The sequence below is a fragment of the Heterodontus francisci genome, chromosome 25 (assembly GCF_036365525.1).
Source record: "Heterodontus francisci isolate sHetFra1 chromosome 25, sHetFra1.hap1, whole genome shotgun sequence".
NCBI lineage: Eukaryota > Metazoa > Chordata > Chondrichthyes > Heterodontiformes > Heterodontidae > Heterodontus > Heterodontus francisci.
Window position 1 is genome coordinate 63423278 of NC_090395.1, and position 144179 is coordinate 63567456.

A 144179-nucleotide genomic window follows, 5' to 3' on the forward strand; every position below is an offset into this window, starting at 1 on the left:
AGAAGGGAAATTCCATATTTCAACCTGTGTGTAAATAAGCTTTGTATCTTTATTAAGTCTTGTTTTATAATAAATTAATAATTTTGTTATTTATTAAAGAAACCTGGTTGGTGGATTTTATTCTGAAACTAAAACAGATAAAGTAAGGCTGTATTGGTAACTGTGTAAAACATTTAAATATATGTTGTGACCCGTGGAGAAGTGGAACTAGAGAAAGACAGTGAACTCCTCCAGCCTTGGTTGTAATATTTATGAAATGTGAACATTATTTTGAAGTTTATGAAAGGTGGACGATGGAGAGCATTGGAAGAATCAAGTGTTGAGATGATGAAAGCATGGATTAAGGTTTGAGCAGCAAAGTTCAGTAGTGTTGTACAGGTGATGGGTAGGATGTGGGGCCAGCTCAGGATTGTAAAGGACATCTAATTATTTGCCTGAAGAGAGTGGTCAGGGAAGGGCATGGAGTCGGTGGCAACGGGTAGGGTTTATGGTCGGTGCTAAAAACAGTGGCTTTGGTCTTCCTGATACTCATTTGGAGGAAGTTGTGACTCATCCAAGACTTGTTGTCAGCAATGCATGCTGACCGTACCAAAGTGGCTGTATGGTCAAGAGAAGTGATGGAGAGTTAAAAGATGGATGACAATAGCATACATGTGGAAACTAACCCTGTGCCTATGGATGATGGCACTGAGGGGCAATATTTAGAAGAGGAAGAGGGATAAAGATCATTGGGGGATTTTAGAGGTGACATGCGAAGGTGGGAAGAGAAGCCAGCATTGGAGTTGAGCTACTTTGGATAAGTAAGAACAAAACCATGTAAGCACAATCCCAAGGAGTGGGTTAGTAGAAGAGAGGCAATGAAGGGTGATGACATAAAGAATTGTTTAAAGTCTTCCAACAACAACAACAACTTGCATTTATATAGCACCCTTAATATAGTAAAATGTCCCAAGTCTTTCACAGGACCGTTATCAAAATAAACTTAACACCGAGCCATATAAAGCGATTTTCGGACAGATGACCAAAAGCTTGGCCAAAGAGGTAGGTTTTAAAGGGAGCTGGTAGAGAGACTGAGAGGTTTAGGGAGGGAATTTCAGAGTTTAGAGTCTAGGCAACTGAAAGCATGGCCGTCAATCGTGGAACAATTAAAATAGGAAATGCACAAGAAAGCCAGAATTGGGGGAATGCAGATATCTCAGAGGGTTGTTGTTGAAGAGAACAGGGAGAGATAAAGCACCAGTCACAGTCATGCAGAACATCATTTGTGACTTTGTCCAGGACTGTCTTGGTTATGTGAGGAGAGTGGAAGGTCAATTGGAGAAATTTGAGGCGGCAACATATTGCATTATCTGAGAGAGGAAAGGGAGATTGGTGATGTGGTGGAGTGGATGGTATGGTCCTTTGGGGAGGTGGGAAATCACAGCAGTTTGAAAGAAACAGGGATGTAGAAGAATACAGGTTGTGATGATTCTGAGGTAACCTTGTATAGAAATCCAACCAGAGAGGGACTGGTTGCACATCTAAAGCCCACTTCTAGGTGCCCCTAAAAATGAGCACACTTCAAGCATTGGGGAAGGATTTTAGAAAGAAGGACTTTGTATCTGGTTACCCCACATATCTTATGCTTGCACTTTATGCAGCAAAGTAGTCCATTCCCCCTTGGAGGTGAGCAAGAACTCCTGGTTCAACATGTAAGGGGGACAGAGGCATGTCATCAAGGGCTCCTCATTTCCTTTAGAACATTCCCCAGGTGCTTTGAACAGAAAGACGGGCCTAATAAATAAAGCATGGTGAGAATGTGCTCCAAATGATTTAATAGGGCCCATTTCTCTCATATGTTTTAATCAGCATTTAAATGAAAACTTAGGCAAAAAAATCCTGTAACCAGCAAATGCTTATGATGCTGCTGTGAGTACGGAATCTCTTGAAGGACAAATCTTTCTGAGGAGTCAACGTGTCTGAGGAGGGTGTTTAGAGCAGGCTATTTCTGGTTATTCAAGGAGCTGATGGAGCCTGAAAGCTCAGTGAAGCAACAATGCCCTGTTTATCCTTTGAGAACTGAAGGACCTTTCTGACTTTCAAAACAATCTCACATATTTTGATAACTTTTTGAGAACTGGCTGTTTTGATCCAGATTGCATGTTTGAAATAATTCCAAATGATATTACCATTATCAAAATTATGATGTCGGACATTCCTGTGCCGACCCTGTGTGTTTAGTCTCTTCATCGCTTTGAAAGAAGAAAGGAAAAATTATGTTTTTGAACTAAGTGCAAACTACTAATTCATCAAAAACAATTTTTAGATGGCGAATAGTTATTACTTTGGTACCTTTGACTTTCATGGTACACCCTGTCCAAAAACAATAAATGTATTTATGAGTCTGCTGCTCAAAAATCCACATTCATGCTTTCGTTGCCTCGAGACTTGATTACTTAATTCTCTCCTGGCTGACATCCCATCTTCCACCCTCCATAAACATGAACCAATCCAAAACTTTGCTGCTCCTATCTTAACTCGCACTCAATCATGTCCACCCATCACCCCTGTCCTCCATGTGCTTGCTGATCGACATTGGCTCCTGGTCTACCAATGCCTCAATGTTAAAATTTTCATCCTCATGTTCAAATCCCTCCATGGCCTCGCCTCTTCCCATCTGTAACCTCCTCCAGGCAAAAAACTTTCGAGAAATATGGTTGACTCTTAACAGCCCTCTGAAATGGCCCAGCAAGCCACTGAGTTATCAAGGGCAATTAGGATAGGCAACAAATGCTGGCCTTTCCAGTGACGCCCACATCCCATGAAATAATTTTTTTTTAAAATTTGCGTTCCTCCAATTCTGGCCTCTTGCACACTCCTCACTTCTTTTTCCCCACCATCGGCGGCCGTGCCTTCAGCATCTAAGTCCTAAGCTCTGGAATTCCCTTCTCAAACCCCTCCACCTCCCTCTCTCTCTCTCTAATTCTTTAAAACTCAAATACTCAAACATCTAATACTCAAAACCTACCTCTTTGACCAAACTTTTGTCATAATGCTGCTTTTTTGGCCACGGTTAATTTTTGTCTGATTGCACTTCTGTGAAGCACTTTAGGACATTTAACTAAATTGAAGGTGCTTTATAAATGCAAGTCATTGATGTTATTGTGCATGTTTGTTAAACTAAGAGTATCTGGTTTGTGAATACCTCTAGGTTTACAGCATTGAAGCAAGATTGCTCCCTGAACTTTCCTCTCTTGGTGTTCCTAAGCTGTTTTACAACTCTTCTTCCTCCATGTGTTGAAATAAAGACTCATTGCATCCTCTCCTTCTCCTCTTCTTCGTCCCTGGGATCGCAAAACTGTGGAACCACTTGCCTTCCTCTGTCTTCCATCCTATTACAATCTTAAAAAACAGACTTGGCATCAGCTAACTGCTACTCCTTGATTTACTTTATCTTCTCTCGTCCTCTTTTCAACCTTGGAGGTATTCTGCATGAAGGTCCTTGGCCCTTTCTTGGGGTTTTCAAGGAAAGAAAAAATAATGTAGAAAAACTATGGGGAGTCTGCTTGTGATTTCCTGATATAAGATAATTAAGGAGAGTGTTTCAGTGCTGGAAAGAGATGTCCTAAAGGGATTAAGGACAAAGTTTGTTTGCTCAGAGCTAAGAAAAAACAGAAGTACCATTACACAACTGGATGCATTCTATAGGCCACCAACTAGTGGGAAAGCTATAAAGGAATAAATTTGCAAGGAAATTACAAAGAGGTATAAAAGTTATAGAGTAGTTATAATGGGGGACTTTAAGTATCCTAACATAAACTGGGATAGTAATAGGGTAAAGGGCAGTGAGAGTGTGTTCAGGAGAACTTTCCAGATCAGTATGTTTCTAGCCCAGTGAGGATGGAGGCATTGCTGGATCTGCTCCATTGGAATGAGGTGGGTCAAGTTGATCAAGTGTCAGTAGGGGAACATTCAGCGGACAGTGATCATGAGGTTTAGGTATCTCTGGAAAAGGAAAAAGAGCAATCCAGAGTAAAAATAATTAATTGGGAGAGGGCCAGTTTCACTGGAATGGGAACAGATCTGTCGCAGGTAAATGGAAGCATAGATTGGCAGGCAAAACTGTAACGGAAAAATGGGCTCCCTTTAAAGAGGACATGATTCGGGTACAGTTGATGTACATTCCCACGAGGTGAAAAGGTAGGACAAACAAAGCCAGAGTTCCCTGGATGATGAAAGAAATAGAGAGTAAGATGAAGTAGAAAAAGGGTGCATATGACAGATGTCAGGTTGATAACACAAGTGAGAACTAGGCTGAATATAGAAAGTTCAAAGAACATAAGAACACAAGAAGTAGGAGCAGGAGTGGACCATAAGGTCCCTTGAACATGCTCCGACATTCAATCTGATCATGGCTGATCTTCTGCCTCAACTCCACTTTCCTGCCCGCTGGAGGGAAAGTGTGAAAATAAATAAGAGAAGCAATGAGAGAGTATGAGAAGAGACTGGCAGCTAACATAAAAGGGAATCCAAATGTCTTCTCTAAGCATATAAATAGTAAAAGGTGGGGTCGATTAGGGACCAAAAATGGGGATTTATGCCTGGAGGCCAAGGGCATGGCTGAGGTACTAAATGAGTACTTTGCATCTGTTTTTACCAAGGAAGAAGATGCTGCCAAAGCCATAGTGAAAGAGGAGGTAATTGAGACACTGGATGGGCTAAATCGATAAAGAGGAGATATTGACATCAAAGCAGCATTTGACCAAGTATGGCAACAAGGAGCCCTAGCAAAACTGGAGTCAATGGGAATCAGGGGGAAAACTCTCTGCTGGTTGGAGTCATACCTAGCACAAAGGAAGATGGTTGTGGTTGTTGGAGGTCAATTATCTCAGCTCCAGGACACCACTGCAGGAGTTCCTCAGGGTTGTGTCCTAGGCCCAACCATCTTCAGTTGCTTCATCAATGACCTTACTTCAATCATAAGGTCAGAAGTGGGGATTTTCGCTGATGATTGCACAATGTTCAGCACCATTTGCGACTCCTCATATACTGAAGCAGTCCGTGTAGAAATGCAGCAAGATCTGGACAATATCCAGGCTTGGGCTGATAAGTGGCAAGTAACATTCGCGCCACACAAGTGCCAGGTAATGACCATTTCCAACAAGAGAGAATCTAAACATCTCCCCTTGACATTCAATGGCATTACCATTGCTGAGTCCCCCACTATCAACATCCTGGGGGCTACCATTGACCAGAAATTGAACTGGAGTAACCACATAAATACCATGCCTACAAGAGCAGGTCAGAGGCTAGGAATCCTGAGGCGAGTAACTTACCTCCTGACTCCCCAAAGCCTGTCCACCATCTACAAGGCACAAGTCAGGAGTGTGATGGAATACTCTCCACTTGCCTAGATGGATGCAGCTCCAACAACACTCAAGAAGCTTGACACCATCCAAGACAAAGCAGCCCGCTTGATTGGCAACCCATTCACAAACATTCACTCCCTCCAGCACCGACGCACAGTGGCAACAGTGTGCACCATCTACAAGATGCACTGCAGCAATGTACCAAGGGTCCTTAGACAGCACCTTCCAAACCTGCGACTCTCCCAACTAGAAGGACAAGGGCAGCAAATACATGGGAACACCACCACCTGCAAGTTCCCCTCCAAGCCACACACCATCCTGACTTGGAACTATATCATCGTTCCTTCACTGTCACTGGGTCAAAATCCTGGAATTCCCTTCCTAACAGCACTGTGGGTGTACCTACCTCACATGGACTGCAGCGGTTCAAGAAGGCAGCTCACCACCACCTTCTCAAGGGTAATTAGGGATGGGCCATAAATATTGTCCTAGCCAGCGACACCCACATCCCATGAATGAATAAAAAAAAGAGGCTTTCTGTACTTAAAGTTGACAAGTCACCAGGACCGGATGAGATACATCCATGGATATTGAGGGAAGTAAGGGTGGAAATTATGGAGGCACTGGTCATAATCTTCTAAGCTTCCTTTGATACATGGGTAGTGCCAGAGGTCTGAGGAAGTGCAAATGTTACACCCTTGTTCAAAAAGAGTGTAAGGATACGCTCAGCATCTACAGGCCGGTCAGTTTAACCTCGGCGGTGGGACAACTTTTAGAAATGATAATCTTGGACAAAATTAACAGTCACTTGGACAAATATGGATTAATTAAGAAAAGCCCGCATTGATTTGTTAAGTCAAATCCTGTTTAACTAACTTGATTGAGTTTTTTGATGAGGTAATAGAGAGGGTTGATGAGGGTAATGTGGTTAATAAAGTGCCACGCAGCTCCCATGCAGCTTACTGGAAACATTGCTCACGATTTTGACCTCCAGGCGCCTCCCCCGAGCATTCCCTGGCCCCGGCCACCTAGACCCCTCTACAGTACTGCAGGCCTCCCATCAATACTTCCGACCCCTGGAATCGTCTTCCCCAACCCACTCCAAGGCCCAGCCCTTCCTCCTCCAAACCCCTGCCGTCTTATTCAATCATTGACCTGAAAATTGGCACAAAAACATGTGTGGGCTCCCCCTGTGCCTGCCATCTACATGATAATGAGGACTGAGGCCCAGTATCATGGGCATCTTGGACCTCCCCATGTTAGCACTCTGCGGATCAGGCATCCAAAAATGGACACTATTGAATTTCTAGGCCATTGACTGGTGTTTCTCTTTCAGAACAGAATACTTAAAGGGATAGACAGGGTGGATGCAGCTAAGATGTTTCCCCTAGTTGGGGAGTCTATAACCAGGGGACACAATTTCAAAATAAGGGGGAAGTCACTTAGGACCAAGATGAGGAGAAATTTCTTTACTCAGAGGTTTGTGAATCTTTGGAATTCTCTATCCCAGAGGGCTGTGGAAGCTCAGTCATTGAGTATGTTTAAAGCAGAGATTGACAGATTTCTAAATACAAATGACATAAGGGGAAATGAGGATAGTGCGGGAAAAAGGAATTGAAGTGGATGATCAGCCATGATCATACTGAATGGTGGGGCAGGCTCGATGGGCTGAATGGCCTACTCCTGCTCCTATGTTAATAGATTATATGTTTAAAGCAAAATGAGCAAGTCCTACCAGATCTTTCAATGTTGGTAACATATTTGGAGTTGAATTCCATTGCCAAAACAGGTCAATTTGGAAAAGCATTGAACCACAAACAAGATCGTTAAAATTTACCCATTAAGAGGAAGATTCACTCTTTTTACATTCCAAAATGTAACTTGTTATGTTCACCCTGCAAAATAGCTCCATATTTTAAAAGCAAATTTGCAATCTTAGTTTCTTATCTTAATTCTCACAACGCTTTCTTATATTGATCACTTCAAAAGAGTAGGACTTTCAAAAGGGACTGTCCTCCCTCCTCTGAAGAGTCTTGCTCCTCAGAGGAAGGGCAACCCATCAGTATCAGTATCCCACGCAGTTTGAATGCCAATTTTTCACATGGGAGTCGAGAGAGGGAGACCCTAAGTGTTTTTTTTGCTGCATGCAAAGGAGAAATAAAAAAAACACTTCATGAAAAGTTGGAAGACCTGCACTCCCTAGTGGCAGAGTTAGACTGCTGCAGGCTGAGTAAAGGGTTGCCCCCATCTTGCAGCACATTGTGGCTCTTTGGTGCGGGGGTGCCCTTTGACCTCCGGGAGATGTCAGTTGAGGCCTGTGTGGGAGCGGGCGGAGGCTGCAGCCTGAGGCGGCCGCCGGCTGTCAGACTGGGGGGTGGGTTGGGGCGGGGGGGGGGAAACTATGAGAGTCAACCCGGCGAGTATTAGAGTGGCGGGAGAGAGGAGAGAGGCCCCGGTGGCTTCGGCGTAAGTAGAGGCAGCGGCCGATTATTTTGTGTAAATAGCGAGAGCGGCGCTTGCCCGGCCGCGGGATTTGTGTCGGAGGCGGAAAAATCCTGCCTGACACACAGGGAACAATGGCTGGGCTGGGCTCTCAGCGAGTGAGCCCTGCAACCACACAGAATAACAAGCCCTGAGTACGCGCTACTCTCTAATGGGGGGAGTTCACATCTCTGTGCCAGCCTGAGCTTCCCTTCCATCTCCAGGAACAGACCCATTCCAGTAAATGTTTAACATTTGGTTACATTTTAAAGCTAAAATTAATATTAAGTAGCAAGCTTGATAGGTCTGACTGCATCTGTATTTGTAACTTAAAACAACCATATGGTGTTTCCACAGTTTTCACTGTGACTACGTGTGTGTGTATATAATATATTTTATATGTGTATGTAAAAATATATATAGTGTTTTACATTTTTTCTACTAGTCTTTTTTCTGACAGTACAATATATAGTGTTTCAATGACTAGTGTTTTCACTGTGATTATCATCCATTTAGTGTTTTAATGTCTTTTCATTGACTGGTGGTTTGCACTTTGTTTCTGATCAGAGTGTGAATAAGTAACTGGTGTTGACAGAATGAATTTTTCCATAAAGAAGAGTGGCTTGCATCTATATATTGCCTTTCACAACCTGGGATGCTCAGCCAATGAAGTACTTCTTTTCAAGTGCAGTCATTGTTGTAATGTAGAAAAGGCAGCAGCCGGTTTGCACACAGCAAGCTCCCACAGGCAGCAATGTGTCATTGACTGGATAGTCTTGTGATGTTGATTGACAGACAGATATTGGTCAGGACAAATTTTAAAAATATAAGTGTGTATATAAAGGGGGCCTGAGGAATAAAGGCCCCCTCGACATAAAATATATAAAAGGGGCCTGGGGTATAAAGGCCACCTTGGAAAAAAAGAGAAAAAAAAATAGTGTTTAGTGTGACTGGATTTGGTGGTTAGCAGGTTTGCTTATGTGTGTGAGACTATGTTTTACACATGTTTACTGTGTGCTAATGATGTGTAGTACGACAGGTGAGAAATGCTGACGATGTGATTTCTTGGTTACTCGACCTTGGATTTGGCAACCACCACAGGTTGTCATGGAGGATAGGCACATCACTATTCACATGTTACCAATATATTTTACTGTTGAAAACTCATGATATTGAATTGTTGTTTTTCTTATCCTGTAATGTCATGAGAATAAATGTGAGTTGGTAGCCAATAGGACATTAAAAGTAAGGTACTTAACTACTGACTTGTCCTGTAGTTCCTATATTTTGTAGAGGAATGTGTCTGATAATGGTGTCTTTGCTACTGTGTTTTATTCTTTAGAACCTAGCAGTGAAATAGGTACTTTGTGAGGGAAATTTGCTCTGAAGGCAATCAACATTCAAGAGCAGTAGATTATTAGGCAGTAAGCTTTTTCACATCTGTAGTATGATTGGTGTTATAATGGATTGAGTGCACTGTCTGTTCGTCTTGCCCTGCCTCAAATCTCAGCACTAGGCAAGCATGCTGAACTGCTGCAAAGGTCAAAAGGCTTGATTGATTTCCGTCATATGCTGAGTTAGTTGATCTCAGCTGGGGTACCAATTGGGACACTACAGTTGACCTCAGTACCACTGGGTAATGACAAAATCTGACAGTTACTGCTACTGAGTGCTAACTAGTGATGTCAGAAATGGCATGGGTGTGTTCACTGGGTGAGGACCAAATCAGATTCAGCTGATATACCCTCAAAGTTGACTGTCTAGGTTTTCATAGGGAATTACATCTTTGCCCAAGAATCCCCACATTACAAAAATTGTAGCAAAACAAAATATAGCACTGCATTGCGAGACATTTTTTGCCCTTGCTAAGAATTGGAAAATGTATTTTGCCCTTGATTGTAATTAGCAAATTTCATTAATGAGTTTCAATCCTGAGTGCAGGCCTGCACCTTTGACGTACAGTTACAAGTTTTGTGCTCTGCTGGCATACCCACACCAGTATCTACTGTGATTACTATGCAGACGTTGAGAAAATGTTCAAAAACAAGCGATGCTATAAATACTGTAGGATTTGAAAAGTGCATGTGTGTGAATGGATATTACAAAATGAATTTGCTGCATGAGCCCTGAAACAATGAGGAACGGTGTAAAGATTGTAATGCATCCATGATTAAACCCTACATTTAAAATGTTATATTTTCGACAAAATACTATGTTGCAAGCATAAGAATTCATAAGATAAGTGTGAAAAGTGATAGAAATATGCTGGTGAAGGCTCAGAAATGCAGTGGTGAACATATAAAATGAAAACATAGTTCTGGTGCATGTTCTGACGCTTAAATGCAATACTGAGGGAATGCTACATTGTTGAAGGTGCAGTCTTTTGGATGAGACAGTAAACCTGTTCAGGTGGATATAAAAGCAAGAGCAAAATATTCTGATGTCTTGGCCAACATTTATCTTTTAACTGACACTAAAACAATGGATTAACTGGCCAATTATCTCACTGCTAATTGTGGGACCTGACTGTGCACAATCTGGCAGCCATTTTTGTCCACAAAGCAACACATAACTGCAGTTTCAAGTAATATATTGCTATGAAAGTCAATGTAGTTGGAAACTTTTGAGGCGGTCATGAGCGTTGTGGATGGTGGAGTGCCTGTACATGTTGTCTATATGGACTTTGAGAAGGCAATTATTAAGCTTCTGCATGAGATTATTAGCAAAAAATGAAAGTTGAAGTGATATGGGTTAGTAATAGGTTGGAGGTAGGAGACATTAGGGATAAAGGAGACATTCTGTGATTGGCGGGATGTGACGAATGTGACGTTCCCCAGAGGTCTGATATGGGACCTCAGCTTTTGACCATAGATTTGGATGAAGGAATAGAGAGTATTGTTTACCAGTTTGCAGATGACACTAAGCTAGGAGGCCCAGTAAGTCATGCAAGAAGTTACAAAGGGACATAAGATGATCAAATGAGTGGGCAAAACTATAGCAGATGTAATTCAGTGTGGGAAAGTGTGAGATCACCCAGTTTGGATCTGAGAAAGACCAATTGGAATATTTGTTTAATGGTGAGAGACTAGGCGTTATGGAAGTGTAAAAGGAAATGGGGGTTCACGCACATACATCACTGAAAGCTCGTGCACAGCCATATAAAGTAATCAGGCTAATGGAATGTTTGCCTGTATCACAAGGGGATTGGAATATAAAAGTGAGAAATTGATGTTTCAGTTGTGCAGAGCCTTGGTCAGGCCCCATCTAGAATACTGCGTTGAGTTTTGGACACTGAACCTCAGGAAAAATATCAAAGCAAAATACTGGAAATATGAAATTTAAAAAAATTCAGGTCTGGCAGCATCTGTGGAGAGAGAAGCAGAGTTAATGTTTCAGGTCAGTGACCTTTCATCACCTGAAATGTTAACTCTGATTCTCTCTCCTCAGGAAAGATATATTGGTCTTGTGGGGGTACACTGCAGTTTCACCAGAATGTTGACAGTGCTTAAAGGGCTAAATAATGAAGACTGGTTGCACAAACTGGGTTTGGATTAATTTTAGAAAGTTGAAGGGTGATGTAATCAACTTTTAAAGTGATAAAGGGATTCACTAGAGTAGATGCAGAGAAACTATTTCTTGTGACTTACAAGGGGGCATAATCTTAAAATTAAAGGTATGCCATTTAGGAATGAATTTGGGTGTATTTTTTCCATGCAAAAGTAGGTGAAATGTAGAAGTCTGTCCCAAAAGGCTGTGGATGTTAGGTCAGTTGAAATGTTCAAGACAGATGTAGTTAGGTGACGGTATTAAAAGGTATGGAACAAAAGTGGGTAATTGGTTCCTGAACTCCAATCAGTTGATCTAGTGAAATGGCAGAACAGGCTCAAGGGGCTGAATGGCCACCTCCTGTTCCTATGTTCCTCAAGGTCATGGAAAGTGCTATGTAAATGTTGGCTTTGTTTCTAATGAGTTTGCCAACCTGCACATACTATAAATTGAATGTCTTAATCATTTAACCTGAATGTGGTACTGTATTAATCTGTATTCCTCTTTGTTAAATATCCTTTTGTGACTGTGGCAGGTTCTGGCAGAAAATATAATTACAAAAATGCAAAAAAAAATCAGTACTGACCCATCGCTGACTAACCCCTGTTCGATTTGAAGATGGGTCACTACGGTCCCATGCAGAGTTTTGGCTGAGTTATGTACTGTTTACAAGTCCTTGTCATTCTATATTGTATGGCTATAGACGAGCCTGTAACACACTTTTAATAAATATACAAGCACTAGAATCAGATATTGTCTTGTATATAATAATTTGTATCTTGTGATATTTCAACTGAAAACCCTTGCTGCATTTTGATCTGTTTAACGAAATGCGGAGTTGTGACTGCACACTTTTGGGGTTTATTGAGTTTTAAGTTCCTGTGGGGCGAGTATATTTCAGTATACTTGCGCATGTAAATGACTTGGAATTAAGGACCAGAAATCTCCATTTTGGCAGCAGGGAGAACCTCAAATAAAAGGGAAGTAGCAGCCCAAATTCAGAGATCTGGATGGGTTACTGGTAAGTGGTAAATGGCATTATTTTGGACAAATGAAAGTTAGGAGATCAGGGAACGAAAATAAACTGAAAATATGAAATAAATGACAAAGCTACAGGGTGCAGCATGAGAGGAATCTTTGGCTAATTATAAGTGGATAGCTCACAAAAAAACAAAAGTGCCTGTAAAGAAATCTAATCTGACCTTGGATGCAGAGCCAAAGAGATAGAACACAACTCCCAGGATATTTACAGTGTCTGTACAAGGCAGTTGTGAGGCTACACCTGGGGTATGGTGTACAATTCTGGTTAATTATTGTGGCATATCCGAATATTGGCAGTGACAGTGAGATCAAGCTTAAAGCACCTGAGCTGAGTGGAATGATATTCAAGTTAATTAAGGGATAGAGTCTTGGTAATGTTTTCAAGATTGCTTCAAACTCTAGAACCAGGGGACACAACCTCAAACTTAGATGACAGACGATGATAAATATGTGGAGTAGATTATGCAGGGAGGCAGATAGTACAGAACAATTTAAGGGAGAATTATATCAAGGTTATCAGGCTTCAAGGGTTTGGTAATATATTCACACTATCAGTACTTTAAATACAGGATTTCTAGCTATTCTTTTGCCAAAGACTTCAACCGAATCAAGCTTTTTACTTTGGATAAAGCTACATAAAGCTGCGTATGTGTAAAAACATGCCTAGGAATATAAATACAAATTTTTGTCAAGAATTTGGCCTTGTGACTTGTTTATAGTCATAGAATATGAAAGTTTAATTGGGAACTGTTTTCTTGAGTGAAATCGACTTGTTATAATTTCAGTATCTATCATAGAAAACAGCTTCTTAACTACCAATCTTGTTCCATGCCAAAGTCCTTGTTTATGATTCAAGTTTCGTAGCAATACTATAACTGCTTCTTCCTTGAGTGTATGTTAGTGCATTGGTATGCCCATTGGAGTTGGACTGTGTAGAGACTCTGGAGGGTATAGACTGTTATCATCTTCGTCTGTAGAATCAATGCTGATGTATTTTAATTCACCTGACAACTTTTCTAAAACTTTTTCATTCAAATCTAGTGAATCTCCATTTTTGGCAGGAAGAATAGCTTTTGAATATTTTGTATCAAACAATTGTCCCCTTAACCAATTCCATCATTTCATCCATTCCTCCCATGTCACCCTGCTCTTGCCATCCCCATCACTCCCTTCAATCTCATCCCATCCTTCACAGAAACAATCTCTCCAGCCAGGATAACTGTTGTTGGGCTCCCCTTACCTTCCGCTGTTTTGGTTCTCCACCAACCTCCCCTCTCCACCCTGTCGCCACCAACCTTTGGCAGCTGCATGTGCTGCGTGTGCCAAGCACCAAATAAACCCACCTACAGACAGCCCCCTTATATTTACCAATCAAAACAGCCTGGACAGACAAAAACTGAATATTATTATAGATGACTTTTGATCGTCCTACATTGCAGTAGAGGCCACAGTCGTTGTAAAGTGCTTTGGGATGTCCTGAGGTTGTGAAATTGACAGTATAAGTTTTTCTTTTCTCTTATTGAACATCTCTAGCCACCACGCAGCATCCCCTCTCTTCTCACCGCCCCCCGCCCCATAGTACTGAGTAAATATATTTGTGTTTTGTTTATGCACAGAATTTGAGAATTACAGGATTCGAGTTGGTTCATTTACACTCGACCATCAGTGCTGCTTTAAAGTGGAGCCAAGTCCAACCTGATTCCAGAGGGATGCAGTGTGAGATTCTGGTTGAGGTTGTCTCTCTCCACTTGGGTTTGGCACTGCATAGAGTGTAACTTTAGTGTGGTGTGAAACACAGTTTTAAAAGTGCTCAGGATCCTTTGGATCTCATGGACACTTAAAACCATTCCGAGTTACTTTAAATGTTTATAAAGTGTGGATGTCCTGCCCCTATTATCTAAATGTTTACATTTTAACTGCCAGGAAAAGCATGTACAGAGCTCTGTCTTGGGCTGGAGAATTGGAGCTCCAGCTTGGCAGGAACCAAGGAATGCAAATTGGGAACTGCCTTTGGAAATCTTGTTTCAACAACTAGATGTTGGTCCAGTGACTGCAATATAAAGGCAACTTTTTTTTGTCAATACTGTATTATTCTTCAAGAAACTCCTTCTGTCAACTAGTCTAACCTTTGTATTTTTGCCTTTCCCCTTTCTTGAGGTATAGTTTCATGGGTATTGGTAGAGTTCCAGTACCTCAACCAACTGGCTACTCTTCAGAGATAGATCGTGTATATTAAGTTATTCAACTGTTGGGGCGGATGGAGGGTTCAGCAGGCATCATTGCTCAGCTGAATCCTTTCCTTGCAAGACTGCACAAAAACACCTCAACTAGGGGTTGCTGGATAGTGATCAGGATCATGAAGACCATGAAATATTGGTGTAAATTACAATGCTCCAACTGTCAAATTGGATAAAACAGTACACACTAGTCATCAAAATCTGCAAGCTTCCTGGAGTTAGTGCTCAACCACTTGTTACAAATAAAAAAAGACCTGTATCTTTCATGACCTTAGAACATCCCATAGTGCTTTACAGCCAATGAAGTCACTGTTGCAATCTGTGCTCAACCAGCAGAAGAAAACCCAGTTAACTGGTTCAGACATCTTTGGGAGGGGGAAAATAATAAATATACACTTATATAGCACCTTAACACATCTGTAGAATACCTCAAATGTTTTTCACACTCCATAACTTTCTTTTGGAAGTGCAGTTGTTCCTAGCAAGACCTCATTTATAATAAATGAGGGAAATGACCAGTAATCTGTATTCTTTTGGCAGGGCTGGGAGAGAGGAATTCTGGCCAGAGCAACTCTCTGCTCTTTCTTGGATAGTCCCCATGAAATAAGGCCACTTTTTCTTTTTTAAAAAAAAGAATTGACCGAAAGACAACATCTTTAGCAATTCTGTACTGTACTGAAGTGTCTGACTTAATTACATGGTTAGATTCTGGAATGGGTTTGAACTGGAAACCTTCTGACCCCGAGGCAAGAGTGTTACCAACTGAGTCAAGCTGACACACAAAACAACAACTTTCTGACATGAGACAAAATCATAGGAGAAAACTAGGATTAGGATGACGATTAATGGTAGGAAAGAAACTTCAGCTACATAAGTGGAAAGGGTAATCTTAGTAATTGCAGAGGAGGAAAAATTGGAAAGATTGTATAAATTCTAAGGATGGATAATGTGAAAGCATTTAGCACCTTGATGTGCTCTCTTGGTTTGTAAATCACTTGAGCTCTGCCAATGCATTTTGAAAAATACATCTGAGCTCCATCAGCATGCAGTCTTTTCACATACTCCCAGTGATTTCTTGCCCTTAATGCAGTGCATCCTTGATTGTCCTATTATTTTGTGTGCTATATTTTATTTTGGAATATCATTCTGCTCCAGAATGTTTTCAGTATAATGTGTTTTGTCGATTGCAGTGAGAGATTACATTTTTTTCCACTAGTTTAAACAATAACAATCCTATAAATGCAAACTTCATAAAAGTTAGATTGCCTTAATTGGTCGATGTTATGATTGTTCCAGCAATTTGCCAATTTCATGTGGGGTGCTTATAGCTAGAGTAAGCCTGCAGCTAATGCATTGGTGTCCCTGGTTTCTCATCCCATTTCACGAGGCAAAATATGGGACCTGTGACAGACATGGTCGACTCAGTGTTGTCTGTCACTCCAGTGGATCTTGGGAGGTTGGACCTGCAAAGGGGTGGTGGTGGGAAGGGAGGGAGATAGGGAGATTTAATTCCTTTAGATGCATGTTTTGTCTTAAAGGATGTATTTTTTTGGATCACTTCAAATACCGTGCTTATTTTTAAAGAATTTCATATACTACATAATTTATATAATTTAATCACTATATGTATGTGACAAAAGTGCTACATGGCAAACATTCCAAATATTTTATTAGCCTTATTTTTGCTGCTGGAAACTTTTAAAGAAAAATACTTTGGGTAGGAAAATCAACAGAGCAATGAGCTATAATTTGTGGCCAAATTAAAATTTTTAGGTAACATTTTCAATTTTTCAAAGTCAGCCTTCCATCAAACCCAGTACTGCACTGCACAATCTTTCTAACAGTACAAGGAATATTGGAAACGTTGGTCGAATATTTGTATGCATGTTTGTGTTGGAGATAAACTTTCTATAAAATGCAGCTTCCTACCTTTTACAAATCTACATAGAAAATGGCGGCACAGTGGCGCGGTGGTTAGCACCGCAGCCTCACAGTTCCAGCGACCCGGGTTCAATTCTGGGTACTGCCTGTGTAGAGTTTGCAAGTTCTCCCTGTGTCTGCGGGGGTTTTCTCCGGGTGCTCCGGTTTCCCCTCTCAAGCCAAAAGACTTGCAGGTTGGTAGGTAAATTGACCATTATAAATTGACCCTAGTATAGGTAGGTGGTAGGGAAATATAGGGACAGGTGGGGATGTGGTAGGAATATGGGATTAGTGTAGGATTAGTATAAATGGGTGGTTGATGGTCGACCAGCTAGACCTCATTGTCACAAGGCGAGCCGCCTGAAACAGTGTTCAAATCACACGCAGCTTCCACAGTACGGACTGCGACACCGACCACTCCCTGGTGTGCAGCAAGGTTAGACTCAGACCAAAGAAGTTGCATCATTCCAAGCAGAAGGGCCACCCGCGCATCAACACAAGCAGAATTTCTCACCCACAGCTTTTACAAAAATTTCTAAATTCACTTGCAACAGCCCTTCAAAACACTCCCACAGGGGATGCTGAGACCAAGTGGGCCCACATCAGAGACGCCATCTATGAGTCAGCTTTGACCACCTACGGCAAAAGTGCGAAGAGAAATGCAGACTGGTTTCAATCTCATAATGAAGAGCTGGAACCTGTCATAGCCGCTAAGCGCATTGCACTGTTGAACTACAGGAAAGCCCCCAGCGATTTAACATCCGCAGCACTTAAAGCAGCCAGAAGTACTGCACAAAGAACAGCTAGGCGTTGCGCAAACGACTACTGGCAACACCTATGCAGTCATATTCGGCTGGCCTCAGACACCGGAAACATCAGAGGAATGTATGATGGCATGAAGAGAGCTCTTGGGCCAACCATCAAGAAGATCACCCCCCTCAAATCTAAATCGGGGGACATAATCACTGACCAACGCAAACAGATGGACCGCTGGGTTGAGCACTACCTAGAACTGTACTCCAGGGAGAATGCTGTCACTGAGACTGCCCTCAATGCAGCCCAGCCTCTACCAGTCATGGATGAGCTGGACATACAGCCAACAAAATCGGAACTCAGTGATGCCATTGATTCTCTAGCCAGCGGAAAAGCCCCTGGGAAGGACAGCATTACCCCTGAAATAATCAAGAGTGCCAAGCCTGCTATACTCTCAGCACTACATGAACTGCTATGCCTGTGCTGGGACGAGGGAGCAGTACACCAGGACATGCGCGATGCCAACATCATCACCCTCTATAAAAACAAAGGTGACCGCGGTGACTGCAACAACTACCGTGGAATCTCCCTGCTCAGCATAGTGGGGAAAGTCTTTGCTCGAGTCGCTCTGAACAGGCTCCAGAAGCTGGCCGAGCGCGTCTACCCTGAGGCACAGTGTGGCTTTCGTGCAGAGAGATCAACCATTGACATGCTGTTCTCCCTTCGTCAGATACAGGAGAAATGCCGTGAACAACAGATGCCCCTCTACATTGCTTTCATTGATCTCACCAAAGCCTTTGACCTCGTCAGCAGACGTGGTCTCTTCAGACTACTAGAAAAGATCGGATGTCCACCAAAGCTACTAAGTATAATCACCTCATTCCATGACAATATGAAAGGCACAATTCAACATGGTGGCTCTTCATCAGAGCCCTTTCCTATCCTGAGTGGTGTGAAACAGGGCTGTGTTCTCGCACCCACACTTTTTGGGATTTTCTTCTCCCTGCTGCTTTCACATGCGTTCAAATCCTCTGAAGAAGGAATTTTCCTCCACACAAGATCAGGGGGCAGGTTGTTCAACCTTGCCCGTATAAGAGCGAAGTCCAAAGTACGGAAAGTCCTCATCAGAGAACTCCTCTTTGCTGACGATGCTGCTTTAACATCTCACACTGAAGAGTGCCTGCAGAGTCTCATCGACAGGTTTGCGTCTGCCTGCAATGAATTTGGCCTAACCATCAGCCTCAAGAAAACGAACATCATGGGGCAGGACGTCAGAAATGCTCCATCCATCAATATTGGCGACACGCTCTGGAAGTGGTTCAAGAGTTCACCTACCTAGGCTCAACTATCACCAGTAACCTGTCTCTCTAGATGCAGAAATCAACAAGCGCATGGGTAAGGCTTCCACTGCTATGTCCAGACTGGCCAAGAGAGTGTAGGGAAAATGGCGCACTGACACGGAACACAAAAGTCTGAGTGTATCAGGCCTGTGTCCTCAGTACCTTGCTCTACGGCAGCGAGGCCTGGACAACGTATGCCAGCCAAGAGCGACGTCTCAATTCATTCCATCTTCGCTGCCTTCGGAGAATACTTGGCATCAGGTGGCAGGACTATATCTCCAACACAGAAGTCCTTGAAGCGGCCAACACCCCCAGCTTATACACACTACTGAGTCAGCGGCGCTTGAGATGGCTTGGCCATGTGAGCCGCATGGAAGATGGCAGGATCCCCAAAGACACATTGTACAGCGAGCTCGCCACTGGTATCAGACCCACCGGCCGTCCATGTCTCCGTTATAAAGACGTCTGCAAACGCGACATGAAATCGTGTAACATTGATCACAAGTTGTGGGAGTCAGTTGCCAGCATTCGCCAGAGCTGGCGGGGCAGCCATAAAGACAGGGCTAAATTGTGGCGAGTCGAAGAGACTTAGTAGTTGGCAGGAAAAAAGACAGAGGCGCAAGGGGAGAGCCAACTGTGCAACAGCCCCGACAAACAAATTTCTCTGCAGCACCTGTGGAAGAGCCTGTCACTCCAGAATTGGCCTTGAGAGCCACTCCAGGCGCTGCTTCACAAACCACTTACCACCTCCAGGCGCGTAGCCATTGTCTCTCGAGATAAGGAGGCCCAAAAGAAAAGAAAGAAAAGAAGATGGTCGGCACAGACTCGGTGGGCCGAAGGGCCTGTTTCAGTGCTGTATCTCTAAAACTAAAACTAAAATCTGCAGGAAAGGAAAGACTGGCAGGGATTCAATGGAGGAGATTGAAAACAGATTATATTTAGGTTAAAGTGTTATGACAGCAAATTATCTTACTGACTGTTCTGTGGCCCTTTGCACTGACGTTTTCAGCATGAGAGAATAGACTAGGGCCTGTCTCTGGCTTGTACAGATCCTGTTTTCATCTATGCCAATTGTCATGTTAGGCCCCCACCTGCCAAGAATGAGGCACATTAATTTTGTCATGAACATTGATTTTAAACTGTTACTGGAGTGAAGAAAGGACTTGTTAAACAGATCAGCCGTGGCTGGAAAAGACATTTACATATTAACAGACGATGCTTGGAAGGACAAAGGACCATTCCCTGACACGTTCAACCCACGATGGACCTTGATCACCAGGTATTGTGTGTAAGAGGAGCATTCCAGAGACTGCTAAGGTGATGCAATCCAAGACGTGATCTGACCAGTTAGTCACATGACTAACCTGCTTGGCAACCTGTGTTTTTCTGAATTGTACAAACAGTTTGAACTCTGACTGTTTTGCTCCTGGACTGAGAAGATCTCTCCTGTCTGCTCCCATCTTTTTCTCACAAGCTTTTGAATCCACTGAAGACACATGAACCCCAAGAAAGAAAAGACTCCTACAGCATACAAGGTTTAAGAAGAATACTGGGCACCAACGAAAAGCAAGATCTACCTACAATCAAGGAATCTACTGTGAGCTCGAAGAACCATAACACAAACTCTTCAGATATTGCCTCAAACTTTTCCACTTTTTTTCTTTTTTTTGGTCTCTATTTGCATGTGTGTAACGTGTATGCATGCTAGCGTGGGCACGTTGTGTATCCGCAAGTGTTAACTGAATTAGAGTTTGTTTGTTTAATAAATTTCTACTTTTCTTCTTCAAACCTAAGCAAACCTGTTTGTGCTGGTTTCTTTGCCTTATATTTGGAAAGTGGTGAACAAGGATTCACCAAGGGGAAGCTAAAAACACGGTGTGTTTAAAATTAAACCCTGTTACGGTAAGACCAGGTGAAGGCTGAGAGGGACCCTTAGACACCTTCCTCACCGGGTCGTAACACCATATTGCCTGTGCTGTATACATTGAACTTTATTATGCTGTGACATCACCATAGTGATTGCTAGTTTCTTGACCTAATACATGCATGTGAAGTGGGACATCAAGGATTAAACTTCTGCGACTTGTGTTATATCGGTGTTTAAGCATTCATGATTTTATTTTTTGGAAAAAGATAAATGCTATGAATTAAAAATTCAGTTCTTTTCATCAATTTAGTTTTTAAAATTGGTATATTATAAGCGAGACCAATAATAAAATGGTCATGTTGCTTGAAAGTACAGCTCGCACAATCGCCCTCTGGTAGCTTGCCCAATTGGCCGTCTCCATAGATGAACCTTAGCATCACCTCCCCCACCTCATTTTGATTATTAATGCTTTCAGTGAAGGGAAAGGATTCCACCCCCCCACAGAAATTCTTGAGAATTGTTACACATTTTGACGGTGAGGATAATTATTTATAGAAATGCCCAAAATTATTAAAACATGAATTGTGCCTCAAAATTATTAGTGAATCAATATTTTAGTTTTTTTTGGAATAGTCTGCTGCAAAGATCATCTAATGTTTAATTCTGTTTTGTTAAGCAAAAGCACAGTAGAGTAAGCCATATGATGTAGTTATCAGTACCAACCTCACGTTAGAATACGCTGTCTTTCTTAGCGTGGATTAGAGTTCTGTTACAGTTGAGAGAGAAGCTCAATCCTTGATGAAATAAATCCTATCCTGTCCTAAATCCCCACCCTATTACCTTTTGTCCTCGCCAATCTCGACTCATCCCTGTCCCCGATTTATTGAATTCAAATCCTTGTCTTTATTTACAAATGCCTCCATAGTCTACTCCTGCCAGCTCACTGCCTTCCTTCCCCCAAATCTTCAAACTTTGGGCCTCTTTTACACTCTGTTTGCCTTGTCTTTGGTGGCAGATCTTCAGATGCCTTAGCCTTACATTCTGGAATTTCAGCTGCACCCCTCCATCTTCCTTCATCTCTGTCCAGATTCAAATGCCTACCCAAAACCAAACCTGCAAACCAAGCTTTTTTCACTTTACTATGTTAAGAGTGCTATATAAATGCACATTGTTGTAAATCCCTATAAGGGACTAATATGCAATTTTCTACAAATTTGTAATAATGAGGCTTCTGTACTCTTTGAAAATTTTTCAGTTCAGGAATAGCCTTTTTGAGTTTTAGCTGGGTACATTTGATTTAATTTTTTCCTTTTTAAAATTTTAAAAGGAAAGACCTTTTTTGTACTATCTTCTATGTTACTTCAGTTTGAAGGGAAGCGAGATATTCACAGCCTTCAATAAGGCTGCAGTTATTTGCAGAAGATACAGTATGTATCTAATTCTTCTAATTGTCACATGAATAGAGAATGAAATGAGACACTAGAGATAAGATAGAGCTGAAGTTGTCCTTATGATGTAGATGTAGTGATTTTAAGCTTTTCAACCCCTGATAATGGGGATCAGTGCAGACAGTTTTTTTTAAAAGCATTTGAACAGAAAAATATTCTGATCAACTGCTTTCATTCACATTGACATTTGCCCAATCCCAGTCAGTTGTCATCTCGTACTGACCTGCTGCTTCCCAACTCTAGCCAACCATCGCAGGCTAATCAATTTAACTTGGGTTCTTTGAGCCTCAAAGGATGACCCCGTAAGATTTACAATCTTGGTTGTGCTATAACATTGTGTTTGTGTTCCTGTGATCCTTCCCCTTTCACTCACTATTGCTTTTCACCTTTTCTTGCTGGAAACTGAGTGATTTTGGTCTAAGATGAATAGCTTCATATAGAACGATCAACAGATGTTTGAAGGTCAACTTCAGAGGAGCCCTTTGACCTTCAGAAATTTGGAGCTTTAGCTTTTTCTGCCAGCTTTTGTTTGAGATACTCCCAACAAGTGGAGGAGATTCACGTCCTGCTCGATTCTACTATTCCAGCTAAATGTGCTAAAATGTTCATTATTACCTTATTTGTGTGTTGAAGTGTTACAACATGAGAGCTGGGAAAGGAATTTAGATTCCATTAACATTAGCATATCACTGAGGTATGAAGGTGGATAATTCCCACTGGTCTTTCTAAATTACTCATCCCAATGAAACAACTCTTGACTCGTCACAGTCAGCCACATTGTTTAGATAAGTGTAGAGGACAAATATCAATCGGTGACATGAGACATTGTGATGTGTGTGTGTGTCTGTATTCTTGGGCAAATACAAGGTGCAGTATGATATTCATTGCAGTGCGATTCTGGAAGCCTGCTTTCATCAGTCATCATAAAACCCATGGGAAGCGAGATAAATGTTTATATTGTTCGAGAGATTGTATTCCACAACATTAACAATTGTTTGTAAGTCAGTGGTCTTGATTGGTCTTCAAGGAGTGTACATTGTGGCAAAGGCTAAACAAAGATGGTAGAAAATATTGGCAAGAGGGTTCTTTGAGGTTGCTCTCACAAGAAATGTTTTTTAAAATTTTTTTTAGAGATACAGCACTGAAACAGGCCCTTAGGCCCACTGAGTCTGTGCCGACCATCAACCACCCATTTATACTAATCCCATATTCCTACCAACTCCCCTCAATTCCCCTACCACCTACCTACACTAGGGGCAATTTACAATGGCCAATTTACCTATCAACCTGCACGTCTTTGGCTGCGGGAGGAAACCGGAGCACCCGGCGGAAACTCACGCGGTCACGGAGAACTTGCAAACTCCGCACAGGCAGTACCCAGAATCGAACCCGGGTCACTGGAGCTGTGAGGCTGCGGTGCTAACCACTGCGCCATTGTGTGGTTACATTAAGTGTGTGATTTGCTTTTCCGCCAAAGGCCTTTTCAGAAATAGTGCGCTGCAGATGAACTATCAATATCTAGTAATGTGAAATGATGTATTTGGAGAGCAAAGCAGTCAAAATTAGACATCAGACTGAAAGTCATTGGTCTACAGTGAAAGTCACTGGTCCACCAATACAATAATGACATTTTTTCTATATATACACATACAGAGGCATATTTTGGGGCAGTTTGTTTATAAAGCTGGCATAAAGGATTCCTGTAATGTGTCAGAATGCATGTTCCGACCAGTAACTGTCATTGCCACTGGCCCATCGCTGTGTGTACTGGTCTCGGTCTGGCAGCTGAGTGCTATTTTGTTTGGGAGAGCTGGCTAAGGTAGATTGGGTAAATAGACTAAAAGGTATGGCAGTAAATAAACAGTGGGAAACATTTAAAGAAACAGTTCAAAATGTTCAAAAATACTTTCTATTAAAAAAACAAAAACTCAGCAAGAAAGATCCATCTGTGGCTTACTAGGGAAGTTAAGGATAGTATTAGAATAAAAGAAGAGGCTTATAATTTTGCAAAGAAGAGTAGTAAGCCTGAGGATTGGGAGTGTTTTAGAAAACAAAGGGTGACCAAAAGGTTGATTGAAAAGGGATAAAATAAAATGAGAGTAAACTAGCTAAGAATATAAAAACCGATTGTATGAGCTTTTGCAAGTACATAAAAAGAAGAGAGGCTAAAATAAATGTTGGTCCCTTACTGGCAGCGACAGGAGAAATTATGATGGGGAATGAGGAAATGGCAGAGATGTTGAACAAATATTTGTCTCTCTTCACAGTAGAAGACACAATTTACATACCAGAAATAGAGTGTAACCAAGGGGCTAATGAGATTGAGGAACTCAAGGTAATTAATATCAACAGAGAGAAAGTTAAGGGACTAAAAGCCAACAAATTCCTGATGGTCTAAATCCTCAGTTTCTAAAGGAGGTAGCTGCAGAGATAACGCAGCAAGGTGGCAGATGGAGTATAATGTGGGGAAGTGTGATTTTCACTTTGATAGTAAGAATAGAAAAGCAGAATATTTTTTGAAAGGCGTGAAACTTCTAAACGTTGATATTCAGAGAGACTTGGGTATACTCGTAGAAGGAACATAGAAAGTTAGCATGCAGGAACAGCAAGCAATTAGGAAGACAAATGGCATATTAGCCTTGTTTGCAATGGGATTGGTGTACAAGCATAAGGAAATCTTGCTCCAATTGTACAGTGCTTTAATGAGACCTGGAATAACGTGCAGCTTTGGTCTCTGTATCTAAGGAAGAATATACTTGCATTTGAGGCAGTACAGTGAAAATTCATTAGATTGGTTCCTGGGATGAGTGTTGTCCTATGGTGAGAGGCTGAGGACATTGGAGTTTAGAAGAATGAGAGCTGATCTCATTGAAGCATACAAGATTGTGAAGGGGCTTGACAGGGTAGACACAGAGTGATTGTTTCCCTAGCCAGGGGAAACAAGGATACGGAGCTACAGTCTCAGGATAAGGGGTCAGTCATTTACGACTGAGATGAGAAATTTTTTCACTCAAAAGGTTGTCAATCTTTGGAATTCTTTACCCAGAGGGTTGTGAATGTGCCATCATTGAATATATTTAAGGCTGAGATAGACAAAGTTTTGGTGTCTCAGGGAGTCAAGGGATATGGGGAGCGGGCGGGAAAGAGGAGTTGAGGCAGATGATCAGGCATGATCGTATTGAATGGCAGAACAGGCTTGAGGGTGTGTATGGTCTACTTCTCCTATTTCTTATGTTCTCATGATTGAAGTTTGACCATTGTTCATACGACCATACTTGGTTCAGAGTTAAATCTACATGGGATTCACTCTAGAATTAAACTCGAAGTAAGATAGTTATTTTACTGGATTAGCAATTCAATGGCCTGGACTAATTATCCAGAGATTGCGAGTTCAAATCCCACCATGGCACTTTGGAAACTTTTTTCATTCTTTTCACGGGATGTGGGCATCACTGGCTAGGCCAGCATTTATTGCCTATCCATAATTGCCCTGGAGAACGTGGTGTGAGCTGCCTTCTTGAACCACTGCAGTTCATGTGGTGTAGGTACACCCACAGTGCTGTTAGGAAAGGAGTTCCAGGATTTTGACCCAGTGACATTGAAGGAACGGTGATATAGTTCCAAATCAGGATGGTGTGTGGCTTGCAGGTGGTGGTGTTCCTATGCATCTGCTGTCCTTGTCTTCCTTGGTGGTAGAGGTCGCGGTTCTGGAAAGTGCTGTTGAAGGAGCCTTGGTGAGTTGCTGCAGTGCACCTTGTAGATGGTACACACTGCTGCCACTACATCAGTGGTGAAGGGAGTGAATGTTTAAAGTGGTGGATAGGGTGCCAATCAAGCAGACGGCATTGTCCTGGATGGTGTTGAGCTGCACTTTTCCAGGCAGGTGGAGAGTATTCCATCACACTCCTGACAGGTGCCTTGGACAGGCTATGAGGAGTCAGGAGGTGAGTTACTTGCTGCAGAATTCCCAGCTCTGATTTGCTCTTGTAGCCATAGTACTTAAATGACTGATACAGTTCAGTTTCTGGTCAATGGTAACCCCCACGATGTTGATAGTGAGGGATTCAGTGATGGTAATGCCATTGAATGTCAAAGGGTGATGGTTGGATCCTCTCTTATTGGAGATGGTCATTGCCCGGCACTTGTGTGGTGCGAATGTAACTTGCCACTTAACAGGCTAGGCCTGTATGTTGTCCAGGTCTTGCTGCATATGGACATGGAGTTGAAAAAAAAATCTGGAAATAAAAAGCTGGTAGTGTTAAAAGTGACTATAAAGATTTTGGATTGTCATAAAACCACACCTGGTTCACTAATGTCTTTTAATGAAGGAAACCTGCCATTTTTGCCTGGCCTGGACTTTGGTCCTACTCCAATTTAGTTGACACTTAACTGCTCTCTGAAGTGGCCTAGCATGCCATTCTGTTGTATCAAATTGCTACAAAGCTTACCACGCAAACTGTAGCAAGTCAAGGAGGTCCACCACCACCACCTCATGGCAAGTGGGAATGGACAATAAATGCATTCCTTGCCAGCAATGCCTGCATCCTGAGAATAGATTTAAAAGAAGTGTTGGGACTATCTAACCGAACTAGGTTAATGCAGAAGCAGACCAGATATCAGGACTTTAAATAATATTTGAAAATAAGAAACTGCTGTTGAAGATACTTTGTTCTATTCTAACTATACAAGTAAACCAGAGCTTATGGAAATCTTGGACAAATTTGCCACGGTGTAATATTTACACAATTCCACTTTAAGGCCTGCTCAGGTCAAGAAAAAAAACACGACCCGGCCCGAGTCCCTCCATTTTTTCCCGCGCCCGACCCAATCACCGGAATGTTCATTTTACCTACCTTCCCATTCCGAAGCTGCAGCATGAGCGCGATGACGTCATAGAGATGCTCATTGCGCAGACTCAGAGTTTCCCTCCTCGATGTCCCGGACTCCTAGCTCAGGTAGGCTTTTCAACTTTTGACACTTGACAGCAGAGCAAAATGCAATACTTACTGTGTGTCTCCGACCTGGACCCGGCCCGAGTCCGAAGACCTGGAAGAGTGACCCAACCCGAACCTGACATGTCGTCGGGTCCCTTCGGGGTCGGGTAGCAGGCCTTTACTTCCATTATTCTTGAATTCTTGTTGAGGTGTGTAGCTAATACTTTATCCTAAAACTAAGTGAGCTTTTCCAATAACTTACTGTGCATCAGGTACTGGCTTGGCATGAATGCTTTTGTTGTAGCAAGCTAATCATTAGATGGGCTAACTCCGTTTTAATCCCTTTTATTTGATGTGATTATTCTGAGTGACTGTCATTTCTCCATTATCATTACTACGAATAAGATGTGCCTCCTGGCAACTCCCAAGAAGTGCTTTCAACCAATTGCCTGTCAGAAATCACCTAACCGAGATGGTTGCACATTGGGAAGGCTAGGCATTGGCTGTAGTGCAAAAGCAACTGGCAAAAAGCCTGCCAAAAAAAAGTTGTTTAAAGTTAACACCAGGTTCTGGTAGCCTGCTGTTAACTTTAAATAACTTTCACATTTTAATGATTAAAAAGAACTGTGTTATCAGTTATTTTGTATGATTTTAATATTGTACTTATGTTAGGAGGGTGGAGAGCAGCATCTCTTTTGTGTGTGTCTGACTGCCTGCATTAAGTCCTGCCTTTCCCAGCTTCATAACTATCTGAATAGGGGGTGAAAGCATGATTCACACTTGCATCGCTGTGAAATAGAATGAAGATTGAATCGTTCAGCGTAATATAAAAGTGATGATGTATCTCACCTTTTCCTTCTCATCTTTTCTCTTACTCTCACTTTCTTCTTTCTCACATTGCTTCTCTTTCTCTTCTCTTTTTTTCCGTAATTTTCTCATTCTGTTTGACTTTTATATTTCTCCCCCCCCTTCCCCAACCCTCACCTTTTCTCATTATTTGTAATTCCAGCCATCTTGCTGTGGGTGCAAAAGCTACTTTCACTGAGCCTGAAAGAAAATAAACACCATGGCGATCCAGAATCCATAATGCTAATTGCCCCCTATTAACGGGGAACTATACTTGTGTCTTGGCTTTTGGGGAAATTCCCATATTCATGGATGTCTTTCTCTTTAGAAAGAGGAAACAAAAGAAATGATAAAACTTGGCTTTGCTCATAGAAAATACTAATCTTCTAAAACAGGGAAAAGCTGATAGCACTTGGGTCAGGGACTCTGGTCATTTAAGGGTTAATATGCCAGGTGGCAACTCCAACACTTTGAACCCGAGATTGTGAAATTCTAGGCAGGAATCTTTAGTGGCTCAGAGAAAAGTGACCTGAGTTGAATGATGGTTTAAGACCAAATATTCAACTCTTGACGCACAGTGGAATGAAGGAAGTTTTTAAGAAGTTCTGGAACAATACGGAGGAGGATGTGATAGTAAAACGAGTTCTACTTGGGGTCCTGCCTGATCAATTTGTAAAAGACTAATTGGGATAGTGCCTCTTAGCTTTTGTATTGGCCCACTCTTGGAACAAAGTTGCAATTTGTCCATTCTTCCCCAGCCCCCAAATCACTGCCTATCCTGTTCTATTCAAAATTCTCTACCACTCTGGATTGAGCTTTAGCTCCGAGGCAGCTCAAAGATTTTGTAGCATGTCACTTGTGTCCATTGTTTTATATTTTATTAACCCCATGAATTCTTCTGGCTTTTATGAGACTCCAAGCCTGTTTTGAATTCTGTTTCTGGATATTCAGTAAGCTTGTGCACAATCGCTTGGGAATACACGTACAGAACAGTACTTCAACTGTTTCCTTATGATTAGCATTCATTAAACTGAAAAATCTGGGTCTTGCCACAGTTTATGAAAGGGGTCTGTTGCAGTAGTTAAAAGGTTATTGGGCAGTAGTAAATGAGAGCTAATGGATTTGAAACCTGCATTTTGACCAGTTTAGTTGCATATCATATGACATGTTACTGTGCTGCAGTGTGGAGTGGGAGGATGTAAGTTTGAGTTTGTGTTCCTTATTGTAGCTGAATGCTGTGGGAAAAGGGAGCATGGAAAATCAGAGAAGTACACAGATTGCACTCATTTCCTAGTGGTCCAGTAAAGAGCAACACTGGGGGAGACCTGGGACGAGTTGTTTGTTTAACGATCAGCTGTTGTTTAGAAGAACCTAAGTGAAAGGGAGAATTCTACTGGCCTATTTATTAAAGGTGGGATGCTGGGAAGAATTTTTAGGCAGGTTTTAAATTACCGCTGTTGGCCTGGTCTTGTATTTATGAATGGTTGTAATAGTTCCAGTGCTTTATGCTGAGCAAGGTGAATTCGAGTTGAGTAAAGCACTTGCTTCTATATCAAGTTTAACTATGCTTTTATTCCCGACTCCAGTGTAAAACTGAGAGTTTCAAATCTTGCGCATCTTTTGATGTATAGTAAGTGTAGTAGATTAATCAAATATATTCACTAGATGTTCTAACTCTATACACTTGAAAAGCATTTTTTGATTATGGAGGAGATATGCACTTCAGTTTATACTGTAAAGGGATCATAGACAGTAAGGCTTTGGTCTCAGTATATACTGCAACAACTTGCATTTATATAGCAAAAAGTCTTAGGGGGGCTTAATAAGTGCATTATCAATTAAAACATTTTTGACATTGAGTAGAAGGAGATTTCAGGACAGATGACCAGAAGCTTGCTCAAAAAGGCAGGTTTTAAGGTGCATCTTAAAGGAGGAGAGTGAAGTAGAGAGGCTGAGAGTTTTAAGGAGGGAATTCCAGAGGTTAGGGCCTTGGCAGCTGAAAGCTCGGTCGTCAATGATGGAGCAATGAAAATCGGGGATGTGCAAGAGGCCAAAGTTGGAGGAGCGCAGAGATCATGAAGGCTTGTAGGGCTAGAGGAAGTCATAGAGATGGGGAGGGGCGAGGCCACAGAGGTACTTGAAGTCCGGGATGAGGATTTTAAAATTGAGATATTGTCAAACCAACACTATTGTATACTAACTTTCTCATAAACTGGAAACTGGCTATAAGTGTAATGCCTGTAAGGCCTTGTTGAGCAGCAAATGCCAAAAGATGCCTGTTTGGCATTGAAAATGTCCCTCTGCTTATACTCTTAGAGAAGCAGTATTGCCCTCTTCCATTGTCCATCCACAGTATTAGGTCCTTAGCACTTGCTTTACTCCACATATCTCTCATGCTGATGTTGGGACACATCTCTGATCAAATGGGCTGCTGACCAACAAACTTTGCAAATGTACTGGTCAAAGCAATGTGACAAAGCCTTATCCACATCCATGGGCTGTTGCCTGCCTTTTTTTGATTGTCATTTCTTGCAGCATTTGTGCTTCATTCTTGAGCAGTCAAGATGGGAGGCAGTGACGATGCCTAATATTTCTGCAGGGTAACTTTTTTCCCTTTAGCATGGTCTGAGGAATCTCTGTCTACTCCATCGGTAAAAGCCCTATGTCTTTCCTTCTATCTATCTCCGATGCAGACACCAGTTTGTATCACCAGATCACGAGATAATATACCTATGGTACTTGGTGGGGATGGGGCGGGGGGAATTAAGTGCTGCAGTCAGTATACATGAATGATCTCACCCTAAATAGTTTTTTTTTCCAGCAGGTTTTTACAAAATACAGATTATGTTCATAATGTTTTACTAAAGAAACATGTACACCATGTGATGCTAAGCAATGAGAAACACTTCTGTGTTTCTTCAAATACAGACATGGCTGGACTGGCTGTGTGGGAAATTGAGGTTTCCCAAGTGCTCTTGTGAAGGTCTCCATTGCGCTGCATTATCGATGCGTTTCTTCCCCCCACCACTTTTTTGAGAGAATCCTGATGGATCCTGCACCCTTTTGGGGAGCCAGTCTGTGTCTCAATACAGTGTAAAACCTGCAGCGATCTTGCTGCGTATTGTAGTAGTGGGTTATCTGAATCAAGATTTCAACTAATATGGTGGGGGATAAACTTGTTAATGAAATTATGGTAGAAGTGCTCATGCTGAACAGACTGATCAGCAAGCTGTTCTTCATAGGTGTTAAGAACACTGAACCATGTGATACAGAATTTTAACAGCAGCATCATGCAATGTTAACTTGGATTCAGAATTACAGTTTGAATGCAAAGTGCTTGGGCGAGTATTCATACTGTGAAGAGAAATGACGTAAACTTGATTAAGCTGTGCAATTATTTCTCAATATGATATATTTTCCAAGTTGTGTATATGCATTGCAAGATCTGAGTATTTTGCGTGCAGTTGAAGTATAACTCGGTGCAGAAAATTACCTAGTTGCTACCTAATATATGGATGCCTGGTGAGGACAGCATTGGACACAATTGGACAGCCTGCCATCACACACAATCAAGATCCACACGTGAGGTGTGAGGTACTTGAAGTTGATCACTGCCTGTGGAGCTTTACCCTGAGTGAGAGAAATTGAGGAGGGATGGAAGAAAATTGGAGCAAGTATAAAGAATTCTTTCCATTGTATGTGTCTCTTACTCTAGCCTCTAGCACAAATGCACAGCATTTGAATCCATATTGTTTACTCTGCAAATATTCAATATTATTAAAAGTTAAGGGTAGATCATGCCTGACAAACCTAATTGAATTTGTTGAAGAAGTACTGAAAATAATGGACAGGGAAATGTCTGTGAATGTTATTTATATAGATTTGTAGAAGGCATTTGATCAAGTCCCTCTTAACAGACTGTTAGCTAAAGTTGATCCCACAGAATTGAAGTCTGATTACTGACCTGGTTAGGAAATTGGCTGAATGGCAAAAGAGAGAGAGTGTAGTGATAGTGGGCAGGTACTCTAATTGGCAGGAGGTGATTAGTGGTGTCCCACAAGGAGCCTCAACTATTCATAGTGTTTACGATTTACTTAGGTGATGGAATAGAAAGCCATATATTCAAATTTGCTGATGACAAAGATAGGCAACATTGTGAGCAGTATAGATTTTTTTTGTTCGTTCGAGAGATGTGGGCGTCGCTGGCTAGGCCAACACTTATTGCCCATCCCTAATTGCCCTTGAGAAGGTGGTGGTGAGCTGCCTTCTTGAACCGCTGCAGTCCTTGGGGTGTAGGTACACCAACAGTGCTGTTAGGAAGGGATATTGATAGATTAAGTGAATGGGCAAAACTGTAGCAAATGGATTTCAATGCAGACAAATGTGAGGTCATCGGCTTTGGACTTCAAAAGGATAGAATAGGGTGTCATTAAATAGTGAAAAGCTACAAACAGTGGACATCCAAAGAGACGTAGGGGTCCAGGTACATAGATCAATAAGATGTCATGCACAAGTACAGAAAATATCAAAATTGTTCATGGAATGCAGGCCTTTATATCCAGTGGACGCCAATACAAAGGAAGTTGAAGTTGTGCTTCAGCTATACAAAGCCCTGGTTAGACCACACCTGGAGTACTGTGAGCAATTCCAGGCATGACACCTTAGGAAGAATATATTGGCCTTGGAAGGAGTGCAGTGTAGATTTACCAGAATGATACCTGGTTAAATTACTAGGAGAGATTGCACAAACTGGGGTTGTATTCCCTTGAAATGAAGGTTCAAGGGTGATTTGGTTGAAGTTTTCAAGATATTGCGGAGAACAGATAGGGTAGACAGAGACAAACTAATTCCACTAGTTGGGGAGTCTAGGACTCTGGGGCAGAGTCTAAAAATCAGTGGCATACCTTTCAGGAGTGAAAGTAGGCAACAGTTCTTCATGCAAAGGGTGCTAGTAGTTCAGAACTCTCCCACAAACGACAGGTGATGCGAGATCACCTGTTAATCAAAGCTATTAAGGGTTATGGGGGAAAAGATGGGTATATGGAGTTAGGTCACAATTCAGCCATGATCTTATTGAATGGTGGAGCAGTTTCGAGGGGCTAACAGGCTTGTCAGCAAAGTTACAGTCCTTGGAATAAACTGGACAGTAGAAGCATGGATACGAAATTAGCTGAGTGACAGGAAACAGAGACTGGTTGAGAGTGGTTGTTTTTCGTACTTGAGGAAAGTATGCTATGTGGTTCCCCAGGGATTTGTTTTGGGACTCCTGCTTTTCTTGATTTATATTATTAACCTGAACATGGGTGTACAGGGCACAATTTCAAGATTTGTGGATGACACAAAACTTGAAGTATTGTGAACTGTGAGGAGGATAGTGATGAACTTCAAGAGGACGTAGACAGGCTGGTGGAATGAGTGAACAATTGGCAAATGAAATTTAATGAAAAGTGTGCAGTGATTCATTTTGGTAGGAAGAACAAGGAGAGGCAATATAAATTAAAGGGTACAATTCTAACGGAGATGCAGGGGTAGAGGGATCTGGAGGTATATCTGCACAAATCATTGAAGGTTGCAGGGCAAGTTGAGAAAGCAGTTAATAAAGCATATGGGCTCCTGGGCTTTATAAATAGGAGCATAGAGTACAAAAACAAGGAAGTTATGATAAACCTGTATAAAACATTAGTTCGGCCTCAACAGAATAGTCGGATGAAAAATCAAAATGATCATTCCTTTTAAAGCGTGATAATGAGATGATTGTTCACTGAGATTTACCCCATCTATTCTCTTTCTTTGGTTGCGATGTCAGTTTGAATGTAATTTTATAGGTCACCTGATCACTTCTCGGAGAGTAGAATTGGAAACTTAATCTAAGAATTGTGTGGTTAATCTATTTACTGCACATTTAGTAAAAGAATAGTCGCTGGGAAGGTAGGCTGCTTTTTTTTTTACTTGATATCTCTTTGTGAACTGCTGTCGTAGCAGGAGTAAACAAAAATCTGTTTTGGATGAACAAAAAGTGAGGGTGAAGGTGTAACACAAGTGTTAACTCAAACCTGCAGAAGTGTAATCAAGATGCTGCTGTAGAGAACAGTTTGTTTCTGACTTGAGAGAAACAAATTCAGCCTACTGTGAAATTGTTCTGTGATTCACTTCATTTAGGGTTATTTAATATGTACGTATGGCATGTTGTGTAATGCTATGAATTGGGATATGTTCTTTTTAACTTTATTGGTGCAATTGCTAACTTCACTGCCCAAAGAATTATAATTATTTAACACGTTTTGAAAATCAGAGATGATGATGCACACATTTTGCAAATAGCATCTAATGTCTGGCAGCAGCTCGTGCTGTTCCAGAATTAAATTAAAGACTCCAGGAGGAGTCATGCATACTTACAGTAAGTAGGATATCTCTGCAGTGCTGGTGAGTTTCAGGTATACTGAAAAAATGTCTCTCCAGGAAGAGATCCTTGCCTTTTATATTTTTGTACCAGCAGGATGGGCTAGAAAGTCCTTCATGTGGTACCTGCATATCACTGGAACTGGGGAATCAGGTCACGGAGAGCTCCTCGGTGTAGTACTTGTTGCTGAGTTTGAAATGAGATGGGATGCTCTTTGATGTAGTATCTGCTATCATTGGAAGAGAGATGGCAGGGGGAGCTACAAAATGTTGTAGGTGTGTATATTAAAAAAAATTCTAACAAACTAATAAAGATCCAAATAAAGAGGGTAACTTATTCTAAAATCTAGTAAGCAACCATTTTGGGGGAAATAGCAATAAATTATTGTAAAAACCTACTTAAATATTTTTAAGAAAGGACTTCTATGTTCAGTATAATTATTTGTCAGTACAGCTAAAGACTGATATCATTGTTCTGCATTAATTCATTTGTTACTGTTTCCAGGGAATGGTTGTGATATTCTTATAATGTGGTATGTATTCTCCGTATACTTGGGGTCCAGAATTATTGAGTGCTTCTGTGTAAATATGTCATTATTGATTAGCAGATAACCTAGTTTGCTTTGTTTAACATCAATGGGAATTCAAAGATGTCGTACAAATCAGCATCTGCCTATAAAGTGGGCATTGTGTATTGAAATATTTTTGCTGCATAGGATATAATTTGTGTAGACATTTTTATTTATATTCTGATCTCACTGAGACCATATTTGCTTTTCCTGTCTGACATTCTGTTGTGTTTTTAAGTCACTTTTCTAGTTCTTGTTGGGTATTTACTGTTTATGTCAATCTCTCCCATTTTCACACACTAATTCTGTGTGTGTGTGTCTATAGGTGGCGAATGGTGTAAAAATTCAAACCCTCCTTTCGGGTCAGAATTTCATCTTGTACAGTGGAAAGTTTATTATCAGTCTGCATTGTGCAATCATGACCTTTTTAGTATTCAGTAAAGAGCACAAAATGTTCATTGCAAAGTATGTGCCAGGGTTCTTCCTCAGTGGTGAATATTACGACTAAACTATTATTTGGAAATGGGGCATCGGAAGAATGGTTTATTTAATTCAACCATCCCAACAGAAGTTTAAAAAGGGCCAAGGTACATACTTGAATTGACTTCAATAAACAGAACAGCCTTGAAAATCCGTAACCTAATTAATATGACACTTCAAAATTTGGATTAATGAGGTGTGACTCTATTGGGCAAACCGTTTGAAAATGTCAGTGTACCACCTGCCTTGCACTGATGCAGTGCAGTGACAGTGCTAGCTGCTGACTGGTACAGACTGCAGTGCCACACAGAACTAATGGACTAATGAGTCTATTTTGCCCAAACCTTTGACTTAAAGAGTTAAAGATTACAACTCTGCTCTTACAAATAAAGAAGCATTTTTCTATGAGTATAATTAGTGTATTTTAGGCTATAAACTTGCTTTAGTAGGAGGGCAGACTCTGTTTGTAAGCTAATAAATCTGTGTGGGAATCGCATTTAACTCTTGACCCCAGTAAGAGTATCACACAGAGTTCATGGTCACCAGTGCAGGCTGCATCAAAGAGAAGCCATGCGTAATGGGAGTGCTGGGTTACCAAGGTAATCCTGGCACTGTCAATGAAGCTTTAACCGAGACTGCAGTTTGTTGTGTGTGATAGTGGGTGTCTGGAACTTGATGTGGTCGTACGTCATTCTGAAACTTGTGCTGAGAATGGCAAAGAGTGGGTGTATTTGTCATCTTTCTGGATTGAGTTACTGTGTTTACTGGAATAGAACTGTATTTCTCCATACAGCCCATTAACCTAGATTGCCAAATGTTAGTTTAACAGAAACGTTGATAAATTCTTAGTAAGGAGTCACTGCTGCAGTGACTGTGTCCATATCTGTATGAACAATGTGCATGTTTTGTAATGAAGGCTATTGATAAGTTGTCTTTGTTATGAAATGTGCAGCTGATCTTGTGTTGGGCTCATGAACCTGTACCCTTCAAAAAGAAAGGGTTTATTGCACTGTTGGATCTATATAGGGGGAACTCTGGGCCTGGCTATTACGGTAGCTAATCGAACTCTGAAGAGTTGGAGTAACAGTGATGGGGTTGCTGAACAAACCCAACAGGTATGAGGAGCTGTTCTTCTCTGGTTTTAGTAAACAAGACCTTTGCATTTCTATAGTGCCTATAATACAAATGTTCCAAATTATTTGACTGATGGAGGTAAGTAAGGAAAACACGGTGAGGAATGAAGGGAGAGATTGGGAAATGTGATCAAAAGTTTGATTGAAAAGATGGGTTTTGAAGTTGTGCTGGTTAAAGGTGGAGAAAGAGAGAGAATTGGAGAGCGGAAGGGATTAAGGAAGATGTGCTCGATAGAGGGACTGGCGTTTCTGATGACTCTGCCATCAGTAAGTGGGGTGAGGTGAAGGGAGGAGAAGATGAACACAAGCAGTATGCAGAAGGTGATATAGGGCTGGACGGAGCAGCTGGTCTATTAAGACGTAGGATGGCATGAGACTGTATCGACAAGGATGGAAATTTTAAATTTAATGAGTTGGGAGACAGGAGTTAATGTAAGTCAGTCAGGATGGCGATGATAGACATGATACAGGCAACAGAGATTTGAAGAAGTTGGAGATTGTAGAGTGCAGAAGTTAGCCAGGCAAGCATTGGAGTAGTTGTGTGGAAAAGACAAAGGTTTTAATAGGGGTTTTGACAGCAGATGCAATGAGGAAGGGGTGAAGGTAGATAATCTTGTGGAGGTGGAAATATATGGCCTTGGTGATGGTAGGATGTGGGATGCAAAGCTCAGCTCGGGGGTCATGCAATATGCCAAGGTTGTACATGGTCTGATTTAGTCTAAGTGAGTGGCTGAAAAGAAAGATGCAATAACTCAAGAGAGCATGGTAATTTCTGTTCATCCAGGAAATGCAGAGGCTGCTCTAGTTTTCAAAGATCTGCTTTAAATGTATATTTTTAATCTCTAACTCTAATGAACATATATGTTAATTTTCCACGATCTATGTTTTCCTTGAGAGGTGGAAACAATGAGCCACTAATAGCAATTTTAAAGTATAAATTAAGCAATGTAGATAACATGTAAATTTTTTAAAATTTGCAATGTGTAAACTATTGTGGCAGGAATGAGTATTAATGGATGCTAATTGGAAGAGTTTTTATTGGCAACAGTATTTTATTTTTTACAATGAAACTGCTGTAAGGTAACTGCAGTGTATGCTGTTTTAGTAAATCTGAATACTGTTTGAGAAATCATCTTGTGGTCTAATGGTGCATTCCTCTCACATGCCCATTGCACTTTTTTGGTTTCCTATAAATTGGTAGATTTCAGAATTTTTACAGAAACTGGGAGAGTTGTGCGGCCCTCAAGAAAATCTTTCAAGTTTCAGGAATTGTAAGCTGATTATATGTATTTTTTATGTATATATACTATTTGTGCAATATTTGTTTATTTTATAAATTATACTGCTTTTTAGAAACTTGCTAATTGTACAGGCAAGTAGCACAAAGTCCAGCTTGACAGAGTACTTAACTTGGAGAATTTGGTGAGTGAGGGAAGAGGTGATGTTCTGATCTTTTACAAAACAAGGAGTAGTCCGAGTGAGGGCATGGGAGACAGCGAGACCTGAGAGCTGAAGTCTAGAGGCATTAATTTGGTGAGCATGGAGGTGTTTATCTTTATCACAGACACTCACTGGCAGCAGCAGTAGACTGTGGTGGAGACTAAGAGCAGCGACCAAGGAGTTAAAGCAGGGGAGAGGCTCCAGCGAAATCTCTGACAACAAAAGCAACGTCTGTAAAACTGATATAGTGACGCCCCAACCAGGGAAGGAGCTGATTGGTGAGGTGATGGTAAGTGTTTCCAGATAATAGAAAGTGAAGGCATGGCAGGGAACCTCAGCCCCATGGAATGAACTTCCTGTGTCATGTGGGAAATCCTGGATGATCATATCTACAGGAAGTGTTGCCAGCTAGAGCACCTCAAGCTCTGGGTTTTGGAGCTTGAGTGGCGGCTGGAGTCAATATGGGGCATTCATGAGGTTAAGTGCTTCGCGGAAAGTATGTTTCTGGAGGTGGTCACCACGCAGCTTAAAAATGTGCAGGCAGAGAGAATGGGTGACCACCAGAAGGCCTAGGAGGACCAGAGTGGCAGGACAGGAATCCCATGAGTGCTTCTCATTGTCCAGCTGGTATTCAGCTCTGAAACCAGTTAGAGTGATGGTTCCTCTGGGGATTGTAGGCTGAGCCCAGTCCACAACACTGGTGTTTCAGCTGCACAGGGGAAAGGAAGAGTGGAAGAGCAATAGTGATAGGGAATTTGATAGTGAGGGAAACAGATGCTTCTGCATCTCAATGTAACTCCAGGATGATGTGCCTCCCTGGAGCCAGGGCCCAGGATATCACTGAGGGGGGAGGGTGAACAGCCAGAGGTTGTGGTCCATATCTGCACCAGTGACATATACAGAAAGAGGGGTGAGGCCCTAAACGTAGAGTTAGGAGAGAGCTAGGAGAGAGATTGAAAGCAGGACCTCAGAGGTAGTAATCTCCAGATTACTCCCGGTGCTATATGCTTGTGAGTACAAAAATAGAAAGATACAGCTGATGAATATGTGGTTGGAGAGATGGTGCAGGGAGGAGGGCTTTAGATTCCTGAGGCATTGGGACCGCTTCTGGGGGAGGAGGGGCCACTTGGACGAGCTGCACCTCAACAGGGCTGGGACAAGTATCCTCGGGGTTTTGCTCGTGCTGTTGGAAAGGGTTTAAACTATCTTGGCAGGGTAATGGGAACTTGAGAGTGGATTCAGAAGGGAGAGAAGAAAAGTTGGAAATGGAAGGCAGAAAATTAGTAAGTGTGTTTGGAAGGCAGAGGAAACAAAGGCTAGAAAATATTCAACAAGGGAGTTTGGCAATGCTAAATGGTATATACTTCAAAGCAAGATGTCTAGGGAATAAGGCAGATGAATGGAGAGTGCAGATTGACATGTGGGATATGATATGATATAGCTCTTACTGAGACATGACTGATAAAAGGGTAGGAATGGCAGCTCAACATTCCCGGTTACAGGGTTTTCAGACGAGATAACAATAGGGATAAAAAAGGAGGGGGTTTGCAATATTGATTAAAGAAGCAATTATAGCTGTGAAGAGGGATCATGTGGGAAAAGGATCATCAAATGAGGCCATATGGGTTGAACTGAAGTACAAAAAAAAGGCAGTCACACTACTGGAGTGTACTATAGACCCCCAAACAGTCAGGGGGAGATTTAAAAAATGCAAACACGTAGGCAAATCTCTGAAAAGTGCAAAAACAATAGGGCAGTAATAGTGAGGGATTTCAACTAGCCAAATATTACCTGAGAGAGAATTATTGTGAAAGGCACAGAGGGAGCAGAATTCTTAATGCAGTTAGGAGAATTATTTTAGCCAGTATGTAGCAAGCCCAACAAGAGAGGGGGCAGTTCTGGACTTAGTTTTAGGGAATGAAGCTGAGCAGGTGGAGGGGGTATCAGTTGGGGCGCACTTTGGTGGAAGTAATGATAATTCAGTTAGATTTAGGGTAGTTGTAGAAAAGGACAAAGATAGACCAGGAATAAAAGTTCTCAATTGGGGGAAAAGCTAATTTTACTAAGCTGAGATGTGATTTAGCTAAAGTGTAGTAGAAATAGCTACTGGAAGGTAAATCAGTGCCAGATCAGTGAGAGGTATGCAAGAAAGAGAAAGTGTGGGTTCAGAGCAAGTATGTTCCCTTAAAGTAAAAGAGTGGTACTGACAAACCCAGAGCCTCCGGATTTCAAGAGGCTTAAAGGAGAAGATAAAGAAAAATGGGAAGCTCGTGACCGATGCCGAGGGCTCAATACTGCAGAAAACCTAGAGGAGTATAAAAAATGTAGGGGCAAAATTAAAAAGGAAAGCAAATAGAGGGCATGAAGAAAAATTAGCAAGTAAAATCAAGGAAAACCCAAAGATTTTTTGTAAATACATGTAAATAAGAGCAAGAGGATAACTAAAGAAAGAATAGGGCCTATTAGGAACTGTGGGGGTAACCTGTGTGTGTAGGCGGAGGTCGTTGGTATGGTTCTTAATGAATACTTTGTGTCTGTTTTCATAAAAGAAAGGGATAATACAGACATTGCAGTCAGGGAGTACGCATGTGAAATATTGGATGAAATTAACATAGCAAGAGAGGAAGTATTAAGAGGTTTAACATCTTTGAAAGTGGGTAAATCCCCAGGCCCGGATAAAGTGTATCGCAGGCTGCTAAGGGAAACAAGAGAAGAAATGGCGGAGGCTCCAACTATCATTTTCTAATCCTCTCTGGCTGCAGGCATGGTGCCAGAGAACTGGAGGACAGCTAATGTCGTGCCATTGTTTAAAAAGGGAGAAAAGGATAGACCGAATAATTACAGGCCAGTCAACCTAACCTCGGTGGTGGGAAAAATTTTGGAAAAAATTCTGAGGGACAGGATAAATCTTCATTTAGAAAGAGGCAGATTAATCAAAGACAATCAGCATGAATTTGTTAAGGGAAGGTTGTATCTGACAAGATTAAATTTTTTGAGTAATGAGGGTCAATGAAGGTAGTGCAACTGATGTAGTCTGTATGGATTTTAGCAAGGCTTTTGATAAGGTTCCACTTTTTTAATATTCTTTCATAGGATGTGAGCATCACTGGCAAGGCCAGCATTGTTGCTCAAACCTAATTGCCCTTGAGAAGGTGGTGGTAAGCCTCCTTCTTGAACTGCTGCAGTCCATCTGGTCAGACTGGTCACGGAAGTAAAAGTCCATGGGATCCAAGGTAAAGTGGCAAGTTGAATTTAAAACTGGCTCCGAGGCAGGAAGCAAAGGGGTAATGGTTGTTGGGTGTTTTTGTGATTAGAAGGCTGTTTCCAGTGGGTTCCCGCAGAGCTCAGTACTAGGTCCTTGCTTTTTGTGGTATCGATCAATGATTTGGACTTGAATGTTTGTTTTTTAAAATTCTTTTCATGGGATGTGGGCGTCGCTGGCAAGGCCAGCATTTGTTGTCCATCCTTAATTGCCCTTGAGAAGGTGGTGTTGAGCTGCCTTCTTGAACCACTGCAGTCCATCTGGTGCGGGTACACCCACAGTGCTGTTAGGGAGGGAGTTCCCAGACGGTGAAGGAACAACGATGTATTTCCAAGTCAGGGTGGTGTGTGACTTGGAGAGGAACTTGCAGGTGATGTTCCCAGGCGTCCGCTGTCCTTGTCCTTCTAGGTGGGAGAGGTCACAGGTTTGGAAGGTGCTGCCGAAGGAGGAATGGTGAGTTGCTGCAGTGCATCTTGTATATAGTACTTACTGCTGCCACTGTGCGTCGGTGGTGGAGGCAGTGAAGGTTTCAGGTGGTGGATGAGGTGCTGATCAAGCTGGCTGCTTTGTCCTGGATGGTGTTGAGTTTCCTGAGTGGTGTTGGTGCCGCACTCATCCAGGCAAGTGGAGAGTATTCCATCATGCTGCTGACTTGTGCCTTGTACATAGTGGACAGGCATTGAGGAGTCAGGAGGTGAGTTACTCGCTGCATAATTCTCAGTCTCTGACCCACTCTTGTAGCCACAGCATTTATATGACTGGTCCAATTCAGTTTCTGGTCAGTGATAATCCCCAGGATGTTGATAGCGGGGCATTCAGCGATGGTAATTCCATTGAATATCAAAGGGAAACGGTTAGATTCTTTCTTATTGGAGATCATCAGTGCTCGCCACTTTTGTGGCGCGAATGTTATTTGCCACTTATCAGCCCAAGCCTGAATGTTGTTTAGGTCTTGCGGCATATGGAAGCGGACTGCTTCGTTATCTGAGGGGTTGCGAATGGTACTGAACATTGTACAATCATTAGCGAGCTCTTCTGACCTTGTAGTGGAGGGAAGGTCATTGATGAAGCAGCTGAAGATGGTTGGTCCAAGGATACTACCTTGAGGAACTCTTGCAGCAATGTCCTGGGATTGAGATGATTGGCCTCCAACAACCACAACCATCTTCCTTTGTGCTAGGTATGACTCCAGCCAGTGGAAAGTAGTCCCCTTGATGCCACACTTGGTCAAATGCTGCTTTGATATCCAGGGCGATCACTTTTGCCTCACCTCTTGAGGTCAGCTCTTTTGTCCATGTTTGGACCTGGCTGTAATGAGGTCGGGAGCCGAGTGGCCCTGGCAGAACCTAAGTTGAGCAGCAGTGAGCAGATTATTGCTTTTTAAGTTGCTGGTGGAATTTTCAATTAATAGAAATCTGGAATTGAAAGTTAGTCTCAGTAATGATGCCATGAAGCTGTCACCAATTGTCGTGAAAACCCATCTGGTTCACTAATGACCATTAGGGAAGGAAATCTGCCATTTTTAACTGGTCTGACTTACATGTGACTCCAGACCCACAGCAATGTGTTTGACTCTTAACTGAAATGGCCTAGCAAGCCACTCAGTTCAAAGGCAATTAGAGATGGGCAACAAATGCTGGCCTTGCCAGTGATGCCCTCATCCCATGAAAGAATACAAAAAAAATTGTGCAGCTTAGATAAATTAATCTCAGCAATAAATATCAGATCAGGCATGATCGATTGAATGGCAGAGCAGGCTCGAGAGGCCGAATGGCCTACCTCTGCTCCTAATTCGTATGGTCATATGATAACTGTATATACCACTTGTTACACCACAGCTGGAGTACTGAGTGCAGTTCTGGTCACTGCACTATAGGAAAGATGTGATTGCACTAGAGAGGGTGCAGAGGAAATTTATGAAGCTGTTGCCTGGATTGGAGAATTTTAGTTATGAGGAAAAATTGGAGAGGCTCTGGTTGTTTTCTTTGGAACAGAGGAGGCTGAGGGGAGATCTAATGGAAATGTATCAAATTATCAGGGGTCTCAATAGGGCCTTCCTATCCTACTCTATTCCCTTTGTTTGAGGGGCCCATAACTAGGGGGCATAGATTTAGGGTAAAAGGTAGGAGGTTTAGAGGGAATTCAAAAGGAATTTTTTTCGCCGAAGATGGTGGGTATGTGGAAATCACTGACTGCAAAAGTGGCAGAAACTGTCAAAATTTAAAAGCTATTCAAGCACTGAAGGCTTGATGGCCGGTGTGGAGACAATGGGTCGAATGGCCTCCTTCCATGCTGTAAATTTGTATTATTCTCTGCATCTTGCATTAACCCTTTATTTAGTCACTTTTGTGTGGGTGGAGGCGAAGCATCCAGTCTGTACTCCACCCATGTGGGGGGAAACCACTAAAGCACAATAAATGCTGACTGTTCTGGCACGGTTACAACTTATTCTCCATGCTGTGTAAGATGACTTTGAACAATGTTGCCACAACAACAAAAATCTTGCACTTACCTGCATTTCTGATGCCGATGTTATTACTCAGCTGGCCACTAATTAAAAAGAAACACACCACAAATTCAGGAAATTAATTCGATTCAGCTTTCAGACATAGATGTTGCCTTGCATGCTTTGTCAGTCTAGCACCTCTATATGGGAATTGAAATATTAAAATGGTGTGTCAGTGACATCTAATGGTAGGCAAAGGCTGGGAATTATAGCTATTTAATAGTGAGAGCTCTACAATCAGTAGTTTATTGTTTCTTGGGAAGTTAACTAGGTATTAAGCTTTTCAGAACACAACCGTACCTTTGTTTCTAGTATTCAAATTATGGTTGCCATTGAAATTTGATTTAAAAATCAAAAATATGGCTGATCATTTTGATCATAATTAAAATAAACTTGTGGCGCAAACACTAAATATTAAAGTAAATTTTTACCGCAGTGCAATAAGAATACTTACTTTAATTGACAATAAAAATGAAAACACTTGAATTCGGCATGCCCTGCCTTCCTTTGTTCTCCACATTGAGCAACCCAGCATGCCAAAGGAGAGGCAATCAGTTTAGTGCTGGATTTAGCCCAGAAAGTTGTGGGTTTGATTTCTGACATGGTTAAATCTTTTTAATCAAGAGATTGTGTGCAGCATTTGGCATTGTTACAATATTTTTATATGGGCATTCCTGGCAGTTTGGTAATAGGAATAAGGTGCAACACTGCACCAAATAGACATTTATATCTAAAGGCGAGGTACATGTATGGGTATTCATGTTCTTTCTCTCAATTTTTTAAATTTTTGTTGAAAATTTCCTTCTACCTAGTCTCTACATTTTTTTTTGTTTAAAAACTAATACTAACTTTGCTTGTTCATTCTGGCTTGCACATTTCATTTTGAAGGCTGGAACAAATTAAAAATGTATATTGGATAGGTTCCCCCAGCTTTAAAGCCTTATGTTTAAACCAATCAGAAGTCTGAATACTAAAAATTGAAGTAGTGTTGTCATAGATGCCGAAACAGTAAGGCTTGCCAATGAATGGGTAGTTACTGGTGAGGAAGTGTGTGGCTTGACGTGTAAACTTCTCTTTTGGCGTGCCAAGAGTTAAAAAGGGTCTGGAACCCAAGACAGTTGTTTAGTGCATTGAAGGTTGATTAATTGTGTTTCACTTTATTCCCATATTCAATTTTGTGGAAATCCTCCAGGAATGTCTTGAGTTGTTTTCAGCAGTTTATTAGGTTTCCATACTAAAACCACAATTTTACTGTGATCATGTTGTACAGTGAAACAAATTTTGTGACAGACATTCAAACAAGCATGCCTTTCAAGTTTTAAGCTTTGAATTTTGAAGGAGGATGGAAAAATCCCAGTGCAGCATTATATGATGCATAGGCAAAGTAAAGGAATCCAGCTGCTGTTTGTGATATATATTATGATAGATTTTGATACACATTCCTCGGACTTGGGCATGCAGGGGATAGTTTTAAAATTTGCAGTTGACATGAAACTTGGAAGATAATATATGTCAAGAGGACATAGGCTGGTGGAATGGGGTGAAAACATGGCAGATGAAGTTCAGTGCAGAAAAATATCAGGTGATACGTTTTGGTAGGAAGAATGAGGAGCAACAATACATGCTACATGGTACAATTTTAAAGGGGCTGCAAGCAGAGAGAGACGTTGGGGGTGTTTGTGTGCATAAATCTTTGAAGGTGGCAGGACAAGTTAACAAAGCAGCAAATAAAGCATGGGGAATCCTGGGCTTTATAAAGAGAGGCAAAAGTATAAAAGCCGAGATATCATGCTAAACCGATTTAAAACACTGGTTTGGTCCCAGATGGAGTATTGTGTCTAATTCTGGGCATCACACTTCAGGAAGGACTTGAAAGCTTTGGAGAAGGCACAGAAGAGATTTTGTAGAATGGTTTCAGGGATGAGGCATTACTGTTACTTGGACAGACCGGAGAAGCTGGGGTTGGTTTCTTTGGAACAGAGGAGGCTAGGAGATTTGATGGAGGTGTTTAATATCATGAAGGGTTTAGATAGTTTCTCTTTATTTTCTCTGTTTCCAGTGGCTGAATGGTCAATAACCAAATGACACAAATTTAAGGTGATTGGCAAATGATCCAGAGGTGACATGAGGAAAATGTTTTACACAATAAGTGGTTAGGATTTGGAATGTCCTGTCTCATTAGGTGGTGCATACAGATTCAGTAGTAGTCTTCAAAAGGGAATTGCAGGGATATAGGGAAAGAGTGGGGAGTGGGACTAACAGAATTGCTCTTTGATAAAGCTGGTGTAGACTCTATGGGCCTAATCGCCGCCTCCTGTGCATATGATTCTATGAAATATGCAACTTTTTTTCATTTAACTGTGAATAAATGTGTTTTAATGTGTAGAGTCTTGCAAATATTTTTCTTTGTACATTTTATAAATTACCATAGTTTTGCCTCATTTTCCTGGTTTGAACTATTGCCCAACAATTGGTTGAAAACGATACTTAAAAAACCACTTCTTTGGGTTAAGTGTAAATAGTTTTGCCAAGCATCAGAATTTTGTCAGTTCTATTATATAAAAGATATTGCCATTCTTGGGCCCTGCTTTACCATTTTCTGGTAATGTCTGATGTATTGATATTTACAGGAATTGGTTACATTGGATGATCTCCAACTAAGACCTGGTCAGCATTTGGCAATGCTTTATCTTGAATTCTATAAAATGTTCTGGTCTTATATATGTCTGTTTTACTATGTTTCCATTTGAATTCCCAATGAAACTGGCTGTAGGCTGGCTTGCAACTTTTAACTTTCCTTGGCTTATTTTGACCTAACATTGGGATATGAGACTGCAGAGGCATCATAATGAAGTCTGATTATGTCCATCCACACACACTTCAACCAGGGTTTACTTCAGAACAATCACGACATGGTTGGCTTTTCTCTCCTTTGCACAGGGGAGCTGAGGCTAATTGTACCATTCCCATTGCTGTCCTAGTTGAAATCCGTCAAGGAATTGTACCTGAGACCTTATGATCTGAATGGTTCAATTATGGTTCAACTAAGGTTCTGTAAATTGGCAAGTCATGCTGCAGCTGTACAGAACCTTAGTTAGGCCACACTCAGAATATTGCGTGCAATTCTGGTTGCCACACTACCAGAAGACGCGGAGGCTTTGGAGAGGGTACAGAAGAGGTTTACCAGGATGTTGCCTGGTCTGGAGGGCAACAGCTATGAGGAGAGGTTAGATAAACTCGGATTGTTTTCACTGGAACGACGGAGGTGGAGGGGCAACATGATCGAGGCTTACAAAGTTATAAGTGGCATGGACAGAGTGGATAGTCAGAAGCTTTTTCCCAGGGTGGGAGAGTCAGTTACTAGGGGACATAGGTTTAAGGTGCGAGGGCAAATTATAGAGGGGATGCGCGAGGCAAGTTCTTTACACAGAGGGTGGTGAGTGCCTGGACCCACAGTGGCAGCACTTGCTGCCGGGGGGCTGGTGGAAGCAGATACGATAGCAACGTTTAAGAGGCATCTTGACAAATACATAAATAGGATGAGAATAGAGGGATACGGTCCCCGGAAGTGCAGAAGGTTTTAGTTTAGACAGGCATCCAGATCGGTGCAGGTTTGAGGGCCGAATGGCCTGTTCCTGTGCTGTACTGTTCTTTGTTCTATCACTAAGCTATTGGGAGCAGGTGGGGTGGGGTTACAGATTTTCTTTTGCTCTTTCATGGTGAGTTATTTTACTCAGCAAGGTGACAAAATATCAGCAGTGGGAAAAGAAACATTCTCCATCCCATTTCTGGCACCCATTGTCAGTGTCATTCACTCATGTCAGAAGTAGTGTCGGTGCTTGAACAATGAGCCTTTACCTCAGGAATAACACAGTTGCACCAGTGTGATTTTTTTTTTTTGCCATCCCTAGTGACCTTTGAATGAAGTTGCCAGCTTAAAGCCGATTAGTATCCAATTGTATGCTGTGAGGCTGCACCAATGTGGAATTTTTTTTTTAATTCATTCATGGGATGTGGGCGTCGCTGGCTATGCCAGCATTTATTGCCCATCCCTAATTGCCCTTGAGAAGGTGGTGGTGAGCTGTATTCTTGAACCGCTGCAGTCTATGCGAGGTAGGTACACCCACAGTGCTGTTGGGAAGGGAGTTCCAGGTTTTTGACCCAGAGACAGTGAAGGAACGGTGATATAGGTTCAAGTCAGCATGCTGTGTGACTTGGATGGGAACTTGCAGGTGATATTCCCATGCATCTGCTGCTCTTGTCCTTCGAGGTGGTAGAGGTCGCAGGTTTGGAAGGTGCTGTCTAAGGAGCCTTGGTGCGTTGCTGCAGTGCATCTTGTAGATGGTGCACACTGCTGCCACTGTGTGTCGGTGGTGGATGGAGTGAACGTTTGTAGATGGGGTGCCAATCAAGCGGGCTGCTTTGTTCTGGATGGTATCGAGCTTCTTGAGTGTTGTTGGAGCTGCACCCATCCAGGCAAGTGGAGAGTATTCCATCACACTCCTGTCTTGTGCCTTGTAGATGGTGGACAGGCTTTGGGGAGTCGGGAGGTGAGTTACTCGCCTCAGGATTCCGAGCCTCTGACCTGCTCTTGTAGCCACGGTATTTATATGGCTATCCAGTTCAATTTCTGGTCAATGGTAGCCCCTAAGATGTTGATAGTGGGGGATTCAGTGATAATAATGCCATTGAATGTCAAGTGGAGATATTTAGATTCTCTCTTGCTGGAGATGGTCATTGCCTAGCACTTCTGTGGCGCAAATGTTACTTGCAATTTATCAGCCCAAGCCTGGATATTGTCCAGATCTTGCTGCATTTCGACACTGACTGCCTCAGTATTTGAGGAGTCGCGCATGGTGCTGAACATCCCCACTTCTGACCTTATGATAGAAGGAAGGTCATTGATGAAGCAGCTGAAGATGGTTGGGCCTAGGACACTACCCTGAGGAACTCCTGCAGTGATGTCCTGGAGCTCAGATGTTTGACCTCCAACAACCACAGCCATCTTCTTTTGCACTAGGTATGACTTCAACCAGCAGAGAGTTTTCCCCCTGATTCCCATTGACTCCAGTTTTGTTAGGGCTCCTTGATGCCATACTCTGTCAAATGCTGCCTTGATATCAAGGGCGGTCACACTCACCTCACCTCTTGAGTTCAGCTCTTTTGTCCACGTTCGAACCAAGGCTGTAATGAGGTCAGGAGCTGAGTGGCCTTGGTGGAACCCAAACTGAGCATCACTGAGCAAGTTATTGCTAAGCAAGTGCTGCTTGATGGCACTGTTGATGACACCTTCCATCACGTTACTGATGATTGAGAGTAGGCTGATGGGGCGGTAATTGGCCGGGTTGGACTTGTCCTGTGTACAGGACATACCTGGGCAATTTTCCACATTGCCGGGTAGATGCCAGTGTTGTAGCTATAAGGGTGCGGCAGGTTCTGGAGCACAGGTCTTCAGTACTATTGCCGGAATATTGTCAGGACCCATAGCCTTTGCAGTCTCCAGTGCCTTCAGTCGTTTCTTGATATCACGCGGAGTGAATCGAATTGGCTGAAGTCTGGCATCTGTAATGCTGGGGACTTCAGGAGGGGGCCCAGATGGATTATCAACTCAGCACTTCTGGCTGAAGATTGTTGCAAATGCTTCAGCCTTATCTTTTGCACTGATGTGCTGGGCTCCCCCATCATTGAGGATGGGGATATTTGTGGAGCCACCTCCTCCAGTTAGTTGTTTAATTGTCCACCATTCACAACTGGATGTGGCAGGACTGCAGAGCTTAGATCTGATCCATTGGTTATGGGATCGCTTAGCTCTGTCTATTGCATGCTGCTAATGCAGTTTGGCATGCAAGTAGTCCTGGGTTGTAGCTTCACCAGGTTGACACCTCATTTTGAGGTATGTCTGGTGCTGCTCCTGGCATGCATTCCTGCACTCTTTGAACCAGGGTTGGTCTCCTGGCTTGATGGTGATGGTAATTGCAGAGTGGGGGATATGCTGGGCCATAAGGTTACAGATTGTGGCTGAGTACAATTCTGCTGCTGCTGATGGCCCACAGCGCCTCATGGATGCCCAGTTTTGCATTGCTAGATCTGTTCGAAATCTATCCCATTTAGCATGGTGGTAGTGCCACACAACGCGATGGAGGGTATCCTCAGTGTGAAGGCGGGACTTTGTCTCCACAAGGATTGTGCGGTGGTCACTCCTACCAATACAGTCATGGACAGAAGCATCTGCAGCAGGCAGATTGGTGAGGGCAAGGTCAAGTATGTTTTTCCATCGTGTTGGTTCCCCCACCATCTGCCGCAGACCCAGTCTAGCAGCTATGTCCTTTAGTACTCGGCCAGCTCGGTCAGTAGTGGTGCTACCGAGCCACTCTTGATGGACATTGAAGTCCCCCACCCAGAGTGGGGGACTTCAAGCCCTTGCCACCCTCAGTGCTTCCTCCAAGTGGTGTTCAACATGGAGGAGTACTAATTCATCAACTGAGAGAGAGTGGTAGGTGGTAATCAGTAGGAGGTTACCTTGCCCATGTTTGACCTGATGCCATGAGATTTCATGGGGTCCGGAGTTGATGTTGAGGACTCCCAGGGAAACTCCCTCTCTACTGTAGACCACTGTCCCGCCACCTCTGGTGGGTCTGTCCTGCCGGTGGGACAGGACATACCCAGGGATGGTGATGGCAGTGTCTGGGACACTTTCGTTAAGGTATGATTCCGTGAGTATGACTATGTCAGGCTGTTGCTTGACTAGTCTGTGGGACAGCTGTCCCAACTTTGGTACAAGCCCCCAGATGTTCGTAAGGAGGCCTTTGCAGGGTCGACAGGGCTGGGTTTGCCGTTGTCGTTTCCGGTGCCTAGGTTGACGTCGGGTGTTCCGTCTGGTTTCATTCCTTTTTATTGACTTCGTAGCGGTTAGGTACAACTGAGTGGCTTGCTAGGCCATTTCAGAGGGCATGTAAGAGTTAACCACATTGCTGTGGGCCTGGAGTCACGTGTAGGCCAGACCAGGTAAGGACAACAGATTTCCTTCCCTAAAGGACATTAGTGAAACAGATGGGTTTTAACAACAATCGACAATGATTTCATGGCCATCATTCGACTAGCTTTTTTTTCTAAATTCCAGATTTATTAATTAAATTCAAATTCCACCTTCTGCTGTGGTGGGATTCGAACCCATGTCTCCAGATCAATACCCTGGGTTTCTGGGTTACTAGTCCAGTGATAATACCACTACACCACTGCCTCGCCATCACGCAAAGATCTTCATCACAGAGACCAGAGAGACTCATCAAAATGGCATCAATCTGGCTTGGTTTAGATCTGGATCCCAGAAGTGGAAAGACAGTGTGTTAATGTTCAACTTCATTTGTTTTATTTCAGTCAAAAATATCAATGATCTGTGGCTGTATTGTACTTGTATTGCAGATGTTATTTCCTTGTCTCTGAAAAGTCTACCTTGGATTTCTGATCTTTCATTTTCATTGTATCAACCACATATTTGGGGGATAGTCTTTGATAACTTTCAGTTCTTAGTTACCTTAAGTTTTAAATGATCTGATCACTGCCCATATTATCCCATCTCTAAATACAATGATATTGAGAACAGTAACTGTCGGTGAGAGCTAGCATGCAGTCTCTCTGTGGTGATTCCTGTAACTTGGGTGGCCCATGTTCTTTGATATACACATGCATACACACTCTTGTATAGAAACAAGCATAACTTAGTGTTCAAGAGTTTAGCATACAGAACTCGAGAAACCTTTCTCCACTGCAGTGTAGTTTCTTTGGAATGCAGTCTAGATTTGCAGCTGATTTGCATTTGAATTCTTGGTATAAATGATGTAATAGCCAAACCACAGTTGATATTGAGCAAAGTGTCCTTTCACATGTTTGATTTATGTTGCCTCAGCAGTACCTTGACAATGCTGGGAGATATCTATAGTAAAGTGCTAAGACTGAGTCTAATTTGCAGGAAAGATCTAAACACTTGCACGTCTGTGCTGCATATTGTTTGAGTGTAATTTCTTCCCTCTAAAGGAATGCAAATGTATAATTAATTTTCAGAGCATAATTTATAGCTTCTTGGATAAGACTTGTGTAGATTTGCTACCTCGTAAAGTTATAGTGGTGAGAGCAGATTTCCGCAATATGATCTAAATACTTTAACGACGGGGGACAGGGTATGATGGACTGTATTACTTTCAATGTGAGTACAAAGACTAGCTCATCAATTATTAGATTAAATACTGTATGCATACAGTAATCCTCAGTAAAACTTATAATCTGCTTTGTATGTTTGATCTGTTGGATGAATCTACATTATGTCTAGTCTGTTCAAAGTTTGCATGGGAAAATGATGGAGAATGCAATAGAATTAAGCAGTCTAGATCCCATAGTACAGTTTTCTCTTGGGGCTTTAGATAAGTTTATATTGAACAATAATTTGCCTCATGATCGAACATACTTTTTACATTATTCTATTATAAATCCCAAGAATGTAGCAATTTCTAGGGTTCTGTGCTGATTTTTTGTTTTTGTTTTACAATGGCAAACTTAAGTGTATTTCTGAGATTTACATTTCATTTTCTTTTGGATTTATAACATTTGTTGCTTTCATCCATTTTATTTTTTAAGAACAATTAGTTGGCTTTCTGTGGTGGTAATTGTTGTCAGAGGATTCCTGCATGCTGTTGTTTTTCTCTGGTCAGAGGAAAATATCATTCGAAGACCTGAAGTTTTGAAAACTCAACCCAACAATGAAACTTGATTCCCACAATATTACTTATTCTGCAGACTTAATGCTGAAATAACACACCCACTGCACTTGACACCATAATATCAAAGCACACAATATTTTAAGATGGCTGTCACATTTTCTATTTGAACTTTCAGTATGTGTATGGACAGTTATTACTTTTTTAAAATCCTGTCTCTTCCCCATTTTCTTCTGTTCTAAAGGTGCTTTGTTATATTGGAGTATTGTTATAAAGGTGCTGGCAGCCCTTCAGTATCTCACTCAAGTGGTCATTTTTCAAGTGTGAGTCTAGACATAGTGTCAGAAGACAGTTATGTTACGTGGGAATGGAGAGATCAAAGCTGAACTTGACCCTGTGTTGATGCAGTATTTGCACTCGAGTACTTTCCATCAGGGCTCACTGCCTAGCATTGCAGTGCAAACTCTGGCTGATTTGCCCTATCCATTCCCCAACATGTGAATAGAAGCCAATTGTACTGTCCCAAGTAGATCAGCTAACTCTGTACAGCCCGATCTGACCAGAATGGTTCAGTACTGCACTTGTAGTGCCATTACCCACTGAGCCATTTGCTGGAGGTGAGAAGCGATTTGCTAAGTACTGACTGAAATTTACCACTGTACTGTGAAGTATTTGGCTGGAATATGTGATGACCAAATTAGAATAGTAGCACATGAGGGTTTCAGAATAACTTGACATTTTTAAGAGGAGGGTTGAACTGCAACAGAAATGTGATGGGGTATAAATTTTCTTTCTGTAACAGTTACTGACCGGTGGAAATAGTTTTTCCTTAGCTGTAAAGCACTGATGAATTTGAACATCTCATCAGATTAATTGTCTCTATTCTACTGAAAAGAGCTTTTGCATTTCTCATCTTTGTGCACAGCTAAAGCTTCACATGTTTGGTGTAATTTTAGTGAATCCGTCCTGTACCCTTTCCGTAGCTAAAGCATACTCTCCCAGTTCTGGAACAAAGTTATTTATTTGCCTCTTTCTTCCAAAAATGCAATTGCCTACGCATGAAAATTAAATTTATTTTGTTCTCAAAAATGCACAGTGAACCTAAGAAATAGGAGCAGAAGTAGGCCATTTGGCTGATCGAGCCCGTTCTGCTGTTCAACAAGACTACGGTTGAAATACTTCAACTCCGTCTTCCCGCACTATTCCCATATCCTTTAATTCCTTTAGTACTCAAAAAAGCTATCAGCCTTTGTCTTGAATGTACTCAAAGGCTGAGCATCCACAGCTCTCTGGTGTAGAGAATTTCAAAAATTCACAACCAATTAAGTGAAGAAATTTCTCCTCATCTTAGTCCTAAATGGTTGACCTCTTATTCTGAGACTTTGACCCCATGTTCATGATTTCCCAGCCAAGGGGAAGCATTTTCTCAGCATCTACCCCTTAAGAATTTTTTGATTCAATTAGGTCACCTCTCATCCTTAAACTCAAGGGAATATAGACCTTGTCTACTCAATCTATCCTCATAGACCAATCCTGTCATCCCAAGCACCAGTCTAGTGAACTTCCTTTGCACGCCCTCTAGGGCAAGTATGACCTCCCTAAGATGAGGAGACCAAGACTATACATAGTACTCCAGGTGTGGCTCACCAATACCCTGTAAAATTATAGTAAGAGCTCTTACTCTTGTATTCCAATTCCTTTGTAAACACATGACAACAGACCACTTGCCTTCCTAATAACTTGCTGTGCCTACATATTAACTTACTGTGATTCATGTATAGAGATTCTCAGGTCCCTCTGAATACAAACATTTCCCAGTCTCTCACCATTCAAAAAAAAATTGAGCTTTTAAAATTTTTTTCTACCAAAGTGGATAACTTCATACTTTACATTGTATTCCATCTGCCATGTTCTCGTCCACTCACCCAACTTGTCTATTATCACTCTGCAGCTCCTTTGCATCCTCCTCACCGCTTACTTTCCTATCTAACTTTCATATTGTCAGCAAACTTGGATGCGTTGCACTCAGTCTCCTCATCTAAGTCATTGATATAGATTGTAAATAGCTGAGGCCCAAGTACTGATCCTTATGGTACCTTGCTAGTTACAGCCTGCCAACCTGAAAATGTCCTGTAGGTTCCTACTCTCGGTTTTCTGTCCATTTAACAAGTCCTCAATCTATGCTAATATATTACCCCTCACCACCCCCCCCCCCCAGTCCCTTGAGTTCCAATTTTGTGTAATGACTTCTTGTGTGGCACCTTATCGAATGCTTTTTGAAAAGCCAAATGTACTGCATACAATGGTTCTCCCTTATTCATCCTACTAGTTACATCCTCAACAGATTTGTCAAACATGACTTCCCTTTCATAATTCAGTGCCAACTCTAAATCATATTATGATTTTCTAAGTGCCCTGATATCATGTCCCTAATCATAGATTCTCGCATTTTGCTCACTACTGTTAGGCTGACTGGCCTATAGTCCCCCGTTTTCTCTCTCCCTCTTTTCTTAAATAGCAGGGTTATGTTTGCTACCTTCCAATCGTTGGGAACTATTCTAGAATCGAAGGAATTCTGGAAGATCAACACCAATACATCCACTATCTCTGCAGTTACCTCTTTTAAAACCCTGGGATGCAAGTCATCAGGTCCAGGGATTTGTCGCCATTTAGTCCTATTAATTTCTCTAATACTATTTCTTATGCCGATCTCTTTAAATTTCTCATTCTCACTAGACCCTTGGTTCCCCATTATTTCTAGAATGTTTTTCATGTCTTCTACTGCGAAGACCGATATAAAGTATTTGTTTAATGTCTGACGTTTCCTTATTTCCCATTATTTTTTCACCTGTCTCTTCCTTTAATGGTCCCACATTTCCTTTCATTACTATCTTCCTATTTATGTACCTATAGAAATGTTTGTTTTTATGACTCTTGCTAGTCTACCCTCATATATTTTCTCTTCTTTTGTTATCAATTTCTTTTTTATATCTTTTGCAAATTATGTACTAAATGCTAGCCATTGCTTATCTCCCATCATATCTTTTAGTAGAAACAGAAAATGCTGGAAATACTCAGCAGATTTGGCAATATCTGTGGAGAGAGGAACAGAGTCAACCTTTCAGGTTGATAACCTTTCCATCAGAGTTCTGCACTCTTGCTGCAAATTTGGTTTGCCCAGTCATGTGAAGACTGAAGACCCCCATGATTATTGTATTACCCTTATTACATGCACCTCTAATTTCCTGATTTATACTCTGCCCTACACTACAACTACTGTTAGGGGGCCTATAAACCACTCCCATCAATATTTCTGCCCCTTGCTGTTTCTTCACAACACTGAAACTGATTCTATTTCTTGATTTTCTGCACTAAGATCCTTTTCACTCTACTTTCTTGGTCCCATCCTTTATTACCAGGGCTACCCTTCTCCATTTTGCCTATCTCTTCTAAAAGTTAAGTATCCTAGAATATTTAGTCCACAACTTTGGTCACTTTACAACCACGTCTCCATAATGGCTATTAGATAAAACCTATTAATTTCTAGCTGTGCTATTTATTCATTTAATTTGTTGCGAATGCTTAGTGCATTCAGATATTACGCCTTTAGCTTTGACTTTTTTCTAATTCACCTGACTGCGTGAGTCACTAATACCTTGACCCACTCTGATTATTACCCAAAGCACTGCTCTGCTCTAAAGCCTTGATATTTACTTCCTGCTTTTGAATTAATGCGTTCCTAAATCCTCCTCCGCCCTCCTTTATTGATTAGGAGTAAAGCTCAATAAATGTTTACAAAATAGATAGAGAGCTTTTAAAGTAGTTCTTTTTGCTAATTTCCACCCTAATTAAGCACCTATGACTTTTTGCAATATTTTGGCACTATATAAATGCAAGTTGTTAAATTCCTGTATTTCCCAATGGATTGCTTAAAAACCAGTTTCTACCAATCCTGATCTATAGAAAGGAATTTTTCCTGTTCAGGATCCCACAATGCATGTGTGTCCTGCTACTGACAGCATCAGGCATTGTTCATGATGATGTTTGTACACAATATGCATCATAACGCAATTCATACAAATCCTGGGATCCAACTTTCAGTGCCAAATTCTGGAATTAACTTGAGGTAAGGTCACAGTTTCGTTGCTCATAAGTTGTTTTATAAGTTTCTCTTAAATAATACCTCTGCTGGGGTAAATAAGTGGACACCAGAAATAAAGTGTGCCAATATTAACTTGAGGCCATCATCAGTTTAAATGTAAGTCATTAAATAAAAAAGTTGACCTGTGCCCTTTTCATATTTAGCATACACAAAGAAGTTATCAATATTTTTGGTGAGGACAAATTGATCCGTAAAACAGATTGATTGACATTGTCACATTAGTGCTCTGGTGTTCCAACCTTCACTGTAGATTAATGGGTCATGAGTTCTTTGATATCTCTTACATGATGAGTTTCTTAACAGGTAGTGGATGTAAAATCGTTCTTCAAAGGAAAGCAGGAAATATCAGGCAATGAATAAAACTGTACTGAACCCACCTATAGATTCAGCATAATTAGCATATTATGGGTAAGCTCCAGGCATAAATAATGCCTGTCATTTGGGAGCACAACCAACAACGCCGATAACTGAATGCAACTGCTGCGAACATACGCTTGCTGGATCTTTTGAAATTACTGTTGAGACTCAAAAGTGGTATCCATGAACTGTGCAAATAATTCCAGGTTGTCGTTTAGTTTAACTGTCTGATTAATCTCTTGCGTGTTTTCTTGAAGTTTAATGATGCTCAAACTGAAAGCTGATTTTTTTTTTCGTACTGCTTTCCTGTGAATGTACTGAGTTTATTTGGACTAATTTTTGTCCTGATTTTCTCTTGGTGTTTAATGCTGAAAATAAAACCTGAAAAGTCTGCCTGCGAACCCAGTTCTTGCATCAGCAATTTAAAAATAGACTTTGAAGGTCCTTAACAGTTGGTGTGGATGAAGAAGGGCATTTGTGCCAACCTGGCCTACCTATTTGAAACACACAAACCTACCTTTACTGAATTACACCATCCAACTGTTCTGTAAGTAATTCCATCACTATACCTAACCTGGAAGACCAATCTATTTCTGGTCAATTCTTTTTGTAAGGAAGCACTTTTAGATTCTAAATTTGCCATTCACTATTTTGAATGTTCACAGTTTAATGCTCCCAAATTATTTTTTACTGCACAATTTAATATCTTGTATGTTTCTACAGTATAAAGTCACCTCCCAGGTTGAAAATACCAATTTTATCCAGTCTTTCTTCCTAAATTCTTTTGCCGTAGGAATTAGTTTTGTCTCTTTTCTGCACAGTCTCCAGGGATTGAATGCCTCTCTGTGTCTTGGTGAGCAGTACTCTGTGGTCTGACTAGTGCACTGTACAATTTGAGCATGACTTTAACTTAGAGACTGTTTTACAGTTTGAGCATGACTTCTTTACTTCTACAGAATTACATGCTGTCACAAATATGGTTTTAAGTTTTCAGCAGATGTTGCAGTCTTTTGGGTATCAATGAGCAGATACATGCACTCCTGAACGAGGAGAAGGGGGTCTGAATACTGGTGCTGGACCATTAAGTGCTTCTAATACCTATGCTATTACAGGATGAGTCACAGTCAGGGATTGTCTATATTTCCACTCTCATCTCCACTCACTGGATGAGTGTAATTCTTATCATATGTCATGGCTAGCTGTGACCTATTCAGTTGATAGTATTTGCAGTACAGTATTGTCACCAGCTCTGTGTTAATGTATATGGTACTGATGGATTGCAGAAAAAAAATATGCATCAGTATTATTTAATGGTCTGTGATGCCTGACATATGGCTTCTTTGCAGTGAAGCAAAAGTGACAGCATAATGAAGAGTTACGCCCTAATGGTCTCAGCGATGTTCTGTTCCATCAGTTGGGCATCAGGCAGCATGAAGTAAAGCTTGTGGTACCAAACCAGATTTAAAAAGTCCTGAGTGGGTCTGTTGGATAATGTGGGTCCTCCTGCACACTCTCACAAAACATTTACTATTTGCTGTTTGGGAGGAGAACTCAACGCACATGTACCTGCATGCAGAGGGCTCTCTTTGGTAGGGATAGTGCAGATTTGCAGCCAGGAGTTATAAATTAGGTGTTGCCAGCTCCAAACCACTGAATGCAGCTATTGACCACGAGCCAACAGTGCAGTGTAAGCACAGCTTGAATTCATCGCCTCAAATTACTGGCATCGGTGACAGTCCTGTAACCACCCTGGTTTTATATAATTGAAAATCATCTATCAAGGCACATCCCATTTGGAAGAATAACAATCTGTAATTGTCCTTTTGGGTATTTTCACAGTCAAGGGTACAGAGTACCAGAATTATACACACCCATCATTACACTTAACTGCAATCCTAGTCACAGCATGCTGTAAAATCTTTTTCTGGCCCCAGAAAATCAATTGAAGATCTTTTATAATGTTTGGTCACAGAAGAATTATGAAAAAGGATAAAGAACTTCAATCATGGTATTCAAAAGGGGCATGCTTGGGAACTCTGTGTCTGGCTTATGTAGATATATTTACTAAAGTAATGAAAAATATTCCGTCAGATTTTAACCCGAATTGACCATCATCGAGAAAAGCAAATGCTGGAAATCTGAAATTTAAAAAGAAAATGGTAGAAACACTCTAGATAGGCAGCATCTGTGGACAGAATAGACTGCTTTATCTTTCAGGTGTGGGCCCAAGTGAGCACTGTTTTGATCAGTGACCAACATAACCCTCTAATTTTTTTGTAGCGTGCGGCCAAACGGTTTGTGTGTGGGCCTTTTAAATTATTTTGTGTGGCCGTGCACATGCGATAACTTAAAGGGGCCAACTTATGCATGGCCTGCACGGGAAGTTTTGGGGTTGCTGCGCAGGCAGCACTGCTTAGCGGGAACGTTTTCATAACCTTAGCTTTTACGAATTTCGGATTCCATTGTTGAAATTAAGTTTCTGTAAATCAGTGTTGTGACTGGCTATGCATCTGAACCATTTTTTTATTTCTTCATGGGCTGTGGGCATTGCTGGCTAGGCCAGTATTTATTGCTCATCCTAATTGCCATTGAGAAGGTGGTGATGAGCCACCTTCTTGAACTGCTGCAGTCCAGCTGGTGCAGGTACACCCATAGTGCTGTTAAGGAGTGAGTTCCAAGGAAGTTCCAGGATTTTGACCCAGCGACACCTTTTTGGAGCCACTTCTGGTTTGGATTTTCTCTCAGAACGAACAAACCAACCAAGCAACCTCTTCTCTGATCCTCTTTTCCTTTCCAAATGGAAGCCATTTATCTAACCATGAATATGTATATGGACTCATTAGCACTGGCCTAAATCTCTTGATTATGTTTTAACAGACTTCCTCTCATTAAGGACTAGCAGTAAGAAAAAGGATAATAGAAATTGTCCTGTTCATGTGTGAGCGCAAATTCCCAAGAGTTCAGCACTGAGTTTAAAAACATTGGACTGGGTAACAAGCCCACATTACTTCAGTGACTTAGTATTTCTGTTGAAAATATTGTAGAAATTGATAAAAATGTACCTTGTTATAACCAGAGCTAGGGTACAGCCTGCCTTTTTTGTGTTGGTGGTTCCATTCCATCTAACACTAGAAATATTTTGTATCTTTTTATATATTTAATAGAGAACTGAGTTCAACCCAGCAACATGCTGAGAAATACTAACATCTTTGGGAGGGCAAAGTGCTGTTTTTCCCCCCTCTGTAGATTCAGTTTAAAGTTTTCATTCTTGCTTCTGATGTGATCAGATTTATGCTTTTGACATGTCATCCTGCTTATTTTCAACGGGTTTTGGTGAGACTTTTGTGAGACTGTTTGTTGCACAGTAACGTTTATGGTGGGAGCATTGATTTTGCTGAACTTGAGTTAAATACTTGGCCATTCATCATCTCCATCTGCTGATACTTATTGTTCTCCCAGAATTTTTCTCTCCATTTGCTTTGTTTCCTGGGCCACATACTGACTGTGGTTGAAAGGGTGGGTAGCTGATCTGCTGGGGCCCTGCCAGAGCCACTGTGGACCAGTCTCAAGGACATTCTGGAGAGTGGTTTGATGATATCATGGTCTCTGATTTTTCTTCCGGTCTCTTCCTCCAAAGCGATGTAAGCCCTACATCCCACGACTTGCACCACAATGCTGATTGCTCTTATTATTTTCTGCTGTATTTTTTTAAATGTATTTTATTTGTATTAGCACTGGGCCACACCCATGCTTGACCTAGAAGCCAAGCAGCATGCTGGTTCTTGGGTCCACAGTGTAATTCTTTAACTGTTCTGTTATGAGTTTGAACATTGATATTTGACTCTGCTGATTTCTCTCTGTAAAAGTGCATTTCTGTTTGGTACTGCTGCACATCACTCTGGCGAAGATCAATTCCAAACCAGTGAGCACCATGGTTCGGACGGGGGTCTTGTCACGATGTGGTATTAATCTGCTTTAAAAATTACTGTATGTAACTGATTTACGAGCTTAACATTTACTTGTTTAGTATTAATGCTAAACGAATCTTCTCACTGGGAATCCTGTAATATGTTAAAAACCCAGGGCAAGTTGAAAGAAACTGGAATGACTTCAATCTGCTCTGTAAAATCTCCATAGGGGATACAGGAGAACATTGATACAACTTTTGAACGCCAGCTCTTCAATTTTTTTTTGTGATTTGCCTTTTTAAAAAAAAAATTGCATCCAAATCCAGACCCCTCTGTCTCCATTAAAAACTGTAATATCTCCTGCTTGTAGCAACCAATGGCTTAATGGAAAATCATGAGTGCATTTCTACCAACGTGTATTAACTCTACAGCTAAAGATGTTTATGTCATTGGTACTTTTAACACTACACATTGTTAACTGACCAATACTTGATGGTGGATTTCCAATCTGCATTTGATATCGTGCACTAAGGAAGAAATGCTTGATTGTTTTGTAATCTTCAGAGCACTGTGATTATGTTGCAGCTTTTAACTCCCTCCAGGATACTGTATATGTTGCATTGTTGAGTTCTCTTTTTAAAAAAAGTGCCATCACAGTAATACTTGGAAGTGTTCAGCAGTGTCTGTAATCTGCAGAGGGCTGTGACAGCCCTTTGTGAGCATTCACAATAGTGTAAATTCTTCACAGAATTGGACAATGTATTTTTTAAGTGGACTCCAGTGATCTTCATTTATGTCTTCCAGAGTCTGTAGGGGTTTTCATTCATTATTATTCCATTTATTTTTCTTCTTGGCAAAAATTCCAGTTTTGTGCACCTTTTTGTTAAAATAGGTATCTGAAGGAGTTGCTTTTACAACTTAGAAAATTCCTAAATCGTATGTATTGTTGCGAATGTAGGGTCTGGACAGATGTGAAGAATTTACAAAATAAAATGTACTATAGATTGAGCACCCGCCCCCACCCCCCCCCCCCACCACCCCTGGCCATGGCTTACAGTGTAAATAAATCCCCAGCGTGATAATGAGTTACAGATCAGGAAAATTTCATACAGGGTGGCTGAAAGGACACAGCAGTTGGCCTCGGAGCCCCAGGAAAGGGAAATATCAAATAGGGCTGCTGTTTTTTTTATTACTGTTGGGTGATTCTGGCTGGAAGGTATACACGTGTGGACATCGGGTGAGGATAGTATTGGGCTTGGGTGTGATGTCCTTCGTGGTTCAATAGTCTGCTGACATTCACTGTCTGGTATTTACTGTAAATGCTGACATGAATGGGCAGTTGGAATATATACTTAAAATACACACAAAATATATGAAGGTCCGTACCTACTATACTTACAGATTTTGGAAATAGGGAAGAAAATTGTTTATTTTGAGATTAAATACAGTAAATACTCTTGGTTCGGATGATATCTAGCCATGTAATTTTATCACTATTACTTTACTTTAGGTTAAAGACACATGTTCTCGATGATGGCTTTAGTTTATTTACCATGACTCCAAGCAGAGGCATCTGAAACTGAGCCTAGGCAGCTTTCCCACTAATGGCCTGGACTAGGTAAGAACGAACAGTACAATCCACATATCCACACTATTTATCGTTTATTACCAGCTGCTACTGAGGTATATGGAAATAAGTGGGTGAGTAACAACCTGGTCTCTCTTGCTGTCACATTTTTTTTTTGAAAAGCAACTGGAATTTATAAAGTGCCTTTTATTAAAGTGAAAGTACTTTGCAGAAATTACATTTTTAAATGTTACTGTTTAAGGAAATGCAGCAGTCGATATGTGCACAGAAAGATCCCACACACCATAGTAGAGTAAAAGACCAATCAATCTGTTTTCTTTTTGGTGATGTGGCTTCAATGCATGTAGGCAGGATACTGAGGGAATTCCATAATTTTCTTAAAATAGTGCCTTAGGATCTTTAATATTCATCTGAACAGAGAGACAGGGTCTTGGTTTAACATCTCAGATGAAGGATGGCACCTGTGACAATAGAGACCTCCCTCAGTTGCATGAACTGTGATTCTAGACGTTATGCTCAGGTTGTGGAGTGGGACTCTGTGCCTTTTGATTTTAGCTCCCAAGAAAGAATTTTTTTGCCATTTGAAATGGGTTGTACATCTTGAAAATGGAATAATATGTGATCATTGGCAAATTACAGAATTACAGTGTGTGGACTTCAAATTTGCACTCTAATGTAGTGATGTAGATTCCAAATAACAAGGAGTTCAATGCAACTATTCATCCCAGAGCAATCAGTGTTTTGCATATTTTTATTTTGTTCATGTTTGTTTTGCTTGTGTAACAAATCTGGTACATTTATTACAATTGTGGGAATCAACTATTAAATATGCAAACTGGATTAGAAAATTAAATATCCCTTTTAAAGCACTCAAACCCACAAGACCCGTTTTTGAAATGTGTCAGGTATGTTCATGATGCGAATTAGTTCTTCCTTTAAAAGAAAGATGTTTATAAAAAGGTCAAGGAGCAAAGGACTTGCATTTACAGAGCAACTTTCAGGTTGTGCCAAATCATAGTTGATATCCATGTTGCTATAATTTCTTTAGCACTGCTGTTTAAACGGTCACTGAGAGATGAAGTCATGAAAAATTGGCAGTTAGTTGATGACCAGCCTGGGTTTTACAAGGATGTAGATTGTCAGAGGAAGGAAGAGCTGAGTTTTCCACAATTTTGGGGTCCTGTGAATGGATGAGTTAGAACAGGGTGGTCCAACCTTTTTGGGCAGAGGGCTGCATTACGATTTTTGCCTGGCCCAGGGGGCCAGTGAGCAAATTTTGAAAGATTAAGTCATCAAAAATTTATCGTACAAATAAAAACAACAACAAATGTGCATTTTTGTGAAGAGGCTTTAAATGCAAAGTCTAATTTATTGACTTACTTTCTCGTCTATATTGAAAACTGATTTAGTGACATACCTGGCATTGTTTTTTCTTGCATAAGTACTCAATCACTGCCCGCACATTTGATGTAGCATTGCAGAGTATTCTGGATAGATATCCTTCTGTCAGGAGTGATCTTGATCTCTCTCTCTCTGTCTCTATCTATCTCTCTCTTTCTCTCTCTCTCTCTCTCTCTCTCTCCCCCTGTTTTTTCTGCCCCTGCATGTTGTTTTCCCCCATCTCTGTTTTTCCACCCCCGCGTGGTGTTTCCCCCCTCTCCGTTTACTCCCCCGGCCCCCCCTCTCTGCCTTCCCCCTGCTCTCTGCCTCCCCTCTCCCCCTGCCTCAACCCCCCCCCTTGCTCCCTGTCAGTTGCACTGAGCGGGAACGTTCAACAAAGTAGTTTCATGGTTGGTCAGTTTGTTTAAAAACATCACACTGAGTTTCACAGCTGGCAGCACGTTCAATCAAGAATTGCAGTAAAATATTTTCAGTGAATTTTACTACCTTCAAAAAATAACAATTTTTTGATACTCCTATGTATCCTTGCATAAATAATAGTGGCACGTTGTTCCAGGAAAACTGGTCCTGTAGTTTTAATACTCATTGACAGGAACGCGCTTCCCAACATCGGACAGATTCAGGGTTTTCCAGCGGGCTTTTAAAAAAAAAAGTCAGGAAACCCTGAATCTGTCAAAGTTGGGAAGCGCATTCCTGCTTCAGCAGCTGAGCTGTGAAACTGACATGTAAAAAGGCCGCTCTGCAAGAAGGAGACAAAGGGAAATTTCTCATCTCCAGTCACGGAACCCTGTTGAGGATGAGGAACGGCCCCGGGTACATTTTACACCCGTGGGCCAGATGGACATCTTTGGCGGGCTGGGTCCTGGCTCACGGATTGTATGTTGGACAGCCTTGAATAAGAGTGTAAACCGGAGAAGATAGCAACAAAGGCCAAAGGAAATGTGACATCAGAGGTAAAAGACTAAATGAATGGAAGTTGGAAAATAGTCTCTAAATTTTAATTATCTGTGTTACGATGTACAAGTGTGTAAACCATGAAACTTTGAATGTTAAAGGAGCTTGTGTATGTCTAATTTAAAAAAGAATTGAAGCTGTAATGCAAAACATTATGGAGTATTAAAACATCTGTTCTCTGCTTTAACCAATCTCAGTTGGGGGAAGTGTTTAGCAGAGGAGAGGGAGTGAGTGGAAGAGAGGTTAATTCTACAGTGACTCAGAGGGATGAACCTTGCGGGAGACTTTTGAGGCATACTGAAGGAAAACTGTTTGGTTTGGGGAGTTTGAGATCCACTATACCTCATGGTAGCTCATTATAGAAAAGCATTGGAAGGAAACAGGGTGTGGATCATTTGTTCTCAGCCAGAGAAACGGAAAAAATCTTTGTATAAAAGAATGCTTATTAGGTATTGAACTTTAAAACTAGCATCACGCAATTGTAAAAATTAATTGCATTATAATGTAAAAGAACTTATCTTAATGACTTCTAATCTTTTACCATGTTTAACAAAGTGGAGCTCGTGCGGAAAATCCATTGCTTAGTACTTCAGCAATTAACTTTTCTTGTATTGGGACATGATTTTTACAATGGATTGGAGCTCCAGAGCTGAATTGTGTCTGCATTAATCTGTTTTATTTAGAGATCAGCTGGTCTGCTGAAGCCATGGGGAGCTGCTGGAGCTGTCTGGATAAAGACACAATCTCAGACAACCACCCAACCAAATTCAAGGTAAGATCTCACTTTACACAACCCAAAGCAATTGGAGCGCTTGGCCGTAATTAGTTGAAACCTTCCTCAATTGAAGGAAATATTTGTAAAAGCTAGAGAAGGTCTTAATGTAGTCCCTACTTGCAGTAAGCAATAGCAACTTAAATTTATATAATGCAGGAAAGCCCAAGCTTCATGGTCCACTTAGGTGCAAATTGTGAAATCTTGTTCTTCTTTTGCATAGAGTTCAAACTGTGCACACTAACCTACCTTGGTGTTCTGATTTGGTATTTACTCAATAATTGAGGACTTTGCAAGCCTTCAGGCACATGAAATTCAAACAGGGGCAAATTAGCAAGTAGAAGTAGAATTGAGTTGCCTTGGCATTGTGAGTAATATTGCCTTGGTTCACGGGCTGCATTCTGACTAGATGCTGTGATTTGGATGCTTGACGTAATGGCTGGATTTTGCAGTTGTAATGGTGAAACTGTCAGCATTCGCTGTCATTACTCTGTGAAACTGACAGCAACTTTTGGGGTCTAGATATGCATGGTTAAACGTGGAAATACAGAAGTTGCTGTCAGTGATTCCCTGTTCCTCCATAGAGTGCGCTGTTCAAGTCCTCGCAGATGGAAATCATCTAGAAATCATACGTGTACTTCCACTTTTTTTATGCTGTTAATCTTGCTGTAAAAACCCTTGACAAAGTTATGCCTTGTTGAATGAGATTTGACTGGGTTCTTAATGGTGTACTGAGTCATAATTATTGTTGAATGACCTCTCTGGCCCTGAAAAACTAGTTTTATATTTATGGAATGTCAAATTTCTCCATTATGGTGAATTTCGTAGATGTTTAAAATTATTTTTTTTAAAGATTGTTTATGGTATTTCAATTTCTATCTTAATCCCCTGCTTGTATCCTAATCTTCAATTCTCTCTAAAATGATTAAAAAGTAAAGGAAAATTGGTGCTTTTTACTTCCTGGTTTGCTGCGTGACATCCTGCTTGATGACATCACTATTGCTGGGCGCAAAAGCTTTCCTGTAGATGCCAGAGGTGTCCTATAGATGGCAACGAAATGAAATTAACATTGGGAGAGATGAAATGCATGCCACAGAAATTGCTAAATCTTTGTGGGCTGCATTCTTTGGGGATCGTGTTCTGCTCTTTTCGCCACTGACTGCAAAATGTTTATAATGTAGAAAAATAATCCCAAACTGCCATGCAGTTTGGAATCAATCCTGAAAAGGAATAGTAGGGAAATTAGGAGTTGCCTCTGAAAGTGTGATGAAAAGAAATGCTTTAATGAGGTTTTTCAAGGCAGTTTAGATACATAAATCCAGAGGGTGACAATAAGGTGAATGAAGGCTCTGTCACTCATGGTATAGCTGCTGAAGGTAGGCCAGAACTGGATGATTAGAGTGTGCAAGATTGTGATGTTTATGTAGGGAGGAGCAAGGTCATGGAATGATATGTAAACACAAATAATATTTTTGAAATCATTGTATCATAGAATGGGAAACCACTGGAGCTCGGCAAGGCCGACAATGTAGGGAGACAAACTTTGTGCAGGATAGGATGTAACAATGGATTTTATGGAGAGTGGAGCTTGGGAATTTTGCAAGGATGTTGAAAAAGTTTAGTCTGGGGCAACAAAAGGCTTGCATTTGTATACCACTTTTCATATCCTGAGGACATCCCTATAACTGTCATGACCAATGACATTGAAGAACATCTCTGCCCTTCAAAAAAAAACCATGGGATTTTTACATCTGTCTGAACAAGCAGTTGGTGTTTTGGTTTAACATTTCCAAAAGATGTCATTTGATATAAGCAATGTCTCAATAGTGCACCCAGCTGTCAATTTAGATTATATTCTCAAGTTTATAGTGAAACCTCCAACTCTGGTCAAGAGCACCGAGTCTAGTTGGCACTAAGAAAAGGAATGAATGAGACTTCCATGGTTGGTTGAGGAGCTGCAATTATGGCGGCAGTATTATGGAAGTTGATGTTGACTGGATGTGGAGTTTGAAGCTCATTCTTACTTGAGCAGGTTGTCCAGGTTGCACATTGTTGGATTGAACTTGAATGGGAATCTTGGAAGGGGTTGGGATCATGGGCAATGGTGCAGAGTTTCTGACTGGGAGCTTGTAGAAAGGCTTTGGTTTTGCTTGTGTTTAGCTACAGAAATGTTTGGCTCATACACGCCTTGATGTTGGTGGTGGTAGTGCAGTAGAGCTGGTTATTATGGCATATATATGAATGCTTTCTAACTATATGTATAGAAAGGGTAGATACAGCACACCATAATTTACAGCATATCTTCAAAATGATGCTCTCTCCCATAGGTGACAAACGTAGATGATGATGGTAATGAGCTGGGCTCTGGGATCATGGAACTGACCAACTCTGAGCTGATTTTGCACACTAGAAAACGAGATGCTGTGAGATGGCCATACCTCTGTCTACGGCGCTATGGTTACGACTCCAACCTCTTCTCATTTGAAAGTGGAAGAAGGTGTCAGACTGGGCAAGGTTAGTTTTTGAATTGTCAATGGAACTGTTCATTAACTTGTATATAAATAGTACTAAACTAATCCTGTGTAATTCAGACCAGAGGCTTTTGTTCAAAAGAAACCTTTGGAAGAGCAGAACACTATCCCCAGACCACCAGTTAAAATCCTAGAGTCCAGTGTAATAAAAACAGAATTTGACTTCATTCAGTCTGACGAAACAGTAGCATCCTCATACTTTATAGGCAGGGCTACTGGTTTTCCTTTTAAGTGAAAAAATGAATTGAATTATGGAGTGTAATCCCCAAAATGTATTTATTATGGAGTTCATCGTAAAACTGGTCTTTAGCTTCAGGTGGGGAGCAGAGTGTTGGCATGTATGGGCGGGCAGTATGCGTTCCGAGCCATTTGAAGGTGGCTCTATCATGCTGAGCAAAGAGTTTCTGATGGCGAAGTCCACGCCATGCTGCCCTCGATGTAGCCCAGTCTCTGCCAGTCATGGATGAGCTGAATGTACAGCCAACGAAATTGGAACTCAGTGATGCCATTGATTCTCTAGCCAGCAGAAAAACCCCATGGAAGGATGGTATTACCCCTGAAATAATCAAGAATACCAAGCCTGCTATACTTCCAGCACTCTACGAACTGCTTTGCCTGTGCTGGGACGAGGGAGCAGTACCACAGGCCATGCGCGATGCCAATATCATCACCCTCTATAAGAACAAGGGTGACTGCGGTGGCTGCAACAACTACCGTGGAATCTCCCTGCTCAGCATAGTGGGGAAAGTCTTCGCTTGAGTTGCTTTAAACAGGCTCCAGAAGCTGGCCGAGCGTGTCTACCCTGAGGCACAGTGTGGCTTTCGAGCAGAGAGATCCACCATTGACATGCTGTTCTCCCTTCGCCAGCTACAGGAGAAATGCCGCGAACAACAGATGCCCCTCTACGTTGCTTTCATTGATCTCACCAAAGCCTTTGACCTCGTCAGCAGACGTGGTCTCTTCAGACTACTAGAAAAGATCGGATGTCCACCAAAGCTACTAAGTATCATCACCTCATTCCATGACAATATGAAAGGCACAGTTCAGCATAGATTTATAATCATCTTGAAAAGAATAAGTTCATTTGCGATAGTCAGCACGGTTTTGTGAAAGGTAGGTCGTGCCTCACAAACCTTATTGAGTTTTTCGAGAAGGTGACCAAACAGGTGGATGAGGGTAAAGCCGTGGATGTGGTGTATATGGATTTCAGTAAGGCGTTTGATAAGGTTCCCCACGGTAGGCTATTGCAGAAAATACGGAAGTATGGGGTTGAAGGTGATTTAGAGCTTTGGATCAGAAATTGGCTAGCTGAAAGAAGACAGATGGTGGTGGTTGATGGCAAATGTTCATCCTGGAGTTTAGTTACTAGTGGTGTACCGCAAGGTTCTGTTTTGGGGCCACTGCTGTTTGTCATTTTTATAAATGACCTGGATGAGGGTGTAGAAGGGTGGGTTAGTAAATTTGCGGATGACACGAAGGTCGGTGGAGTTGTGGATAGTGTCGAAGGGTATTGTAAGGTACAGAGGGACATAGATAGGCTGCAGAGCTGGGCTGAGAGATGGCAAATGGAGTTTAATGCGGAGAAGTGTGAGGTGATTCACTTTGGAAGGAGTAACAGCAATGCAGAGTACTGGGCTAATGGGAAGATTCTTGGTAGTGTAGATGAGCAGAGAGATCTTGGTGTCCAGGTACATAAATCCCTGAAAGTTGCCACCCAGGTTAATAGGGCTGTTAAGAAGGCATATGGTGTGTTAGCTTTTATTAGTAGGGGGATCGAGTTTCGGAGCCACGAGGTCATGATGCAGCTGTACAAAACTCTGGTGAGGCCGCACCTTGAGTATTGCGTGCAGTTCTGGTCACCGCATTATAGGAAGGATGTGGAAGCTTTGCAGAGGAGATTTACTAGGATGTTGCCTGGTATGGAGGGAAGGTCTTACGAGGAAAGGCTGAGGGACTTGGGGTTGTTTTCGTTAGAGAGAAGGAGGAGGAGAGGTGACTTAATAGAGACATACAAGATAATCAGAGGGTTAGATAGGGTGGATAGTGAGAGTCTTTTTCCTCGGATGATGATGGCAAACACGAGGGGACATAGCTTTAAGATGAGGGGTGAAAGATATAGGACAGATGTCAGAGGTAGTTTCTTTACGCAGAGAGTAGTAGGGGCGTGGAACGCCCTGCCTGCAACAGTAGTAGACTCGCCAACTTTAAGGGCATTTAAGTGGTCATTGGATAGACATATGGATGAAAATGGAATAGTGTAGGTCAGATGGTTTCACAGGTCGGCGCAACATCGAGGGCCGAAGGGCCTGTACTGCGCTGTAATGTTCTAATTCTAATTCTAATAGTGGTGCCTCATCAGACCCTTTGCCTATCCTGAGTGGCATGAAACAGGGCTGTGTTCTCGCACCTACACTGTTTAGGATAATCTTCTCCCTGCTGCTCTCACAAGTCTTTCAAGTCTTGAGAAGAAGGAATTTTCCTCCACACAAGATCAGGTGGCAGGTTGTTCAACCTTGCCCGTCTAAGAGCGAAGACCAAAGTACGGAAAGTCCTCATCAGGGAACTCCTCTTTGCTGACGATGCTGCATTAACATCTCACACTGAAGAGTGTCTGCAGAGATTCATCGACAGGATTGCGGCTGCCTGCAACGAATTTGGCCTAACCATCAGCCTCAAGAAAACTAACATCGTGGGACAAAACGTCAGAAATACTCCATCCATCAATATCGGCGACCACGCTCTGGAAGTGGTTCAAGAGTTCACTTGCCTCGGCTCAACTATCACCAGTAACCAGTCTCTCAATGCAGAAATCAACAAGCACATGGGAAAGGCTTCCACTGCTATGTCCAGACTGGCCAAGAGAGTGTGGGAAAATGGCGCACTGACACGGAACACAAAAGTCCGCATGTATCAAGCCTGTGTTCTCAGTACCTTGCTCTACGGCAGCAAGGCCTGGACAACATATGTCAGCCAAGAGCGACGTCTCAATTCATTCCATCTTCGCTGCCTCCGGAGAATCCTTGGCATCAGGTGACAGGACCGTATCTCCAACACAGAAGTCCTTGAGGCAGCCAACATCCCCAGCATACGCACCCTACTGAGCCAGTGGCCCTTGAGATGGCTTGGCCATGTGAGCCGCATGGAAGATGCAGGATCCCCAAGGACATATTGTACAGCGAGCTCGTCACTGGTATCAGACCCACCGGCCGTCCATGTCTCCGCTTTGAAGACATCTGCAAACGCGACATGAAGTCCTGTGACATTGATCACAAGTCGTGGGAGTCAGTTGCCAGTGATTGGCAGAGTTGGCGGGCAGCCATAAAGGCGGGGCTAAAGTGTGGCGAGTCGAAGAGACTTAGCAGTTGGCAGGAAAAAAGACAGAAGTGCAAGGGGAGAGTCAACTGTGTAACAGCCCCGACAACCAATTTTATCTGCAGCACCTGTGGAAGAGTCTGTCACTCTAGGATTGGCCTTTATAGCCACTCCAGGCGCTGCTTCACAAACCACTGACAACTTCCAGGCGTTTACCCATTGTCTTTCGAGACAAGGAGGCCAAAGAAGGAAGAAGAAGAATCCCCAAAATGTAGGTAAAAGTCCTGGAACCCCATAAGGCATTTCAGTTCAGAAGGCTAACTACTGATTACCTCCTAATTACATTTAGCTGTGACTTAACTACCTGTTTCACCTGGCTTGGCATAAAGTGAGGCGGTCGTGTACCAAGTTACTCTTCAGTATAAACGTAAAATGTGGGAGTCAGAGGTTCCACTTTTTGAAGAAAATTACAGAGGAATGAATGTCTGGGCCATGAATGGACAATCTACAATCTACCCTGTCTTAAACACTATTTTGCCTAGTACATAAGGCAGATTTCTTCATGGGTTTTCTTTGACTTCCAAAGAGAGTTGAGCACACCTCATCCGTTCTGACAAACAAATGTACAAAAAAAGGATGAGAAAAGATGATCAGTCCCACCTAACCCACTCCACCAAGACAATGGCAGAACCTCGCACCCTCTTCCACTCCACAGCGAGCCAAGCTGTCTCGGGGGCAAAGCAAAACAAAAAGAAAAGAGGCTAATCCAGGAAAAACTGAAGTTTCTCTGATTGTTGAAGCATCGTCCAGGAGACTGTGGTTGTTCATGTCTCTGCATAATCTCAATTAAGTATTATAGGGGATAAGTTTTAGGGAAAACTAGATGAGAATAGGAGGAAGAAAGGAATAGAACAATACTCTGATAAAATTAGATGGAATAGGTGGGAGGAGGTGGAAGTAGAGCATAAATACCGGGATAGACATGTTGGGTCGAATGGCCTTTTTGTATTGTAAATTCCATGTAGTAATTAAAAGCTGAATTTGATCTTTGCAGTCACCCTATCCATAGATTAGAGATACAGCACTGAAACAGGCCCTTCGGCCCTCCGAGTCTGTGCCGAACATCAACCACCCATTTATACTAATCCCATATTCCTACCAAACATCCCCACCTGTCCCTATATTTCCCTACCACCTACCTATACTAGTGACAATTTATAATGGCCAATTTACCTATCAACCTGCAAGTCTTTTGGCTTGTGGGAGGAAACCGGAACACCCGGAGAAAACCCACGCAGACACAGGGAGAACTTGCAAACTCCACACAGGCAGTACCCAGAATCGAACCCGGGTCCCTGGAGCTGTGAGGCTGCGGTGCTAACCACTGCGCCACTGTGCCGCCTTTTGGACGTCAAATTTGCCATCCCATAATTACGCTGTCAGAGCCCATTTTAATTTTTGTTTGGAATAATTTGGTTAATTGGGTAAGGAAAAAGTAAACTAGGAACATTACTTTTAAATTAACTTGTAAGTAGGTCCAGGGACATAGGCTCAAACTAGTAAAAGGTAAATTTAGGTCCAATATTAGAAGGCTGTTCACATAGTGCAATCAATACATTGAATGGAGTATCAGAGTAGTGGAGATGAAAATTTTGGAAACACTTTAAAAAAAAAATCAAGTGGAAAGCACAATGAGAGAACTATAGGGTCTTTCTGGATGAAGAAACTCATTTAGGCCAAATTACCTTTTATCATCCATTATCATCTGGTGATCCCCAAAGTGTGGAGTACTTTCATCCAAATAAATAATTGTCGGCTCAAGATCTCTGGTTGTCTGTTGGTCGGATTTGCTTGGCATTTATTAAATTTAGTTTTTACTCTTGTTAAACTAAATCACTAGATAAGAGTGCCACTATACTTTGGGGATCACCAGATGATTAAGACCCTATAGTTCTCTGATTGTGTTATCACGTTGCTTTTTCTTTCCAAGTAATTCCAGAATTTTCACCTCCACTACTTTACCAGAGAATGCATTCAGTGTGTTGACCACTCTGTGAAGAACCTCCTGATATTGGACCTAAATTTACCTTTTGCTAGTTTGAGCCTGTGTCCTTGGGCCTACACTCTCATTTTAAAGTAATTTTGCTAGTTTACCCTTTCCTTACTGTTTGCTATCTTGTATACTGCAGTAAGATAACCTCTCTGCCACCTTTCAGAGTTGAAAAACCCAAACTTCTCTAGTCTTTCTACATAGACCCCTAACTAAGGTTTAGCTTGTGTGCTCCATTTCAAAGCTAGGAATGGGAGAGAAGTTGGGGAAGGTTGTTATGTGTCTGATTTCCCCATTCTGTAAGCCCAAGTCATAGGATACTGTTGACTTGGGGCTATAGTGCAGCACACATGCATAAAATATGATGTCTTCCTGGCTAAAAGGAGATTTCAAGGTTCAACAAGATAAGCCGAAGAAACAGACATCACTGTGGCATCGTCCGTGGCCTATCTTCAGCTTCCTTTTAAGACTTTGTCGTGGGTCAGGAGTGCAGCTGCTCACTGACAATTCCAAAGTGTCAGAGAAATTTTTAATAAAACAAATACTCTACAGAATTTTTTTCTGAGGGTTGTGCGACTTTGGAACTCTCTGCCTCAGATGGTGGGGGTGGTCATTGAATATTTTTAAGGTGGAGGCAGATAGATTCTTGCTAGGCAAAGGAATCAAAGTTTATCGGGGGTAGATGGGAGCGTGGAATTCGAGATACAAACGGGTCAGCCATGATCTTGAATGGCGGAGCAGGCTAGAGGGGCCGAATGGCCTACTTCTCCTAATTCGTATGTTCGTCAGCTCCATTCACAACTCTTCTAATATTGAAGCAGCCCACGCCAGCTGCAAAGTTCTGTTTGAGAGAATAATATATTCACTGCTGGTCTGGATGGGTGCAGTTGCAACAGTCAAGAAGCTGAAAAGCCAGCATTGAGCATTCTGATTGATCAGCAGCTCTGCCACTGACTTGATGTCTACCCTCTTCACTATTACTGCACTGTGGGTACTGTATGTACGACCTACAGAATGCATGCAGAAACTCACCAAACTTAATTTAATAGAACCTGAAGGGCTGGGGGTGTTACCACTGGGAAGGATGAGAGTAACAGCATCAGGGGAACACCATTACTTCCACATTCTGCACTAAGCCATCCATCATCCTGACTTGGTCATAGATGGCCATTCCTTTGGAGTCCAGTAGGTCAAAATCCAGAAAGTCCTTACCTAATATCATTGTGAAAGCACCATCAGCACAAAGATTGTAGCACTTAATGAAGAATTCTCACCCCTGATTTCTCAAACAAGCAAGAATGAGCAAAGATACTCCCTTGACAGTGGTGCTGACATCCTGAAGGTGTATTTGTTCAGTGTTAAAACCATTTCCATTCAATACATTTATTGAAGTATGTATATAATTATACTGTAAAGTTAAGATCACAGTTTTGACCAGAACTTTAGTACAGTTATTTAAATTTCATTCTCTGCCCTCCTTATTGTACAACAGTTTGTTGGTGACTATTAAGTCTAACACTCCCTCCCTCCTCCTCCTCCTGTACACGCAGGAGATATGATTTGTAAAACACCTTTTCATTTAAATACCGTGTGGTATTTAACGCTGTTAGGTTGTGGGAAGATCCCCATTTACCTGAGCTGTTTCTTTCTGTAGTCAATAGTTTAAAATAAATTGCTGTCTGACAAACAGAAATTGATTTTGGGAGCTCCATTGTATTTTTAAATCTAATAGTTTCTGAGCACCACCTACTGCCTGCTAAAAGAACTGCTGGAAAACTTGAAGCATTGATTTTATGTTGCAGGAAAATGTTTAGTTTAGTTTAGTTTAGAGATACAGCACTGAAACAGGCCTTTCGGCCCACCGAGTCTGTGCCGACCATCAACCACCCATTTATACTAATCCTACACTAATTCCATATTCCTAACACATCCCCACCTGTCCCTATATTTCCCTACCACCTACCTATACTAGGGGAAATTTATAATGGCCAATTTACCTATCAACCTGCAAGTCTTTGGCATGTGGGAGGAAACCGGAGCACCCGGAGGAAACCCACGCAGACACAGGGAGAACTTGCAAACTCCACACAGGCAGTACCCAGAATTGAACCCGGGTCGCTGGAGCTGTGAGGCTGCGGTGCTAACCACTGTGCCGTGGGTGATCACTCGGAATATACATAGAATTGATGGTTTATTTTGTTATAGTAGATCTTAAAGGCTGTGTTGCACACAGTGATTCTTGATCCTGTATGTTGAGTATGAGTGGCTGAGTTTTATGGTGTATGAAATTAGAATAATTTGACAAAAGTACTGATTGTCAGATCTCAAATGGTGAGCCCATCAAAACAATCCTGGATTTCATTGAATAAAATCTCAAGGTTATGCATTCCTTGACGCCTTTTTCAGGACTCTTGCTTTTCACTACTTGCACAATAACTGATTGTTACTTTGCAGGCATTTTTGCCTTCAAGTGTTCACGTGCTGAGGAGATTTTCAACCTTCTCCAGGAGATCATGCAGTGTAACAGTATCAACGTAGTTGAGGAGCCCATGATGATATCAAGAAACACTCATCCAACAGAACTTGATTTACCAAGGACGCCTCAGACACCAACCAGTGAGTGATTGTGGAAGACATTTTTTGGGTGGCTGGGCTTGAAAGAAAACAGGTTGTGGAATTGGATTAATTGTGTTGGATAGATATTTTTTACATTCCCTACGAACATCCTTTAGCCACATTGTCTAGTTGTACAACTGTGACCACCTACAACAACAACAACTAGCATTTATATAGCACTTTTAATGTATAACAAATGTCCCCAGGTGCTTTACAGAGATGTAATGACGAAGTGAAAGAAGGAGGTACCCAGAGGCGTGACCAAAAGCTTGGCTGTAGAGGTTGATTTTCAGGAGGGGTTTAAAGGAGGAGAGAGATGTTGAGATGGAGGATTAAGGGAACAAATTTCAGAACATGAGGCCTAGATAGCTGAAGGCATGGCTACCAGGTGAAAGGAGGGAGAAATGCACAAAAGGCCAGAGTCAAGAAAGGAGAGGTTGGATTGGCAAGGGTGGGGGCAGTGGTGGTGGTTTGTGTGGCTTGAAGAGGTTACAGAGCTAGGGAGGGGCAAGGTTATGAAGAGACTTAAATCAAGGATAAATACTTTAAATTAGATGTGTCAGCAAGGGCAAAGTACACCAGATACACTGAAGTCTGCGCTTGGACTTAATGGAGCAAAGATGGGGGCCATGCCAGGGGATTGACTGGTGAGAGTAAATGTTTTGCTTTGGATAGGGGCATCAAAAGTGGAGGTGAAGGAGTGGTTGAGCAAATGAACGGCTGCAGAAATATTGTGGTGAAGGGAATGCGAAAAACTTGACAGTGGGGAGTTTGAAAGTGCAGCTGTAAATAACTTGAATTGTTTTCCAGGGTTGGCACAGAAGGAAGTAGTGGTGGAAGGGAGTAAAAGTACAGGTGAAATGCCCTCTTATCGTGTTTATGTGACACGAGATTTAATTCTACAGCCTGTATTTCATTGTTAAGCTGTAATGAAGTCTGAAGTGATATTCCATTTGCTGAGTTTTAAAGTTCCTGCTGTTGTGTGTGTCACCTTTTCTGACACCCTCATACTCCCTATGCATGCTATGGAGCCTCAAACCCAAAATTGTTCTATCTTGGGTTTTGTTTCTCGAGAGTACATGATTCCTTCCACTGGGGAAAAACTGATTTGTGTTTGCCATACATATTTCATGTATGTGTCGAATTCATGCTGGTGTAACTCTTGGTATAATCTAATAATTATATTGCTGTTGAATTTCTTGGAAGGGCCCAATGATCTTTCCACAAATGTGAAAAGCTTAGTGGTAGAGGAATAAATATGGAGCAGAATACCTGGAGGGAGTTTGGAATAGTTTGTGTCACCGTACAGTTCAATTTGCTGAAGTAAAGCTGAGTGCGAATGACTTTGTTTTCAGCCCCTGGTTTCGCTGTGCCAGTATTTCCAAATGGATTCCCTTGTTACCCACCAATAGGCGATGGTTCCTCTCACCCGTCAACTCGACATCCCTCCATAGGAAGCACGCGCCTTTCCTCAGTGGGCGAAGAGTCCACTCATCCTTTGATTGTAGGTGATGATCAGGTACGTGCACGTCTATTTATGACAGATTAATTTACAGGTTGAAAGTTCCACCATGTATGAATGAGCAAAGCCTCGGTATTGCTGTAATGCAATGAAAATGATGTTTTTTGGGCTGATGCAAGTTGGCTTTTTTATATCTTTGTTTTAAATATGCGGAGACCCACAAAAGATTTGCGATGAAATTAGTTTCTTAATTTCAACAGTACTTCTCTAAATCCCCATCACTATCTCCCATTCCATACCTCCCGTGCTGTTTCCGCCCCCCCCGCAATGTCAACCTGTCTCCCCTGCACTCCTCCCATGTGTTTTTCTCCCTCCCATGCCATCCACCCCCTCTCCAATCCCTCCAGCCAGGGTAACTTTGTTGTTGGGCTCCCCTTACCTTCTGTTTGTCTTTGGTCTGCCACTGCCTCTGGAGGGCACCACCAGTTCCACAATTAATGTGGAAAATATTACTTGGGTTTTGTGTTTGCAAATGTATTTTTTGAGGGTGGGGACAGCTTCACTTCCCAAACCCTGCATGTTATGAGGATGAGGGGAGACTTTGTGGAGCAGTTGTGGGAGGGAAAATGGGACACTTTGCCTGACCATACCGTGGAGTGGTTGGCGGGGTGGAGGCGTGTGGAAAGAGAGGGAGTCGGCACCTTGCTGGTTTTACCCCGGGGAGCGAGAGCGAGAACGAGAAAACCTCGCCTGACTGTGCCCCAAGGAGAGAGGAGTCGGCACCTCATCTGACCGTAACTGGGGAATTTACCTTCTGTTTTTTTTTTGTTTTCGCAGTTAGTAAACACTTCTCTGAAGCACAATTTTTACAAAGTTGCCGTGCCTGTCATCCCCCACACAAAAAAATTATTTCCTCTACTCGCCTCCATCCCAGTTGAAAATTGCACTATAACTAAACTCAGGCACCATCCACCAAACAAACGCACCAACAGACGCACTCCTTATAGTAACATTAAGATACCAAGTGTATTAATGTAACAATTTTTGATCCATTAGTTAGAAGCCACTTGGAATAAAGAAGTCCTAAACCAACATATGCACCCCTTAAACTGACTAATCAAAACAGTGCAGACAGACAAAAGCTGCGTGTTATTATTATTATAGATATTTGGAATTCGGGGAGGCGTTGGCGTAGTGGTATTGTCACTGGACTAGTAACCCAGAAACCCAGGGTATTGCTCTGGGGACATGGGTTCGGATCCCACCACTGCAGAAGGTGGAATTTGAATTCAATTAATAAATCTGGAATTTAAAAAAAAAAAAGGACCATGAAACCATTGTCAATTGTTGTAAAAACCCATCTGGTTCACTAATGTTCTTTAGGGAAGGAAATCTGCTGTCCTTACCTGGTCTGGCCGACATGTGACTCCAGACCCACAGCAATGTGGTTGACTCTTACATGCCCTCTGAAATGGCCTAGCAAGCCGCTCAGTTGTATCTAATCGCTACGAAGTCAATAAAAAGGAATCTAGCATCGACCTAGGCAACGGAAACGACAATGGCAAACCCAGCCCTGTCGACCTTGCAAAGTCCTCCTTACTAACATCTGGGGGCTTGTGCCAAAGTTGGGAGAGCTGTCCCACAGACTAGTCAAGCAACAGCCTGACATAGTCATACTCACGGAATCATACCTGACAGACAATGTCCCAGACACTGCCATCATCATCCCTGGGTATGTCCTGTCCCACCGGCGGGACAGATTCACCAGAGGTGGCGGCACAGTGGTATACAGTAGGGAGGAAGTTGCCCTGGGAGTCCTCAACATCGACTGTGGACCCCATGAAGTCTCATGGCATCAGATCAAACATGGACAAGGAAACCTCCTGCTGATTACCACCTACCGTCTTCCCTCAGCTGATGAGTCAGTAGTCCTCCATGTTGAACAGCACTGGGAGAAAGCACTGAGGGTAGCGAGGGCACAGAATGTATTCTGGGTGGGGGACTTCAATGTCCATCACCAAGAGTGGCTTTGTAGCACCACTAGTGACCAAGCTGGCTGAATCCTAAAGCACATAGCTGCTAGACTGGGTATGCGGCAGGTGGTGAGGGAACCAACAAGAGGGGAAAACATACTTGACCTCATCCTCACCAATCTGCCTGCTGCAGATGCATCTGTCCATGACAGCATTGGTAGGAGTGACCACCGCACAGTCCTTGCGGAGACGAAGTCCCGCTTTCACATTGAGGATACCCTCCATCGTGTTGTGTGGCACAATCACCGTGCTAAATGGAATCGATTTCGAACAGATCTAGCAATGCAAAACTGGGCATCCATGAGGCGCTGTGGACCATCAGCAGCAGCAGAATTGTACTCAGCCACAATCTGTAACCTCATGGCCCGGCATATCCCCCACTCTACCATTACCATTAAGCCAGGTGACCAACCCTGGTTTAATGAAGAGTGCAGGAGGGCATGCCAGGAACAACACCAGGCATACCTCAAAATGAGGTGTCAACCTGGTGAAGCTACAACGCAGGACTATCTGTGTGCCAAACTGCATTAGCAGCATGCGATAGACAGAGCTTAAGCGATCCCATAACCAATGGATCAAATCTAAGCTCTGCAGTCCTGCCACATCCAGCCGTGAATGGTGGTGGACAATTAAACAACTAACTGGAGGAGGTGGCTCCACAAATATCCCCATCCTCAATGATGGGGGAGCCCAGCACATCAGTGCAAAAGATAAGGCTGAAGCATTTGCAAAAATCTTCAGCCAGAAGTACCGAGTTGATCCATCTCGGCCTCCTCCTGAAGTCCCCAGTATCACAGATGCCAGACTTCAGCCAATTCAATTCACTCCGCGTGATATCAAGAAACGACTGAAGGCACTGGATACTGCAAAGGCTATGGGCCCTGACAGTATTCCGGCAATAGTACTGAAGACCTGTGCTCCAGAACTTGCCGCACCCCTAGTCAAGCTGTTCCAGTACAGCTACAACACTGACATCTATCCGGCAATGTGGAAAATTGCCCAGGTATGTCCTGTACACAAAAAGCAGGACAAGTCCAACCAAGCCAATTACCGCCCCATCAGCCTACTCTCAATCATCAGTAAAGTGATGGAAGGTGTCATCAACAGTGCCATCAGGCGGCATTTGCTTAGCAATAACCTGCTCAGTGACGCTCAGTTTGGGTTCCGCCAGAGCCACTCAGCTCCTGACCTTATTACAGCCTTGGTTCAAACATGGACAAAAGAGCTGAACTCGAGGTGAGGTGAGAGTGACTGCCTTTGACATCAAGGCAGCATTTGACCGAGTATGGCATCAAGGAGCCCTCGCAAAACTGAGGTCAATGGGAATCAGGGGGAAAACCCTCCGCTGGCTGGAGTCATACCTAGCGCAAAGGAAGATGGTTGTGGTTGTTGGAGGTCAATCATCTCAGCTCCAGGACATCACTGCAGGAGTTCCTCAGGATAGTGTCCTAGGCCCAACCATCTTCAGCTGCTTCATCAATGATCTTCCTTCAGTCATAAGGTCAGAAGTGGGGATGTTCGCTGATGATTGCACAATGTTCAGCACCATTCGTGACTCCTCAGATACTGAAGCAGTCCGTGTAGAAATGCAGCAAAACTTGGACAATATCCAGGCTTGGGCTGATAAGTGGCAAGTAACACTCGCGCCACACAAGTGCCAGGCAATGACCATCTCCAACAGGAGAGAATCTAACCATCTCCCCTTGACATTCAATGGCGTTACCATCGCTGAATCCCCCACTATCAACATCCTAGGGGCTACCATTGACCAGAAACTGAACTGGAGTGGCCATATAAATAACATGGCTACAAGAGCAGCTCAGAGGCTAGGAATCCTGCGGCGAGTAACTCATCTCCTGACTCCCCAAAGCGTGTCCACCATCTACAAAGCAGAAGTCAGGAGTGTGATGCAATACTCTCCACTTGCCTGAATGGGTGCAGCTCCAACAACACTCAAGAAGCTCGACACCGTCCAGGACAAAGCAGCCCACTTGATTGGCACCCCATCTACAAACGTTCACTCCCTCCACCACCGACGCACAGTGGCAGCAGTGTTTACCATCTACAAGATGCACTGCAGCAATGCACCAAGGCTCCTTAGACAGCACCTTCCAAACCCGCGACCTCTACCAACTAGAAGGACAAGGGCAGCAAATGCTTGGGAACCCCACCACCTGCAAGTTCCCCTCCAAGACACACACCATCCTGACTTGGAACTATATCGCCGTTCCTTCACTGTTGCTGGGTCAAAATCCTGGCACTCCCTTCCTAACAGCACTGTGGGTGTACCTACCCCAAATGGACTGCAGTGGTTCAAGAAGGCAGCTCACCACCACCTTCTCAAGGGCAATTAGGGATGGGCAATAAATGCTGGCCTGGCCAGCGACGCCCACATCCCACGAATGAATACAAAAAATTTAAAAAATGAGAATAAACAACAAATATCAGCATCTGAAAAGGCAGATGGTGCTTTTGGTCTGTACTGTGTCTTAGAACAAAGGGTAGTGAAAATCTGCTAGGTGAATTGAACATTTCAAAACTAATATTGCTATATTCTTATCCTATCCCCACCTCACTTGCTTATTAACCTGTGACATTTTTAATATTTGTCACTTCCGAAGAAGGGTCACTGATCCGAAACGTTTACTCTGCTTCTCTTTGCACAGATGCTGTCAGACCTGCTGAGTATTTCCAGCACTTGTTTTTATTTCAGATTTCTAGCATCCGCAGTATTTTGCTTTTATATTGCTATATTCTTGTCAGGCAAGGGTAATCAAGGCTACAGAACCAAGGCAAGTAGATGGAGTTGATGCACAGATCAGCCATGATCTAATTAAATGGCAGAATGGGCTTGAGGGGCTGAATGGCCTACTCCTGTCCTCTCAGCTGGGAGATGAGCAAGCCACTTTAGATGGTGAAACCTTGTTTGGAAAGAGGCTATATTATTTTCAGCCACCAGATGGGGCAAATGCATTGCACAATTACAGTCGAGAAGCGATCAGAATTTAGTCCCGAATTCTATTGCAGCAATAACTTCTGGAGAAATGTAGTGCTAAATCTGTTAAAGCACTCGTACTGGCATTTCTTAACTGCTTTGCTTGATCAGAAAGTACATTTTGTAGTGGTAGATTCTTGAAATTATTTTAACCCGTATATGTGCTGGAAATGTCAGGCTGGACATGTGGATGAGATGTACAGTGTGCAGCGCATCCTCCATTGCACATAATTCATCGAAATATCTAACAAAGTGGTTAGTGTTCCAGGGTAAGCTTTTATTTGAATTGTTGTATCTGTCATCGAAATAGATTTAGATATGCACAGTGGCACAGTGGTTAGCACCGCAGCCTCACAGCTCCAGCGACCCGGGTTCAATTCTGGGTACTGCCTGTGTGGAGTTTGCAAGTTCTCCCTGTGTCTGCATGGGTTTTCTCCGGGTGCTCCGGTTTCCTCCCACATGCCAAAAGACTTGCAGGTTGGTAGGTAAATTGGCCATTATAAATTGCCCCTAGTATAGGTAGGTGGTAGGAAAATATAGGGACAGGTGGGGATGTGGTAGGAATATGGGATTAGTGTAGGATTAGTATAAATGGGTGGTTGATGGTCGGCACAGACTCGGTGGGCCGAAGGGCCTGTTTCAGTGCTGTATCTCTAAACTAAACTAAATTAACCAAATTACCTAGTATTAAAATTCTGTCCGATTATTGAAAGAGGAATATTATTTGGTTATTGTTAAATAGAATACTTGGTGAATAGGCATAATTTATTTTTTAGAATTCATATATAATGGATAGTTTTTCATTGGAAAACTTAAAGACTAAATTCAAATTGTCCATTATGATGGCAACCTAACCAAATTACACAGCAAGGGGAGAAATCAATTGGATTCCACGGTTTCCGATTATTTATACTATCCATGTTGGTCTCACAACATAGCACACATTTTAGGGCACTGGGCAGATGATTGATTCAGATAAATTATTGATTTATTTTATTGGTTAAAATGAAGAAAATCAGGTTATGTTCTCTTTTTAGTAGACAATGGGATAGGTCTGTGGACTGAGAACCTCTCCAGTTGAATTAAAACAGATTGTATTACTATAATATGGGCAAGTCAAATCATTTTATTTCCTCCACTCATTGTATATCTGGCGGATCCATGCACAGTCCTGATTAAATTTGATAATGTTTAGAAATTCTAAGCATACAGTTAGTGACTATAATTCTTTATCAACATTTTGTGGCCCGTTTTCCTACAGATCCACACCTATGTGAACACTTCCAACGTTGATGAGGAGCGGAAGAGAAGACCCTGTGTTCATGGTCTGACGGAGACACGGCCGTCCGTCTCTGAAATGATGCGAAGCCATGCAAATCACTGTTCTGTAACGGAGGACAGAATTCCTCAAGTCCTCCTGCAGCCAGGAGAGGTCAAGTTTGTCCTAGGGCCAACACCAGTTCAGAAACGAATAATGGAGCGCGAAAGGATAGAGAGACAGAAAGATCACACAGAGCACAGAGGTGTTGGATTGAGTTTTGTGGACCGAGATAGTATCCATGATGGCAATGAGTACAACATGGCGTGTGCGTCTAACAACAAGATGAGTTATGAGAATGTTAACGGTTTACTTGTGTCCGCTGGCGCAGGGTTACGACGAGGTCGGCTCAAGATGGGTGGGGATGGCCAGAACCTTAATAACTGTGCTCATAGGAAGACAGCCATGCTGAACTATGAAAATCTGCCCTCTTTACCTCCTGTGTGGGAAAGCCAGACACAAAGGCGGGAAGAAGAGGATTGGAGTGACCCTGGAACCCCTCCACAAAATGGATACCACAATAACTTTGACCCACTGCGGAACTATGTTAATACTGAGAATGTAACTATTCAACCTGGTTTACATAAAGTAGACTTCACCCGGCGGCGGGATTGCACTCCGAATGTCTTCAGCTTTGACTTTAAGCGTCCATGCCCCGAACAAAGGCAACTAAACTACATCCAAGTGGAGCTGGAGGGTGGGAGTGACTCTGATAACCCCCAGACCCCCAAAATGCCCAGCACTCCAATCCCGCCAACTCCGACACGTAGGACTGAGTTTTACGCTGTGATAGACATTAAAAAGACAGCTGCTATGTCCAGTTTGCAAAAAGCACTACCAAGGGATGATGGGACATCAAGGAAGACGAGGCACAACAGTACAGATCTGCCATTGTAAGCACCAGCAATTTTCATTCTTTAGATATTAGTGTTTACACCTTCCTGTTCAAATTGGGGCGCAGTTCCATTATTAGAAGTAAAATTCTTCTGTTGCTGCACCCAAGTAGCTGCGCTTCCTACATGAACCTGGGTAGCTATTTGATCATGAAGTGCATTACAGCTGAACTTTTGCATCTACATGTGCCCATTTTCAGGTAGGACTAGCAATAACAGGTGGGAGCCCTGGTTGATTTCTAACTTGGTAACATCTCCACAACCTCTGCTGCACAGGTCAGCTGATCCACAAAGGTCACGGATTAAATTAGGAACTTGCTGCTTTCTATCTTTTTTTTCAAAAAAGGAAAAGCTGGAAATCTGAAACAAAGGTACAAACTGCTGGAAATGCACATTGGGATACCCAGCAACTGTGAAGAGAAAAGTGCAGTTGTGATATTTCTGCAGCGTCAGACTAAGTATGTATTGGGGCCCTGGACCCTCTGCACTCATCCTGCATAGACCCCCCCCCACCCCCCCATTGATCTAGGAAAACACGAGTATGTAATAAAAGGCATGAAATTCAAGTCCGTAGAATGCTTACATACTGTCAATAAAGCAACTCATATTACAATATACTATATTTAAATGAAACTGCATCATTTTACCAAACCCCCAATGTTTGTATAGTGCCCTGTTTGGGGTTGGTGTTTGGCAGGGACCCCAGGGCACAGCGCTGTATGTGAATTAATATGCCCATGTGTTTCAGGTATAGACAGTTCAATAGCCTGATTAGTTTTTACAGTTGCTGGTTGCCCTGTGTATCGCTAGCATTTTCTGTGTTGTTGTATGGCTTAGCGATGCACAGTGGGATGAATTTACCTATTGAATCATGAGAGGAACCCAAAGTAATTCATTTAATTTGAATTATAAGGTGGCAGGTCTGCAGAATAAGTTTGGTTTTGAAACTATATGGTTCTTCCTCGTTGAGTCTTTTTGGGAATTTAAACAAAACGTTAAAATTTTTTGTATTTACATTCTCCAGCTGTCAAACTATGGCATGACAACTGGGGAGAAAAATAGTCATCACTAATTTTGGATACATTTAGTGTAAAAGTGGCAGTACTATGTTGATTCTCTTTATTTTCTACCCCTCTCTTGAAGCTGGTTATTTGTCCTTGTATACTGGTTGTATGGAAACCCACTCAACTGGCCATTCTTATGTAGCCCGTGACGTGAAGTGTTTACAGCTAATATCTGTTAAGTGCTTTCCAGCAAGATTCATCACACGGCAGTCAGGAGTCAGAGCCTGGCTGTGTTGCTTTTTTCAAGACTTCATCTGAAGAATGGACTTGAATCATTCATTTATACTTTAAAACCCATTCGTGTGTATTTTATATTTTGGTTAATTTTTTTGGGGCATTTAAAGTGTCAGGAAAGCACTTTCATTTTGTGATTTTTTTTTTTTTTGCTTCCCCCCCCTCCCCCCCCTTGTTTGGCCATTGACGTGTTCTTGCACACTGGAGTGTTTTACAAGGAGGTATGTTGCAGAGAAAGTAAAGTTGGAAGACGGTTTTACTCTTAGTTGGGTATTGTATGCTATTTTACTGGAATAGGTCAGACATCCATATTCATGCATGTTTTTAATCCTCCTTCTATGTTTTATTACAGCTCTTCATTTGTTGGGACCCACTGCTAGCCATAATTGCAATTAAAAATGAATTCATAGAAAATGTTCTACTTCTGAAGTGTCAAATATGGTACATTATCGTCTACATTTTCTTCTTTTGCCTTTTATTAAAGGGACAGTCTCTGTCTAAAAGGTCCTACATACACAAACATTTCAGAATGACTTTAAATTATTACTACATTCCTGCAGTGATCCTTTGTTAAAGATAACAAGCTTGGTACAGAAATAGTCATTTTGATGAGCTGCTACTTTCAAAACAGAATAGGAACACAGGCTTTCAGTGAATTTCCATATTTTATGATTTTTTTTTGGACATGTCTTTTTTAATGCTTTTTGAAATAGACTGTGTGCAGGCCCTTGAAAATAGATATTGTCTCTTTGATCTAAGTGTCAAGAGGCTGTTTCAGGTGTTTGGTGACAGTCATTACTATGCACCAGTCAACATGGTTTTACTGTGTATCATGTACCGGAAGATGTAATAACTACATGGATTAGCTCAGAGTAACAACTGTCAAAGGGTTAAGGATGTTTGCTACAAATTTCAAAGATGGTCTGCTCATTGGAAATACTTTTGCTTTTGTTAAAATAGAAATCAAACTGAAGTTTGACTAGATGGGAATGCTGATACAATATGTCCGTATTGATAAAATCAACATAGCACAAATGTAATGATTTGTGCTTTCTTGATACCCCTAAGTTTATCTAGTGAGTAGCTGACCTGTGCCGAATAGGAAAGTCAACAATTCAATCTAGTGGTTGAATTAGCTGATCTTGGAAGTGATGGTGTTTGGACCAGTACAGTTGTCCTCAAAACTACTTGTTTCAGGAGGGGAAGAAAGCCAGGACTGCCCCTCCCTTATCAGGACTCCTGCAGGAAGGGTGTGTACATGGATTCAGCCTGCTGAAACTGAGTTCTCGCACATGAACAGTGGTCATTTTGGCACTGTACTGGGGGACGGGGCGGGGTGGTGCTAGTATCTACAGACTTGCTCACTCCAAAAACAACTCAGCACCTTGTGGGGATGGAAATGAAGTTGGGAAAAGAAAAACTGGCAGAAAATAATTGGCAAGAGAAATTGGACTTAAAGGACAGTTGTATAAAAATGTTGCAGGCTAGTATTTAAAATAATTGCTTAAACCTGCTTCAGATGAGCATCATGACCTAAACTATAAGTTGAAATTTGAGTGGACAAATGATTGTTGCAGTAGTTACGATAGTAGAAGTAGTACTGGCTCGTGCAGCGAGGTTTCAGTTCTTCAAGTTTCCGGTATATCTACTCTGAATCAGAAAGGAAAAGACTCCAAACTTTTAGTCCTTTTCAGCAAGTTACATAAGGGATTGTGTGTGAGCACCATATATTTTGAAAATACATACGATTCCCTTATATAGACTGTAGGAATTAATTTTCCATCAAAAGACAGAACATTCATCAAACTGACTTTCTGCAGTTTATATTGAACATCCTTAACTTTTTTTTTAATTTTTCATTCTATAATTGACTCGACATGTTCAGGGTTTTAAACCATAAAATGTGCCAAAAAAGTGCCAACCCTCCATGCATGAAATAAGATGATATAGTGTTTAACAAAATCCAGTCTGTCTGGTGCCTTTGTTTATACTGAGACTTGCTCGCTCCTTCCGATTATTGGAACTTTAAAGTTAATTACTTATTTGTATGTTGTACTTTGGCTGTAGTTAAACAAAAATACCCTGATTCCCTTTTCAGCTTATACTTCACCATTTATTGCAACAATGTGAGTACAACAGTGTTTGCCCAAAAGCATTTCTGCTGAGGCCTGTGGGGATGCAAATGCTCTAATAACTTTCTGAAAATGATCACATTGCTTGACATATGTGTTTGTCTGACTTTCCCAATAAGACTTTCAAAGCTGCAGTATATTATCCATGTTCTGAGTTTGTTGGGAGTGAGTTGATGGGTGTGGCGTATCTATGAAAAAGAAAGAAAATTGTCCGGATATGAAGGTCATCACCGTGTCCTAAAGATGATTTTCTTTTAAAGGAACAGGTAATTCAGACACTTAAAATCACTAAAGATTTCAATTTGATGCTTGAATGTCTCCATCGACTATCAGTTTTAAATCACAAGTCTTTTTAAATATATTTAAATTTTGAACATCTTAACTTTGTTTTAAAAGTCCCAGCAAAGCTGACGATTGTGATACTGCAAAATGTCTTTCAGTCATCTGACATTACTGGAGCTAATTACTTTCATTTTTCAGATACAAAAGGCTTTGCTTAATTTCTTTAGCAGAATTTCCCTCCCTTTACAGTTACCATGGTGATGAGACACATGTTTTAGTTTATTCTTTATTGTTTAATTAATATGCTATAGTAAAATGGCTCCACTTATCAGGAGGAATTTGCAATGAAATATTGCTGAACTGTTTTTCCTTGTGCAATTGTCATTTTTTACTTGTAAATGGTGCCTTTATATAGCACAGGAAGTAGTGTGGCATGTTGTAGAAACAGAAGAAAATCACTGAGATTTGGGCTGAAAATGGAGTTTCCGCGCAGCACGCTTTCATCCCTTAACCTGATTGGCTGTGTGACTAAATGTAGTGAGGTATCAAGGGGTTTTCCTAAGCAGAGTGAGGAAAGTCAAGGAGTGGGAATCAGTTCTGTGCTTTGCTCACATGTTGCCAGTTTATTGGTTTAACAGTTAAATTGTGCGAGATCTTTCATAAGTGAGAAAATACATGGAAAAATATAATTTCAAAATGGCGGTGGAGAAAACAAAAGGAGTTCTCGCTGGGCTCCTCCAGTAGCTCAATGAGGTAATGCAGTGAGTAGCTGGCATGTACAGACCAGAGATTTCCTTTACATCAGGTTCACATCAGGTCTGTGAGCTGATTTCAGTTGGGGACAGCAGTAGTGTTGGGACAGTTGGTCTCCGTGCCACTGGGTTGGGAGGCGGGTAAAAGTGGCCACTGTTGCTACACTTTGTTGCGATCCAGTGACCCCTGCTCAAGATGTGCATGTGAGGATGTCTGAGGGCAGGTTGGGACTCAGCTGTAATAATCCTCTGTCTCCCAAGTTGAATTACTGTGTTGACTGAGTGTTAAATCTCACACCTGAATAATGACCATTTGAATCAACTGCTGGAGGGGAAGTGCTGCACATAGACTTGAACTTCAGAAAAAAGGCAATACTTTTTGAGGGGAGAATTGGCAGGAGCAAAACAAGTTGCAAAGAGCTAGTAAACGAAATCAGAAATTAGTGACTACTCCAGCATCCCACTAGATGGAACTAAAGAATCGTTTTGGGAATTTACAATTGATTCTCTTCTTTGCAATTTGAGATTATAACATTTTATATAATAATTGGGGCTTAGTATTAACATTTTAATTGCATAGCCATATAGTATGCGTATTTAACTATTTTCATATGCTTGAAAAGATATTGGTGAGAATATATTGCAGCTTTGAAAATGTTTTCAGTATGCATTTTGAAAACTAGGAGTTGCCAAATTGCATTTGCTTTTTCTGATGGTGGGTGCAGTTGGCAATTTGAGTTTCTCAACAGGATTAAAGTGACTTCCACTCAACAAGTATATGTGGCCTTTGTTACTGGTATGTTCATTTCCAGGATCATCTATATTGTTCACCACAGCTGTGAGGGATTTTGTCCTTTGAACTGAATTTGAACCACACCAGTTCTGTGCATAACTTCATAACTTTTAAACTTCAGTCAGCCAAATAAGTGGCTTTGCAGTATTATCGTCTATATGTATGTGTATTCATCAGGGTGAGGTTCAACAGAGCTAAAGAATGCAACTTCCTTTCCACTTTGTGCCCTCTTTTTCGCTCTTGGATCAGGCATGGCTCAGAACAAATCTGAAAACAAACATAGCTTTCAAGTCCTAGAAGCACCTGAACTGCATCAAATCGGTCTCTGTAACAATCTTTGTTTGTCTTGGGTGAAACTTTCTAATCAGTGCCAAATTAGGGTTGCTTTTGAGCTACAGATTCCAACTGGAAACTGGATTAAGACTGGTCAGAATTTCTTTAATTTGTTTTCTTTTAACTTGTGACAAACTGCTGGCAAATATAGGAGATCTTGTTCTCTCCAAGTGGGATTTGAATCCAGATGCCTTGGGGTGAGAGTGCGAGCAATGCTTTGGACTGCACTGCAGCCACAACTTGCTCTAACCAGCTGATGGGTATGAAGCTCAAATGATAATTGAGCTTTGGACTTGCACTCTGTCCTTTGTTACACCACCAGAGCTACAGATCCTTTACAACACTCAAGCCAAGAGCAGATGTTGATATTAAAGAGATTATTGTGCTGTCTGGATTTCTATTCAGGGTTTCCCTCCAGCTCTCTTGTAATCCAAAGCCACATAGGTCAACATGAACCGATGGATATTAAAATCCAAGGATAAAAGCCAAGCACCCTTGCACCTCTTCTTCTTGACCTGGCTTGGCCTGATCTATAATAATTTTAGCTTCTTATTGTGCAACTTTAGCCTTAAAATACTGGCCATGATGTTTCCTGTGCAAACCAAGAGAGTTCTCTGGGTGAGGTACTACATGCCAAGCATTTTTAAATTTAAAGTTCTCTCTTTACTAGATCCTTTAGAAGGCCACTTCATTCTCTCCACCCCCCCCCCCCACCCCCTTTTTTAAAAAAGAAATTTGACCTTTGATCAGTCATTAAGACTTCTGATTAAAGTTATGTTTACAGATTAGCACTGAAGATTCTTTTACAGCTCAAGTGCCTAAGTTGCCATATGGATTGGCTGGTAGCAGATGTCTGTTTTCCAAATAGTGTAATGAGTGTTTTCTTTTTGTGTGTGGCGGGGGTGGGTATATTAGAAGGTGGGATGCTACTAATGCCAAGATTCAATTATTACAAATATGTTTGGAATGTAAGGCTTTGCCTGACTTAATCTGTAAAATGTAGGGGTGAGAAGCAAGTGCCTTATCACTATGCTAGTAAGATGTTTAGATGGAACCAGGAATTTTAAATGCTGTCATGTCTGACTACACTTCTTCCCTTTCCTTCTAACTACATATCTGCTGTAGGGGCCAAAACTTTCATGAAACTAGGTACTTGGCCTTGAATTGTTAGTATTGTCACAAATGCAAAAGTGGAAAATGGTTGTCATTTTTCAGCACTGATGACCAAAACCCACTGAACATGTATGTTTTATGAAAATACTGGGACTTTAATGGAAGTATTTAAGTCAGGTAATTTCAGTGTACTTTGTAGGAACTACGTATGATTTGATTTGAAGAGCCACTGTCGACTTGATGGTGACATCTAGATTCCTGTAGTCACAAATGCATTTGCGCAGATTTTGCTGTACAGTTACTTTTAAATTTCAGCGGGTGCTTTCCCATAAAGTATTGTGTAAAGTTTTATGAAATTCTCCGAGCAGGTTTCAGGTCATAATCATCACCATCATACGGTACTTCATTTCTGTGCATGTGCTGATCTGCTGGCAGTTTTGTAGAAGTATTTTATGTACTGCACGTAGGTACGTAGATGTCCTTGGATGCTGCTGTATATGTCTGCTTCTGTGAGCTTTTCCAAGGTACAGAAGAAAGTAATCACAGAATTTTCTGAATGTACACAGGACTCATTGCACCCAAGAAATGTAGAAACCAACTGTTAACTGAGCTGAACTGTAGCCATTTGAAAAACTTTATATGCAAAAAAGAAATAGACTCTGGAACTAAATTTTTCCTATTCAGGGAGCACAGTTGTTGCATTGTTTAAGTGTGATTTTTTTTTGGTGCAACGGGAGTGAATTTTCTGGGCTTGTACCTTAGCAATCAGACAAAATTTACATTTTTACTGAAAAGCAGATAGTGCTGGTCGAACCTCATATACATTCCTGATTGGAGGAAAATTATATTAAACTGTATAAAGAGATTTATTTTTCTAGTCTACAACTAGTAAGAACATGATTTAATTGTATTAGCATCCTGATGATTTTGAACTTTTTTTTGCATGTGACCAGGTTTTGTTAAAATTGTTGCACTAATTTTGACAAACAATAGGATGTTTGTGACATTTACATTCCCAGGTCTCTGCACATAATGGCACGTTTTCATGCAAAGGTATGATGTAAATTAATATCCCTTTGCCCCTCTTAGCTCTTGGCTCCATTTGCTTATATCTGTGACCAATCCTGCCACCAGTTTAACCAGACAACAGTAAATCAGCAGTCCAAATTTTACATCTGTCTACAAGTTGTTTTTTTTTACGTGTTGAGAACTGTGGTGGCATCTGTAAATTCTGTGATTGTCATTTTCTTAGCCGTGATGTCCATGAGTTTATAAACTCTGCTGTTTTTAACCCTTTCCAATCCATGACTGGTTCAAACCTATTTCATGAATTCATAAAGGATTGTGGTACTGATTGTCCAAAGCTGCTTGATTGATAAAGTAGGGCCCACAGGTAAAATTAACCAGTGAATAATCTTGTTGGATTGTAACCGTTTATAATTCAGTCAAGTTGTAATTTTTTTTCTCTCTGTTGATTTTTGCACATCTTTTAGCCAAAATACTGGTAACCTCTGCACTATAGCAACATTGTGAAAACTACTTATGCTAAAGTGATTGCTTTATATTAAAGGTATTATTCTGTTTAATAAGGTTAAAGCCCAGTTGTCATTTACCTGTTTAAATTCAGCCTCATCTTATTAATCAGCAACATCTTCACTCATATCAAAGTGCTGTTTGTGCCCTTGTGGATAAGGAAAGGTTAAATGCAATTCATGGCCTAGTTTTCCTTAGGTAAACTGTAGGTATGCTTAAGCAGAATAATTGTATTGTAATTTCAGTCAAAGTAATTGTAGTCTGATTCTAAATATTTATGACTTTATTAAAGTGACTACACTAATAAAAGATCCCCATGAGGGATGAACAATTAAGTTGAATGTTTCTGTTTTATGGAAATCAGATTATGTTTATAAATGCATTGTATTATACAGTACTGCAAATGTTATGTTCAAACTAGCACCATTTCATACTTTGTTTATATGCTGTATGGAAATGTATAAAATATAACGATTAAATGTTGTAAGAGCAATGCTGTATCATACTTTATTGGCCTTTGAAAATGGCATATAGAATAAAGAAATGGACTAAAATACACTGTTTTAATATTTTTTTTTTATAACTGTGTTCAAAGAAAATATTTAAGAAATGTGATTAAAGAGTGAGCACTTAACTCAGTGATACTTGCAGGGAATCTCCCTCGCCCTCTCTTGGCAGGCCCACTCAGCTGTTTCTGATGCCAAGATTTAGCTGTGTTCCTTCTGTTTTATCAGTGATGGAAAGAAGAACTCACATTAAATCGTGCATTTCGCAACCTCCGGAGAGCCTCTGTGGTACTTCACAACCCATAAAGTACTTTCATAGTGTTGTAATGTGGAAGGCAGGAGATACCAGTGGGAGGTGAAGCTAAGCCATTATCAGTAGCATAAGTTAAATTTTCACTCTCCCTCCAGTCCTGACTCCTTGCAGGGGTATAATTCATTGAACGTCAGATGCATTTCAGTATCTTGCCCAAGTGGTCACAGTTCTTGTCCAAGCTTTGATGTTTAATTTCGGCAGGATAATCAACAGTCTGTTTTTGAGGGACAACGTATGTTAGCCAAGAGCGACGTCTTAATTCATTCCATCTTCGCTGCCTCCAGAGAATACTTGGCATCGGGTGGCAGGACCGTATCTCCAACACAGAAGTCCTCGAGGCGGCCAACATCCCCAGCTTATACACACTACTGAGTCAGCGGCGCTTGAGATGGCTTGGCCATGTGAGCCGCATGGAAGATGGCAGGATCCCCAAAGACACATTGTACAGCGAGCTCGCCACTGGTATCAGACCCACCGGCCGTCCATGTCTCCGCTTTAAAGACGTCTGCAAACGCGACATGAAGTCCTGTAACATTGATCACAAGTTGTGGGAGTCAGTTGCCAGCGTTCGCCAGAGCTGGCGGGCAGCCATAAAGGCGGGGCTAAAGTGTGGGAGTCTGAAGAGACTTAGCAGTTGGCAGGAAAAAAGACAGAGGCGCAAGGGGAGAGCCAACTGTGTAACAGCCCCGACAAACAAATTTTTCTGCAGCACCTGTGGAAGAGCCTGTCACTCTAGAATTGGCCTTTATAGCCACTCCAGGCGCTGCTCCATACACCACTGACCACCTCCAGGCGCTTACCCATTGTCTCTCGAGATAAGGAGGCCAAAGAAGATTTTTGAGGGGTAGTGAGAGGGAAAGGGAAGAACAGAATCTCAGTTGAATCCAATTATTCCTCAACTGGCATCCATGCAGCAGCCATTGCTGTGTAGTAATGAAGATTGGGAACCTGAGGGATCGTAGCACCACCACGAGAGCCCCGAGTCAGAGCAGCTAACCTCACAACTGGGCAGAGGCTGAACCTGAGGTTTTTTGGGTTTGTGTGGATCAACTACTTGTTGCATTAACTTGCTGAGTCCTCTGCGAATTGAAAAGAACCTATTAAACTTAAAGGACCAGTCGCATCCAGCAGGAAGACGACTCCATGGGGTGGGGGGAGGCTATAAGACCAAAAGGCAGAGAAATGCATTCCATTTAAAATCTTGCATAGCTTTAACTGTAATTATTGAACACCTGGGAAATGCAAATATTCACTTGTGCTAAGATACTGATCCCAGGCTTATGATTAGTAATTGTGAATGTATTGTTACCAGATGAATCGGACCTAGACCTTGGTAACATATTCATCTATGGTCTAAAAGTCAATGTCAAGCTGTTACTGCTTCTTGCTTATAGCTTTAAAAAAAAAAAGTGATTGTGATCCTGACCCGTTAACCCCCACCCCAATCACAATAAAGCTGTTCCTGCTTCAAAATAAACCACATGGACAAAACATCATCCTGTAGCCAATGTTAAGTAGGTTAACTACTTTTTAATTTCCCTCCCTATCCCAACCTGCAATTGAATGATTTGATCTCCATGGGATGTTGTATCTAGTAACATAAAGGTCAGGGGGTATGGTAGCATAGTGGTTATGTTACTGGGCTAGTAAGCCAGAGGCCTGGACTAATAATCTGGAGACGGAAGCTAAAATCCCACCATAGCAAATAGGGAATTTAAATTCAATTAATTAAATAGACCTGGAATAAAAAGCTAGCGTCAGTAATTGTGACCATAAAACTACTGAATTATCATTTAAAAACCCATCTAATTCACTAATGTCTTTTAGGGAAGGAAATCTACTATACAAACCTGGCCTGGCCTATAGGTGATGCCAGACTCTTAACTGCCCTCTGAAATGACCAAGCAATTGTATTCAAGAAGGTTCCCTTCTCAAGGGCAATTAGGGGTGGGTAGTAAATGCTGTCATTGCCAGAGACACCCGCATCCTGTGTATGAATAAAAACAAGTAAGAGAGAGGGAATTTTGGCCATTAAAGCTAATCCCTCTGCTGCATTGACTGTCCCAACATAACATGCAACATTTTGAATACACCCCCCAACCCCCACAACTCCAGTTTTTTTTTGTCGTTCATTTGGTTGATAATTCCAAATATTTCATTGAAATTACAGCAGAGAAGGAGGCTATTTGGTCCATTGTCTCTTGGTGCCAGCTCTTTAATTGAAGCAACTCTAATTTTCATGAACTTTGCCTGTATCATTTTATTATTCCTTTCCAAATACTTATTTAATTCTTTTCGAAAAGATATAACCCTGTTTTAGTAGTCACGTGCTAAAACATTCTTCGTGTGAAATAAAATTTTAAACTTTTTCTCCCTTTATTCCTCTGGCGCTAATCCTAAATCTATATTTCTTTATTTCCTCAGGCAAATCAATAACAATATTTCACTGTTTATCTTTTAAACTTTTCATAATTTTTAAAGCCTCTGGTAGATCCTCTATGTCCTTTTGCAAAATTTCCAAAGCCGGTTTTCCTATAACCGCTCATTATTGATACTGTTATAATGAATCTCATACAATTTATATGGACCAAATTTTCTTGCCGTAATAAAGTGTGCAAAACTGCACATGATATTCAATCTTGGCCTACCAATGCCTTGTACAAGTTCAAAATCACTTCCTTTTATAGTCAATCCCTGGGGAACACTTAGGACTGGATTTTGTAGTCCTGTTGCTGGGAGCAGCAGTGGGCGTGGAACATGGTGGCCATCTTGCACGTAACATTGACGGCGGCTGCCCTTCCCCAATCACATGACGGGGCGGCATTGGCGATGCCATTCATGGCGTCACCTGATGCAGGACCAGGTGTTGGTGCCATTTTTAAAAGCCCAGCAAACAAAATGCAAAGTTGCTCCCATCCTCCCCGCCACCCCCCCCCCCCCCCCGCATCCATAAAATAATGGAGTTGGTCCCTTCTCCCATCCACAAAATAATGCAGTTGCTCCATTTCCCCCATCCATAAAATAATGGAGTTGCTCCCTTCCCCCCCCCATCCGTAAAATAATGGAGTTGCCCCCTTCCCCCCTCAACCATAAATAATGGAGTTGCTCCTTTCCCCCATCCATAAAAGAATGGAGTTGCTCCTTTCCCCCATCCATAAAATAATGGATTGCTCCCTTCCCCATCCATAAAATAATAGATTTGCTCCCTTCCCCCATCCATAAAATAATGGAGTTGCCCCCTTCTCCCCCCCCCCCCCATCCAGAAATAGTGGACTTGCCCCCTTCCTCCCCATCCATAAAATTATGCAGAGTTGCCCCTCCCCCACCTTGGCGCCAGCTACTCATGGACAGTGAAGTGTCTCCCATGAGTGCCGCAGATCGGGAATGGATGGGAAGATCGTGGCGGATTACTTTTGAGATATATGCAAAGAGGTATTTAACATATTTAAACAAGGGGCCCTTCGCAGAGAGGTGGAGGTGCCGGTCACGGCGTTTCCCCACTCTTGGTATGATAGGGTCCAGCAATCCCAGCGGTGAGTTCCATGGCTGCCGCACTGATTCTCCGACCCCCCCCCCCCCCCCCCCCCCATCCAAGCCATGGAACCCGCCGTTGGGAGAACAACAAGATCCAGTCCTTAGAGTGGGGGAATCCGCTTGGTTAAATCGCTTTCGATTGCTGCAGCAGTCTTTGCTAGTCCATATGGACCATAAAAGATCCCCTGCAGTGCTAATGAAATCTCTTGCATAGTTTCAGTTGTATTCAATACACCTACAATATATTTATTTATTTAGAGATACAGCACTGAAACAGGCCCTTCGGCCCACCAAGTCTGTGCCGACCATCAACCACCCGTTTATACTAATCCTACATTCCTACCATCCCCACCTGTCCCTATATTCCCCTACCACCTACCTATACTAGGGGCAATTTGTAATGGCCAATTTACTTATCAAGCTCCAAGTCTTTGGCTGAGAGAGGAAACCAGAGCACCCGGCGAAAACCCACGCAGACACAGGGAGAACTTGCAAACTCCACACAGGCAGTATTCAGAATTGAACCCGGGTCGCTGGAGTTGTGAGGCTGCGGTGCTAACCACTGCGCCACTGTGCTGCCCAAGAGGTAAGGAAGGCAGGTCTCTTTCCTGAAATGGTGTAGCAGATGGGTTTTTCAGCAATCGATGATGGTTTCATCACCACCTTCAGTGAGCGAAGGTGAAATGGGGCAGATTTGCATTTGTTAATGATTTGGAAAATGGTTCAGCTGTTGTGGGGGAATTTGGATTTGCCCATGGATTGTAGATGAAATGCACCCAAGCAAGGCAATTACTGCCCCTGTGCTTAAAGTATTGGCCTGTATGGGGATTGAACCCACGACCTTGGCGTTATTAGCACCACGTTCTAACCATTGTAAACAGAATAGGGCTTTTACCTATTCAGTTGGTAAACCAAGTTTATAGTCCTCCAAGGAACTTGTTATAATGTGGCGCAAGATGTCATTTTGAAAAATATAAATGCTAAACCTCTGTAAAGCCAATATGCTTCTGTTATGAGTACAGCAAATATTGAGTTTATTGAAAATTCTCACCGCTTATCTATTTTCCACCGATTATCAGCCTCTGTGTGCAAAGTGATTATCACGTAATGACCCTAATGTTCTGGTGTAGTTCCCAAACATTAATAACAAAGCCTCGGCTAGCTACTCATTGTGTGTTTTGTTTTTGTTGCTGTAAATTGACAGTTTATCTGCATCACTTACATTGTTAGAAGTTACATTGACTATTTTTGTGTCTTGTGCAGTTGGTAAAAAGGTGCTGTGCTGGACTTGTAGACCAATAAAAGCCGCAACAATAGAAGCTCCAAATTTTGAAGCATAAAGAATACCATTCCAAATATAATTGTCTTAATTTTTGGGGAGTACAGATGGAAATATTTTAAATAAAATGTGATTGTAATTTTTTTAATAGTTTTGCTAATTAATCTAACGGACAGGCAAGATATTTTATTGCTTTTTGATTTACCATAGATGACCATGGCACCAGGGTTTTTTTTTCCCGTTTCCTCCTCAAGATGCTCAATCTTCCTGGGCTGTGGTCTCATGCTGACTGCTCCCTACTCACCAGAGTGGCCATTCTTGATGTGTAGACCCAGACAGTGAGCGTCAACAAATTACTTAACCGTGGAAGCAAGATTTTCAGAAAACCTATAGTATATTCTGGGACTCGGGGCTCTATATGTTTGTGCTAAAAATCAGCAACTACCTTGGAATGAGACACACTTTCCATCATCTAATGTAAAATAAAAGTGTAAACTACTGACTGCACACAGCTGAATGTATAATTTGTTTCCTGAGATCTATTCCATTTGGGTCGGAGTGTGCTTAAGACAGAGTTTTCTTTTCGTTCCGCTTGTCTGCTGAAGGCACTGGCTGTCTTGTTCTGGTCTTTAGTGCATCCCTGATTTTAATCACTCCACTGTTGGCACTCGTGCTTTCAGATGCCTAGGTCCTAATTTTTGGATTTTCTTCCCTAAACCCCTCTCGCCTCTGTTAGGAAGCTCCGTAAAACGTTTCTCTTTGACCAAGCTAATAGTCACTTGTCCTTATTTATTTATTTATTTAGAGCTACAGCACTGATACAGGCCCTTCGGCCCAACGAGTCTGTGCCAACCAACAACCACCCATTTATACTAACCCTGCAGTAATCCCATATTCCCTACCTACACTAGGGGCAATTTATAATGGCCAATTTACCTGTCAACCTGCAAGTCTTTGGCTGTCTTCCTTATGTGGCTCTGTGTCAAATTTTGTTAATGCTCCTGCAAAGTGCCTTGGGACATTTTACTACATTAAACGTGCTATATAAATGCACGTTTCTTGTTGGGGTAGGGTTTCACAAATGGCAGTCACTTTCTGATGTCTCTACCAAGTATCAATTATTCATGTGTGAAACTTGACTGCAAATGACATAAGGCTGACAAACTGAACAAGTTATTAGGGCCAAGACTAGCCATATTCCTGCTCAGAATCCACTCTTCCAGCAGAGATTGCTGTATGACAATGAGGAGCAGAAACCCAAGTCCAATTTTCCCCTTTCCTTGCCCAGGAATGCTTTTGAGCAATTGTGCAACACCCCTTACAGCTGATCTCAATCAGGCACTAACTCAGAATAGATTGGAGATTGAATCGAGATTCCAGAAGGCTGTGTTGCCTGCCCAGTGCCAGGGTTTGGGACATCTGTTCTGGGCTGGAGAGGAACTTGCAGTGGGAGGGGGAGGATCCAGTTGTTGTGGTCAGTTCTATAATCTGCCTTTCATTTGCTCTCTCTTCAGAATGTCATCTTTCAGTGAGGGGTTCTGCTATAAATTTCTATATGACTGCATTTAATGAAGCTAATATCATTTAACAGGAGGCCAATTTAATGGGCAGAATAGATCTCTTGGTATATTTTTTCCCCTACAAAAAACAAAGAACAGTTCAGCACAGGAACAGGCCATTCGGCCCTCCAAGCCTGCGCCGATCTTGATGCCTGCCTAAACTAACACCTTCTGCACTTCCAGGGCCCATATCCCTCTATTTCCTTCCTATTCATATATTTGTCAAGATGTCTCTTAAACGTCGCTATCATATCTGCTTCCACCACCTCCCCTGGCAGCAAGTTCCAGGCACTCACCACCCTCTGTGTATAAAAACTTGCCTCGCACATCCCCTCTAAACTTTGCCCCTCGCACCTTAAACCTATGTCCCCTAGTAACTGACTCTTCCACCCTGGGAAAAAGCTTCTGACTATCCACTCTGTCCATGCCGCTCATAACTTTGTAAACCTCTATCATGTCGCCCCTCCACCTCCGTCGTTCCAGTGAAAACAATCCGAGTTTATCCAACCTCTCCTCATAGCTAATGCCCTTCAGACCAGGCAACATCCTGGTAAACCTCCTCTGTACCCTCTCCAAAGCCTCCACGTCCTTCTCGTAGCGTGGCGACCTGAATTGCACGCAATATTCTAAGTTTGGCCTAACTAAAGTTCTGTACAGCTGCAACATGACTTGCCAATTTCTACCTTTCCATCCCTTCCCCCTTTGTCCCCCACTTTCTCCAGTGGAATCCATGCCATCACTCACAGCCAATTCTACTTACTGGTCGAAGAATTATGAAATTCCCAACTTGAAATGGCTGCAGAAATGGAGACTCAATTTGACCCATTTAAATGGGAGTCAAAAACCTTACTGTCAGAGATAACTGACTGGCAAACAAAATAAAGTAATAAAAAAAAATGTGCACATTAACTTTAATCACTAGCCATGTTTATGTATTAACTCTTAAGTAATCCTTCTTTTGTCAGTCCTATCATAGACTAGAAAAGTATAAACTGAAAGCATTTCTGTAAGATTTGATCTAACAGCTGAAGTTAATAAACCTGTACTAAATATTTGCTGGTTTAGTCTGTTCATGTGTCTAATTAAGTGTCGTTATCTCACGTTTCTCAGAGTAATAGCTATTGCTTTGTTGAGCTTGAGTCCATCTGTCTGTCTGCTTCTACCTAAAATGGACCATTCTGGATCTTAATTGATGTCTTCCTGAGTGAGTTCTATTCTGTTTATAGTCATTTGGGTAGTACAGAACTTGACTATTGCTGAAAACAGAGACATTTTGTCGAAGCTTTTCGTCTTGCGCTCATCAGGACAACTCAAGAATACCAATGTAAGGGAAGCAACAAATTTATACTATAAGGGAAGAGAGTGCTGATTGGTTGGCAAGTGGACTCTGGTAGAGGCGTTGCCATGGAGAATGCACCAGCTTATGGTGACTGACAGTTAACTGCCAAGCTTCCACTGTTCGCAACGGCCGAGGTACAGTCCGTCCACAACAAGCCTGTGCTTGCAAAACTCAAAGCAGTGTCCAACATTAGATGTGATTCCGCAATTGGACAACATTTGCTAAATAATCCTCAGTGTGCTAAGAATTATGCTGACAACCAATTTAAGATTGTCAGTCGGGCTCGCAGTGTGGCGCATTTGCGCATACCAGAAGATACATATGTTAATACACAGGGCCCTGTTCTTTGCAGACAGAAAGAACATGTACACACATTGCGCCTGTTTCAGCTAAACAAAATAAATGACAGCCATTTGCTGGTTCATTCCTCAGGGCAATACCTTGACCAATCAGAATCAAGCTGCCTGGTTTAAATTTCAAACAAAGCTTGGCAGTTAACTGTCAGTCACCATAAATTGGTGTATTCTCCATGGCAACGCCTCTACCAATCAGAGTCTACTTGCCAACCAATCAGCAGTCTCTTCTCATATAGTATAAATTTGTTGCTTCCCTTACTCTTGTGAGTTGTCCTGATGAGTGCAAGACGAAAGGCTTCGACAAAATGTCTCTGTTTTCAGCAATATTCTATTTATGATGGAGGAAACAATAGAATGGGATTCATCAAAACTGCCTAAGTTGTGTACCTTCTAACTTATCCCTGTAACTTTGGAGGTAAAGTGGTATCTTCTCCAAGTGATTCCCTGTCTCGACATCAATGATCTTCCTTAATAGACTGATTATAGCATATTCTTTCAAACACTTTTAATGTCTGTTATTACAAATGAGGTTTAGTGCTTCTTTTCTTTCTTTCTTTTGGGCCTCCTTATCTCGAGCGACAATGGATACGCGCCTGGAGGTGGTCAGTGGTTTGTGAAGCAGCGCCTGGAGTGGCTATAAAGGCCAATTCTGGAGTGACAGGCTCTTCCACAGGTGCTGCAGAGAAATTTGTTTGTCGGGGCTGTTGCACAGTTGGCTCTCCCCTTGCGCCTCTGTCTTTTTTCCTGCCAACTACTAAGTCTCTTCGACTCGCCACAATTTAGCCCTGTCTTTATGGCTGCCCGCCAGCTCTGGCGAATGCTGGCAACTGACTCCCACGACTTGTGATCAATGTCACACGATTTCATGTCGCGTTTGCAGACGTCTTTATAGCGGAGACATGGACGGCCGGTGGGTCTGATACCAGTGGCGAGCTCGCTGTACAATGTGTCTTTGGGGATCCTGCCATCTTCCATGCGGCTCACATGGCCAAGCCATCTCAAGCGCCGCTGACTCAGTAGTGTGTATAAGCTGGGGGTGTTGGCCGCTTCAAGGACTTCTGTGTTGGAGATATAGTCCTGCCACCTGATGCCAAGTATTCTCCGAAGGCAGCGAAGATGGAATGAATTGAGACGTCGCTCTTGGCTGGCATACATTGTCCAGGCCTCGCTGCCGTAGAGCAAGGTACTGAGGACACAGGCCTGATACACTCGGACTTTTGTGTTCCGTGTCAGTGCGCCATTTTCCCACACTCTCTTGGCCAGTCTGGACATAGCAGTGGAAGCCTTACCCATGCGCTTGTTGATTTCTGCATCTAGAGACAGGTTACTGGTGATAGTTCAGCCTAGGTAGGTGAACTCTTGAACCACTTCCAGAGCGTGGTCGCCAATATTGATGGATGGAGCATTTCTGACGTCTTGCCCCATGATGTTCGTTTTCTTGAGGCTGATGGTTAGGCCAAATTCATTGCAGGCAGACGCAAACCTGTCGATGAGACTCTGCAGGTACTCTTCAGTGTGAGATGTTAAAGCAGCATCGTCAGCAAAAAGGAGTTCTCTGATGAGGACTTTCCGTACTTTGGACTTCGCTCTTATACGGGCAAGGTTGAACAACCTGCCCCCTGATCTTGTGTGGAGGAAAATTCCTTCTTCAGAGGATTTGAACGCATGTGAAAGCAGCAGGAAGAAAAAAATCCCAAAAAGTGTGGGTGCGAGAACACAGCCCTGTTTCACACCACTCAGGATAGGAAAGGGCTCTGATGAGGAGCCACCATGTTGAATTGTGCCTTTCATATTGTCATGGAATGAGGTGATGATACTTAGTAGCTTTGGTGGACATCCGATCTTTTCTAGTAGTCTGAAGAGACCACGTCTGCTGACGAGGTCAAAGGCTTTGGTGAGATCAATGAAAGCAATGTAGAGGGGCATCTGTTGTTCACGGCATTTCTCCTGTATCTGACGAAGGGAGAACAGCATGTCAATGGTCGATCTCTCTGCACGAAAGCCACACTGTGCCTCAGGGTAGGCGCGCTCGGCCAGCTTCTGGAGCCTGTTCAGAGCGACTCGAGCAAAGACTTTCCCCACTATGCTGAGCAGGGAGATTCCACGGTAGTTGTTGCAGTCACCGCGGTCACCTTTGTTTTTATAGAGGGTGATGATATTGGCATCGCGCATGTCCTGGGGTACTGCTCCCTCGTCCCAGCACAGGCATAGCAGTTCATGTAGTGCTGAGAGTATAGCAGGCTTGGCACTCTTGATTATTTCAGGGGTAATGCTGTCCTTCCCAGGGGCTTTTCCGCTGGCTAGAGAATCAATGGCATCACTGATATTACTTAATAGCATTGTTTTTGCCTAGATTCTGCCACACCTATTTGCTGAAATATTTCGCTCTTTATTTGATAAACTATTCCGCCCTAAAATTTACCATTTGTGCTTGTGTGTAAGCAATAAATACTATAAAGCATTGCAAAATACTAATCCTGGTTTGACTGGTTCCTGTCTTGTTGACATATGTTGAAGGATTTGTCAGCAATGGTCAAGCATCTGTAAATGGACAGATTTCACATTCCAGTCATTCTCTGATGTTAAAGTAGGGTTTTCATGTTATACCCAAGTGGTTTCCTTTTACTAGTGACCTACATAGGCTTCCTGTCTGGCAATGCCTCCATTTTAAAATTATCATCCTTATGAAAAACTTCCTCCAAAGCCTCACTGCTCCCCATCTCTGTAAACTCTTCCAGCCCTGCGACCCTCTGAGACCTCTGCTTTCCTCCAATTCTGGTTTCTTGCGCATCCCTGATTTTCATCGCTCCACCATTGGCCGTTCAGCATGCCAACCTCTGCAGTATTTTGCTTTCTTCAAGTCAGACTTCGATAGAATGATATAGCTGGGAAGGAGACAATTTCTACATTGTGTCTGTGAAAGAGCTATCCAGTTAGTCTGACTCTGTCATCCTTTCCCCAGAGGGCTATAAATGTTTCCTTTTCAAATATTTATCCAATTCCCTTTTGAAATGTAGATGTAGAGCAATCAAAATTAACAGATTTATTTTTTCTGAATCCATATTGAGCCTGTCAGCTACTACTGACTCAGTAAATAAGGCATTTAGTTCTTTTGGAAAAATGTAAATCTCACTAGTTTTGGGTTGAAAGGTGAGAAAAGTGTGGGAAGTCACACTGAAGGGTAGGACTATGTTGAAAGCAATAGAAAAGGCTCCCCTGAAGGTTCAATGAAGTTATCCAGTGAGTAGCTGGGGAAGAAAAGTCCCAAGTTTTATCCACGATCTGTGCTGACTTTGCTGATCTCAGCAGGGAACCTACAACTGGCAAGATGCCCCTGGATTAAGGAGGGACAATATTAGTGAGGGTCACTGGTGCAGAGTGCTACCCAGTGGTTGCACATGTGTAAGCATTGGGCAAGCACAGGACTTGGTTTAATTGTGAAGCCTCTGACAGTAGAATAGTTTACACTTGAATAATAACTACTTGGATGGGACAGCAAAAGGCATCCAATGACCGTGGAACTACTGTTCAGGAGAGGGTAAACTCTTTCAGGAGAGAAAGGAAAAGACATTTTGTAGGAACTTTAACCGATTTTAATATGCAAATACTCATTCAATATGAGGATCTGAACAGGGCACTACATGGGTAGCAATGCTGGCATTGGTGATTCACTGACGGTAAGTGTGGCCTTTGATCCTGTCAGTCACACTGAGCCTAATTTTAACTCTGTGCAAGTGAATGGATTTTGAATGGGTTAAAATTGGGCCTGCTGTATCTGACTGGAGGTTTGTAAAAGCTAACTGGCCAGTTATAATGCGTTATGACCCATTGTACGAGGAGATTGAGATTTTCTTTTAGTTCAATTTGAAACAATTGAGTTACTGAACAGCAGATTTCTGCAAGTTGAAGATTTCATTTGTATCACCAGATGAAGTGATTTATGACCTTAACCCCTTACAAAAGCTAAACCAAATCAGGAGCACTTTTCCACTAATCTCTCTCACCTAAGTTTAAACCAGACAGATCTCACAGACACTTGTTTGGGTTTAAAGAGCTGGCCTAACTCTCCTCTCAAAGAAAGAAATCAGCAGAGAATATTACCATCTTTCAGATTGCCTATTTTTTTAACAAGCATCAGCTAGGTCATAAATATCCCAGAAATTACATGAATCCAGGATTCTCTCTTCAATAATGTACCTTCTCACTTAAGAAATATACAGAGGGGGATTCTTGCAGTTGTATGCAGAATACTACATGGAACAATTTACTAACCTATTTGCAAATTTATGAAAGAATTGAACATGCAATACACTTTAAGTGGTTAAGTATATCACAATGTTAAATCCTACTAAAAGATGAAAACATAATCTTATTTCTAAAATAGAATTCAAAAACTTCAACCTCGACAATGTTACAGCAGAATACCTTACAAGATCCATCAAAATTCAAAGTAAACTGTTACCTTAAATTCCCCGAGTAAGCCTCCTGTCTAGCAAGATAAGCCCCCTCGATTAAGAATAGAATGATCTTATCATGCAGTTAACTTCCTTTACCATGAGTTGAGAAGCATTGTTGAGGAATTCACTACTAATTTTTTGACTGTAAAGTTCCTAGTTTATAGCGTTCCTAGTTCCTCGTAAATTTTATAGTGTTTCTAATCTGATTAGGTCATCCCTTGCAAATGTGGGTGTCACCTCTCTGTGTATGCTCCACCCTCTTTCATTATCCTTATAATGTCGTATCATTCACTATTATTCTTAATTATGTAATTGCTGAGAATTCCCTTATAAAGTTGTGAGCTTTTTTCGGTCAAAATGTTTGTAGTTTTTATAGTAACACTATGACATTGATTTATTGGTTACTTATTTTCATATTTGTTTTAGTCATAATTGTTTTTTGAACAAAGATCATTCAGCAACTTCTCTTTTTTTTTGGGTTAACTCAAGTCACATAACATCTGTTTCTTATAAGTGATGTTCCATTTTGTGATTGATCATAATATTTCTCTGGTACTATCCTGTACCACTTTACTTAAGACAACCTGTCTATGTTCTATATCATTATCAGATCATCAGGATTATAGGTATTAGCGTGTGCCATGTACTGTGTCTCAATTCCATTAGTTTATCAATACTCCCTAGGCCTGTTTAGCCTAAAGGCGAACTTTTTTTTTTACACATTCCAATGTAACAGGGATGTTGAGATGGAGTTTTAACTAAAAGGGAATCATGAATTTTTAACCCTGCTTTTAAAAGGGAATCCAGGGAATCTTGAAAACTGACGATTTATTTAATCTTTAATTGTATTAAACGTATCTTTATTCCTAAAGTGTAATGTATTAATTATATCTGAATTCTACCTATTCTCTATACTCTTTCCTAATTATTCCTTTTATAACTATATTTCGTCACACAGAAACTTGGAGTAAAACTTTTAAAGCTTAAACAGTGACTTTATTCCCACATCTGTCACAGTGTTTATTAATGGGGATTAAACATAAGCTAAAATAATTTTACATTGATGAAGGAAGCATTAAACAATATTAAAATTAGAGGTATTGCTGGGGAAATCAGCGACAAAACCATGAACTATGAGAATCCAAAGAATTGGGACTATAAGGATACAGAAGGTTTTGTGAAGATGGATCAAATAAGTCAAATGGAGGAATAACACTATTGATAATGGAGCGCACAGCAATCACTGAAGGTGGGATATAACAGTAAAAATAAATGATTAAAACAACAAAGTAATAAACGCTCACTGCACAGTTCGAGGTGAAAGGATGTATAATGAGATGTTTGCGCTAATAATAAGGATTGAAGGAAATACCAAAGTAATAATCGTGGACGATTTCAATATCCCAGTGAGAAAACAGATGAATCAAGAAAAGCCACTGGAAGATGAGGGAAAAGAAACCCCACAAACAATTTCCTAGCGGGTAATAGGTCATCGATGTTCAACACAGTGGATGAATTTTAACCTAATTTGCTGGCGGAGATCCTGCAGAATTGGGCGGAATGCTGGCTTTATACCCGCTTGATCTCCAGTAAAATGAGGAGGGTGTAAAAACAACCTAGCATTCAATCACATCAATTTCTTGATGGATGAGTCAAATTAGTACTGCTCCAATATGTGAAACAGGGCAGTTGGGAAGGAATATTAGAGACAGTGGCGTAGTGATAATGTCACTAAACTAGTAATCCAGTGGCCGAGGCTATGGGGACTATGGGAGCTAATGATGTGGGGACATGGGTTCAAATCATACCATGGCAGCTGGTGAAATTTAAATTAATTAATAAAAATCTGGAATTGAAAGCTAGTCTCAGTAATGGTGCCATGAAACTATCATTGATTGTTGTAAAAACCCATCTGGTTCACTAATGTCCTCTAGGGAAGAAAATCTGGTGTCCTTACCTGGTCTGGCCTACATGTGACTCCAGACCCTCAGCAATGTGGTTAACTCTTAAACTGCCCTCTGAAATGGTCTAGCAAGCCACTCAGTAGTCAAGGGCAATTAGGGATGGGCAACAAATGCTGGCCTTGCCAATGATGCCCGCATCCCACGAAAGAGTAAAAAAAGAACAGTTTGTATCTGTCCTTTCAAAGTGATTAATCACCTAGGAGTGGGTAAGCTTTTGGGACCTGGCCATGTTCTTAAGGCTAAAAGCAAGAACAGCACAAAAGAGATAGACTTGAGAGCTAGTATATAGTGATAGCTGGGAACAACTGGGAGATTGAGTTTGAAAGTTAAAGAAAATTTCAAGTGTTTTCAAGGGTGTTGACATGAGGTAAACTCCTATGAGGCAAAGGAGAAAAATAACCAACAACAAGCACTAGACCACAGTTGCTCAATCAGAAAGTCAAGAATAGGATAAAAGATAACATTTAAAAAGATATAAGCAATCAAACAGAAAAATAAATCGAGTGATTACAAGTGCAAGTTGATAAGAAAGAAAGGTATATTGCTGATAGTAACTAAATAGATAAGATATTGTCTTTTTTTAGCACAAAGTAGACAGATTGTTAAGATTTGTTTTTTAATTGGCAGGTAAATACATAAGAAAATGCTAAATACATTACATAAGTTCTTCACTTCAGTATTCACAATTGAAGATAGTGGACAAATTAAAGGTTTAACTAGCATTAGCTCAGGAATATATATTGAATCTAGAGGTTAATTATAATTCCTCAGTAACTAATGTCGATGTGCTAAATTTCTATCAGGGGCCAGATGGGATATTCCCTAGAGTACTTAATTTCCGACAATGTAGCAGTGACTACAAATCAAAAACTACTTAATTGGTTGCAAAACACTTTGGAACATCCTGAGAGGAGTAAGGCACTCTCACCTCTGAGTCAGAAGGTTATAGGTTCAAGTCGCAATCCGAAAAATTGAGCACAGAAATCTAGACTGACACTCCAGTGCAACAATGAGGGAGGTTTCTCTTTAATTCTTTCCCTCTCTGGGCTCATTTTATTCATGAGAATCACTTCCTGCTTCTTGATCCCATTCCCACAAACTCTTGATTATCCACCTTGTAAATGGTTCCCTCTGCTCAGGTACTGTCCCCTTCCTTTTCAAAACTGTCATTATCATTTCCACTTTCAAAAGAAAAACACTCCCTTGATCCCTTTGTTCTGGCAAAATACCACTCCATTTCTGACCTCTCTTTCCTCTTCAAAGTCCTTAAACTTGTCGCCTCACAGGTCAGTGCCCACCTCTCCTGCAACTTCCTGTTTTAATTTCTCCATCAGGTTTCCATCCACTGAAATGACTGTAACCAAAATCAGAAATGACATCAACAAATGCTGGAAATACTCAGCAGCTCTGGCAGCATCTGTGGAGAGAGAAGCAAAGTTAATGGCCGGAATTTTACCCTGGGCGGACGGGAGCCGGACCCCGATGTAAATGTCGGTGCCGAACCCGCTTCCACCCAGCCTGGGGATCCGTCCCGTGTTTTACGGCTCCCCAGGCTTTAATTGGCCCGAGGTGGGACTTTCACCCATTTGAGGGAGGTGATCCCGCCTCAGTGAGCTGCCGGCCAATCAGCGGGCCGGCAGCTCTTAGTCTCAGCAGCGCTACCGGGAGTAGTGGCCATTGCTAGGACTGCAGCCTAGCCGACTGAGGAGGTTACCAAGGAACCGGTACTGAAGGTAAGTTTGGGTTGCCTCACCAGGGCAATCAGTCGTGCCCTGGTGAGGCTAGGGTGGTCGTTTGGGGGGAGGGGGGCGTCTTGGATCCCGGGGTTGGGTTGGGAGGTGGGGGCGGCCCTCAATCGGACACCCCGTGCCTGATTGCCAGGTCCCCCCCGCCCCCCGGGGTGTGGAAAGGCTGGCAGCTATAGCTAGGTGGCCTTTTACGTCCCCGGCACACCCGCTTGCCATAGGTAAAATACCTGTGGAGGCGGGCGAGGGCCCTTAAGTGGCCACTTAAGGGTCTTGATTGGCCTCGGGCGGGAGGGCCGCTTCTCACCCCCCGCCGCTGGACCTCCGTAAACTTGGTCAGAGGTGGAATCGGGGCGGTTAGGCCTCCCTGAGCCTGCCACTCAATTTTACGCTGCCCCCACACCACCATCCGACCCGCTGGGGCGGCGTAAAATTCCGGCCAATGTTTCAGGGGCATGTTGCAATTTTTGCATGGACCCAGTGGCTGCATGCATTGTTTGGGGCAGACCAGCTGAATGGAGGTGGACACACAGTGGGAAGCAAGTTATGGCCACCCCAGAGAATTAGCTGGGCCCCATGAAAGGGTAAATGGTGCAGTGGGGAACTCAGCCATTGGGGAACAGGTACCATCATTTCAGTGTAGGTGGCAGAGAGAGTGGGCAGTAAGTGCTTGGGCAGTGCAGGGGGTCATCACCCTCCTGGCATTGTGGAGGCATAAGAACAGGGGTAAAGACTGACAAACACAATTGGAGGGGCCATCTGAGTGAAAGGAAGGCTGGAACTGACAATGGGAGCATGACTGTGTTATGACCAAAGCAGAAGTAATGCACTGTTAATTCAGTCCCACTACTCTACAGGTCACTGCATATTAGTAAAGTTTGCCACCTACTGAAAAATAGCCAAATTAACCACTTTATTTGTCCCCCCAGAATAAAGCACACCAAACCTGGTTTCTTTAAACAACAATAAAATTAACTATTAATATACTGAGTTCTAAACGATAATGATAAATCTATATGTATGAAAAGAGTTTATATGATCTTATTTTTCCTAACCCTCATGCACACACATACTTTCAAAAATTGGTTAACCAGTTTTAAAAAGTTGTTTTAAGTTGCAACAGTTTCTTAGGAATAATAAAATAATTAGTTGTCACAGTCTGGTAAGATATTTCCGGAACGATGAGGTGTCCCAGAGTTGAATAGTTGGATGTCACTCGAAGTCCCTTCAAGTGAGATTGATGAACAGTCTGTGATGGGTAGGCACTCAAGGCAATTCGTCTGCAGCATGTGTCACACAGATCTTTCAGCAAAAGGTTGCAGCAACAGGTTTACTTACACTTTAAAGTAGCAGTCTAATAGTAGAAACTTTCTTTAGATTTCAGGATCTCCGAAAAACACAAATGGCACCAGGACTCACTCTTGAGGCAAGGATTCTTGAGACTGGAGGCAACAGCAAACTACCACACCCGAAACACAAGGCTTCCTTTTTCCAAAGCAGTGTTCCTCCACAGAGTGCAGCAACTCCTTTTTTCTGGGGATTTTTTCTCTCTCTCTTCAGGCAGGTCAAAATTGCACCTTTAAATGTAGCATTTCTTTCTATGAGATGCAAGGCTTATTTATCAGAGAGAGTAGGTCTTTTCCCTGGTCTATCAGCAAATCACAGCTTCAGTTCACTGCTAGCTGCTCCCAGCTCCCTGGTCTGTTTCAATCTGTAAAACTGAAAGTCTCCAACAACCAAGTCGCAAGATGGTCATGAATGATCTTGTTGTTTGCATACAAGTTTTACAGCCTGCATACTTCAAACACCAAGTCATCAATCAGTGTTCACAGTCCTTTTTTCTCAGTCTTAAAGTCACACAGACTTCTTAGTTTAAAAAAACAAAACTCTCGTGACACCTACATCCTTGGCGAAATGAAAGACCATTCTTGAATGTGTTTCATTACATTATAAAACAAATTAAAAAAAAATTTTTAAATGTATTTTTGTGTTCATGCCCTCATTCATTCTCCTGGTAATTAACACAATTTTTCTTTGAACCATTGTTACTCACGTAACTCAACAAGGTTAAATACGTGACAAAGCATTGGCGATAACATTGTTTTTTCCCAAAATGTGTACACATTTCAAATGATAAGGCTGTAATAATGAACTTCATCAAAATATTCCAGCATTTTGGTTTGTAAATTTTTCCACAAAGGTTGTTACCTTCAGCCAATTGCACCCTTCCAAATATAGTCTCCTAGTTGTTTCATGTGTTCCTTCCAAGTGTCCCTATAGACCATCACCTCAGCAAGGTGAACTGCACAGTTAGGAACGCTGGCCACTACTGGGGTCACTAGTCTCTGAGAAGTTTCATGAGTACCCATTAACCTGTGTGATATCGCTTGACACTGGAAACCCCCATCCAGCGTGACAAAAACTGATTGTTCCTTCGCTCAAGGTGTCAAAGGAACTTGCCAGTATCCCTTTAACAAATCTACCTTGGTAAGAAACATAGCACGGCCCACTGTGTCAATACAGTCTTCTAAGCAAGGAATTAAGTAGGAGTCTGCCTTCATGACTGCATTGACTTTTCTGTAGTCTATGCAAAGTCGAGTTGACCCACCATGTTTAGGCACTAAAACTATTGGTGAACTCCAGGTGCTTTGACTATGTTCAATTAAAGTTGTTTTCCAGCAAGTATTGGATTTCTGCTTTTACTTGGGCCTGTTTGTCTGGACTTAAGTGGTAAGGATGCTGTTTTAAAGGTACTGATTCCCCTAGATCCACATCATGTGTGGCTAAGGTTGTACATCCTGGCTTATCCCTTCTAAATGCTGTGAGAAGCCTTATTAGGTCGTCTTGTTGTTCTGCATCTAAGTAGAAAAGCATATTGTCCAACTTACCTAGCCATTGTGTATTCGCTAACTGGATAATAGGAGGTTCAATTTGAGAATTGTCCAGGCCTCCTCCTGCTTCATCCTCACTATCCTTTTCCTTCTCAACAGTCCTGATTACCTGACATACCTGAACTGGCTTATCCCCCTCCCTATTGCTTTAACATATTGATATGAAACAGCTGATTCTTTTTCTGGCAATCAGGGTTGTCAATCAAGTAATCCACCTTACCCACTCTTTTGATCACATTATACGGACCACTGAACCGTGCTTTTAATGGTTCACCCTGTAAAGGTAATAATGCTAATACTTCATCCCCTGGTTGAAAATTTTGGGACTTTGCGTTCTTGTCCGCCCAATTTTTCATATTGGCTTGGTAAGGCACTGTTGGCTTCTATGGCCAATGCCAGCTGCTCCTATTCATCAGAAGCTGCATGTTTCAGGGCTGGCAGGTCCTCAGCTGCACTATGGCTCTGAGCCATTTGGAGGGGTCAGTAAGTGCTCAAGGGACACACTCTTCCCATGTTCAGCAACAGCAAGTGCCCTGAGGATCCTCAGCTGGTATGTCTACTAGAGGGTGAATACTCAGAGGCCTGTCATGAGGGGTGGGGGTGTAGTGTTTGATTGATCTGAGTTTGATGTTTTTGGTCTTTGTTCACTGTTTTGATTGCTTTGTCCTCTGGGTGGAGATAGAGAGAGTAGAAGCTTCCAGAAGACACAGTTTTGAATCTGCCCTCATAGCCACAGGCTGCTGTCAAGACATGTGCTGAAATCTATAAGACCTTTCAGTTAATGTTAATGTGCTTTAAATGAACCAGTTGGTTATTTAACACAAGTATGATATTTGCATTGCTCAGAGTTAAATTGGATATCAAAACTAAACCCAGTAACCCAGCTCAAACATAACAAATACTTGGCAACAAGGATGAGCGAACAGAATCTAATGTGACCAGTTCTAAAACCCTTTCATCCTACGCCAAGAAATCCTTCTTTGTGTTGGGAGCAATGGATCTCAGGGTTCAAGACCTACTTGCTCGCTACAGGGATGGACAGTCCAGATATAGCAGCGAACCATATGAAAGCGATACTTGTACATTGCTTAGGGACAGAAGGACAGTGTGTCTTTGAGTAGCTCACAGAAGATACGTCTGCTTTTGATATGGCAGTGTGTGCTGTCGGAAAATACTTTGGGCCAAACAGTGATGGTAGAGCGATACACATTCCACCAGAGATCCCAGGGGCATGGTGAGTCCATTAAACAATATGTGACAGCATTGTAGCAATTAACATCTACATGTAAATTTGGCACAATAACCAATGAACTGTTTTGTGACCAATTAATTGAAAAGACATCAATTCCACAATTTATTTATTTATTTAGAGATACAGCACTGAAACAGGCCCTTCGGCCCACCGAGTCTGTGCCGACCAACGACCACCCATTTATACTAATCCTACATTAATCCCATATTCTCTACCACATCCCCACCATTCTCCTACCACTTACCTACACTAGGGGTAATTTACAATGGCCAATTAACCTATCAACCTGCAAGTCTTTTGGAGGCGGGAGGAAACCGGAGCACCCAGCGGAAACCCACGCAGACACAGGGAGAACTTGCAAACTCCGCACAGGCAGTACCCAGAACTGAACCCAGGTCGCTGGAGCTGTGAGGCTGCGGTGCTAACCACTGCGCCACTGTGCCGCCCAAATTAGGGAATGTCTTTTCATGGACGATGATGATTTAACCTTAGAAAAAACCATAACCTTAGCAGTCCAGATCGAATCTGCCATGTTAAATTTAGAAGAGTTTACACACACATGCACCCTCAGACTCAGGGTTGCAGACACGGCTTGCCCAACCAGCTTCAGTGCAGTGGTTAAGGCCAAAAAAGCCTCATCAAAATGTGCCCCATCATGGTCACTTACCTTCAAAACTGTGGCCAGATTGTGGAAATCCTCATCAAGTCCCAATGCCATATCCAGCTTAAGGGAAAAAGTGTAAACCATGTTCAAAGTGGAACCATTTTGCAAAGATGTCCAGGTTATCAAAGGAAAAGACTTCATCGGTTCAACACGTAGAGGAGACTGTTCCGGAGAGTGTGGTACAACATGTATGTTCCATCACCAAAAGTAAAGCACCAGGTCACTTTAGGGAATGCTCAGTCAAGATCGCAGGCACCTCAGTGTCACTTCTACACTTCTGATCGATGTTGGCGAAAAGTATCTATTTTGAGTGACAAACTCGACCATCAGTATTTTTCACAATTCTCTCTCACTCCTGCGACAGACACTCTTCAAGCTTATGACAACACTATCATTTCAGTTTTGGGGATGATCACAGTTCCAGTACAACTCAAAAATGTCATGCTAGACAGCTTCACCTTCTATGTAGCTAAAGGCTGAAGCCTTACAGGGGTAAACCTTTTCGATTGGCTTGGATTCAAACTTGAAGACCACACTGGAGCACACATTAATGGGATTGATAATGCAGATTATACACGCTAATATCCTTCCTTATTTACTGGATTTGGGGAGATCAAAGGGTACTGTTATGTTCATCGCATCAACACATCAATTCACCCAGTTTCACAGAGTTTGAGATGGTTGCCGTTTGCAATCCGTGCTGAAGTGTCACAGGAGCTGAAATGACTAGAAGCAGACGGTACCAATGAATGAATCAACTCATCACCGTGGATATCAAATCTAGTCATTGCACAACGGAAAAACCGTGAACAGAGACCAAAACCATCAAGCTCAGATCAATCAAACACTACATTTCCCCGCCATTGCACAACAGAAAATATGGTGAAATTCGACAATGCATTGACCTAAAGGCAGTCAACAAAGCTATTATACCAGACCAATATCCACTTCCTACAATTCAAGAACTGTCAGCCTCATTTCATGACTCCACAGTCTTCACAAAGCTTGATATGCGATGGAGTTAACTTCAGATACCTCTAGCAGAACTAGGCCGATATCTTACAGCTTTTGTTACACATGAAAAATGCCATATGGACTATGTTCAGCACCTAGCGCATTCCGGAAGATGGTTTCTTCACTCTTGTCGGATATTGAGGGGACGCTCAACCTACTTGACAACGTCATTGTCCATGGATGGGACAAAGCTGAACATGATCAACGATTATCAGCAGTGCTCACTTGACTTGTAAAACACAATTTGATACTCAACCATGACAAATGCACATTTGTGGCACCCGAGATTGACTTTTTAGGCTACAGAGTGTTAGCAGCTGGAGTAAAGCCTACACGCGACAACGTCAAAGCCCTTCATGCAATTCCAACACCGGCTAATGTGAAAGAATTGGCATCGTTTCTACGTACTACTAACTTCTACCATAAATTTGTTCTGAATTATGCGGAGATCGCGGAGCCCCTGAGGAAGCTACTTTGTAAAGAGGCTCACTGGGAATGGAGTGTCGCAAAGCAATCAGCATTTAAAACGTTTAAGGCGAATATAGCATCTCCACCAGTCCTCGCGCTTTTCAACCCACATGCGGAAACGTACGTCATGACAGATGTGTCGGGAACTGCAATTGGTACTGTACTCTCACAGTCCATTGATGGATGCGAATGACCAATAGCTTATGCATCACGTCCATTGTTGGACACTGAATGTAAATTTTCTACTGAAGAGCGGGAAGCACTAGCCTGTATCTATGCCTGTGAACATTGGCACTTGATTCTTTTTGGTAGAAAGTTTACTCTTCGCACCAATTACCAAGCGTTGACTACATCCTTAGCTACATCAGGATCAGTTTATCAACTTCTACGCATCTACAGATGGTCAGATCGTCTACATCAGTATAACTTCAAGGTTGACTATCTTGCGGGTTCAGGCAACCGAGTAGCAGATATGCTTAGCCGTAATGCTGTCGCAGTATTAGCGACAGCAAAGCAACTTGCGACATTGAAGACTACGTGATCGCAGTGATTTAGTGATTTCGCGTGAGATTGCGAATCTGGTTACACAAGAGGAGTTGGAGACCGAGTCAGCAGCAGACAACGTACTAAAGCTAGTAAATCAATACCTCAAATCTGAGTGGCCTCGTGATATAGGGGAAGAACTGACCCCATTTTACAGAGTATGCAACAAACTCGCTTTGTTTGGCAATAACTGTATTGCACGTGGCACTCGGGCAGTTATCCCAGAGGCACTACAGCAACCTGTATTGCATCTTGCCCATGAAGGACATCCGGGTGTTGTTAAGATGAAACAATGATCCTGTGAAGCAGTCTGGTGGCCAGGAATAGATCGCTGTATAGAAGAGTCCATTAGGGATTGCGTAGCTTGTGCACTCAGTGAAAAATCTGTTAAACCTTGCCCTGCATCTCTAAAACCAATCCCATGGCCAAGGGAACCATGGCAACAACTTCAAGTTGATATTTTTGTAGATGTGCAAGTAGCCCCTAGGAATCAATGTTTTCTGCTTGTTGTTCACGATCTCCTCAGCAAATGGACGGAAACTGCTACAACAAGTTCCATTACAACCACTTCAGTCATTGACATCCTGGACCAATTATTTACAAAATGGACTGTGCTGGAGACCAACACTACAGACAATGGACCGCAGTTTGTCTCAAGTCAATTCACGGAATTCCTAGGCAGTTACGGAATCTATCACCAGCTGACGTCGCACGCCAACCCACAGTTGAATGGTGGTGTTGAACGGTTCAACAGGTTGATAAAGGAAAGTCTGAAAGCTAGTATGTCAGAGGGGAGAACATTTGAACAGTCCATTCACATCCTACTTTGCACATACTGATCCACCCACACTCTCTAACCGGCAAGACACCAGCCGCACTTCTTATAGGTCATAACTTTCGCATGCCACTGGCCATTCTCAAGCCACCACTACCAGTTAATGAAGAGGTCAGAGAAAATGCAGATGAAATGGCATGACGACAAGATAAAATAAAAACATACTTTGACAAATGTACAGGCGCAAGGGAGCCACAGTTTAAAGTTGGAAATTGGGTTTGAAACAAACGGCCAAATCGCGACCACAAATTTGCTTCATTCATATCAAGTCCAAAGCTGATTAAATATTTGCTCGGTACAAATACTTATCTGTTGAATGACAACAGCAGGTGGAATGCAAGACTTTTCATAGGGAGCAGACCAGGATATTTTGAGGATAGTGGTAATGAGGATACATTTCATTTTCCTGTAAGTGATATTGATAATCCGCCTCATCAAGCCAACCAAACAGATCCACAACCTCAAATTCGTAAATCTAATCAAGGACCTAAGAGACCTTCCTATCTCAAAGACTATTTCTGTACTTAAAGAAAGCTGACCAGTTGAATGCTAAGAAATGACTTGCTGTATATAAGTTTGATGTTTAGAATACTTCAATTTAAAAAAAACAAGGTCTTATTCAAAAGGGGGAAAAATGTAGTGTTTGATTGATCTGAGTTTGATGGTTTTGATCTGTGTTCACTGTTTTGATTGCTTAGGCTTCCGGGTGGAGCTAGAGTAGAAGCTTCCAGAAGACAGACAGTTTTGAATCTGTCCTCACAGCCACAGGCTGGTTTCAAGATATGTGCTGAAATCAGTAGGACCTTTTAGTTAATGTGCTTTAAATAAACCAGTTGGTTATTTAACACAAGTGTGCTCAGAGTTGCTCAGAGTTAAATCGAATATCAAAACAAAACCCAGTAAGCCAACGCAAACATAACAGGGGGTTGCACTCATCTTGCCAGAGTGTATCCTCTTCTGGCACTGGATTCAACTTCTGCTGACCACGTTCAGTCTGCTAACTGCCCAGCCTGACTTGCTTAGTCTGGGTGGCTGGCTTCCTCCTGCCACCCTCCAGGAAGAGGACCTCCCTCCCCTCCTTATGGCCTCCAGGAGGACCTCTAGGTCCGCATCAAAGAATTGAGGGGCTGCCCTGCCTTGGGTTCCAGGACTGTGGCTCTCCTGAGATGTTCCAACTGGCTCTCAATCTGATATCCTCTAACCTGAATCTACAGCACTCAAACAGCAGCCACAGAAATGGCTGCCCTGGACTGTTTAAATTCGGCCCGCATGAGGAATCCAGATCCATTCCCACCCCCATGACCATTAATTAGCCGACAAACCCGCATCCATGCCAATTAAGAGTGTGCTCCTGTGGAACTCTGGGCCAATGATTGTTTCCCACGGTGGGTTCAGGACCTGGAAACGGTCCTGACTTCCGTTTCCCACCCCTGCAGTGAAATTCCTGCCCGGGATGTTTTTCTGTGTTAAGGATGCTATATAAATGCAAGCTGATGTTAGTGTTGTTTTTAAGTCTTGTCGAGCTGATTCATTTGCAGTAGCTCTGCAATATCAACAACCTTTATCCAGGCTTGCTTTTATCATAAAGCTAATATTCAGAAATATATATGCTGTTAAGAAAATGATTCCAAAATATGGCAATATTCCAATACCAATATTTTTTTCAGTCAACTAGTAATATTTAATACATATGGAAACAATATGGCCAACCAACAAATTATCTCTGCTTTTTGTTTTGTATGAATGTAACACTTTGGACTTTTACCTATTTGGACTGTTTATTTATTTATTTTGTTTAATTTATGTTATGATATTCCTGTAATGATAGATTCAGCTTAGAAGGAGACAACTCCAAGGGGAATTAGATTTTTGACTTAACTGGTAGACAGAAAGGTATCGATGGCATCTTTGGTGATTTGAAATATCAATTCCTGCGCAAAGAGAGACAGCCTGCCATTAGACTATTGATTATGCAAGTTTCTGTAGCTTTAAGACAATGTGAGTTGAGTTAGCTAAAATTGTCTTATAATTGAGAAGCATCTACAGCTATCAATATAGAGGGTCTCGTTTGTTTTCAGTCAGTGTGGGATACCCATTGTGAATTAATTAAATCAGAATAGATATTTATCCACACACAGATTTAATGCAAGACAGAGAATTGTTTCACTCTCACACACCAGAATGGTCAAGTGAACTGGGCTGTGTGTAAGGAAATAAGACAGAACCAGTTAGCTAGAGTTAGCTACAGTCATTTTCATGTTGCCTTCTGTAAAGGCAGAAGTATACGGTGACACATGTAACAGTAAAGTAGCTGATATATATCGTATGGGTTCTGTATTACAGTCTTTGATCGTGCTGTCATCTAACGAGACATGACATGGAACACTCGACCAAAGAGAACCTTGGAACTTTAGAACAGTGTAAATAAGTGAGGGTGGAATGTAAAAATAATTTTGGCATATTTTATGGAACAAATTTGATCTCTTGTCACGATGCTCATGAACAAAACATGTCGCTTTCTAATAGAGATGGAGTTTCCATATTAATAAATACAGACAGAAATTGAATCAATGATCGTATTGAGGAACTTATTAATTTACGAAATATAATCAATGCATCAATTTATTTACATTTAGTAAATGATATAATTGCTCAACTGAAGGTGAAAATTACCTGCATGATTTTTAAGGTGGGCAAAATTGCTCACTAACACTGACATAAGGGGTCAAGTTTCCATATTTTTCTAGTAGTAAAATCAGGGCAGAATCAGCTGAGCCAGTGGGAATTTTAAACATAAGTTTAAGTTTCCTGATTGCACCCAAATCTGAAAAACTATTTCATTGTTTTTGTATTCATTCATGGGAAGTGGGCATCGCTGGCCAGGCCAGCATTTATTGTCCATCCCTAATTGCCCTTGAGAAGGTGGTGGTGAGCTGCCTTCTTGAACCGCTGCAGTCCATGTGGGGTAGGTACTCCCACAGTGCTGTTAGGAAGGGAGCTCCAGGATTTTGACCCAGTGACAGTGAAGGAACGGCGATATAGTTCCAAGTCAGGATTGTGTGTGACTTGGAGAGGAATTAATTGCAGACTTTCTATTCAGCATCCATTCTCTACCCGCCTGTAATTGTTGTGCAGTGTCTCAATATTGAGCTGGTGATTGAGAATATTGTGAAACCTATTGATTTCTATATTGCGCTAGGTATGACACCAGCCAGCGGAGGGCTTTCGCCCAATTCCCATTGATCTTAGTTTTGCTAGGGCTCCTTGATGCCATACTCGGTCAAATGCTGCCTTGATGTCAAGGGCAGTCACTCTCACCTCACCTCTTGAGTTCAGCTCTTTTGTCCATGTTTGAACCAAGGCTGTAATGAGGTCAGGAGCTGAGTGGCTCTGGCGGAACCCAAACTGAGCGTCACTGAGCAGATCATTGCTAAGACAGCGCCGCTTGATGGCACTGTTGATGACACCTTCCATCACTTTACTGATGATTGAGAGTAGGCTCATGGGGCGGTAATTGGCTGGGTTGGACTTGTCCTGCTTGTTGTGTACAGGACGTACCTGGGCAGTTTTCCACATTGCAAGGTAGATGCCAGTGTGTAGCTGTACTGGAACAGCTTGGCTAGGGGCGCGGCAAGTTCTGGAGCACAGGTCTTCAGTACTATTGCTGGAATATTGTCAGGGCTCATAGCCTTTGCAGTATCCAGTGCCTTCAGTCGATTCTTGATATCACGTGGAGTGAATGGAATTGGCTGAAGTCTGGCATCTGTGATGCTGGGGACTTCAGGAGGAGGCCGAGATGAATCACCAACTCGGCACTTCTGGCTGAAGATTGTTGTAAATGCTTCAGCCTTATCTTTTGCACAGATGTGCTGGGCTCCCCCATCATTAAGGACGGGGATATTTGTCGAGCCACCTCCTCCAGTTAGTTGTTTAATTGTCCACCACCATTCATGGCTGGATGTGGCAGGACTGCAGAGCTTAGATCTGATCCGTTGGTTATGGGATCGCTTAGCATGCTGCTTAATGCAGTTTGGCACGCAGATAGTCCTGTGTTGTAGCTTCACCAGGTTGACACCTTATTTTGAGGAATGCCTGGTGCTGCTCCTGGCATGCCCTCCTGCACTCTTCATTGAACCAGGGTTGGTCTCCTGTCTTGATGGTAATGGTAGAGTGGGGGATATGCCGGGCCATGAGGTTACAGATTGTGGCTGAGTACAGTTCTGCTGCTGCTGATGGCCCACAGCACCTCATGGATGCACAGTTTTGCATTGCTGGATCTGTTCGAAATCGATCCCATTTAGCATGGTGGTAGTGCCACACAACACGATGGAGGGTATCCTCAATGTGAAGGCGGGACTTCATCTCCACAAGGACTGTGCGATGGTCACTCCTACCAATACTGTCATGGACAAATGCATCTGCAGCAGGCAGATTGGTGAGGACGAGGTCAAGTATGTTTTCCCCTCTTGTTGGTTCCCTCACCACCTGCCGCATACCCAGTCTAGCAGCTATGTCCTTTAGGACTCGGCCAGCTCGGTCAGTAGTGGTGCTACCGAGCCACTCTTGGTGATGGACATTGAAGTCCCCCACCCAGAGTACATTCTGTGCCCTTGCCACCCTCAGTGCTTCCTCCAAGTGGTGTTCAACATGGAGGAGTACTGATTAATCAGGAGGTTTCCTTGTCCATGTTTGATCTGATGCCATGAGACTTCATGGGGTCCAGAGTCGATGTTGAGGACTCCCAGGGCAACTCCCTCCTACTGTATACCATTGTGCCGCCACCTCTGGTGGGTCTGTCCTGCCGGTGGGACAGGACATACGCGGGGATGGTGATGGCTGAATCTGGGACATTATCTGTCAGGTATGATTCCGTGAGTATGACTATGTCAGGCTGTTGCTTGACTAGTCTGTGGGACAACTCTCCAAACTTTGGCACAAGCCCCCAGATGTTAGTAAGGAGGACATTGCAGGGTTGACAGGGCTGGGTTTGCCGTTGTCGTTTCCGGTGCCTATGTCGATGCCGGGTGTTCCGTCCGGTTTCATTAATATAACTGGAGCCAGTACAACCACGATGGGCTGAATGGACTCCTGTGTTGTAAATTGGTATGATTCTACGTAGGAACAAAGTACAATGAGACATTTATTTTTGTGCAGCAATTTAATTTTTCTTTGCTTTTATTGTTTCATAACAAGTGATAAAACCGTTGGACATACTGGCATCACTTGATAAAGATCAATATTTCAACAAACAGACAGGGTAGATACCAGACAGAGATAAGTGAAAGCAAAATGCCGTGGAAATCTGAAATCTGAAATCAAATGCTGGAAATACTCAGCAGGTAAGGCAGCATCCTTGGAGCGAGAAACATAGTTAACATTTTAGGTTGATGACCTTTATCACAACTGGAGAAAGTTGGAGATGTAACAGCTTTTAAGCAAATAGAGAGGCAGGGAAAAGGGCAGGTGGGGAAGAACCAAAGGGAAGGTCTTTGATAAGATGGAAGGTGGGGGAAATTAAATGACAAAAGGATGAGTAAAACTTATCCCAACACAAACCCCATTAAGCTTGAGATAACGCCTATCATCCATCTATTAGACTTTGGGGAGATCTACAAGTTGACATCGGGGCATAAAACTGATGTTGCAGATCTGCTGCCTTATTTTCATCTCTATTCAAATCCATGTGTCAAGGTAGAGAATGCTTAGTGCAAAAGAAATGTATAGTTTAAAAGACACTGTTTTAGTTGCTGAAATATCAAACCAAATGCTCCTTAGGCAATGCGAGCGAATCCCACTCTGTTGTTTCCTCTGTCAAAAACAGAATAGAATTCTCTGAGGAAGACATCCCCCAGAATCCACAGTGGTCCATCTCGGGTAGGGGGAGGGAGATAGGTTGGCTCAAACCCAGCAGTACAGTACCCATTGCTCTGTAAGATAATGATACTCCGTTAGCTGAGGTCCTTGTACAATTAAATCCTTTTTTAACAAATCAATTAACTTCAGATTGGAGGAAGGTGTTCAGAGAAATCTATATCATTTTCTGCACCATGCTTTCTAGTTCTGTGATAAGAAGCAACTTTACCAAAAGAAATAAACTTGTTATATTATCCTAATATTGTTTTTTTTTACTCAATGTATGATATGCAATGATGAATATAGGCTGCTGCAGTCCAGAACATGGTTCCCCTGGAGTGGATTCATCAAATTTAAATGCAAATCATCCTTTAAAGGGGGCTCACTCATTCTCAACCAGGCTTCTAAAGAGAGCGCCGCACACTAGCACAGTCCTTGATTTCATCTGGCGGGGGTGGTTGGCAGAGGAGAATCAGTAAACTATACCGACGGTAACCAGGAGACTCCTGAGTCCCAATCCTCTTGCCTATCTGGCTGAGAAATTACAGCAATGGAGCAATTTTCCCTCTAAGCTGCACGGGTGTGCGACAATTCAAAACGTACCTTGCAGAGCAACAAACAGGCCCCACGTAACAAAGAAAGATTAGAGGAAACATTGTTTTGGAGGCAGGAGAGATGAGGTTGGGATGATAAATTGGGCGAAGCGAATTACAAGTATGAAAGCACCATTCCCCTTCCCTCTAATGTTATACCATAAAAAGCAGCCAGTCTTCAGCCATGGGGCAATTCTGAACCAACTTTAACAAATGGCAGGGAAAGCTAATCCCTAGTGATTTTTGTTGTCCTCTCGAACATCTCTGATTTTAATCGCTCCATCATTGGTGGCTGTGCCTTCAGCTGCCTAGGCCCTAAGCTCTGGAATTCTCTCTCTAAACCTCTCAGCCTCTCTTTCCTCTTCTAAGGCTCTCCTTAAAAACTATCTCTTTGACCAAGCTTTAAGCCATCTGCCCTAATATCACCTTATGTGGCTTGGTGTCATATTTTGCTTTATAGCACTCCTATAAAGTGCCTGGGATGTTTTATTACGTTAAAGAGGCTATATAAATGCAAGTTGTTATTGTTAGAACATACATACCTGAATGATATATACTGATGGAGGAACTGTGAGATGAGCTCCATTGATCACAAAGGTCAAAGAAGGCATGTTTGCGATGTAGTTACAGTTGACAACAAACTGTTAAATAAAGCAGACAATGCTCAAGATTTATATATAATTAGTACAAATGGAAAATAAGTAGCATGGGACATAAAATTGATTTCACAAGTAACCTGTTCAGATTGGTTATCAAACTCAAGTTGAAAATGCTATACTTCAGAGGTCCCACAGTGTTTTCCATTTATGCCAAATTAACATTAACATAACTATTCACATTGAGGCATTCAAGTAAAAATCCTGCTGAAAAGAAGCTGATTTCAATATTCTGCCCTCATGTAAACTGTTCTCTTACAATCAGATTGATAGTGCACAGTGGAAGAAAGGCTGGATTTTGGGGTTGTAAAGAATGGCGAAATTGTTAGTGTTTGCGAGCACTATTACTTTGTTGCTGACCGCATAATCTGGGCCATTCAGTTTGCTAAGTACATTATTGTCAGAATTAGCTAAAGGCGAAGTTGAAAGAGTCTTGAGGGTGTTCATAGACTTGGCACTTGAGAAATCATTGAGCAACAGCAATAAACAAAGGAAATAGAATGCTGCTCTCCACTGCTAAAATAGTGGATAATTAGTGGATGCCGTGCAGAAACTAAACAAGGCACTGGTCAGGCTGTCCCTTAAGTATCATGTCTAGTTTTGGTTACCAAGAAATAGACACAAAATTTTATGTTGAGGGAAGTCAACCAGGATGATCAGGGGATTTAGTTATGAGGAATGACTGCAGAAATTAGAGTTCTTTAGCCTTGTAAAGAGGTGTGATGTAAAATGCTACATGGTAAAAAAATAAGGTAAATTTGACTGCACCTTCAAGGTAAGTCACAGTTGTGGGACAAAAAGGCATAGGCCATAAGTAATGAAAGGACAACTTAGAGTCAATATCAGGAAAAACATGTCCATGCAAAGAGTGACCACATTTTGTGTCCAAGGTAAGGTAGTGTAAAAAGCCTTAGATTTATTCAAGATCCAGTTGCATGAACTGATGGCCTGACTAAGTTTTATCCCTGGTGAATGAGCTAAGGTAGGCTGAATGGGATCCTCATCTGTCTTTAACTTGCCATTTTGATGAGTGTCATTCAAAAAAATACATTAAAATTATTTCTTTTTGATGAAAACTTTTATTCCTCAAGTTCTATATCCAAGCAATTTGGATGGATCGTTTTCCAATTTTGACTCCCATTATCAGCATCAAGATCCCCGGGTTAAGTATAGCATCAAGTTAAATGTACAATAAATCTTCTACTATACTGCTCTGAGTTGCACCACAATTACAATCAAAGATGAGCACTCCCATTTCCCACAGAACATGACTTTTGAGCTTTTTGCAAGCAGCAACTGATTGTTACTCAAATACATTCACAAGGAAATGAGGTTCAACCTCACTTTGCTTAAGATCCTTCTAGCTGTCAGAGAGAAGAAACGTGCATTTGTATTGTATTCAAATTTACATCGCAGAACTGAACAAGTAATGGCCTAAGCAACTGCAACATCCCATTCTCCTTTAAACTCCATTAGGCAATATCATTCCTTAAAAACTTTTAGTAAAATATGATGTATATAGTTTGGAGACCAATATTAGACTACTTTTCCATCAATTGATGCAATATGATTTAATAGTGATAAATATGACCAGATGAGCTGTAATTATAGATTATATCAATTGAGTTGCATCCTTCCATTATTAGCATGGTGTGACATTCCCAGTTGTGCTGCTAGTCCAGAATCAGTCAGCATGTTATAACAACTTACCTCACCGTTCTGATTCTGATGTGCATTGATTTCCTGTAACAATGTACCGAAGTACTCATTTGGAACAGTGATTAGGGAGGTTCCAGTGTCGACTATAGCTTGGCATCCTTGGAAACAGAAGGCAGGCTGGCCATTGAGAAGCACACTGAAAGAAAGAATTGCATTCATGATAGCTCCTGTAGCAAAAACAAAGCAGTCACTTGGGAACTGCAGTGCAGTCGAGAAATACTTAGAATACTAGAATCATCAAAGAATGATATAGCATACAGGGAGGCAATTTGGCCCATCACGATTGTGTTGGCTCTTTGAAAGAACTATCCAATTAGTCCCACACCCCTTCCAAAAGACTTCCCATTTTTTCATCCTCTTGAGCATATCTCAAAAGACTATGCTGCTTATTATTTATCCACTTCCCATGCAAACCATCGTTGGTAGTATCTCTGAGTGAGTGGCAAATTGAGGGGTAGTTTCGTGCCATCTATTCATGCCCACAAGGTACTTGCCATAGACTGCTCTAACCTATTTCACACAGGATCCTGGCAACCAGCATGGGACTCCCATGTGATTTAATCTTAATATAAAGCACAATTCCTGCATGAATTGTAAACCTTTTTGTAATGTTTTAAAATGCATAACTTGCTTTTTCTATTAGGTAAAAGGAAAGACCTGAAAGAAATATTAGCATTCACAGAGCCCCATTCTGTTATTGAGTACTGAAATATCTATAAAATCATCAGATTGCACAAAAACTCAATCTGCAAAAATCATTCTCCATGTTCCTAATGATGAATATTGAAAAACGGTTGTTCAAAGTTGATCTGAGCAAATTGTTCATTACGGTGAAGAGTTGAAATATTAAGAGATACACATTACAAATTGTGAAGTTAAGAGGGAGAAGGGAAATTAGAGAGATTTATTTTATACAATGAGAAATTACCTCGTAGAGTAAGTTATTGGAGAAGATAATAGAAGTATGACTTGCTTCAAGAAGCAACAAAGTTTGTTGTGGGAGAGTGAAGCGATTGAAGGATAGGATGAGAACTTGAGTGTATAGGATTGAGTTCAGTTTAAAATGGGTGGGCTTGTGGTGAGGCTTAATGGCAATTTTATTTTACCACAAATACCATGTACTGTAGAAGGAAATCTCAAGCCCTGCATAAAATAAGGCAGAAACCATGGAATTACACTTCAAATATTAGTATGCAGAGTCTCGGTGCATTTCCTCATCAGGGAACCAAGCCTTCCACAGCCCGTGGTCCACTTATTTTAAATGTTAGATGTCTAGACAGAAGGACATATGCTACCATTTGCACAGTATGATTGCAAAGTCATCATTTTAATTTGCAGTATCAGTAAAAGCCCCTTTTTTTTAACTGAAAAAGCAATGCTATTACTTTTTGGATTTCATTACAGAAATGTGCTGTCATCCTCCAAGGGATCTACAGCCAGTACCAATCCATAGAGAAGGTGATTGTTCAACTGTACTGTCACTGTTTAATTCCTTTCTCACTTACCTTTGCATCCCGATATTCCAGTACAGTTCTTGGATAACTGGAGCCCAAAAAATCTGACCCGAGTAAAGACTATTGTCAATTCCTCCAAATATCACTTCACCTCCATCGTGATTATTTGGAATCCTGGAATAAATGAAATATTTCAGGGTCACCTAATGCTTTTCATAGTCCAATATAACTCTTGCCCTCATTTACTTGTTAACTCCTGACTGAAACTCATATCCCTCGTCCCCCATCCCTCTGAAGCATTAAATGTTCACTCAGACGTTTGTGAATCTTTGGAATTCTGTATGCCAGAAGGCGCTGGACGCTCAGTCGTTGAGCATATTCAAGGCTGAGATAGGTAGATTTTTGGACTCTAGGGGAATTATGGGATGTGGGGATCAGGCAGAAAGGTGAGATCGAGGTCAAAGATCAGCCATGATGCACTGCAGCAATGCACAAGGCTCCTTCGACAGCACCTTCCAAACACATGACCTCTACCACCTAGAAGGACAAGGGCAGCAGATGCATGGGAACACCACCACCTGCAAGTTCCCCTCCAAGCCACGCACCATCCTGACTTGGAACTATATCGCCGTTCCTTCACTGTCGGTGGGTCAAAATCCTGGAACTCCCTTCCTAACAGCACTGTGGCGTACCTAAACCCCAAGGACTGCGGTAGTTCAAGAAGGCAGCTCACCATCATCTTCTCAAGGGCAATTAGGGATGGGCAATAAATGCTGGGCTAGCCAGTGACGCCCACATCCTATGAACGAATAAAAAAAAAGGTCTTATTGAATTGTGGAGCGGGCTCAAGGGGCCAAATGGCCTACTGCTGCTCTTGTTTCTTATGTTCTTACGTTTTTAAACTTGTTTGGAGCAAGTGACTGTTTCAGGGTGAATAATACAGTTAAGATAAATATTTCTAAAACAGATAGACTTTGATTGAAATTATGTTCCGAATAGTTCCGTCATGTTCATTTTGGCCTCCTTTTCGGACTCGTACACCACACTGCTTCCAAGAACATGTTGTGACTCAGTTGTATTGGAATTAGATCAAAATGTGTTGTAGAGGTTTACAAAGAACACACAGAAACGTGCATGTGGGTTGGCATTAGGACAACTACTTACATTTTTGATTCACCATTTGAGGTCTCAAGAATTACTACAAACTGAGAATCTTTAATCTCTGTTTTCTTGCTCACTGCTCTAAATTAATCAGTAAAATCCATGAAGTCCTATTGCAAGTATCAAGATCTGTAGGTCCCTAACGCTTATATATTACCTTCCCAAGTACACAGAAAACAGAGGTTGTGCCACCAGGTTGTCTTTTAGCATGCTGTCAAACACGGGCATGGCCCCTCCTCCTGAGAGCGCTGGATATGCAAGGCCAAGGATTCCATCAAATGGAGCATAATAAAAATTACTGCCCGGTTCATTCTCACTAAGGCCCAACTCCTGGTTTGAAATCGATATGCTGGCAACCTTGACAAGGAGAAAAGTAAAAAGAAAACTATTGTGCTGATTTGAGAAACAACATGTCATTGAACTGATAATTGATTCCATTAATTTGCCTGCTGACTGATCCCTGATCACAATGCAATCAAAGCAAAATACTGCAGAAGCTGGAAGTCCAAAATAAAAATAGAAAGTGCTGGAAATAGCGGATCAGGCAGCATCTGTGGAGAGAGAAGAAGAGTTAATGTTTCAGGTCTGTGGCCTTTCATCAGAACTCGTGATGAAAGGTCACAGACCTGAAACGTTGACTGGAATTTTACCGTCAGCGGATGGGAGTTATCCACTGACTGAAAAGTCAGTGGCGATCTCGCCTTCACTTGGCTTGGAGATCCAGACCGCATTTTGTGGTTCCCAGGCCCATAATTGCTCTGAGGCGGGACTTCCACCTCATTGAGGCAGGAAGTCTTGCCTAATGGAGCTGTCGGCCAATCAGTGGGCTGGCAGCTCTCTGTCTCAGCAGCGCCACTGGGAGGGTGGCCACTGCTGGGACTGCAACCCAGCTGAGGACAGAAGACATCGGGGAGCCCCGGAGAACCGGTAAGTTTTTGGGGCCTCACCGGGGGTAATCGGTCAGGCCCCGGTGAGGCAAGGGTGTTCGATTGGTGGGGCGGGGGGGGTGGTGGTGTTAGGCATTGGGGGTGGTTGGGGCATCGGGGGCAGCCTTCCATTGGGCACAGGGTGCCTGATCAGGAGGGCCACCCCTAGGCCGTCAGAAAGCCACCTACTTTTAACATGTGGCTTTTCTTGAGCCTGGGCCACCCGCCAGCCAAGGGTAAAATGTCCGTGGGGATGGGCGGAGGTCCTTAAGTGGCCGTTAACTGGCCACTTAAAGGCCTTGATTGACCTGGGGCGGTGGGCCATATCTTGCCACCGCCACCCTGCATAAAATGGTGGCGGAGGCAGGAGTGGGTCGGGAAGGGCTCCCCCGAGCCCCCTGCTCCATTTTATGTCCACCCCCCAACCCCCGCCACCATCCCGCTCTTTTGGGGGGGGGGGCGGGCGTAAAATTCCAGCCTTTAACTCTGTTTCTCTCTCCACAGATGCTGCCTGACCTGAGTATTTCCAGCACTTTCTGCTCACAATGCATGATTGCCTCCAATTGAGAGAAGCATCAACTTGCTGCTGCAGCACAGTAATGGTACTCTGTCGCTCAAACACAGGACGCATGTAAGCAGTATGACAGAGTACTCTGTTCTGATTTTCCTCATCCATTTTACATCTCCTCAGATGGCTCAGGATGAGACAGAACTCACCACATGAAGAAAGAAATCTGGCTGTATTAGGCTTGTCCCCCAGCATGTTGTGGCATTGTGCAGTAGCAACTGACACACCAGAACTCAGAAGAATATTAGGTGGACAGTGCAGTCAGAGAAATTTATGTTAAAGCTGTAGATCTTTCTGTTCAGTTTTATTGTTTCATTCTACGGTAGTGTGAAGCATTACTGGTTTAAATCAGAGTTTACCGCTCCATGGTAAGGCTGACCCATACACTACCCAGTTACATTATCAGTCTGTTCACCTCTGGGCAGGATGCTGTTTATACTTCCACATGAGTAAATTGTGCCATAAGACTATCAATGAAAACAAATGTGAAAAACTGAAAAATTAAACTCTATTCACATTGTGGCCTCAATTTAAGGTGTTAGCTTGGGTACTGAAAGCACGCCAAACTCTGATGAGCAGTGAAACTGTGTTAGAGGATTGAGAGCCATGCCAACAAGTTTAGAACTGCTATCTGTTGAAACCCCAACGAGTCCACAGACTGAAAATAATTTCCTGATTTTGGTGACTGTTCATAATGAATACTGGTCCAATTTTTGTGTCATTCTGTTTCGCATATATTTTTTAGTTGTTTCAGCTGTGGCTAAATTGGCAGCACTGTTGCCTCTGAGTCAGAGATTTTAGGTTCAAGCTCCACTCCAGGATTTGAGCACAAAAATCTAGGCTGACACTCTAGTGCAGTACCGAGCGAGTGCTGTGCTATTGAGGGTGCCATGTTTTGGATGAGATGAGACTCTGTCTGGGGTCTCTCAGGTGGATGTAAAAAAAAAATCCACGGCACTATTTTGAAGAAGAGCAGGGGAGTTATCTCTGGTGCCCTGATCGTTATTTATCCTACAATCAACATCACAAAAACAGATTATCTAGTTATTACCACATTGCTGTTTGTGGGAGCTTGCTGTGTGCAAATTGGCTGTCACTTTACCTATATTACATCAATGACTGCACTTCCAAAGTACTTCATCAGCTGTAAAGTGCTTTGCCATGTCCTGAGGTAGTGAGGGGAACTATATAAATCCAAATCTTCCTTTTTGACTGTCAGTGCAAACAATGTTGTTCCATTCGATTGACATGGGATGATGCTCATATACACCTAAGACTAAATAATGAGACGCTATGATTGCAAAAATTATGCCCAGTTGATTAATTAGATGTTCAATGCATTTGGTTGTGTCTTGTTCAGTACTTACATTCACTGTGTCATATCCAAAATATCCAGACAGGCTCCCAGAGCCATAGGAGAAACTAAAAGTTTGTCCATTTGTTTTGAACGTTGAGGAATGAGTTGGATTAAATCGTGCATGGTTGCCTGAAAAGAGAATGAATCATTATCTATTACTTCAGAATTAAGGTTCAATAGAAAGTCATTTGAGCTAGAATCTTAAAAAAAATTCTAAAGAGATAATTGCATGTGGCAGTTATTTTCACTTACCACATGGTGCACTGTTGCAGTAGATGGACGGGACCCAAAGGTTGGATGAACCAGTGTCAAACAGGACAGTGAAGCTCTGCGGTGGGGTACCAACAGTAATGGATCCATAGTAGAAGCTCTAAACAGCCAATTGAAAATAAGAACCAATTGTAAGGTGATCAGACCGCAATTGAAACCGAAAGAAAGCTACAAAAAACCCATAACAGTTCCCTTCCTGATGAGTAGTTTTGAGGTTTCTGCCTGTGATGACACAATCAGTGTGGAGGGCTGGATTTTATCAACCCCCCCAACATCGGGTTTCGTGGTGGTGTGGTGCGGGGGTGGGGGGGGGGAATGTTGGAAGAAAATGCCTCCAGGAGAGGGCCACCACGCACCCAGACGCTGGGAGGGCCTGGCCCGATATTACCAGCAGCAGCGATGCTTCGTGACGGCCCCCCGTTGCTAGGCGTTGGGGCCGCAATTTATACAAATTAAAATAAGTGTATTAATTAATCTCACTTTGCCTCCTGATGTCCCGCCATGGTCGTCATCCCGGCGGCCGGCATTCCCGCGCCTTCGGTTCCCTGGTTGGGAAAAGGAGATGGAACCACGTGTGGTGGGGAGGGGGAAGGTAAGTTTATTAGTGTGGGGGTGGGAAACAGGGTCAAATTAGCGTCATGGGTGTAGGGGATGGTGAGAAGGGTTGTAGTGGGAAGTTTGTGCAGTTTGGGGGTGGGGGGAGGGTCAGATGGTAAAGGTAAGTGTTTTTGGGGGGGAAGGGCAAATAATTAATTTAATTGTTATGGGGGGGGGGGTGGATAGGAGAGGGGCAAAAGAGATGTGCTTATTTATTTATTTTAATTCCATTTCCCTTTAAATATTTAAATTTCCCTGTAGGGCTGACAGCCCGATAAAAATGGCGTCAGCACCTGCACACTGGCAATTGATGCCATTGCCGGGGACGGACACAATGCCCTTCCACATAATTGGGGGAGTGGGCCGCCCTGGCTATTTAAATGAACCACTGCACGGAAGATTGCGGTGGCTTTGTGACATGCGGCCTGCATGGGCAGGCCGCCGTTTTTTTCACCCGCCGTTGAAATCGTCGGTGGGCACATAAAATTCATCCCAGGGTGTGGGGGTGGAAACCTTGCTGTTGCAATACTATTGAGTCAGCTTAGTTCTCAAGGGGTTAAATTCACAGGACAGCAGATCTTTGAGAAGTAGATTAGATTTCAGATGGCCACTGAACCAATGCACAATGAAAAAATACTTTAACATTCAAGTGATCGTTAACACACATTACTACTGTGACTGCTTTCTTCATTTGCCACAGTGGTCATTGCCAAGTTAGGCTGATGGATTCTGCTCTTAGGTGGGGATAGAAAATACAGAAGACTGCAGTGATAGTTCAGGGGAGGGGGTACTTCTCGAGTAGGGTGAATACAGAGCAGCTATTCTAATTGGGTCAGGTAAGATGATCCACTAATGTGGGTGAGTATAGTATGTTTATTATTTTATATTGGTAGGTGAAAATAATGGTACTGGTTAAAACAAGTGAAGTTGATCAGAACTGTTGGTCTGTATGTTCATGTGTTGTAAAAGAAATCAAGCCTCGTCTCGTCAAGTGTTTGGTTGGTCAGCCCCCAGGGAGATTGAAGAAGTGCATGTATGATTTAGATCACAAGAAGTACTATTGCTAAAGCTCAGGTCACACTGCCATACAAGCAAATGTAGGGTAATGTAAGCCAACTCCCACAAAGAGGTAGACTAGCCATAAGAGAAACTGGGAGATTTCCCAAGTCTCTCTGTGAATGGTTCCAAAGCTCAGTATTATTGGTGGCACCCGTTTTTCCATGATAACGCCATAGAATCCTGCACCCTTTTGGGGAAGTCAGTCCGCCCCTTTCTGCAAAAGTAAGGTGCTCAGACCACTTTGGAAGACACCCCTATACTTGAGAAGGTAGCTACAGCGGATACGAATTTGTCACAATGGTCAACTCTCATGCTGAGGGACAGCGTCGTTCTCTACTTTTGTCAATCTGTTAGCACCAAGCGTTCCAAAGCTAAGTATAGCATTGACTAGATGAAGCACAAAGCTCCCTTCATTCAAAATTTATCTGAAGCCCAACCTTAGAAGTATTGCACTAGTGTGTTTTATTTTCTATTTATTTCCCAAATGAACCCCTCAATATGACACCAATTAATGCTGAATTACAGGTAGATATGTGATGCACATTGATTACAGAAAGTAAAATGAACACACGCTCTCATCCCATTGAACCCTTACAATAGTAATGGCAATGAATTGCACATTACGCAGTTTTTCAATCCAATTTGGTTTTGGCAAATTGAAATGAAAATTCGGCAAAAGTCAATTAAAAATGACCTTTTTTCAGTACTGCTTACTCTTCAGCCTTTCACGTGAAGGTTTTCACCTGGAAACCCAACAACAGTGTGGAAAAAATAAAAGTGGCTGCAGCACTTGAAGTAAACAATCTGGTTGTCACCTGGAAATGTAGATCAGTATGAAGCTCAGCCTTCTCATGGTTAAGCATCAACACATTAAGTAACCTTTAAGGTGCTTTAAATCCTTCTAAAGTAAGTTTTCTTTGTACCTACATTCATGTAATTGAGAAGTGGTTCATCCCCTGTCTGAGCTTGGTACTCAGGGTACAAAGCCCGGTACTTCAAGACTGGATCATAGCTATGGGTTTCTAAGAAATGCTTCAGCTCCCCACGTTCCTTCAGGATCTCGCGGACAGACTTTCCCCTGTGCAAAGATACTCTGAAATGATAAAAAGTGCGTAGTGTTATGATCTCTGAATACTCTTACTGCTTAATCTCCCTGCTGGTCTGAGGGTCTCGGCTAAAGAACACACCTTAAATGTCACAATGTTAAGTCAATCTGGTTGAGGTTTAACTAAACTGAGCAAGTTCAAATATATCACATGTAGGAACATTTTCTTAATCAATTCCTAAATAAGCAAACGCTATGAAATGTATTGAGGTTCACAATGCAGCATGAATTGTCAGATATAAATTAGTTTGATGGTTTAACGACCAACCTGTAGAGACACTCAGAGAGCTGGATACAGATGAGTGAAATGATTAACCACTTCATATTGTTCCTTGCTGCGGGGTTGTGGAAAACTGTAGTCAGCAGAAGAGATTCACACAATTTCCTCAGTTGTGCTGGAGATGGATGTAGTCCGGGTGTTTTTAAGACTTGCGATTAATAAATGATTTGTTATCACCTTCACTAATGAAGGTTGTGTTATCTCAAACCAAAATTAAATTGTCCTAGTGTTCCTTTTTTAAGCAAACAAAATAGCATGAAAATATTTAAATAGTCTCTAACCTTGAACAAAAGGCTAAGGTCAAGCAATACATAAAAGATAAGTCGGATAATAATAGAACAATTAGTCTGATGCCAGCTCTTAGAGTCCATTACGCAAAGCAAATTTAGCAAGAATTTAATCATGGACAACTACCATAGATTTATTCATGTAAAATTCACTTGAACAAGTGGTCAATTTAGGAAGAACTGTGAGAAATTCTCTCTCACTCTCTAAAACAAATGAAGAAGTTCCAGGAAACCTTGATAATCCATGACTCATAATCGCAACTAAAGTGCGGCTTATTATTTATTACTGGAAATGTCTTATTTCTCTCAGGAACAGGTCAGGTTTCCTTTTAAGGACTGTAGTGACTCCTTTTGGATCATAGAATCATGATCCAACACAGCAGGAGGCCATTTGGCCATCGTGGCGGTGCTAGCTCTTTGACAGAGCTATCCAATTAGTCCCACTCCCCTACTCTTTCCCCTGAGCCCTGTAAATTTTCCTTTTTAATTACTTATCCAATTCTCTGTTGAAAGTTACTATCGGATCTGCTTCCACCACTCTTTCAGACAGTGCATTCCAGAATATAACAACCTGCTCCGTAATTTTTTTTCTCATGTCGCCTTTGGTTCTTTTTCCAATTACCTTAAATTTGTATCCTCTTGTTACCAAATCTTCTGCCAGTGGAAACAATTCCTCCTTATTTACTCTATCAAAATGGCTCGTGATTTTGAACACCCTTATCTGCTTAACTTTCTCTTCTCTCAGGAGAATAACCCTGGCTTTTCCAGTCTCTTCGCATAACTGAAGTCTCTCATTCCTGGTACCATTCCACTAAATCTCTTCCGCACCCTCTCTAAGTCCGTGACATCCTTTTTAAAGTGTGGTGCCAAGAATTGAACATAAGCGGTATTTTAAAAAGGTTTAGTATACCTTCCTTGCTTTTGTAATCTATGCCTCTATTAATAAAACAAAGGATCCTGTGTACTTTTTTAACAACTCTCTCAACATGTCCTGCTATCTTCAAAGATTTGTGTAAATCAAAAGCAGGTCAGAGGCTAGGAATCCTGTGACGAGTAACTCACCTCCTGACTCCCCAAAGCCTGTCCACCATCTATCTACAAGGCACAAGTCAGGAGTGTAATGGAATACTCTCCACTTGCCTGGATGGGTGCAGCTCCATCAGCTCCAACAAGCTCGACACCATCCAGGACAAAGCAGCCCGCTTGATTGGCACACCATCCACTAACATTCACTCCCTCCACCACCGACACACAGTGGCAGCAGTGTGTACCATCTACAAGATGCACTGCAGCAACGCACCAAGGCTCCTTAGACAGCACCTTCCAAACCTGCGACCTCTACCACCTCGAAGGACAAGAGCAGCAGATGCATGGGAACATCACCACCTGCAAGTTCCCATTCAAGTCACACACCATCCTGACTTGGAACTATATCGCCGTTCCTTCACTGTCGCTGGGTCAAAATCCTGGAACTCCCTTCCTAACAGCACTGTGGGTCTATCTACCTCACAAGGACTGCAGCAGTTCAAGAAGGCAGCTCACCACCACCTTCTCAAGGGCAATTAGGGATGGGCAATAAATGCTGGCCTGGCCAGTGACGCCCACATCCCATGAATGAATAAAAAAAAAATCCCCAGATCTCTGTGTTCCTGAACCCCCTTTAAAATTGTACCATTTCATTTATATACTGCCTCTCCACATTCTTACCAAAATGTATCACTTCACACTTTCCTTCACTAAATTTCATCTGTGATATTTCTACCCATTTTACCAATCTATGTCCACCTGAAGTCTGTTACTATTCTCCGCATTGTTTACTACAATTTCGAGTTTGTATCATCTGCAAACTTTGAAATTATGCCCCATATAGCCAAGTCCAGATCATTAATATATATCAAAAAGAGCAGGGGAGGCAGTGGGATAGTGGTATTGTCAATGGACTAGTAATCCAGTGACCCAGGGTATTGCTCTGGAGCCATGGGTTTGAATCCCACCACAGCAGAAGGTGGAATTTGATTTCAATTAATAAATCTCGAATTAAAACCTAGTCTAATGATGACCATGAAAACATTGTCAATTGTTGTAAAAGTCCAGCTGGTTAACGAATGTCCTTACCTGGTCTGGTCTACATGTGATTCCAGACCCACAGCAATGTGGTTGACTCTTAAATACCCTCTGAAATGGCCGGGCAAGTTACTCACTTGTATCTCACCGCTAAGCAGTCAATAAAGAATGAAACCGGATGGACCACCCGGCATCGACCTAGGCATCGGAAATGACAACGGCAAACCCAGCCCTGTCGGCCCTGCAAAGTCCTCCTTACTAACATCTGGGGGCTTGTGCCTAAGTTGAGCTATCCCACAGACTAGTCAAGCAACAGCCTGACATAGTCATACTCACGGAATCATATCTTACAGACAATGTCCCAGACACTGGCATCACCATTCCCGGGTATGCCCTGTCCCACTGGCAGGACAGATGCAGCAGATGTGGCAGCATAGTGGTATACAGTCAGGAGGGAGTTGCCCTGCGAGTCCTCAACATCGACTCCGGACCCCATGAAGTCTCATGGCATCAGGACAACCATGGGCAAGGAAACCTCCAGCTGATTACCACCTACTGCCCTCCCTCAGCTGATGAATCAGTACTCCTCCATGTTAAACACCACTTGGAGAAATCACTGAGGGTGGCAAGGGCACAAAATGTACTCTGGTTGGCGGACATCAATGTCCATCACCAAGAGTGGCTTGGTAGCACCACAAGTGCACAGTGGTGCAGTAGTTAGCACCGCAGCCTCACAGCTTCAGAGACCCGGGTTCGATTCTGGGTACTGCCTGTGCGGAGTTTGCAAGTTCTCCCTGTGACCGCGTGGGTTTTCGCCGGGTGCTCTGGTTTCCTCCCACAGCCAAAGACTTGCAGGTGATAGGTAAATTGGCCATTGTAAATTGCCCCTAGTGTAGGTAGGTGGTAGGGAATATGGGTTTACTGTAGGGTTAGTATAAATGGGTGGTTCTTGGTCGGCACAGACTCGGTGGGCCAAAGGGCCTGTTTCAGTGCTGTATCAATAAATAAAACTGGCTGAGTCCTAAAGGACATAGCTGCTAGACTGGGTCAGCAGCAGGTAGTGAGGGAACCAACAAGAGGGAAAAACATACTTGACCTCATCCTCACCAATCTGCCTGCCACAGATGCATCTGTCCATGACAGTATTGGTAGGAGTGACCACCGCACAGTCCTTTTGGAGATGACGTCCTGCCTTCACATTGAGTTTACCCAACATCGTGCTGTGTGGCACTACCACCGTGTTAAATGGGATGGATTTCGAACAGATCCAGCAATGCAAAACTGGGCATCCATGAGGCGCTGTGGGCCATCAGCAGCAGCAGAATTGTACTCAGCCACAATCTGTAACCTCATGGCCCGGCATATCCCCCACTCTACCATTACCATCAAACCAGGAGACCAACCCTGGTTCAATGAAGAGTGCAGGAGGACATGCCAGGAGCAGCACCAGGCATACCTCAAAATGAGGTGTCAACCTGGTGAAGCTACAAGCCAGGACCAGTTGCGTGCCAAATTGCATAAGCAGCATGCAATAGACAGAGCTAAGCGATCCCATAACCAACGGATCTGATCTAAGGTCTGCAGCCCAGCCACATCCAGCCGTGAATGGTGGTGGACAATTAAACAACTAACTGGAGGAGGTGGCTCGACAAATATCCCCATCCTCAATGATGTGGGAGCCCAGCACATCATAGCGAAAGATAAGGCTGAAACAATTGCAACAATCTTCAGCCAGAAAGTGCAGAGTTGATGATCCATCTTGGCCTCCTCCTGAAGTCCCCAGCATCCAGATTCCAGAATTCAGCCAATTCGATTCACTCCGTGTGATATCAAGAAATGACTGAAGGCACTGGATACTGCAAAGACTATGGTCCCTGACAACATTCTGGCAATAGTACTGAAGACCTGCTCTCCAGAACTTGCTGCGCCCCTAGCCAAGCTGTTCCAGTACAGCTACAAACCTGGTATCTACCCGGCAATGTGGAAAATTGCCCAGGTATGTCCTGCACACAGAAAGCAGGACAAGTCCAACCCGGCCAATTACCCCGCATCAGTCTACTCTCAATCATCAGTAAAGTGATGGAAGGTGTCGTCGACAGTGCTATCAAGCGGCGCTGTCTTAGCAATGATCTGCTCAATGACGCTCAGCTTGGGTTCCACCAGGGCCACTCAGCTCCTGACCTCATTACAGCATTGGTCCAAACATGGACAAAAGAGCTGAACTCAAGAGATGTGAATGACTGCCCTTGACATCAAGGCAGCATTTGACTGAGTATGGCTTCAAGGAGCCCTGGCAAAACTGGAGTCAATGGGAATCAGGGGGAAAACTCTCTGCTGGTTGGAGTCATACCTAGCGCAAAGGAAGATGATTGTGGTTGTTGGAGGTCAATCATCTGAGCTCCAGGACATCACTGTAGATGTTCTACAGGGTAGTGTCTTAGGCCCAACCATCTTCAGCTGCTTTATCAATGACCTTCCTTCAATCATAAGGTCAGAAGTGGGGATGCTCGCTGATGATTGCACAATGTTCAGCACCATTCGCGATTCCTCATATACTGTAGCAGTACATGTAGAAATGCAGCCAGACCTGGACAATATCCAGGCTTGGGCTGATAAATGGCAAGTAACATTTGCGCCACACAAGTGCCAAACCCTGACCATCTCCAACAAGAGAGAATCCAACCATCTCCCCTTGACATTCAATGGCATTACCATTGCTGAATCCCCCACTATCAACATCCTGGGGTTACCATTGACCAGAAACTGAACTGGAGTCACCATATAAATACCATGGCTACAGGAGCATGTCAGGGGCTAGGAATCCTTCGGCATGTAACTCACCTCCTGACTCCCTAAAGCCTGTCCTACATCTACAAGGCACAAGTCAGGAGTGTGATGGAATACTCTCCACTTACCTGGATGGGTGCAGCTCCAACAACACTCAAGAAGCTCGACACCGTTCAGGACAAAGCAGCCCTTTTGATTGGCACCCCATCTACAAACATTCACTTCCTACACCACTGACGCACAGTGGCAGCCGTGTGTACCATTTACAAGATGCACTGCAGCAACGCACCAAGGCACCTTAGATAGCACTTACCAGACCCGCGACCTCTACCATCTAGAAAGACAAGGGCAGCAAATGTTTGGGAACACCACCACCTGCAAGTTCACCTCCAAGCCACACATCATCCTGAATTGGAACTATATCACCGTTCCTTCACTGTCGCTGGGTCAAAATCCTGGAACTCCCTTCCGAACAGCACTGTGGGTGTTCCTACCCCACATGGACTGCAGCGGTTCAAGAAGGCAGCTCATCACCTTCTCAAGGGCAATTAGGGATGGGCATTAAATGCTGGCCTAGCCAGCGATGCCCACATCCCATGAATGAATGAAAAAGAAGTAATCCCAATAACAACATTTGTGGGACACCAGTGTATATTTCCCTCCTGTCTGAAAAACAACCATTCACTTCTCTCTGCTCCTCAGGCAATTTTATATCCACGCTGCCACTGTCCCCTTAATCCTTTATCTAGTGAATAGTATGTTGGTTTGTTCTAGATGATTCTCTGCAGAAAGAAATACTTCCTGGTATCTAACCTATATACGTGCCTATGGATTTTATATGCATGCTCTCCAGTCCTACAATCTCTCTCCATTCCAAATGATCTTTCTAACCAGACTGAGTCCAAATCCTTCATCATTCTCAAAGCCTCAGATCCCTTCCATGCCTGAAACATATCCCACCCAGTCCAACATTTGTCTAAAGAATATACCCTAGTCCCAAATTTCCGTGGATTAGTTTGGTATAAGTCAGCTTGGAGGATGGCACAAGGAGTGGAAAATTGGTCAGGACCCAGATACACCAGGTCAAGACCCTAAGTTCCAGTCTGCCCAGGGGCCTGATTGGGCTGAACATTCATATGCCTCAGGAATGGCCCTATATATCAGAGGGTAAATGAAATTGAGGTACAGACCAATCATGATCCAGGTTTATTTGGGGTGGAGCTGGCGCTGAGAATTTCCTTGGCCCCCACCTCCCTGACAACACACTAGGATGAGCCTGACCTACAGGCCGAATGTGCTCCTTCTATGCCGTAAATGACTCTATGACTCGTTGTTGTAAGTTGGGACCAGTGGGGGCTTCAGGCGTGGTCCCTTGAAAAAATTTGCTATGCTACGACATCAGTGAAATTGGCCTCCTTATAATGGGAATTAATGGGCCTAATAAGTAATGATATGGGCAGTACCCACTGCTGCATTAGTGGCTGAGCAGTGATGCTTTTCCCACCTCAGTTGCTCTGGAGTGTGTCCAAGATCTGCTGTAGGTGGTGAACTCCCCAGTTGCTACCATGTAAATGTGGTGACTTCTTCCTTACCCTGACGACTGTGGAGTAGAGATCACAGGTGCCTGACCTATCCCATTTCCACCAACCATGACCATGTTCCCAACTCTTGGAATCCATCCTCACAACCAAGCGAATCCAACCTGCTCTGTAAACCTGTTTTTTTAAAAAAATTTTTTACAGGGCAATTTAGACAGTAAAGTGATACTATTCATTTCAAACAAAGGCAAAAAATGCTGGAAACACTCAGCAGGTCAGTCAGTATCCATGACAAGACAGATATGTTAACACTCTGGGTGTAGCCCCTACATCAGAACTGGAAAAAAGTACAGTTGAACAGCATTTTAGAAAGAACAGAACAAAGAGACATAGACATATACACACACACACATACATTTCACTCACCTTCCTGCGATCTCTACCATTGTGAAGGACAACAGCAGCAATGTTGCAGTAACACCGTCATCTCCAAGTTCCCTTCCAAGTCAAACACCATCCTGATTTGGACATGTATTGCTGGGGCCAGACATTCCCTCCATTGTGGGAGCAGCATAACCACAAGAACTGCACTGGTTAAAATAAAAGGCCCACCACCTTGTTAGGGCAACTAGGGATGGGCAATAAATGCACCCTTGCCCTAATGGCCATATTCTGAGACCAAATTGTAAAAACAAATTGGTTCTTCATCTCATTAGAATTGTCAGGAGCTTGTGTATGAATTGGCTACCAATAATACAACAATACCCAAATTTGAAAAGTAATTTATTGGCCATTGGTTTCTCATTTCAATTATTTAATGCTGACACTATATTGGTAATAGTTATTTGGCAAAAACAAAAGTTAATAGACTACAGTATTTAAGCAGTAGTTTACAAGCCACAATTGTGAAGTATTTCACCCATCATCCTTTGAGCAGAAGCTGTAGCCTTGTTCTGTGCACCCTCACCCTCACCCTTATTCATCTGTCTGCTGCCTTCTGTTCAACCCTCCACCCTGAGTTAATTTTGAGTTGCCTGCTTATTCCCTGAATGTTCCTGCCCACCCTTTGTCATATTACACCCACTACTGTTATTACAACCTGTCAAATTTCTCCTTCTCCCTTCTCCTTGTTCTCTTTACAAAATGGTTGCTGCATTCATGCATGTGGCAACAGTGACTTCACAGCGAAGTAATTCATTGTGTCTGTATTTCTAGGGAACATCTTTCTTTATTAAGAATAAAATTTTTAATCATTTGTGTAATTACTGTGTTGGCCGTTGCATTTGGGAATTGTGAGGAATGCCGGTGAGATTTGTAAATGTGAATCAGGGAGGGGTAGGGGAAGCAATTTAAGCAAAGTCATGGATGACCAAATAGGCAGCCCGAGCAAAGCCCACTTGGTTGTTTCCTCTGTCAAATATGGTACAATATACTCCAATGAAGACATCTCCTAGAATCCAGATCTCTTCAGAAACTGGAAGAGCCATGCTGCTAAATCCACTCATACAGGGAAGATATAGAGGATCATCAGGAAGTGGTGGGCTGCAAGTCCATGATAGCACAATGGAGTAGAATTGGCAAGCCAAGTGAACGTTTCTTGTTCTGGATCTAATTATGCTCTAGTAACTCTAAATTATGCATTTCCATCTGTTCCTTAGTATGTTGTCTTTAACACTGCTGTAATGTTAAACTTCCCAGTAAACATTGTGCAACATTTAATCTGTTTATCATTATGAACTATTTCTGCACAAAACACATATATGTAGTTGAATTTTATTCTGAAACATATAACATTTTTTAAATGAGCATTTACTAACCTGCCCACGAGGATTTGCCAGTATCCTTCCTTAGTATAGAGAACCCAGTTAATTTGACCTGTGTAATGATTTGGATCAACTTTGCCAAATACAACTTCACTTCTGGACTGATCATGGGCTGAATTTTATGCCCCCCACCCCCACCCCAAAGAGCGTGATGGTGGTGGGGGTGGGGTGGGGGCGGTGGTGGGTGGTGTAAAATGGAGCACGAGACTCCGGAAGCCTTTCTCGACCTACTCCCGACTCTGCTGCCACTTTACGTTGGGCGGCGGTGGCGATAAACGGCCTGCCTGCCTCAGGCCAATCAAGGCCCATAAGTGGCCACTTAAGGGCCTCCGCCTGCCTCCATGGGGATTTTACCTGTGGCTAGTCGGGTGGCCGAGGCTCGAGAGAAGCTGCCTGTCAAATGCTGGCGGCTCTCTGACGGCCCGGGGGGGCCCTCATGATTGGACACCCAGTGCCCGATGGAGGGCCACCCCCGCTGCCCCAACCACCCCCAACATCCAACACGTCCCCCGTC

The 144179-nt window shown here is 42.3% G+C and overlaps 2 protein-coding genes across 8 annotated transcripts; one reads left to right on the forward strand and one right to left on the reverse strand.

Annotated features, from left to right (window-relative positions):
- The first annotated feature begins 7739 nt into the window (after positions 1 to 7739).
- Positions 7740 to 93405, forward strand: LOC137383932 (fibroblast growth factor receptor substrate 2-like). Of its 7 annotated transcripts, none has more exons than XM_068057342.1 (8): positions 7740 to 7814; positions 62199 to 62306; positions 65315 to 65403; positions 67731 to 67917; positions 75751 to 75912; positions 77268 to 77431; positions 83664 to 84613; positions 86264 to 93405. In XM_068057342.1, exons 3-8 carry the CDS (start codon positions 65338 to 65340, stop codon positions 86289 to 86291), a joined length of 1557 nt encoding a protein of 518 aa, XP_067913443.1. In that variant the 5' UTR covers positions 7740 to 7814; positions 62199 to 62306; positions 65315 to 65337; the 3' UTR covers positions 86292 to 93405. The 7 variants fall into 7 exon arrangements, with proteins under 7 accessions (XP_067913443.1, XP_067913438.1, XP_067913444.1 ...); XM_068057337.1 differs by lacking the exon at positions 86264 to 93405 and adding an exon at positions 85757 to 86257; XM_068057338.1 differs by lacking the exons at positions 7740 to 7814; positions 86264 to 93405 and adding exons at positions 36049 to 36324; positions 85757 to 86257.
- Positions 93406 to 123339: 29934 nt separating this feature from the next.
- Positions 123340 to 135234, reverse strand: LOC137384112 (gastricsin-like). Its single transcript, XM_068057723.1, has 9 exons — positions 135155 to 135234; positions 134709 to 134874; positions 132108 to 132225; positions 131866 to 131984; positions 129162 to 129361; positions 127895 to 128017; positions 126381 to 126525; positions 124557 to 124655; positions 123340 to 123495 (listed from the first exon to the last, which is right to left on the reverse strand). The coding sequence occupies exons 1-9, from the start codon at positions 135208 to 135210 to the stop codon at positions 123340 to 123342; spliced, it is 1182 nt and encodes a 393-aa protein (XP_067913824.1). The 5' UTR covers positions 135211 to 135234.
- Between the last annotated feature and the right edge of the window lie 8945 nt (positions 135235 to 144179).

Bases quoted from the DNA above. Each gene is read 5' to 3' on its own strand.
- LOC137383932 (XM_068057337.1), top strand. From the start codon at position 65,338: ATGGGGAGCTGCTGGAGCTGTCTGGATAAAGACACAATCTCAGACAAC. The intron at 77,432-83,663 runs GTACGTGCACGT...GTTTTCCTACAG, and splicing joins TGATTGTAGGTGATGATCAG to ATCCACACCTATGTGAACAC. The intron at 84,614-85,756 runs GTAAGCACCAGC...CCTCTCTTGAAG, and splicing joins AACAGTACAGATCTGCCATT to CTGGTTATTTGTCCTTGTAT.
- LOC137384112 (XM_068057723.1), bottom strand. From the start codon at position 135,210: ATGAAGTGGTTAATCATTTCACTCATCTGTATCCAGCTCTCTGAGTGT. The intron at 134,875-135,154 runs GTTGGTCGTTAA...TTATCATTTCAG, and splicing joins CTCTCTGAGTGTCTCTACAG to AGTATCTTTGCACAGGGGAA. The intron at 123,496-124,556 runs GTATGTATGTTC...ATTATCTTACAG, and splicing joins CATCAGTATATATCATTCAG to AGCAATGGGTACTGTACTGC.